The sequence below is a fragment of the Eptesicus fuscus genome, chromosome 18, assembly GCF_027574615.1.
Source record: "Eptesicus fuscus isolate TK198812 chromosome 18, DD_ASM_mEF_20220401, whole genome shotgun sequence".
Lineage (NCBI taxonomy): Eukaryota > Metazoa > Chordata > Mammalia > Chiroptera > Vespertilionidae > Eptesicus > Eptesicus fuscus.
The window spans coordinates 41,662,994-41,807,172 of record NC_072490.1 but is presented as its reverse complement, the minus strand read 5'-3'; the positions used below and the strand labels follow the sequence as shown (position 1 = coordinate 41,807,172).

The 144,179-nt window shown below is 45.5% G+C and overlaps 2 protein-coding genes across 2 annotated transcripts; both read left to right on the top strand.

Moving 5' to 3' along the window:
* Positions 1–51,673: 51,673 nt before the first annotated feature.
* DCP1A (decapping mRNA 1A) lies at positions 51,674–107,058 on the top strand. Its single transcript, XM_008146358.3, has 9 exons — positions 51,674–51,844; positions 53,698–53,738; positions 55,088–55,215; positions 80,250–80,316; positions 86,131–86,269; positions 90,705–90,818; positions 97,757–98,509; positions 102,606–102,824; positions 103,298–107,058. Exons 1-9 carry the CDS (start codon positions 51,710–51,712, stop codon positions 103,376–103,378), a joined length of 1,677 nt encoding a protein of 558 aa, XP_008144580.2. The 5' UTR covers positions 51,674–51,709; the 3' UTR covers positions 103,379–107,058.
* Positions 107,059–117,332: 10,274 nt separating this feature from the next.
* On the top strand, positions 117,333–142,639 carry TKT (transketolase). Its single transcript, XM_008146335.3, has 14 exons — positions 117,333–117,529; positions 127,670–127,787; positions 128,814–128,927; positions 129,670–129,767; positions 133,557–133,748; positions 134,955–135,073; positions 136,439–136,632; positions 137,355–137,519; positions 138,768–138,924; positions 139,051–139,181; positions 139,909–139,992; positions 140,098–140,191; positions 141,651–141,773; positions 142,373–142,639. Exons 1-14 carry the CDS (start codon positions 117,423–117,425, stop codon positions 142,546–142,548), a joined length of 1,872 nt encoding a protein of 623 aa, XP_008144557.1. The 5' UTR covers positions 117,333–117,422; the 3' UTR covers positions 142,549–142,639.
* The last annotated feature ends 1,540 nt before the right edge of the window (positions 142,640–144,179 follow it).

The following is a 144,179-nucleotide window of genomic DNA, read 5'->3' as shown; positions in this document are numbered from 1 at the left end:
AGAATTAGAAGGAACATGAAAGACTTTTCAGGGTGATGATAATGTATATCTTGATAGGAATCTGAGTTAGATTATGCATTTGTAAAACCTCAGTGCATATACACTTCAAATTTGTGTTTTACTTTATGGAAATTTTACATCAAAATAAAATCAAAGTAAATATTGAACTCTAGTTAGTGGTGTTAGAGTACTGAAGTACTGAGGGAGGAAGTATATAAATGTGTGTAATTTACTTCGAAATGCATCCAAAAATAAAACCGACTGATGGATGGAGGGATAAATAGATGGCTACATATGTGGTAAAGCAAGTATAGTAATATTTAATGCTAGAACACTTGGTGAACTATCCTCCACGTGCCCCATACCAATCACAGCCTCCATCTCTCCCTTTAAAAGTATAATGAGCCTGGCTGGTGTGGCTCAGCAGTTGAGTGTGGACCCTTGACCTGAGAGGTCACCGATTCAATTCCCTGTCAGGACACATGCCTGAGTTGCAGGCTCTATCCCCAGTAGGGGGTGTACAGGAGGCACTGATCCATGTTTCTCTCTCATCGATGTTTCACTCTAGCCCTCTCCCTTCCTCTCTCTAAAAAATCAATAAAAAAATATTTTTTAAAAAGTATAATCACCTTCTTGTGTTACTTTATGGTTTTATCACCCAAGTGTGCGCAGTTGTTTAGTTTGCTCCCCTTTTTAATTTGTATATCCCCCTCTGTCCTTTCCTTTCCCTTACAATGGATCTGTTGAAGGGCCGAGGCTGTTTCACCTGTCAAGTTTCCTCCAGGCTGGACTATTGTTTTCCTCCACTTGGGACTTCGGTGGCTGTATACTATGGTACAGGTCAGCAGGTTCCTCTCTATCCTCCGCATGTGCTGCAAATGGGCTGCCGAATTTAGAGGATGGATGAGACTCAGATTCTATCCCTTTGACAAGATGAAATTGAAATAGTGGTGTGTTCTTTCACCAGGGGATACATAATGTCTGCTTTTCACGTTTTTTTAATGTTGGCAGTTATTTGTGCTCAATGCCTGGGTTCATTAATTCATTTGAAATAGTTAGGATGGTGACATTTTATCACATTATTTTCATTTATTGGCTGGAATAATTTTATAACAAGATGTTTCCCTCCATCTACCATTTGGTTACCCAGCTGCACAGCTCATAAAGGAAAGGAAAGATAAACAGTCAATTCTTTGTTTTTATTCACACAATTTTCATAATAATGAATTGGTTATCTGTCATCCTCAGAAGGTGATAAATTCATTTTCTTTTTAGATATCATTATAAAATCGTGGATTTAAACATTTTAAACATTATCCTCATTAAGGCTCAAATTGTTTCCCCTTTGACCAGGGAGCTTCTTCAAGATGACCCCTGAGGCTTTTGTCCACAACTCGAGTAGACCTGGATAGCCTCCCTGCTATGTGGGAGGTCACAATGTTCCAGTTCATCTTGTGCATTTCCTACTCCAGAACTTGAATCAGCCATTTCTGTAGGAAACCCTAGTCTCCTTTAATGGAACATAGTATTTCAAGACCATAATGTGGACACTCGAGGATCGTTACAAGGGGATTGCATCTCCTTTCTTCCATACTAAAAATCCTAGTTCTAAGGACCCAGGGGATGATAGAATTAGAATATCTGGTCATTTGTTTTGATCTATAATAATTATACAACAGTCTCAGAATAATAATAATACCAAAAATTATGATTAGAACAAGTATAATTTTAGGCTAATCTTATTCTCTTTTCTTTTTTAATGGTTGTACTAGATCTATGTTGACAAATCATATAACCTTTACATATTAAAATTTCCCTCTTTTAACCTTCATTACGTCTTAGCTCTACAAGCATCATATCTTTCATGCTCACCAATCAGTTCCAGTGTCAATGTCTCTGTAATCTTTGTGGTGGACTTAATCTCTAATAGACACTTTAATAAGGGCCCATGAGGACAATATCCCCCAAGTTCCTGCATGTTGATCACAGTTCATGTCAATCTTACTCCATAAAACCATAAAGTAACACAAGAAGGTGATATAAAACCTGTTGCTCACATTTGCTTTCCTTCTGTATCTTAAGTATATTATTTCATTTTCCTCTCTCTTTTTATTTATAGAAAACATCCATTGATCTTTATTTGATACTAGAGGCTCACCCGCACACCCACACAGGACTCCAGACCCCACCGCACCTCCTGGTGACCGGTCGTTTGGTCGTTACGGCGTTAGGGCTACTGGGTTTTTATAATATAGATGACAAAATAAGCATTGTTAAAAGGCAGATAACAAAATTTGAACTTATATTGAATCTGACAAATTAAGTTCTATAGTATCTAGAATATTATGTAAGAAATATCAACTGAGGGAGAAAGAGATAGAAGCATCATATGCAGATGCTCCTGGCCAAGGGGGAACTACACCTGCAAGTGAGGCCCACAGTGTGCAGCACATAAAAAATCTTAGAGGGCCCAGCCGGTGTGGCTCAGTGGTTGAGCATCAACCCATGAAACAGGAGGTCATGGTTCGATTCCCAGTCAGGGCACATGCCCAGGTTGCAAACTCGATCCCCAGTGGGGGGCCTGCAGGAGGCAGCCAATCCAATATTCTCCCTCAGCATTGATGTTTCTATCTCTCTTTCCCTCTCCTTTCTTCTCTGAAATCAATAAAAATATATATTTTTTTAAATCCTAGAGAAAATACAATTGTCTTACAGTACATGGGTATTCCACCCAAGGAGTGCCGGTGATAAAGCTGTGTATACATAGTCATTACAAAAATGAAGGCAGCATGAATACAACCCTATGGTGCTAACAGGAGAAACAGTGGGAACAAAGCATGATTTTGGTAACCACACAGTTGTTGATCCAAGGACAGTGATAGTCCATCTTCATCACACACCTGTTACACTTTCGGCAATGATTCGACCATGGTGTCTTTATGCTTGACAGACTTGACAATACTAGAGGTACATGCTATCTGGAGAATTTTCCAGTTTCTGCCCCAGAAGGACAAAGCCAGGACCAACAAACAAGGCACTGGAGTAATTATAAAGAATCATGACAGTCCAACTTACCAACATTAAATTCACACTTCCTCCTGTTGTATGTAAGGGCCAATACCACAGCACAGAGTCAACCATGGCCGTGGTAGGACATAGTGCTGTAACACCAAGGGCTACAATGGGAGCCCAGTGACACAGTCTCCTAGAGATTTTTAAACTTGATAACTGAGCAGAATGTACCCATTTTGAAGAGAAAGAATGCCTTCTGGTCATTAAAGAATTATAGATTTCCTTTTTCTGTGCACACATTTCCAGGTGCCACAAGTCCATGTGTGTTCCTTAACTGTCATGTCTTCAAGTGTGTGCTGTTAATGCAGGTTGTGCCATTTTCACTCTTACACACTCAGAGCTCTTTATCTGAACTAGGAGAATCCAGCCTCTTGTTTTGAAACCCAACATCAGTCTGGTCCTTGGTGCCCACTCCTTGGCTATCATATTTCCGGGGCAGCCCAGGCTCACCGGAACAGGTTTTCTCCTTTTTGGGTAACCCCATCATGGGTACCTCAGTACACTGCAAGCAGAAGGCAAATCCTGTTGCTAGAGGCTGGGGTGCAGGTCTGACACCACCCATCGGTCTCTCTGCCAGCTCTCCCACCGCTGTTCTCCCGCTCAGGCCTGGTGCCCTTATTATTCCATTTTCTCTGTTATAAATCTTTGCTGTCAAAAAGCCTGATAATAATGTAATTTACTTTCTTTCATAAGTCACAAGATATTTGTGCCTTAAGTGCTCAAAGAAATCTACTTTTCTGTAAAGTCCAGTAATTGTTCTAGAAAATGCCTTGGTGTCAGTAGTTCTGTGTCAGTACACTTAGGTACACTCTGTGCTCTTCCAACCCCCAGTCCAAAACAATTCAGGAAATAGTTCAGGAAATTTATCTCGACTTTCAGCTTTAGCGCTTGTTTTGTTCCCTTTCTTTTGGCGTCTTCTTCTCTGGGGGCTCCTATGATCCATATTTCAGACTTTTCTTATCGCCTATATTTGTCACTTCTCTCAACCCCTTTTTATTTCTCTCTTCATTTCTTTCTGATATTTAAGTTATATTTCTTTTTACCTTCTATCTATTTTTTCTACTGTTTCCTCTGGTGTGGTCTTCTTTTCTAAAATGATTTTTTCCCCTTTATTTCTGTTATTTCTTGAATTCTGTCACCTCATTAGTAAGTTTTTCTAATTCTGACTAATGATGTTCTTTTATGTCATTTATCACTTTCTTAATATATTTTAGTTCCTTTGAAATAGCATATTACTGTATGTAACTGTCTTTCTGACATGTTTTCATGATCTGTACTCTCTTAATTTTTGCATAAAAACGCTGAGAAAATGATTACTCACCCAAGTTTACATCTTTAAACATGAAAAGAAAACCTTAACTTTAAAAACAAATTTGCATTCTAGTGTTGTCCTTGGAGAAGATTAAAGAGAAGCAGTTCACAAGACCAGTCAAGAGGAGAGTAAGAACTCCCAAAGACAGGCCATCCTTGCTCCAGGAGTTGGAGTTTCTTTCAAGTAACTGTTTTTCCCTTTTACACTTCAAAAGCAAATAAACTATCAATTTAGTTAGAAGAAAGTGCACTCACATAGCAGGCTTTCAAAAAAAAAAAATGCCTAATGAATCTTATTCCATTTTTTCTGCAGTATCAGTTCATCTCTGCTTTTGAGGTCCTCCCTACAGAAAAAAAAAAATCATCTCTTCCTGTGTGTGAATAAAAGAGAGACATCAATGACATACTAAATTAATACAAAAGGGACTTTCAAATGCAGACACCATCCAACACCAACACCAAGCATAAAACTGTCTTCACTGAAATATTTGATCAATTACTTGATGTCAAGCAATATTATTGAATTAGATATTTGTCTCTCTCCACATAAAAGGTCAGATTACTGTATTGTACAGAGGAATAAATTTAATAATTTCCTACCAATAAAATAAAACCTTGCCTTAAAAATGGTTTAAAAACTTGAACTTTAAAATGCAAGTTGTCTCCACAGCTATTTTCTATTTTCTCTGGACTGATAATTTATTTACTATTAAGATGAATGTCTATGAAAAACAATTATCTTGCAGAGCAGTACAGAAAACTCTGAAAGCACGCCTTTGGTTGAAGGATAAAAATCTGAGCATTTGCATATTAAAAAAGAAGTTGTAAAACTTGGATAATTGTGGCTAAAAACCTTACATTCAGTCTTGCCACCTAAATGGAGCCTTGAAAGTCACAAAAATCCTTACAGACTTTCCCCAGCAATAGTTTCCTGCACAGTGCCCTCCTCGCTCCCAAGGCTTAGTCCTGTTAGTTCCCAAAGAATAGCAAAGGCTGTGGCGCTGTCCTCAGATGACCAGGCGCTAAGCAACATACCAGGGAATCGCAGATAATGTTAAGATATGAGTTGAGGAGGAAAAAGAAAGAAATACAGAAGAAAAGAAGGAGAAACTAAAAAGGGAAAGGTGGAAATGGAACCAGGGAATAGCATAAAAGGAAAGAAAGAAATGTTTGGGAGCCATCAACAGTCTACACCAGCTCCTAAAAGAGACTCCCATCATCGTCCCTAACCCCATCATATGGAATCACCTTTTATTTTGCACTGTTGTGTACCAAGCTCTGTATTTGATGTCTTGCATGCATCCTTTTACTTTATTCTTGCAACAAGCCCCATGTGATAGACATTCCCACTTAAAATCACAGATTGATTTGTACATGAATGTTCATGGCAGCATTATTCATACTACGCAAAAAGTGGAAACAGCCCAACTGTCCATCAACTGATTAATGAATAAACAAAATTTGGCATATCCATACAATGGAATGTTATTCAGCAACAAAAAGTACTAATACATGCTACAGCATGGTTGAACCTTGAAAACATTATGCTAAGTGAAAGAAGCCAGTCACAAATGACCACATCCTGTATGATTCCATTTATGTGAACATTCCAGAATAGGAAGAAATCAGATTAGTGGTTGCCTAGGGCCGGGGGTGGGAGGAGAATTGGGGAGTGACTGCTAAAGGGTCCAGGGTTTCATTTTGGGGTGATGAAAATGTTTTCACATGGGTTGTAGTGAAGGTTGCACAATCTGCACATATATTAAAACCATTTAATTATATACTTCAAATGGGTGAATTGCATAGTATGTGAATCATATCTTATTAAAGCTATTCTTTTAAAATAATAGATTGATGATGCCAGTCACTCCTTGAGGAAAGGAACCCAACCTTGATTTGTTTAAGCATGACAACTGGCTCATTTCTGAGACATTTAAGAGGCTCTAAAGTTACAGTGGAAAAAACTTCTCCCCACCTGGTCTGGGAGCCAGGGATCTGAGTCCTAATATTCTCCACTAACTAGCTGGTAATTTTGAATAAGCAAACTATTGAAATACGGAGAGGCACAAAAATCTGTGTCACTGAAGAAAATACCATGTGCTTACTGCTTTGTAGGTACCTTACCTTGTAAATTTCTCCCTTTCCTTCAGTCTCCAGCTAAGCACTAAGCATGAGTCTGTCTCCTTAATTCCTCTCCCATCCATTTTCTTTCTCCATTTTCACCACCCACTCACTGTCTTACCTCAGGCCTCTATCTAGATTACTGTAATCACTCCTAACAGGGTATTTCTGCCTCTACTCAATGCCCCTTTCATTCCCCCAGGCACACTGCTGCCAGAAGTGATCTCTAAAATTAAGGTCTTAATCATCAGGGAAATGCTAATCAAAACCACAATGGAAAAGGGACAAACAAAAAATCCTACAATGGAATAGCACTTTTCACCCATTAGAATGACTAGTGTCAAAAGAAAAAAGAAGAAAACACCAACTGTTGATGAAGATGTGGAGAAATTGGAATCCTTGTGAACTGTGGGTGGGAATATAAATGAATGGTATAGCCACTGTGGAAAATAGTATGGTTATTCTTCAAAATATTAAACATAGAATTACCATTTAATCCAGCCATTTCACTTCTAGGTACCCAAAAGAACTAAAAGCAGAGTCTCAAAGAGATATTTGCACATCCAGGTTCAGCATTATTCACATAGCTAAAATGTGGAAGCAATCCAAATGTCCATTGATAGATGAATGGATAAGCAAAATGTGTGTATACACATACAAAGATTCAGCATTAAAAAGGAAGTAAATTCTGGCATTTGCTACAACATGGATGAACCTTGAGGACATTATGCTAAGTGAAATAAGCCAGCCACAAAAAGACAAATACTGCATGATTCCACTAATATGAGATCATACAATACAGACAGTAGAATGGTAGTTCCCAGGGAATTGGGGGGGGGGGGGAGAAGAAATGGGCAATTATTGTTTAATGGGTAGAGTTTCAATTTTGCAAGATGAAAAGAGTTCTGGAGATGGATGGTGGTGATAGTTGTACAATGATATCAATGTATTTAATACCACTAAACTGTACACCTAAAAATGGTTAAGATGGTAAATTTCATGTTGTGCATATTTTACCACAATAAAAATATTTTTAATTTTTTTTAATTTTTAAATTAGAAAGGAAAAAAAAAAACTTAAGGCCCTAGCCAGTTTGACTCAGAGGATAGAGCATTGGCCTGTGCACTGAAAGATCCCAGGTTCAGTTCTGGTCAAGGGCACATGCCAGGGTTGCAGACTCAATCCCCAATAGGGGGCATGCAAGAGGCAGCCAATCACTGTTTCTCTCTCATCATTGATATTTCTATCTCTCTCTCCCTCTGCCTTCCTCTCTGAAATCAATAAAAAAAATTTTTAATTTAATTTAACTTTTAAAAGCTTAAGTTGATTTTGAGAGAGAAACATCCATTTGTTGTTCCACTTATTTATGCATTCACTGTTTGCTTCTTGTATGTGCCCTGACTGAGGATCAAACCCACATCCTTGGCATATCGGGATGACACTCTAACCAACTGAGCTACCCGGCCACGGCCTTAAGTACACTGGTCTTAATAACAGTACCAGTGCCTTGCCTGAAACCCTTCCATGCCCCCTTTGTCTTATAGGATGAAAGTCAAGTTGCTTGACTTCCCCTCTCTTGGTGACTGGCTCCTAGCCTCACCAATGTCAAACTTGCATCCAGCAGAGAGGACATGCCCTCAGCCCCAGAGAGATGACGCCAGAGAACTGGAGATACCTTCTGTATGTCACAATTTCTCAGATGTCCATGCCTTTGCACATGTTCCCTCCATGGGATTGTCTTTCCTCCCCTTCTTCCTATTGTAAATGCCTAAACCAAAGGTAATTCGTCTGGGTGCCTCTGAGGAGATGGGTGGGAGTAGGGTACTGGCTGGAAAGAATCACAAAGGAATTACAATGTTTAGGTTCCCAGGGGACACCTTCCCAATGTGATGTGAGATTTGTCTGTTTATTCCCCTCCAGTCCCTATAGATCAGTGGTTCTCAACCTTTCTAATGCCGTGACCCTTTAATACAGTTCCTCATGTTGTGGTGACCCCCAACCTTAAAATTATTTTCATTGCTACTTCATAACTGTAATTTTGCTACTGTTATGAATCGTAATGTAAATATCTGTGTTTTCCAATGGTATTAGGCGACCCTGCTAGCGGTTCTCAACCTTTCTAATGCTGCGACCCACAGGTTGAGAACCGCTGCTGTAGAGCCTAAGACCAAGAAAACACAGATATTTACATTACGATTCATTAACAGTAGCAAAATTACAGTTATGAAGTAGCAACGAAAATAATTTTATGGTTGGGGCCACCCACAACATGAGGAACTGTATTAAAAAGGTCGCGGCCTTAGAAAGGTTGAGAACCACTGCTATAGATGATCCTGAAGAAAGGCATCTGGAAGTCATTCCCACAGTGGACTTATGTCCTGTTGAATGATCAGCAGAAATGATGACAAATCAATTTTCCAAGAAAGGCTTCCCTGGCTTCTTGTGATTTCAACTCCAATCTCTTCAAAACACATGTCTAAGTGAGTTTTATCATCCCTAAACTAGCTTAATTTATATAAATATTAATCTCCAGAAATTTTACATTATAAACTTGGCTGTGGCTGAGCGCTTCAGGAAGGCCCTAATGTGCTGCAGGAATCAATGAAATGTTAACAAGCACTGACAGCTTAGCAGGTGCCACAGAGGAGAATGGAATCCAAAAAAGGAGTGTGCTGCACAGGCACCCCTGTCCCACCTCAGCAAGGCTGTCTTCTGGCCACTCTTCCACATACACGTAGTGGCCCAGTGGCACACTCTAGCCCAGGCACACTGTGACCTTCCCTATCTGATTCCTTCCCCCATTCCCTTTCCCACTCAGCGTCTCCGCCCATTAAAACCTCTGTCAAGAAAGGCCTGATGGCAACACTGACTGATACAGATCCATGTTCTCTCATGAGCAATTCCAAACTCTAAACTTAGAAAACCAAAAACGTTTTTTGAAATTTGATGAAAACTCCTTTGATAGCACACCCTGGCCTGAACTGACAGGAGACCATTTATATGTAGTCTTCACCCTACTTAGTGTAATAATTCATCATTGTCTGATTACAGAGAGCTGCCCCAGGCCGTGTTGGCAGTATTACAGACTCCACAGTATAAGCAGTGTATCACCTTTCTAAAATCCAAAGCCCCTAGATGCCAAAGTATACCCAGCACCAATATTTTAGATATGGGACTGTGGACCTGAACCCACCAGAAGGCCAGTTGGATCCGTTTGCAGTGGGCACCCACAAGGACATTTCTGGGGCCAGGTGGAAAGAGCAAGCACCATGGTCAGCAGCTTCTGAGTCTGACATTGATGACAGAGCAGGGAGTGGGGCACACCTGCCCAGCAGTGCTATCCCTGACTCGGGGTGGCACCTCATCCAGAGGGGTTACATTCCAGCAGCCCCAGTGCACAGGAACCACAGATTAGCCATGGCCTTGCTCTTGTAATCAGCAGTTTGATGCTGAGCTCAGAGTCGTATTCATGGAAACAGAAACTTTTAGAATGGCCATGGCAGGGTGTCATCTCTAAGGCAGCAGGTCAGTTCAGTGGATTCTGGTCCCCATTTACACTGAGTGGCCAGATTATTATGATCTCTGAATGCATAATAATCTGGCCACTCAGTGTATATCCTATATAATAAAAGGCTAATATGCAAATTGTCCCCTCCACCAGGAGTTCAACCAGCAGGCAGACTGGCCAACCGGCCAACCGCCCATGTCCCCTCCCCTTTGTCCAGGCTGGCCGGACCCCACCCATGCACAAATTCATGCACCGAGCCTCTTGTGTGTGTGTGTGTGTGTGTGTGTGTGTGTGTGTGTGTGTGTATATATATATATATATATATATATATATATATATATACATACATACATACATACATACCGAGTGGCCAGATTATTATGCGTTCAGAGTTCATAATAATCTGGCCACTCAGTGTAAGTGACTATTGAAATCATACACACACATCAGAAGGCTAAACTGAATTGCCTACTTGTTATCAATGTATAACAAGAATGTAGAACAGTACGTTTTCTTCCAAGTCCTAATCATCCCCTCTCCCCACCATACCAACCATAAGCCTAACTTCCAAGAGTCCATTTTTCTAGCTTGGTTTTTAGATTAAATTTATCAAATGTTTTGCCATTAGATAGAGCCAGTTTGGGTGATGACCAGGTTTCCTCCCTACCTTCTGAAGGTGGGACTATAAAACTAGCTGATCAGAAGTTAAGGCATGGATGGTGAATACACACTACAATATACAGATGATGTATTATAGAATTTTACACCTGAAAACTATATAATTTTATTAACCAGTGTCACCCCCAATAAATTCAATAAATAAAAAAGAGAGAGAAGTTGAAGCAAAATAATGACCCAGTACAGGTCCTGACATGACTCAAGAAGCACATGCCTTCCCCAATCTCGTGTTGCCTCAAAATCAAACCCTGAAAGAATATAAAAAGAAGCAACACTTGCTTGCAATAAAGAGCACAGAAACTTAATTTAAATAAGATGATTCAAATAAAGGTATAACTTGGGGACCTACATAATACTTTCAATAATAAAGAATTTTAAAAAACAAATATAGATATCACTTAAAGCTTGTACAATTCACATAACATAAAATTCACCATTTTAACCATTTTTAAACTACAATTCAGTGGTATATTCACAGACTTGTATAACTATCACCACCATCTAACTGCAGAACATTTCCATTACACCAAAGAGAAACTCCTAATCCATTAGCAGTTACTCCTAATTCCTCCCTCCCACCACCCGCTAGTAACCACCAATCTACTTTCAGTCTCTATAAATTGCCTGTTCTGGACATTACATCTCAATGAAATCAGACAACACGTGGCCTTTTCTATCTGGCTTCTCTCACTTAATATGTTTTTAAGGTTCATCCATGTTGAAGTATCTATCAGTACTTCATTCCTTGTTATGGCTAAATAATATTGCATTGTATGGATGCACCACAGTTTGTTTACCCACTGATCAGTTGGTGGACACTTGGGTTATTTCCTCCTTTTGGCTATTAATAATGCTGCTATGAGCACTCATGTACAAGTTCTTTTGTACTTTGTTTTCATATGGAAACATATGCTTTCAATTTTGAGGAAATGCAAATTTATTTTCCAAAGTGGCTGCACCCCTATCAGCAATGTATAATGGTTCCAATTTCTCCACATCTTCACCAACACTTATTTTCTACATTTATTATTATTACTGTTATTATTATTATAGCCATCATAGTGGGTATGAAGTGGTATCTCATTGTGGTTTTGACTTATTTCCCTAAAGACTAATAATGTTGAGTACCTTTTCGTGTTCTTATTGACTATTTGTATATTTACTTTAAAGAAATGTCCTTTGCTTATTTTTAAATTGGTTTGTCTTTTCATTGTTGGGTTAAAAGTTCTTTATATATTCTAGATACTAGACCCTTATCAGATATAAGATTTGCAAATGTTTTCTCCCATCCTATGGGTTGTCTTCTCATTTTCTTAATAGTGTCCTTTGATGTAGAGAAGTTTTTAATTTTGAAAGTTCAGCCCTGGCCGGTGTGGCTCAGTTGTTTGGGAGTCATCCCATGCACCAAAAGGTTGCTGGTTTGATTCCTGGTCAGGGCACATACCTGGTTTTGGCTCGACCCCCCCTTAGGGCATGCAGGAGGCAGCAAATGGTGTTTCTTTCTCTCTCCCTCTCCTTCTCTCTCTCCCTCTCCCTTTCTCTCTCTAAAAACAAAAACAAAAAAATAGCCCAACTGGCGTGGCTCAGTGGTTGAGCATCCACCTATGAACCAGGAGGTCATGGTTCGATTCCGGTCAGGGCACATGTCTGGATTGCAGGCTCAATCCCCAGTAGTGGACATGCAGGAGGCAGCCAATCAGTGATTCTCTCTCATCATCCATGTTTCTATCTCTTTCCCCAGTCCCTTCCTCTCTGAAGTCAATAAAAATATATTTAAAAAAAATAAAAATAAAAAGTTCAATTTACCTGTTTTTCCTTTTGTTGCTTATGCTTTGGATGTCATACATATTTAAGAAACCATTGCCTACTCCACCATCATGAAGATTTACACCTGTTTCCTGCTAAGAGTTTTATAGCTTTGCAAAATGCCATTTTATTAAATTATGTTTTGGTTTATGTAAGATAACTATCATGCCAAAGCTTCCTTCGTAAAAGGATTACAAAAGAAAACAAATATATTTTAGTTTCATCTTCTGTAGCATAATAGATTATAGTGTAAATCATTCTTACTGGAGTCAGATCCTGGATTCATCTAAGAAGCTCCTTTAGAGAATCTGTGTGTCCTGATTGAAAAAGAGTATAACCAGCTGGGTAACTCAGTTGGTTAGAGTGTCCTCCCAATACACCAAGGTTACAACAGATTCGATCCCGGGTAACGGCACATACCAGAGTCATCCAATGAATGCATAAATAAGTGGAATAAGAAATCGATGTTTCTGCCTGGTACTGGCACAAGAACAGACATATAGACCAATGGAACTGAACAGAGAACCCAGAAATTGACCCAAACCATTATGCTCAATTAATATTTGACAAAGAGGCAAGAGCATACAATAGAGTCAGGATAGTCTCTTCAATAAATGGTGTTGGGAAAATTGGACAGATACATGCAAAAAAATGAAACTAGACCACCAACTTACACCATACACACACAAAAAAACTCAAAATGAGTATAGGACTTAAACATAAGACAGGAAACCATAAAAATCTTAGAAGAATCCATAAGCAGCAAAATATCAGACATATGTCATAGCAATATCTTTACCAATACAACACCTAGAGCAATGGAAACTAAGGAGAAAATAAACAAATAGGACTATATCAAAATAAAAAGCTTCTGCACAGCAAAAGAAACCATCAACAAAACAACAAGAAAGCCCACTGCATGGGAGAACATATTTGCCAATGTTATCCTATACTGGAGGCCCAGTGCATGGATTCGTGCACCAGTGGGGTCTCTCAGCCTGGCCTGTGCCCTCTCGCAATCTAAGAACCCACTGGTGCACAATCAGGGGCTGGGGAGGTACTGCGGGAGGGCTCCAGGGCATGTCCAGCTCCATCTCCCCCAGTCCCGATTGGGGCTGATCAGGGCCAGAGAGGGACCATGGGAGGTTGGCTGGCTAGGGACCATGGAAGGGCTCCAGGGCATGTCCAGCCCATCTAGCCCAGTCCTGATTGGCCAGACCCCAGCAGCAAGCTAACCTACCGGTCGGAGTGTCTGCTCCCCGTGGTCAGTGCGCATCATAGAGAATGGTCGAATGGTCACTTAGGCTTTTATATAGAGAGAGAGGCCCAATGCACAAAGATTTGTGCAAGAATGGTCCTTCCTTCCCCTGGCTGCCGGGACCGCCTTCGCTCCGAACCAGAGCCACCTTTCTGCCTTTGCTCCGGCCTGGAGCCACCTTTCTGCCTTCCCACGCTGCCCAGAGGCCCAGAGCAGCCAGGGGCGGTGCCTGCATATGCAAATTAACCCACCATCTTTGTTGTGTTAATTTGCATACTCACTCCTGATTGGCTGGTGGGCATCGCGAAGGTATGGTCAATTTGCATCTTTCTCTTTTATTAGTGTAGATAGATAATAAAAGGCTAATATGCAAATAGACTGAACGGCAGAACAACTAAACAACCGGCCGCTATGATGTGCACTGACCACCAGGGGACATGCATGGAACATGGTGGGTGTTGGCAGCAGGCAGCAGAGCACAGAACTTGGCGGGCGTAGGCCGTGGCAGGATGGTGGAGCAGGTGAGCGGGGGCACCAGACCAAGGTGAGGCACTGGTCACTGTCATCGGGGCGAGCCTCTGATGGTTACTGAAAATTCTTTGCTCCCGTGCACCTCAGTCCCACCCAGCACTCGCACCCGCTGCTGGCGCCAGAGCTGCCACTTGAACCCACTGCTGGCACCCGGCACCGGCCCTGATCGCACGGCAACATAAGCAGGTGCAAGCGACTGCTACCAGCCCCAATCGCCTCTCAGGGATTCTCTACCTCCCCCTGCTCCTGAGGGGCAATCGGGGCCAGCAGCCACCTCTCGCACCTGTTGCCGGTGACAGCCCCACTCGCACCCGCAGCCAGCGCCGGATCCACCACCCGTACACACTGCCAGCACCCAGTGCCGGTCCCAATCGCTTGGCGCCATCAGCAGGTGCAAGTGGCAGCTGCAGACCCCAGTCACCCCTGAGAGCTTCTCCACCTCCCCCTGTTCTTAAGGGGCAATGGGGCAGCAGCCACCACTCACACCGCTGACGGAACCCACCCCGCTCGCACCTGCTGCTGGCGCCGGCCCCAATCACTCCATGCAGTGCCATCAGCGGGTGCGAGTGGGGCTGGCACCATCAGCGTGTGGGAGCAGCAGGGGCGGGAGTGGGGCTGCTGGCAGACAGGGAACCAGAGGCTGTGGCAGGAGGGGCTGGACGGGGGCACAGAGGATGAGCTGAGACACGCCCCTGTGCCCACCACAGCCTCACAGCCCATACACAGTTCCTTTCAAGGTGCATGAATTCATGCACTGGGCCCCAAGTCTCTGATAAGGGTTTAATCTCCAAAATTTATGGGGAACTCATACAACTTAATAAAAGGAAGATAAACAATCCAATCAAAAAATGGGCAAAGGGGGGGAAAGTTAGGGAGAGGTGGGGGAGTTATGAAATCAAACGAAGGACTTGTATGCATGCATATAAGCATAAACAATGGACGCAAAACTCTGGGGGGAGAGAGCATGTGTGGGTGTGGGGTGGGAGGGGTAATGGTAAGATATGTACACATATAATACCTCAATAAAAAAATATTTAAAAAAAAATGGGCAAAGGACCTAAATAGACACTTTTCAAAAGAAGACAGAAGGAAGGCCAAGAAACATATGAAAACATGCTCAAAGTCACTAATCATCCAAGAGATGCAAATCAAAACAACAAGGTACCATCTCACACCTGTCAGAATGGCTATCATCAACAAATCAACAAACTACAAGTGCTGGAGAGGATGCGGAGAAAAAGGAACCCTCCTTCACTGCTGGTGGGAATGCAGACTGGTGCAGCCACGGTGGAGAACAGTATGGAGTTTCCTCAAAAAACTAAAAATGGAACTCCCATTTGACCCAGTGATCCCACTTCTAGGAATATATCCCAAGAATTCAGAAACATCAATCAGAAAGGACATATGAACTCCTATGTTCATAGAAGCACAATTTACAATAGCTAAGATTTGCAAACAGCCTAAGTGCCCATCAGCAGATGAGTGGATTAGAAAACTGTGGTACATCTACACAATGGAATACTACGCTGTTGTAAAAAAGAAGAAACTCTTACCATTTGCAACAGCATGGATGGACCTGGAGAGCATTGTGCTAAGCGAAATAAGCCAGTTGGAGAAAGATAAATATCACATGATCTCACTTATTTGTGAAATATAATGAACAGCATAAACTGATGAATAAAAATAGAGCCAGAGGAAAAAAATATTTTAGAATATAATAGAATATAATCCTGTTATTTGCATATTTTTTATATTTCCTACAACTTTTGTGATATTATTCTATGTTAGTACAGTTTTGGTAATATTATTATATTTGAAATCTTTTTTTCTTGAAATATTAATGTTTGTTGTATGTAAATCGCTAATTATTTTGTATTTACAATCTATTTGTAATAGATTTAGTTCATACTACTATATAGTAAAAACTAAATAAATAAATAATAAAAAAATTAACACACACACAAAAATTGATGTTTCTCTTTCTCTCCCCCCACCTCTCTCTCTCAAATCAATCAACAAATAAGAGTGTTCCAAATTATATATGTGTTCTATATTTTTTCTATAATTATTTGTACTAGTATATCCAAATCTATCCTATAAAATAAAGAGCTAATCCTATCTAATAAAAGAGTAATATGCAAATTGACCATCACTCCAACACAAGATGGCTGCCCCCATGTGGTCAAAGATGGCTGCCCCCATGTGGACACAAGATGGCAGCCACAAGATGGCCAGCAGGGAAGGGCAGTTAGGGGTGGCCAGGCTGGCAGAGGAGGGAAATTGGGGGCGACCGGGCCTGCAGGGAAGGGCAGTTGCGGGGGGACCCAGGCCTGCAAGGGAGGGCAGTTAGAGGTGACCAGGCCTGCAGGAGAGGGCAGTTAGGGGCAATCAGGCTAACAGGGGAGCAGTTAGGCATCAATCAGGCTGGCAGGAGAGTGGTTAGGGGGTGATCATGCTGGCAGGCAGAAGCTGTTAGGGGCAATCACGAAGGAAGGCAGGTGAGCAGTTGGGAGCCAGCAGTCCTGGATTGTGAGAGGGATGTCCTACTGCCCGTTTAGGCCCGATCCTACTGGGATAGGACCTAAATGGGCAGTAGGACATCCCTTTAGGGGTCCCAGATTGGAGAGGGTGCAGGCTGAGCTGAGAGACACATACCCCTGTGCACGAATTTTGTGCACCGGGCCTCTAGTATGCTAATTAGACTGAACAGCAGAAAGACCGTCTGGATGACCTTCCAGGCCACTGTCTAGATGACCGTCTGGATGACCTTCTGGACGAAGCCGGGGCTATAAGGGGCTGTGAGGGCCGGCCGAGGCTGCGAGGGCTGAGCCCTTTGCACGAATTTCGTGCATTGGGCCTCTAGTATAAATATACTAGAAGTCTGGTGCACGAAATTTGTACACAGGTGGGGTCCCTAGGCCTTGCCGCCTCCCTGCCTTCCCTTGCTGCCCGCACACCACCAGCACGTGGTTCCCCGTCTCCCTGCCTCCTCCTTCCCTCCCCGCGCACATGCCGCCACCACATGGTTCCCCACCTCCCTACCTCCCCACCTCTTCCCCTCCTTCTTCCCTCACAACCCACGTCCACCGCCACCCACCCCCAATTCCCTGTCCCAGACTGGGGCTTGGCCCGAACCAGGCGGTTGAGACCTGCTGGCTGTGGAGGAGGGACAGGGGGAGGGACCCAGGAGGTTGGCTGACAGCCCAAGGAGGGAGCCGGCCCTTGGCCCCCCTGGAAAGGGGGCCGTGTCTGCCACCACTTACCCCTGGTTTCCCGTCCCAGCCCAGGGGCCCAACCCCAATCAGGTGATTGGGGCCTGCCCGCCGGGGGGGGGAGAGACCAGGAGGTTGGCCGACAGGCCCCATCAGCAATTGGGGCCTGCAGGCTGGGGGCAGCTCCTGCGTTGAGCATCTGCTCCCTGGTAGTCAGTGCACGTCATAGCAACCCGTCTTTTATATATGTATAGATTGTCCTACCACTAGAAACCATTAATGTGAAAAATAAAACAGAAAACTTTGTATAGAGTGAAATAATTCCATACTCACTGAGCCACAGAGAGACAAAGAGAATGTGAGTGGAAGAAAACTGTCCATTGAAAGACTAAAAATACTTTTTAAGATCGAAAATAAACCAATCCTAGTTACCTAATCTTTCCAAGCCTCAGTCTTGCCTCTGTAATATGGAAATGATAACAGTATTTACCTCATAGGTTATGAAAATTAGATATTATAATAATAGCATCTGTCATGCATAAATAAGCTCAACAAATGTTAGCTCTTATTATTTTATCATGTTTAATGTACATTTAAATTGTTTTATAGTAATTTTGTAACTAGAACATTTTCCTTGGGACCCTCTCTGTTCCCTCTTGCCCATAGCAGTGTATAAGCTCTATGCAAGCAAATGAGCAAATAAAGATTTGAGCTAAAAAGCAATAGCCTTGGGAGAAATCTTCAGGATTAGAGAGATAAACTGGAAATTAGAGTGAGTAAAGACCAAGAAGTGTTTATTTTTCCATCTTTTGGGTGATACTCTAGCTACTAGTAAATAGGCACTGAGCTTTTTGAGAGCTAAGCAGTTAACTTCCCCAAGATGTTTAACTGGGCATTTTTCTGATTATTTTCTTGTTTACCAGGAAGGCAACATAACATATTCCAAAGAATGAAAATTAGGAAACCTGTGTTTGGGCTCTGACTCTGCCATTATCTGTGTGACCCTGTAGATTTGCCTCCTTTCTCTAAACCTTGATGTCCTATTTGAGGAAAGAAGGAAATAAAGGAGGGAGGGAGGGAAGAAGAGAGAGGGAGAGAGAAGGGAGATGCCCTCGTGATTCTGAAAGTCTGATGTTTGGGACTATGTTTAGAATTTCTTTTCATCTCTATTTGTAGCAAGCAGAATTGTTCAAGCCAGTTTTCAAGCAATTTGGGTGTGCTAACCTTTGTGATAACAGTTCTATCACATTTGGCTTTGGGAAGTAATCCCCAGCCCAAAAAAATAAACTTCCTTTCTTTTTTGGCATCTCCACAAAAGCCAAGCATCTATATATCTGGTGGGAAGGAAGGCTTCGTGCCAGACTCACAGATGGGCATAAATGTTGACTTCCCAAGGACGCTGAGGGAGATCAAAGGGGAGAAAGACTTACTGACTAAAGGTCCAGTAGGAATCACTGAGTCCAGAGCTCAGAGGGACTGTGTCATCCCTGACCAGCCAAAGTTTTGGAAAGAAAACAGAAGGCCCCTACTATTTCACATCAAGCAAAAGGCAACCAAACTAATGTTTTAAATTTTCTACCCTTGCCACTTGTCTCCAGGGGATGGGGTTTGGGAGAGAGAAGTATGTGGACAATTCATTCACTCATTCAATGAAGATACTATATTGAGAACCTATGATGTGCCAAGCATTATTCTAGGTGCTGGGAATACAGCAGCGAACAAAGTTACTGTATTCACAAAGCTTACATTCTAGTGGGGAAGACAGGCAATGGGCAAATAAACAAGTAAGCAGGTAGGTGTACATGCGTGCATAGGCAGAAATTGTGTGCACATGGGAATGCATACACCTGTGTATGTGTATGCATCAGTGGATTCGTGCTTTGGGAAAAAAAGCAGAGGGGATGGGGGGAAGGGGTTGGGTACAAGTTGCTATTTTACATAGTGTGGTCCGAGAGGGCTTCCTTGATTAGATGACACAGAACTGAAAGATGAAGGAATGAGGAAGAGCATTCTAAGCATAAAGAACAGAGTGAAAGAAGGCCTTGAGGTGAGACAGTGGGTATTGTATATGAGGAATAGCAAGGAAGCCAGTGTGGAAATCAAGGTAAGAGTAGCAGAAGGTAAGTGTGATGGCGTGAGAGGAGAGCACATTGCATAAGGGCTTATAAGAAACTGTAGGACACTGTGAGACATTTTGGCTCTTATTTTGACCAAAATGGGAATTGGTTTAACAATTTTGAACAGTAGAGACATATGATCTGACTTATATTTGAAAGTAATCTCTCAAGCTGCTGAGAATATTCTACAGAGGGGTGGTAGCAGGGACAACAGTCGGAAGTTCGTTGCAGTTAACCAAGAAAGGATGAGAGCTTAGTCAAGGGGGCTTGGCTATGAAGGTAATGAGAAGGAACTGGATTCTGGATGTATTTTTGAAGGAAAGTCCAACAGCACTTGCTGATAGACGCAGTGTGTGAGTGAGAAAAATCAAGTCAAGCATGATGACAAAGTTTTTGGTCTGAGCAACTAGAAGAATGGCTATGGGAGGAACAAATTGGAAAGAGGGGAGGAGGATGACTCAGGAGTTCATTTTGGACATGTTTTTGCAATGCATATTGACATCCAAGAAAAGATGAAAGATCTGGGCTGGGGAAGCAAATTTAGGAGTTGATGGCATATATATATGGGATGAAAACCCATGAGATTGGATGAGGGCCCCTTGGGAATGAATGTAAAGACGAGAAGGGGTCTGATGACTGAGCCTTGGGGCTCACCAATATTAAGAGGACTGAAAGATAAGAAGGAAGCACCTGAGAAGAATGAGATGTAGCCAGTGGAGTAGGAGGAACATAAAAGAGAAGGTGCTCCGGAAGTCAAAAGAACAAAGAAGCCTATTACATCAAATGCTCCTGATGGTCAAGATGAGGATTCGTGATTCATGATCCAACACTGATAAGCCTTAAACATTTATGGTAATAAAAGAAGCCAATCACAAAAGGCCACATTTGTATAATTCCATTTGTATAAATTGTCCAGAATACACAAATACATAGAGACGGAAAATAGATTAGTGATGATGAGAAGCTTCGGGAGGGAGAAATGGGGAGTAACTGCTAATGGGTGTGATGTTTTTTGAGGGGGAGGTGACAAAAATGTTCTTGGATTAGAGCAGTGGTTCTCAACCTTTCTAATGCTATGACCCACAGGTTGAGAACCGCTGCTGTAGAGCCTAAGACCATCGGAAAACACAGATATTTACATTACGATTCATTATCAGTAGCAAAATTACAGTTATGAAGTAGCAACGAAAATAATTTTATGGTTGGGGGTCACCACAACATGAGGAACTGTATTAAAGGGTCGCGGCATTAGAAAGGTTGAGAACCACTGGATTAGAGGGTAGTGATAACTACACAACTTCATGAGTAAATTTTTTTAAATGTATACTTTAGAACTAGAGTTAATATTGACCTAGCCTGTGTTTGTCACAGTTCAGGTGACTCAGTTGGTTGGTGTCGTCCAGTGCATAGAAGGGTTGCTGGTTCCATTCCTGGTCAGAGCACATGCCTGGGTTGCAGGCATTGTTTATTAAAATACATTTCATTCTCAAAATTGAGCTATCAGCTGTTAAAGATATATATATATTTTTGGGACACCTTGTACATTAGTTCATAATGATACTTGAAAAAAAATCACAAAAAGTAACCCCAAATCAGATTAGGAGATGCTAAAGAACCAACTCATTATCTTGGAACTAGTAAATAAAAGAATCAAGAATGTATCCTGCCTTTCCTGTATAAATTGTACCATTGGATATCCAAATAGTAGATGCACATAAATTTCATTTCAAGAGGTATCCCAGCTAATAATTGAAAAAGCAATTATAAAATTCAAATATCACCATTTTGGAACCCCTAATAAATTAATGGAAATAAACATTGATCATCAACAGCTACTAGGACCTCAAAAAGACAAACAAGCAGACTTTTTAAGTGTCGTCAGGGAAGACTCTACTACCACCTTTGAAGTAGTCCTGGCCCAACATCCCTAAAATCAAACCTGTATATGATCAGCCCTCTAGATTCACCTACCAATTCTTAGGAAATACAGAGGGTAGAGAAACCTGTTACACTACAACACCGGGGTGCAATCAGCAAAATCCATGAAAAACTAAAGGGCAAGCATCATGGTTTCTTCAATACACAGATTACAAGTGAGGGGAAGATGAAGAGACAGAGAGAACAGAAAACAAAAGCAACAAATGGACATTATTTAAATTCTGTTTCAAACACTGTTAAGAAAAAGTTGTGACATAGATGAGACAATTAGAAATTTCAAGACCAACTGGACTTTTAATGATATTTAAAAATCATTAATTTTTAAGGTGTTGGTCATGTACAAGGGTCTGTTATCCTTTTTTTTTTTTTTTTAATTTCTTTATTGATTAAGGTGTCACATATTTGTCCTCATCCCCCCATTCCCATCCCACACCCCTCCCCACGCATGCCCCAACCCCCTGTTGAACTTAACCGTTGGATAGGCTCATATGCATGCACACAAGTCCTTTGGTTGAACTCTCCCCCCTCCCCCCACCTTCCCCTATCCTCCCTCTGAGGCCCGATAATCCGATCGATGCCTCCTTGTTTCTGGTTCTGTTCTTGTTCCTCAGTCTATGTTGTTCATCATTTCCCCTAGATGAGCGAGATCATGTGTCACTAGAGATATACTTATAAGAACTGAATGTGAGACGAGCAATAATAGTTATGCTGACAGGCAAATGAATCAGTCTGTAGTGAGTTTCTTTCTGGACCAACAGTTTTTTTGAGACCCAATTTCAATGTCCACCAGTTCCTTATGTGTACATGTCAGCACTGACCCCTCAGCTCTGGATGGTGGACAAATGGTGGTAACGGAGGTCCGACTCCCTCTGGTTTGGTCTCGGCCGGACCCAGGGGCACGGCTTCACCAGGACTAAGGGGAACGTGGCCTCACCCAGACCCAAGGGGCGCGTGGCCTCACCCGGGCCTGGGACCCAGCCTCACCCGGATGGATCCAGGGGCACATGGCCTCACCTGGACCCAGGATCCGGCTTCACCCGTACCCAGGGGCGCAAGGCCTCACCCGGACCCAGGGGCACATGGCCTCACCCGGGCCCAGGGACCCAGCCTCATCCGGGTCCAGTGGCGCATGGTCTCACCCAGACCCAGGGGCGGGTGGCCTCACCCGGATCCAGGGACGCGTGGCCTCACCCGGATCCAGGGACGCGTGGCCTCACCCGGACCCAGGGGCGCGTGGCCTCACCCGGACCCGGGACCCAGCCTCACCCGGATCCAGGGACACGTGGCCTCACCCGGACCCAGGGGCGCGTGGCCTCTCCCAGACCCAGGGGCACGTGGCCTCACCCGGGCCTAGGTGCGTGAGGCCTCACCCAGATCCAGGGACACATGGCCTCACCCGGACCCGGGGGCGCGTGGCCTCACCCGGGCCTAGGCACGCGAGGCCTCACCCGGATCCAGGGACACATGGCCTCACCCGGCCCCAGGGGCGCTTGGCCTCTCCCAGACCCAGGGGCGCGTGGCCTCACCCGGACCTAGGTGAGCGAGGCCTCACCCGGATCCAGGGACACATGGCCTCACCCGGACCCCAGGGGCGCATGGCCTCTCCCAGACCCAGGGGCGCGTGGCCTCACCCGGACCCAGGGGCGCGTGTCCTCTCCCAGACCCAGGGGCACGTGGCCTCACCCGGGTCTAGGCGCGCGAGGCCTCACCCGGATCCAGGGACACATGGCCTCACCCGGACCCAGGTGGTCTGTTATCCTTTATAATACACACTGAGATATTTACAGATAAAGGAAGATGGTATATGAAATTTACTTCAAAATATGAATAAGGAGACATAAATAAGGATATTGGTGAAGCAAAATTAGCATGATTGATCATTGTTAAAGCTGGGTGGGAAGCATCTGGTAGTTCATTCTACTATTCTCTCTGAGCTGTTATATCATTTTAAAATTCATCATCAAGAAAAAAAGTTGAAAGACAGAATGGAGGGAGGACCTGGAGAGAGCAAGCTACAGACTACGCTTTCAAGAAGCCAGTAAAGGGAAGCAGAAAAGCACGGCAGCAGTTGGAAAAGAACATGGGGGAGATGCAGGGTTTTCCGAAAATGGCAGACCTTCGTGAAGGTTTGTACTCTATGAGAGCCTGGTCCAGTAGAAAGGGAAAACATGTGGGGGAGGGCACAGTTGCTGGAGTGATGCTCTAGCGTAGGCATTAGGTAGTTACCTGCAAGTAAGTCCAGCACAGTTCCCACAGCCACATTACGCCAGGGGCACAGGTTTCTTGGCGAGGAGAACTGTCTCTGAGTAGGTTCTCATTAAGGGGCCTGCAGGAGTGAATCCGGGGTGCTTCCTCATCCTTGGGAAGCGTCTTCACGAAGATACCCTCCTTCCTATGACCAGGCCTGGAATCAGCCATGACTGGTCTTCATTCATAATAACCCTGCATCTACACAGCACTCTTGTCCCGAGGATCTTTCATTGTAATATAAACAATTATGTTTAGTTTTAAAGAGAAAATAATAAAAACAAAAGCAGCCCATAATCCCACTTCCCAGACATCCCTGTTAATATGTTTAATATAACTAGTAAAAAGTAGGAGCCTGCCTCCCCGCTCTGAGTTCCCTAACCAGTGTTTTGTTTATTTTTCTAGTAAAATAATAGTAATAATAATAACACTATATATTATTAGCATGTACAAAAATTTGAATAAAAATTCATACACAAAAAAGCACCATACTATAATTACTATTCTGCACCTTACTCTTTATATTTAATAATATATCTTGGCCAGTGGTCGGCAAACTGCGGCTCGTGAGCCACAATGCGGCTCTTTGGCCCCTTGAGTTCTTAGCAAAGGCCAGCTTAGGAGTACCCTAATTAAGTTAATAACAATGTACCTGTCTATATAGTTTAAGTTTAAAAAATTTGGCTCTCAAAAGAAATTTCAATCTTTGTACTGTTGATATTTGGCTCTGTTGACTAATGAGTTTGCCGACCACTGAATTCTTGGCAATCTTTACCAACATATTTATTTTAATAGACATGGTACACTTTTTAAATAAAAAACACTTTGCTATCTATCATATTTTCATCTCATTGAAACACATTGAGGACAGATATCATTTTTCAAACAACAAAACTGACCCAGGATGGGATTAAATGACCTGTTCCAAGTGTCAAGAAGTTGAAAGCCAAGAAATAGTAGAGGCTGGGTTCCTTTCACTCCCTGTGCCACAGCGCCTCCCAGTGGCGTTCAGGTAACATTTTCCACCCACAGCACCAGGGCTTCCATCTTCTCTATGGCCCACCAGTTCTCAGGAAAATTTTCATTTGAATTATTAAGATTATACCACACTGTAAATCAAGGTCTTTCTTTTTAAATCACTTCTCTATTTTTGAAATAATTTTTATAACCATGGCATTTGGCTTTAAAAGTATTAATAGAATGCTAAGTAGAATATCCTATGACATGTAAAACATTCTCAGTCTTTCATGTGGAAAGAGAAGGTAGAGATGCTCAGAGAAGTTTCTTTCTGTCAATTTTTAAAATTTAGTCCAATGTACTAAGCATTTTCAAATGTTTGTGGCCCTTAATCTTTTGGGGAAAACATGGACCTTTTTTGAGAATCTGGTGAAATCCTCTCCCGAGACAAAAGCACAGACGTGCAAAATCTTGCTTTTAATCACAGGGCCTTCATAGACTTTCTAAAGACCACCCATACATCCTGGCACCAGTGTAGCTCAGTTGGTTGGGTGTCATCGTGCACCAAAAGATCACTGATTTGATCCCGGTCAGGGCACATGCCCAGATTTCATCAATTGGGGATGTGCAGAAGGTGGCAGATTGATGTTTCTCTCACACATGTATGTTTCCCTCTCTCCCCCCTTTCTCTTCTCTCTCTCTCTAAAATCAATTTTTTTAAAAATTTTTTAAAAAAAAAAAGACCATCCACAGGTCCCAGGTTAAAAATCCCTGCCATAATGATCTCACCTCCCGATTTTGCTATGCCCAAGTATACCTACAACATTTTAATCAGTGACACAACATGCTTTTAATTTGCTCTAACTTTTAACATACGTATGTGAAATCTTTTCAGCCTGACTGGTTATTTAGAGATAACTCAGTATAATCCTAACTATCACAGGCAATCTAAAAACCCTGAAATATTTTGTTTCAAATGTTTTTAAAAGAACAGAATTAAATTTAAATTTCCATTGAAAACAAGTTTTCAACACAAAAGATATTGAAATTAAGATTTGACCTAGATTATACTGTGATAACTTGATGTTTGGCCTTTATTTACATTGAAAACAAAACAAAACAAAAATCTAGGCGATGGATATGGAGGAGAGGAGTCAAGGGGATAGAGGGTTCATCACAACATCAATTAATCATTAACCTCAGAAATATAATGAACCTCGGGGGCACAGAAAATTTAACCTTTGGCTTTTGGGCGGGCAAAAGCACTCCCTAAAGAAAATCCTTTCCTCTTCCATCCTCTACTTAATTGAGGGTATCTTTTTCTGAGCTATCTTAGGACCCAATTAAAATGGAGTCTGAATATCACACCATAATTAAGTAACAGTAAAGGACTGTGTCAATTTTCTCTTCAAATAGTTAGAACTACCTTTATTTTCCCTTTTCCACCAGGTAACCATCTAACTTTCCAGTTCAAAGTCTACTCTGATTAAGAGTTTAGTCAGCTGCATAAAACATTAAAAGCTTATTTTCAAACATTTCAGAAGAGTGACCCTTTTTATGACTATTTAAAGTGGAAAAAAATGGAGGAGGGTGGTAACAACAACATCATTTTCTCAGTCTAAAAGCATCTCTAAGGCTTTGTCCCCAACACCAACCCTAACCTCATCTCCCAAAGAATAAACACCTTCTCCAACATGAATCCAATCCCTCCCTACTGACTAGCTAAGAGTTAGAGCAAGGGCTGGAAAACAGAGGGCCCCTGCAGACTTGGAAGATGGTGACCTTGCTGTGCAGGAGATGGTTGTCCAGCAGAAGCAATTCCTCAGAGCCACCAAAGTCCTTCCCTTCCAGGGTTAGTAGCAAATGTTAAAACAGATGGCTTTCCCTGTCAGGATTTGGGGGGATTTTTGGCCTTGGATTTGTTTCTCTGATTGGAAACATTGCCATTTGCTGTTATCATTATTTAAAAAAATTATTAAATTTATTGGGGTGACATTGGAGCATAAGGACTTATAGGTGTGTATCTGATTCACTCTGAAATTACATTTAGCTTTTAAATGGGTGTTATTTAGCTTGCTGGAGGGCTTGTGATCGTACAACCTCCCCTTTTCTTCAATTTCTAGGGTTAGAACAATTTCCAAAACCAGATTCTCCTCTCATACTGGCTACTTGCCCAGTATGATGTTTCAATTAATAAGAGCATAGAGGTCATTTCTCCCTCTCTGCTAGTAGAGAGCAGGTTTAACCAGTGTATCTGTCCCTTCTGATTGCACTACTATCTCTATATATAAAAGGCTAATATGCTAAGTGTCCAACCATCCAACCAGTCGCTATGACACGCACTGACAACCAGAGGGCAGACGCTCAATGCAGAAGCTGCCATGACCCACACTGGCACCACGGACCTGGCGCCCACAAAGCAATACTTGGCTTCCCCCAAGTGGGACACAGGCCCTGCCACCACCCCAGAATGACACCCCACCAAATCACAGCCAATGCTGCCAAGACCCCATGGCGCAAAATGCAGCCCACAGCCCAGCCCAGCCCAGAAACGGTGGCTGTGGGCACCAGGTAATGACATCATGTAGCAATGCCTGGCTTCCTCTCCCTAGTGACTAGCCTCCTTGGAGTTTTTTCTGACTTGCTTTATAGCCAGGTACAAACATTTTACACTTTAACCAAATGTTTGTGAAGCATTTTCCCATGCCTCATCTCATTTGATCCTCACAGAAGTCCTAGAGTAGGTAAATAGGAGACTCGATAGAATCCTATTTTCTTTTCATTAGCCAGAAAATGGAGATTTAGAAAGTTTACCGTAGAAACTTGACCCGACTGAAAAAAAGTAAAAAATGGTGGACCTAGAAAATGACTTCAGGTTTTCTCACTGCACAGAATATAGTCAAACACTCCTACAGTTAAATATTTTACCCTTTGTTCTCCCTGTGTGATCTATAATAATAATCTGCTTCATGTTGATATTTACTGCTGTGTTGCTGACAATTACCTGAAAGAGAAGTTGGGGTGCTTCACTGGGCTGGAAAAAGTTTAGCTACATCAGAAAGCAGGTCTAATTAAGCAAGTTTATTCTATATATATAAAAAGCTAAGTTGACTCATGCATGCACGATACATATAAAGCTCTCGCTGGCGCCAATGGCACGCGTGTTTCTATCTGTCATTGTTGATCATGAATTTGGTTGACACTTCTATTATAGAGAAAGGGCGAATAGCAATATTAAAATATTTCTTCTAATTAATTTCCTTTCAATGTGCACAAATCTGTGCACTGGGCCACTAGTAGGATTATATAGAAGGCCACCCAGGGATATATATGCAAAAAAAATTACTGTAGCTCTGTGCTAGATCAGCTCACTGGGAAACTTCTGATTACCTAGCAGTACACACTTGTCCACGGCTAACAAATGCCCTTGCTTTTTAACATATATTCCTGGCATCAGAGCTTTCCAGACCTAAGCAGCTAACATGTGTCCCAGGGTTCTTCAGGGTTGTGGATGGCAATGTACCAAGAAGTGTACCACCATCCATTTCCCAGACAGAAATGAGGGTCTTTGGGTGGGTGGCTACCCGTGAGAAGGTAGGATTTGGTTTCTAAGAAGGCTGACCCAAATTCCAGAGACAAGCATTTCAGCAGAGGTACCACATTCTTCACATGCTGCCAGCAGCCAGACTGATAAAACAAATCTATCACTTAGGGCCTAGGAGGAGGGAACAAGACCTTATTGATTGAGCCTTTACTCCATGTAAGGTGCTGTTAGTTAATTTGCCCACATTTCCTAAGGTAGGTATTATTAATTAACCCTTTTTTTCAGATCCAGAGAAGTTAAATGACTTCTCCCAGGTGGTGGAGTGAAGACTGGAATTCTCCTTTGGCTTTCTGATTTAGAATGCTCAGATGGTGGGCGTCTTAAAGCTATTGGTGAGGTGCAGCTTTAGCATAACACAGCAAAGGGGAGGAAAGAGAACATTTTTTCCAAAAGTGTTTTAAGAAATAGCACTCAAGAATCTAACCCCAAAGAAAATGCATTATTTTCTCTCTAATAAAACATACAGAAAGATCCCTAGCCGGTTTGGCTCAGTGGATAGAGTGTCGGCCTGTGGACTGAAGGACCCAGGGTTCAGTTCCGGTCAAGAGCACATCTTTCTCACATTGATGTTTCTCTCTGTGTGTCTCTCCTCTTCTCTTCTACTCTCTCTAAAAATCAATGGAAAAATATCCTCAGGTGAGAATTAACACCAAAAAAATATAGATAGAGAAAGGATTTGGCATCGGCTCCTAACCTCTCAGCCTATCCTAACCCTATCTATCACCAAGGATCAATCCAGTCCTGTCTCTCATAATGGTTTCTCTGAGTGCCTCCATCTGGAACTCAGCCCTAGCTAACTACCATAAATTGCTTTAGGTTGCTAGTTTCCCCTCTTCTAACCTCCATTCCCAACTTCTAATTGCCTGATGGAAATTCTTATGAGCAGAAAAATGCTAAGAAAAAAAAAAAGTGAAGGAAGCAAGCTAAGTATCTATCAGTGGATGAATGGATAAAGAAAATATGGTATATAGCCCTAGCTGGTTTGGCTCAGTGGATAGAGCACTGGCCTGCGGACTGAAGTATCCCAGGTTTGATTCCAGTCAAGGGCACATGCCCAGGTTGCAGGCTCAATCACCATTGTGGGGTGTGCAGGAGGCAGCTGATCAATGATTCTCTTTCATCATTGATGTTTCTCTCTCTCTCTCCCTCTCCCTTCTTCTCTGAAATCAATAAAAATATATTTTTTAAATAAAATATGGTATATGAATGAAATCTTATTCAGCCATAAAAGAGAAGGAAATCTTTTCATTTGTAACAACATAGGTGGACCTAGAGGCCCTTAAGTGAAATAAGACAGAGAAAGACAAATACTGTATGATCTCACTTATAAGTGAAAAGAAAAAGAACTCATAGATATATACAGAAAACAGATTGGTGGTTGCCAGAGGTAGCTGGTGGGAGGTGGGTGAAATGGGTGAAGGTGGCCAAAGAATACAAACTTCCAGGTATAAAATTAGTCATGGAGATGTAATGTGTAATATGATGACTATAGTTAATAATACTTAAAATATAATACCTGACTATAGTTAATAATTGAAAGCTGCTAAGAAAGTAAATCTTAAAAGTTCTCATCACAAGATAAAATTTGTGACTATGTATGATAGATGTTGACTTATTATAAAATCATTTCACAATATATACAAATATGAAATCATTATGTCACACATCTGAAACTAAAAAATGTTATATGCCAATTATATCTCATTTTAAAAACAATTTTAAGTAAAGATCCTGGACATTCCACGGATTATATCACCAGCCCCCAGCCCCTGAAAGCATCATAGCACCCAAGCACCTTGGCCTTATTTGCCCCACCTGCAGAGAAGCGGTGGGGAGAGGGGGGGGGCAGAAATATCTTCCCAAGTCCAATCCTGTGGGAGTGAATGTACTGAGCTGTTCAGCAGGGAAGGAGTGAGAGACAAAGGAAGCCTGTGGCCAGCTCCAGGCAGAGAAAGCTCAGTCACAAAATTAAGAGGTAAGCCAAGCATGAGTGGCTTGCAAAAATGCTTCCCAAAATCTTATGGGAACCAACATTTTTATTTTTCCTTCCTTCCTTCACAACCCAGCCCCATTGTCTTGCTAGCATAAAACTATCTTTCCTATCTTCCTGAAACATCCACCGTTGAAGCTGCCGGTGACATAGCTCAGGTAAAATGCATATTACCTGGGACTACCACTGGTACATTAGCACTTATTTATCAGTGATTCCTTGCATCCCAAAGGGCTGAGATCCCAGATGAGTCCCAGGACAGTGAGGCAGGGTGGTCTTGTGGATGAACACTGTGGCCATGGGTACTGGCTCTACCTATACAGAGGCAGGCTCTGTCACTTCGTTTATTGCAGCACCCATTTCCCCCCAAATGAAACAAGGATAAACATCCTTGCTCTGTCCTGGGTTGAATATTAAAGGAGATAATATGTATGAATATTCAATGTAAGCGACAATTATTTCCATAGCAGTGACGGGGCTCAGAACATGCTACCAAAATATGGCACCTTGGCATACTTAATATTTCAAGCTGTCATGTGCAGAAAGGACTTTTGGACCTTCCCCTGAGGCCGGTCATAAAACCTTCATATGAGAGGTGCCTTTTCTCTACCCAGAGGAAAGGAGTACCCTCCTCGAGTTTCCCCAGTTGACTACACTTAGCTTATACTCTTTGTCCTTTCCGACTTCCCATTCCTCAGCAAGCCTATCATAAATACACTCAGGTTTAACCATTTCTTTGGGTCTTAATTTCCTTACAAAGGCTCCTGTGTCATGTAAAACTTACACTAAATGAAGTTGCATGCTTTTCTCTTGTTAATCTTTGTCAGTTGAATGTTCAGACCAGCCACAAAACATAAGAGGGTTAAGGAAAACTTTTTCCTCCCCTATACCAAGGAACATATTAAAAACTCAAAGTGCCAGAAGTGTGGTGCTATGTCCCAACAGTGTTCCGATGTAGTTTTCCAATGTTCTTATCCTGGAACTGTCAAGATTCTTTGCGTAATTGATTCTATGCAAAATTGAACTGCCTAAATATTTATTGAAAGAAATACTATTGAGTCCTCAAAGGATTGTTGTTTATCCTTTCGGTTTAAAGTGAAAAGTAAAGTATTTTAGTATGCATACATCTGATGGTGATGGTTTTCAATAAAACTAGATTCAAAAGCTGGGTAGTTGGTTAAAAGAAAGCCTGGTCTGTGTTTTCTTCAGCTTTTAAAATGCTGTTTTCTCCCAATCTGCACCTCAGAGAATAGGTGATCATAAAGCAGGAGGGCCACACCATGAGACTGCGCAGTCAGTCTTTGCTTTGTTCTGCTCAGTCTTACGCACTATTAATAGCTCTAAAAAGAATAGATCTAATGAAACGATATGTCTGATAGATGAGGGCCTAATGCATATTTTCATAAAAGGTAGTTCTCGTTTGTTTCCCAATGTTAATACATTTACCCTCTGCCAGACTTAAGAAGAATGACAAACTCATTGGCTTTGCCTCTGAAACCTATTTTGCACCACCAGCCTCCAAGACAAAAATAAAAATAAAAACTGCTCCTTTTTTTTATGGTCAAAGTCAAAGGACTTTGAAAAAGGCCTTTCTAGCTCACATCAGAAAAGATCTATGCTATTCAAAACTTTAAAAATCAATCAACTTCTTCAAGGGAAAGAAAAGACTTCTTACTTATTCTGTGAAGACACACCGAAATCTGACATTAAGATTGCCCATTAGTTTGGTTCAGTTGATGTATTTCTAGCAAGTGCAAGCTACATGGCTCATTTCTTTGGAATGATATGCCTTTCAACAGATCTCCTGGCTGCGTCCTATAGATGATGTACTGAAATCCTCAGGGACTCACTGACTAAAGAATTTGAGATGTGTATTCACATATATTCTATTATACAGGCTGTGAATGGGCATTCTTTCCTCCCAAGCCTCAGTTTTCAGTACATTACTTTAAGTGCAAGAAACTGTAGAAAGCAGAAAATGCCCGTATGGTAATGTTTCACCTGGGTAATCATACTCCCATTACCTTTACTAAACCACAAGGCAATTTAGCTCAAAAAACAGATAAATGGAAAGTTTGAAATGGTGTATATTCTCAGGTGTTTCATTATTGAAGAATAAAAAGCCATCAATGGAAAAACAAAGATAGGAAAGGGGTCACTGAAAGAAAAAAAACACCTTTCTCTATGAAAGCATCCATCAATACTTAGGAAATGATTTTTAGATATTTACAAGTAAAAAGACCCAATTTCCCCCAAATTCCTTAGAAGTAAGTTACATCTGTCACCAACTATCCCCCTGAGATTATTTTCCAGCGTTAATTATTATATAAACACACTGTGCTTTAAAATACTCTAAACAAACAACACCAAAAACTTAGAACTGTCTGAAAGGTTAAAGAAACAAATACCTTTTTAAAACTAGATATAGTTTTTTAAGAAGTAACTTTGCCAGCTTTTGCTGCGGTAAGATTTCACATAAAAATAACTGCATCGTTAAAAAAAAGAAAAGAAAAGAAAAAAATACATCGTATTTTTCATACAATTTTACCAGGAAAAACATTTATATTGCATGACATTTTTAATAATACTATCCTTTTATTTTACTTGTTTTTTTTTGCTTGAACTTACCAGCAATCTAAGTAAGATAAAATTACAAATATACAAAATGAAATTCTATTTGGTTCACATTCTAACATTACCTTTCTATGCCATCTGCCTCTGGATTTTCAATGAAAAATCTTTTGGTTTGAAAATCTTCATCAAAAGACAGTTTCTAGAGCCTTGGAAAGTTGTCACACTAATAGAATCATAAAATGAAATGGCACAGGGCAGCTTGGGAAGACACAGGAGAGTGGGTATTTTATTACATTTCTGTACCCGATCATTGTTTCTAGGAGGTAATCCATAAATTTTTAATCCTTCTAGTGTTCTTGAGCAACGTAAAAAGGACCGCTCCTGACCTAGTCCAACCTCTTTTATCACAGCAGTGGCAGTAATTTTATTGTGAAATTGGTTATTCTATTATCTTTTGGGTTAATGATTTTTAATGGCAAAATGTAATTTATATCCTCTCTTTATATAATAAATATTGAGCTTCTCCTTCGAAGTCTAGAGCAGGTAATATTCCTTAAATGCAAGGCTATAGGCAATATACAGATGAGTGAATGCCTTTTCATATTGTGACAGTTAATCTCCATTAAATTATAGCGTTTCAGTAATTCAGAGTGATCTTTAATGTATCCTTTTTTATATCAATTTCTATGTTATATGTACAATTGAGTGGGGGGGGAAATAGTATTTCTAATATGTGAGCCTTCAAGATAAATGAATTCAAGTTTACCAAAATAACATAAACTATATCTGGACCACGTTTATTATTCCACAAGTCATATGATGAGTTTTATTAATTTAATGTCAATTTTGCCTTAAATAGACCACAAACTGAAGACCCAAATTAAGATAATATGTAAACAAACAAACAAACAAAAATAAAAAGCATTAAACCCTTTAAGTATGTAACACTGGTTGTATCTCCAGTGGAAGGTTACAATGGCAATAAATAATTCATTCTTAAGGGTATTTTTGTGCAAATTCAACCCATTGGAGGTCAACAACTTATTAATATGCCCTAGCCAGTGGTCGGCAAACTCATTAGTCAACAGAGCCAAATATCAACAGTACAACGATTGAAATTTCTTTTTTGAGAGCCAAATTTTTTAAACTTAAACTTCTTCTAATGTCACTTCTTCAAAATAGACTCACCCAGGCCGTGGTATTTTGTGGAAGAGCCACACTCAAGGGGCCAAAGAGTCGCATGTGGCTCGCGAACTGCAGTTTGCCGACCACAGCCCTAGCCGGTGAACAATTAAATTTCAGATTCAAAATAGCTAAAACTCATTAAATGCATTATGATGTAAAATTATTATGTCAATTTTGCCAGATAAATAAGTATTAATAAATGAATATAATGATAAGACTAGAAGCAACTCAGAACTGAAACTGGAAAGATCCAGAAAAGAATCCACTAACAGAAAAGGTCTATAGGTTATCAGTATTTCTTACGTTTTCCTATTAATCTGGAGAGTCAACAAAGAAGCTTTCAGGTTTCAGAGAGTTGACTCAGCAGGTAGATCCCTTTACTCACACTCTTGTTACTGTGTTGGCTTAAGAAGTACTTGTGTTATAATATGCCGGAGGGTAAAAGAAAGGTACATTCCAAGAGGTCTGAGAATATCTGTGTAAAAGCTCATGGAGAAGCACATTGTAAATGACAGCCTCCCTCTTTGGCTCAGTAGGTTACTTCATGATGCAATTACAGAATCAATCACCTAATGGTATAGGCAAAAATATTTTTGGTCTTCAGCCATTTTGTGACTCTGCAAATTTGTGATTATAACTGATTGTAAATGCAGAGCTCTGGCTGGAGTTCTTTTAAAATCTTGACTTATTGTCAAAGCACTAAGCAGTGTTCTGGTAAATCACTTGCCTAATTTTAATCCTACTTCAGAAGACGGAAGGTTTATTGCTGACTTTCTACACAAAGGTTTATTGCTGACTTTCTACTAGTAAATAACCTGCAGCAGTGTAATTAGTTAAAATAGGCTGGACTGAGGTAACAGAACCACTCCGAAGTACATAATCCTTTAAGCCCAACAGTGTCCACCTATCATTCACATAATAGTGTGAGGAGCTCGCCCTTGTCAGCAGGCAGCTCTCCTCCATGTGGTGATTCAGGGTCCCAGGGCTTTCTGTCCTGTGACTGCCATTCCTCGTGGCCTCACAGTTGCCTGCACCCAGCCACAAAGCGGGGAAAGAATGTACAGGAGCAAAGGACTCCTTTAAACCTTGGCCTGGAGAAAGCAAATAGCATTTTTAATAACATTTCACTGGCCAGAAGAGGATTATAGAGCCATACCTAACTGAAACCCAGGGTCCTGAATTAATGTATGATTTTGATTTAACATGTAGCCGCAGCACTCAATTCAATTTCTTCACAGCATGCCCCAGACCTTTCCCTTACATTTGAGGCAGCAAGAAACATGGCCAGGTCATAACTAATGGTCACAAGGCAGCAAGAAACATGGCCAGGTCCTAACTAATGGTCACAAGGTATGGGTTTCCTTAAGCTAAAAATAGCATCATGCCCTAAATTGTGTTTCAGCTCTTGAGCCCTAAAGCAGCTCCTGACCACATCCCAATTACTCTAAAGCTGACCTAAAACCTGAAGTCATGACCATGGCCAGGTAGCACAGCTGGTTAGAGTGTTGTCCCCATAACCCAAGATCATAAATTTAACCCCTGGTCAGACAACATACAAGAATCAACCAATGAATGCATAAATAAGTGGAACAAGTCAATGTTTCCCTGTTTCTCTCCCCCTCCCCATATTTCTCTCTCTCTCTCTCTTTCTCTCTTTCTCCCTCTCCCTCTCTCTCCCTTCTTCTCTCTCTAAAACGAATAAATAAAATTTTTTTGCCCTAGCTGGTTTAGCTCAGTGCATAGAGTGTCAGCCTGTAGACTGAAGGGTCCCAGGTTCGAATCCAGTCAAGGGCACATGCCTGGGTTGCAGGCTCAGTCTCCAATGGGGGGCGAACAGGAGGCAGCTGATCGATGATTCTCTCTCATCATTGATGTTTCTATCTCTCTCCTTCGCCCTTACTCTCTGAAATCAATAAAAATATATTTTTTTAAAGTTTCCATTAAAACATTGTTTTTAAAGACCTGAGGAAAAACAACAAAAATAGAAACAAAACAAACAAAGAAATGGGGGGGGGGGGATAGATGTGAAATCACTATTTATTGCCCAAAACCTCTTACTCATGATGACTTATGATTTTTGCTCTATAAAACCTCTTGCCTAAGCCATCGGGGAGTCAAGTATTTTGGAGCACAAGCTCACCTATCCTCCAGATTGGCACCAATCCTAATAAACAAACTCTTTTCTCCACTGTAAACTCCTGCTCTTGCTTTGCTTTGGGTTTGTGCGTGCAGGCAGATGAACTCTCCCGTTTGGTAAAATAACTGAAAGTATCTTGGGATAAGAAGCCTAGCCAAGCCATTGCCTAAGGCTGTTGAAAAAGACAAAAGGATTGTGGGTGAAATACAAATAATCTCTGCTGCAGGCAAATCGACTAATCTTGTGCCTCTGTGCCCCTTCATTTATAAAGGGGTAACAGGCATCTACATTCATCTACCAATCTTGAGAGACTGAATTTGTATAACATGAAGTGCTTTAAGTTCCCTGGATAAGCAGTGTGTCAGTTAAATAGATTGCTATTGTTTATGCTATTGCTATGCTATTGTTAATTTGAAACATTGCATTACGTAGATTAAGTAACAGTAAAAAACAGAACTTTCTAACAGAAAGCATTATCAAGAATGCTAGTTAGCCCTGTCAGTGTGGCTCAGTGGTTGAGCATCAACCCACGAAACAGGAGGCCACATGGTTCCATTCCTGGTCAGGGCACATGCCCCAGTTGCAGGTTTAATCACCAGTAGTGGGTGTGCTGGGGGCAGCCAATCAATAATTCTCTCTCATCATTGATGTTTCTATCTCTCTCTCTCCCTCTCCCTTCCTCTCTGAAATAATTATATATATAAATAATAAAATATATTTTTTAAAAGAATGTTAGGGAAATGCAATCTTGGCTGGCATTAAAGGGATGAACTAAATGATATTCTAATCCCACATTCTTTTATTCTAGTTACATTACTCCATGTGGGACAGCTATTTCTTTCTTCCTAGCTGAAAGTATTGAATCAGATCTGACAGACTAAACTAGTTTGCATATCAGAAGTATAAGTCTAGAAAACATCTAGCAACTTTTAAAATACTTTCATAAGCCCAGCCAGCTTGGCTCAGTGGTTGAGCATCAACCTATGAACCAGAAGGTCGCAGTTCGATTCTTGGTCAGGGTACATGCCCAGATTGCAGGCTCGATCCCCAGTGTGGGACTTGCAAGAGGCATACAATCAATGATTCTCTCTCATCATTGATGTTTCTCTTCTCTCTCTCTCTCTCTCTCTCTCTCTCTCTCTCTTTCTCTTTCTCTCTCTCTCTCTTTCTGCCTTCCTCTCTGAAATCAATCAATATAATATATATATATATATATATATATATATTAAAAAACAAATAAAGTACTTTCATAAAGTAACATTTTTTTTAATATATTTTATTGATTTTTTACAGAGAGGAAGGGAGAGGGATAAAGAGCCAGAAACATCGATGAGAGAGAAACATCGACCAGCTGCCTCCTGCACACCCCCCACCGGGGATGTGCCCGCAACCAAGGTACATGCCCTTGACCGGAATCGAACCTGGGACCCTTCAGTCCGCAGGCCGACGCTCTATCCACCGAGCCAAACCGGTTTTGGCACAAAGTAACATTTTAAATACAGAGGTCTGAGACCTTTCTGGAGAAACTGAAAAATTACCATCCTAACCATCTGGTAAAGACCAGATAATTAATTTTATAATAAGTCTGCAACATTTTGGATAGTAATCATGTAAAATAAATATCAGCCCTAGAGGGTTTGGCTCAGTGGATAGAGCATTGGCCTGCGGACTAAAGGGTCCCAGGTATGATTCCAGTCAAGGGCACATACCTCAGTTGCAGGCTCCTTCCCCGGCCCTGGTCGGGGTGCATGCCAGAGGCAACCACTCAATGTGTCTCTCTCACATAAAATGTTTCTTTGTCTCTCCCTTCACTCTCTCTCTAAAAACCAATGGGAAAAATATCTTCGGGTGAGGATTAAAATAAATATCAGCAGTGAAACAGCAGCACCTGGATAATAAGTTTCACTCACGTGTAGCCAGTGTAATTTAAGAGTGTGCCAGGCAGAATGGTAGTAAGATACATGATTGAACTGGAAGCCAAGGCTAGAAGATGCTAATCCCAACTCAACAAATGAATCTTTATATGACCTTGGGAAAATGAGTTAACTTGGTTTCTCTGCCTAAAAAGACCAGTAGTGATAAGCAGATACTTCTAAAATATATCTTTAAAATCTGAGAGAGAAAGGAAGAGGGAGGAGAAGAAAACAGACCTGGGGAAGGTTGCAAGATTGAAAAGGTGCTGAATGATTGTTCTGGGCTATACTAAAAACAATACATTTGCTTTAGGAGGCATAGAGCCTCAGAATCAAAATATATTAATATAAGCAAATCAGGTATGGTTATCTGTTTAGCACTTATGACAAATGCTTTGTTAGATATGGATTTGAAATAACCATTCCTTTTTTCGGGTTTATGCAATAGAGAACATCCTAACATTCCAATTAATCCAACAAATAAGTATTAGGTCCTGCCTCTGTGCCAGGCACTGAGAATGTGATGGTCAACAAGACAGACATGGTTCCTGTTTCATTAACAAGACAGACAAAACGTAAGTAAATAAAACAATTACAACTTGCAGATAAGTGCTATGAAGAATGTGGACAAAAGAGGGGCACTGTAATAAATCTAATCAAAAGTAATCACACAGGGAGAACCAAGATGGCGGCGTAGGCGAATGCCTGTACTTGCTGCCTTCCACAACCACATCAAAATTAAAACTAAAATACAGAACAACTATCATCCAGAACCGCTGGAAAGCTGGATGAATGGAAGTACTACAACTTCCATTAGAAGTTGTAAAGAAGTAAAGAAGAAAGCACCCTGAGACTGGTAGGAGGTGCGGAGGCACAAAACAGCTGGTTGGGCACCCATGTGTGCTGCATTTTAATTGGGAGAGAGATCGCCTCTGCGGAGGCCTTCCAGAGGAGTAAGGGGTCCCAGCCCCACACCAGACGCCCAGCCCAGGGTCCCAGAGCTGGGAAAAGACGTTCCTATGGGCAATAAGAGCTATGGGCTGGCCCTGACCAGTTTGGCTCAGTGGATAGAGTGTCAGCCTGTGGACTGAGGGGTCCCAGGTTTGAGTCCGGTCAAGAGCATGTACCTTGGTTGCGGGCACATTCCCAGTGGAGGGTGTATAGGAGGCAGCCGATGGATGTTTCTCTCTCATCGATTTTTCTAATTCTCTATCCCTCTCCCTTCCTCTCTGTAAAAAATCAATAAAATAAAAAAATAAAATAAAATAAACTGTCTGTAAAAACCAGTGTGGATTGGGGCTGAGTAACACACAGGCTGCTGGAGACCCAGCTGCTCCTCTTAAAAAGCCGGCACCATGAACTGATTTTACAAGCTCCCACTTGTTCTGAGCTCCAGTACCGAGTGAGGTTCTGGGGGACCCAGACACATACGAGGAGAAACTGGATAGTCTAGAATCCAGGCAGGAACTTGGGTGGGGGGGGGAGCGGGGAGCAGAGGGCTTTCTTCCAGACGGAGGTGCTTGCAGTGGTCATTGTTCCCATGCTGGGACCTCCCCAGTGCAGGGCTGACTGGCAGCCATTGCTGTTAGCTCTGCCCTGGTGATTCCCTGAGTCCCTGCCCCGCCCAATTTACAACCCCACACAAGCTGTGGGCAACCACTTTTGCATATGAATGGCCTGTCCTAAATGGCTAAAACCTATCAAACAAGCTGCAGCTGGATCAGGGAGCCCCAAACCTATCAAAAGAAGGCCCAAGACCAGACACCAGCAGCAGCCTGCCTTTCTTCATAGCTGGGCCTCATCTGGGCACTTCCAAACCCCATATAAAGAGGATCTGCAGATCTTTCTGTAGCTCCTGCTGGGGGCGCCCAGGCAGTGGCTGATTTTGCACATCCCTGGAGATCCAAGAGCCAGTGGTCAGTGTTAGACCATACCAGATTACAACTCGTCACATCCATAAGTGACACACTCAAGGGGCAGACTCAATGAACATCAGAGCCCAACTGAAGCAAGTCCTGCCCCATAATGGTGTCTCTTGCACAGCAGCTCTTCCATTGTAGACACAGCTAATCCTCACAGCCAACTGGCCTGGAGGTCAATTCCTCCCAGTGATACCAACAGCAATCAAGGTTCAACTACAAGACTGCACACACAGCCCACAGAAGTTCATCACCACCAAACCAGTATTATATGAAATGTTGAAGGGTATTCTTTAAGAAGAGGAAGAAGAAAAAGATAAAGATAAAAAATATGAACAGCAAAGTGGTGACAAATACATATCTGTTAACAATTGAATCTAAAAATCAAACCAATAAAAAATCTGATGAACAGAATAAACTGGTGAATGGAATAGAATCAGGGGCATGGAAATGGAACAGACTGACGATTCTCAGAGGAAAGGGGGTGTGGGGGGGGGTGCAGGAAGAGATTAGACAAAGGCCTTATATGCATGTATACATTACCTATAGACACAGCCAATAGGGTGGTGAGGGCCTGGGGCAGGATGGGAATCGGATGGAGGAGAGCTATGGGGGGAGGGGGAGAGGTGGACCTCTGTAATAATTTCAATAATAAAGATTAATTTTTTAAAAAGTAATCACACAAGGTGATCTGATCATAAATTACTAACTGGGCAGGTCAAGGTGAGTAGTGATGCCCCAGACCTATAACTTCTTCAGTAAAGGGTTTATTTGGGTGTTTGTTTGTTTGTTAAGGCTTTTAAGCAAGCCCTGTCTTGTGCATCTAGATTAACACACCTTTGAAATACCAGAAGTAATCCTCTTTTCCAGACCCCTCAAGGGAGTACATAATCTTATTAACTATCCTGTAACTTACTTTCTTCCCCCTTCATATAATTTTCCTTCCTTAACTTCAAATGCATACCTATACAAGAAACAGCAAAACTGTTATTCTCTGGAGCACTTAAGATCTTGCTTCCTATACTGTTGTTAGTTTGGCTCAAATAAATTTTTACGAAAATTCTCTACAGGTTTGAACATTCTTACTTGGACAAGAAAGTGAAGAAATGAGCTACCGGATATCATTGGGATATCAGAGAGAAGAATGTTCCAGAAGGGGAACAACTGCAAAGACCCTGAGACAAGACTCATTTGGCACCTGTGCAGGAATAGCAAGGAGGTTCAGGTAGGATCAGGGTGGAATAACTGCAAAGTGATTCATAGAAAATGGAGATGAAAAGACAGCAGGAGGCCAGAGAGCAATGTCTCCTGAGCCATGGCAAGGACTAGATTTTACACTAGAGAAATGGGAAGTCTGTGACTAACTGATGAGATTACACAGCAGATAAGTATGAATCTAAAGCACTGATCTTCTGCCTTCTATTCTAGTGCCCTTTACCTTAGACCCCATGATTTTAAATGGCAAGTTTTATTTTCTACACAAAGCCACTCAGTGGGAGAGAGGTGAGGTTGGGTGATTGAAATTTAAGTTTTTGTACTTTTAATTACTTGTATTTTTTAATTTTTTTAATGTATTTTTATTGATTTCAGAGAGGAAGGGAGAGGGCGAGATAGAAACATCAATGATGAGAGAGAATCATTGATTGGCTGCCTCCTGCATGCCCCACACTGGGGATTAAGCCCACAACCCAGGCATGTGCCCTGATGGGGAATCAAACGATGACCTCCTGGTTCATAGATCAATGCTCAACCACTGAACCACACTGGCTGCCCTCTCTCTCATCATGGACGTTATCTCTCTCTCTCTCTCTCCTATTCTCTCTGAAATCATATATATATATATATATGTCACAGAAAAGGGAGCCTTAAGGACAGGTTTGGGGGACTAACTGCTATGACCCATTGCTGGCCTGTGGGGGTTCCTTAGAGTTTAAGAGATGCATATCTGTAGAGTAACAAAGCCGGGAGGGGGGGGGGGGAGTGCAAGAGTACTCCTGGGAGGGAGAGTGCTCAAATCTTTGCAGGATTTTAAAGGCTGAGCCTTTAGGAGAGGTCTTTGGGAAGGATCAACAGAATATTCAGCTTTATGCTGATGTACCAAAATGAGATTTATTCTTTTAACTTTACCTGTACTACTTGGGTGTGGTTGGCAAATGGCACTAACTGGATTTCTGCTATCTATCTTCAAGTAGGGCAATTTAAGCTATTTTCCCTTTGGGTGGGGAGAAGTGTAAACTCTTTACTCTTTTGTTGTTGTTAATCCTCACCCAAAGATATTTTTTCCCATTGATTTTGAGAGAGAGGGCAGAGAGAGAGGGAGTGAAAGTGAGGGAGGGGGAGAGAGAGAGAGAGAGAGAGAAAGATCAATGTGATTGGATACCTGCTGTGTGTGCTGGGAATCAAACCTGCAACCCAGGTATGTACCCTTGATGGAGAATCAAAGCTGAGATTCGGGTGCCCGGACCTACACTCTACCACTGAGCAATATGGGCCAGGGCTAAACCATTTACTCCCTGGTTTAGGGAAAATAGATAGGATTTACTAGATGACTGCGAACTGCTATATAACTATTTGTCTTAGTTTCCCTAGTCCACTTATCTGGCCTTACTAGCCTATCTCAGCAGGAGTCCTTGGATTCTAATACCAGATCCCCCCTGGCTAGTGTGGAACTTTAACAGTGATTTCTCACCCAGCTTCACTAAATAAATCATCTGTCAAAAAAGGACCACCACATCTTCTCTACGTCACCATTACACTGTGAAATGAAAGGAGCCCTGGCTTTTCTTCTCTGAACTCCTATTCATCCCTGAAGCACTGATTCAAACGTCACCTCCTCCATGAGGCCTTTCGAGTCTTTCCTGACCAGGTGGAGTTGGTGGTTCCATCAACCAGTGCAGTTTCTCCCAGAACCAGGAAGCTGTCTTAAATAGTCTTTGAAGCTCCCAAGGGGCTGCCAGTTTACAATCAGGAGTTCAATAAATACCTGCTTAATGAATACCTATTTCTTTGTTTGCATTCGTGCATGCTTCTTGTGTGGTTCTGAAAAGGATGTAAGGCATGCAATCTCTTTCCATTAAAAACTCGTGCTGGGATGTAGTCATAAACCAGCGGTCGCCAACCCGTGGTACTCGGACCACTGGTGATCTGTGAGGTCTGAAAGGTTGGCGACCGTTAGTCATAAACAATACAAAATTTACGTTTCATTGATGTGGACAGAAAGTGGCCACATTATAAACCTGACAAGTTCAGGTAAGGTCTGCATAGCAGCCTTGCAAACTCAGAAACCCAAAGTAACCACAAAAGGTGGTCTGAAATTAAAACTTTTTACCTAAAAGCAGTTCGTGTTGTAGGCTAGCATCTTCCCTGATAAAGGTCAATCTTTACCTAACTATGCCTATCTGCTGTCTTGCATCTACTATAACATTCCTTTGAAATGTCAGGGTAACTTCCCTTTTTCCAGATCCTACAGAGCACAACCAGTGCACCAGGGCAGCAACCATAAATCCTCTCATTGTTATTGTTATCATGTTGTTTACTGTAAACTGTCCTGTACCCACCTATGTAAAACAAGTATGTCTATCTTTTTACTTTTTATCCAATCCCAGAGGTTTTCCGTCCCTTCAGGCTTTGCTTTCTCCCCACCCCTAACCTAGCACCAATGAATTTCAGGTAATCTACATAAGCCTCTTCTAATTGTAATGTATAAATAAGGTGAAACACTGGCATTCTCCGGAGCATTATCTCTATCCCCTGAGCTTTTGCTTCCCAGCAATTGTCAGTGTGGCTCAAGTAAAGTCACAAAATTTCTCTATAGGTTTTAATGTTTTTCTATGCTGACATTTACTTGGCATAGTGCGTCAGGATTCCAGAACTCACCCAAGACCACCCCGTGGACCCGGACCTGTGCTAGGATCCAACGAAGGACCCATTGAGCCTGCCAGCTCCCTGCCCATTGGGTGAACTTGGGTGAGTTGTCTCTTGGAAGTCTCTACCTTCCCTTGCTTGTGGTAGAGACTTTATTTGAGCTGTATTTTTAAATCCTCGAGGTTAAGGGTTAACAGAACACAGGCTAAAGCGAGACAGAAAAAAAATGGGTGGCTGGTTTTTAACTTTGGTTTTTCTTATTTTTGTTTTTATTTTTCATCCTCACACCAGGATATTTTTTCCATTGATTTTTAGAGTGGAGAGGGAGGAAGGGGAAAGAGAAAGAGACAGAGAGAGAGAGAGAGAAAGAAAGAGAGACAGAGACAGAGAGAAACATTGATGTGAGGGAGACACAGCAATTGGTTGCCTCCAAATACCTTCAAAAATTTGCTCAGACTCTGCAGATATATTGGAAAAAAACAACAACAAACTAAAATTGATATGGAAAGTCTGTCTCTAAGGCTGAGAACTCCCAGACCCCAGTCCTCATTAATACTAATAGGAAGCCTTTACTTGCAAGTGATTTACAGAAATGGGAAGATTTAACTAGAAGTGATATCAACTTTAAATGGCCAAAATGCAGTTGTCTTTGGGTGCCTAAATTAAATTTTTGCATGCAAAAATTTGGAAAATGCCAGCTCTAAAATTAAACTGACTGAATGGGAACTGTATCTTGATTTTGAAATTAGAAGCTTTTAAGGAGAGGGACAGATAAATTCTTAAAGAAATTAATAACAAATGTCAGAGACTGTCTCTGAACTATTCTGAAGCTAATAATAGTTACACCTCATTTTCTCCCTTCTGTAGCTCTTCCACTTTCTCTTTTGCTCTCTGAGCTTCTGTGTCCAGACTTGCTCTTTCCCTCCCTTCTTTCTTCCCCTTCTATCTCCTCCACTATCGTTCCATACTTACTGAAGGGAAAATGAGTATAGGAACAAAACAAAAAACAAGTAATCCTGGCTGTGAGAATAAACAAATCATCTTTTCTGTCAAAGAGCAGTTTAGACAGCTGCCATTTTGGACTGCATGACTTGGCAGCCCCTATGTTTTTGAAAGTTGTAAGAATGTCTGTGGAAATTATAAGAAGTTTATAAAAAAGAAATATTGAAAGAAAATTTATTAAATGATACAGGCCAGGACAGAGCAGGGAAACTGAAATATTGAAACAGCAGTTTGCAACCATCTAAAAAACTCTGTCTTCCCTAAACCAAGGACACTTAAGAGTCAATGATTTGCATTTTGCCTCCCTAAACAGAGGGTAAATAGCTTATGCCAAAGTACTCAGGAAGACTGATGGGGGAAATCCAAATAGTGTAATTTGTTATCCACACCCAAGGACAAATGAAGTTAGAAAATAAGCCTTATTTTGGTTAGTTCCTTTCTACTAAAATAATTATGTTATATTAATTGTGTATTTAATAAAAAGACCATCTTTTAATCACAGGAACTGAAGTTTGCTGGCCTATGTTCCTGTCTAATACACTTTAATATATAAACTTTTGGTAAAATCAAGTTTGACAACCTTCTTAGAGTTTGAATTTTAAGAAAAGTGTTGTTTTACCTAGAGTTGGCTGTAGGTGATTCCAATAGGCCCTGGAATGCCTCAAGATCTTCCTACAATGGAAACTAGGGACCAATTTCTTAAGAACTATGTACTGGGTATCTCTTCTAGTTTAATCTCTCTCAGGTTAGAAGGCCTCCTGACCCAAGGCCCTCCTCTTGAGTTTCCGGTTTATCACCATCGACCAGAAGACTACGTTTGTTCTAATCAAGATTTGAAAGGGAAGCAAGTTGGAACCCTCCTGGGAAGGACCTTACCTGTCTTGCTTATCACAGAGACTGCTGTTTGGACTGCAGATCGAGGTTGGACCCATCACACACAGGTTAAGGGCGGACACACCTCAACTTGAACAGCCATACCAGGACATATCCCCTTGAAAGTGATGCTAAAAACTGTGAGCTGTCTTAATAACCATCATGTACTGGACTCTATTTGCTTAAGGAATCTTGCAAATTGCAGGGGCTTATAATGTGGGCTGGAGAAATGTATACAATCTGGATCATGCTTACCCAGTTAAGTTATTGGTTATAGGTAACTTGAATGAGTTGTATATTTCAGCCTTCAGGTCAAAAGATTGGCTAAGACTAGATTTAGGAGTAGATTTCACAGGACAAGATCCCCTAGGCCAGTGGTCGGCAAACTCATTAGTCAACAGAGCCAAATATCAACAGTACAACGATTGAAATTTCTTTTGAGAGTCAAATTTTTTTAACTTAAACTTCTTCTAGCACCACTTCTTCAAAATAGACTCGCCCAGGCCGTGGTATTTTGTGAAAGAGCCACACTCAAGGGACCAAAGAGCTGCATGTGGCTTGCGAGCTGCAGTTTGCAGACCACGGCCCTAGGCCACTGACACCACCATGTAAATAGAAGTAGAATATAAGGGAATGAATGCTTGGGTGGAATGGATTAAATATTCTGTACACTCCCTGAATAAAAGCGGATGTTATGCTTTCGTGGCTGGAAGGCTAGAGGCCCAAGTGGTCCCATTCCCATTCGGTTGGACCTCAGACAGTAAGGGGATGGAATGTGTGCTTGCCTTGTACCCAGAGGAAACCACCTGAGGAAACGCTTCCTGTAAGACTCTCGCCCTGTTGTTCCCATCTTACAGAGGTAAAGAGCTAGGACCCCCCAAAAACAATCCGGCCCGTCCTCCGACGTAAACTATACCTCTTGCCTCTCAAGGAGGGGAACAGTGCTCGGAGTTTATGAGAAATGTATCCGGATACGTAAATGGCCTAGTATCCTCAGAAGCCCATTGTGCTGCACTGTTGGTACCCCATGCTGATGTCTGGAGGTGTCATGGGGGACCCTGACTTGTGGCCTTGGCCAGCAAATGGAGTGGACCTTGCACTTTATACAATTGGCTATCCTTTTCACGTTGGCATATCGTAAATCTTTTTCAATGGACAGACAGATTAGGAAGAGGAAAGAGAGTCTAAGGGTTTCTTATGATCCCCATATACACACTGACTGTTTGCTAACCAATCAGATTGCTGCAGGGCTTGAGTCTGTCCTGTGTTGGTGGCCCACTGTGAACAAAAACGTGGTGGATTAGTTATATTTTCTAGAACCAGCAAAGGCTCGTTAACTACACTCGAGACGCAGTTAAAGGGATAGTGAACAGCTAGGTGCCAGCAGCAGGGTGCCCTGGGAGAACAGGCAGAAGAAGGAGGAAGATGTGTAATGTTGGGGCCAGTGCTGTACATTCATCCCTGACAACACAGCACATCGACCGTCACTGAGGCCCCACAGGCATCAGCAGCTTCACGAGTGAGCTGGAGCCTGGGACCAAGGGTCCTTTCTCTGATGCACTAGAGCAATGGTGTCCGCTTCACCCCTTTGATTAGGAGTTACAGTGATGGGATGTCACATCATCCCATGTCTTATCCAAGGGTTAATTGAAACCACATTGACCAAACAGCAAATTAGTCTCCTCCTAGACACTGCAGAGCATGAAAGTCAATGAATGTCAGCCGAGTTTGAAGAAAAGAGTTTAAATAAAGAAAAGGGGGGAATTGTGAGTAAACAAATCATCTTTTCTGTCCAAGAACAGTTTAGGCAGCTGCCATTTTGGACTGCATGACTTGGCAGCCGCCATGTTGGCCACATGGCTTACAGCTCCCCTGGGGGCCACCATCTTGAAACAGCAAAGGCCAACCCTTTCCTTTCAATTAGCCAATCGCGAAAGACTGTGCGCCTAAGCTCCAATCAAGAGCAAGGGACAGGTCACGTGCGTCAGAGATTATAAAGCCGAGCAGCCCGCCTGCTTGGTGTGCACATGCTTCCAGACCATGTGTGTGCACCCTTCTATGTAGAAGTAAAGATGTTTGCCTTGCTGCCTGGCTCCCGAGTATGTTTTGTATTCTACCAGAACCCCTGACTTGGGGGGCTTGCCTTATTTCTAACACTGGCTATTCTAACCTATTCCAATTAATATACCTACTGGTTTATTAAAAGCAACAAAATTACTAAATAAGCTTCTCAAGAAAACTGTCCATTTTAAGGACTATAGGAAACTAAAACAGGATTTAGAAAAAGGAAACAAACAAAAGCAAATGGGATTGCTCCAAGGGTATTTCCCCTTCTCACTGATCATTTGGGAGAAGTTCAAATTACCATAAAAAGGGAAACCACTGAAGCCCCAGTATATATTGGGGCTACTTTATTTGTTCTTAACCACACCCAACTAATTGTCTTCTCCTTCAGAGTAAAGCTTCTTCTGTATAAATGACAGGAATATTTAACTAATGTCTGTTTTTTAATCAAAACCTGTTTCCTTCCAACTAGAAATCAGTGATGCCCACATATGCTTTTTCCAGAAGAATATGTATTTAGAATTAAATGAACCAGATACTGAACCAAAGGGGGAAATGATGATTTTAAGGAATCTCCTAAGAGGAAACTAATCTTGAGACTGACTGTTTGCTAACCATCTTTTCTTCATTCTTAACTTCCTTGAGAGCCTGAGAGACAGCTTAACAGGGTACCCACCCTACTCATAATGGCCCAAAACACTCTAGACTTGCAGAGATGCCTCTAACTCTGGGATTGCTACATGTGTCTCTCTGTAGATGGGGAAGCAATCCACAGTGCCTTGAGAGTCTCTTTTTGGGGTACATACTCACCAACTGGGAGAATTTTTACCTTGAGTCCCTCAAGAAAAGGCTAATCTTTTTGTAACACAGCCTGATCCCAATAGAAAGAGAGCAATGGAGAAGGTTGGCTAGTTAATGACAATATTAATTTTAACATTTTCTTGCAACTAGGACCAGTTTTACTATTCCCAAGAAAAATGGACAGAGGTGCCATTTATCTAAGAGTGTTATGGTTCTCAGAGGCGAACCTGTGCTCTCTGCAAACTAGAAAAATGTGCCCAAATGGCAAGAAACATTCCAAAAATTGGGTAAATGGATTTGTCAGTCCCTTGTTGAGATATTGAAGTACTGTCCTTGTTTAATATATGCAATCTTTACAGGGCTAAAGATATAGTTCCAGAACATCTAAAGCCCACCAAATCCTTTTACCTTCCCCAAACCTCCCTTGTTCATCTCAAGAGGCTTATAGATAATTGGCTTTATGGAACCAAAGTCCCAGGACCTTTGAAATGCAAATATTTGGTCTTCACCAAGAACTCTTGTCTGGGCCATTTTTAAAAAATACAAATTTCTGGAAGGTGATTCTTATCAAAAGGGGGGAAAAAAGAACCTAAGCAAGTAACTTTAATTATTTCAACTATTTCTTTATAAATTAGTGAATATTTTTCCTTTCCTTTTTATTTTTTTAATTAGTGAATTTTAATTAAAGTCATTGAATATCTAGATATTTTGAAATAATGTGTAATACTAAAACAATGATTGCTAAACAAGTCTTAAGGTCATCTGCTTTTGGTTTTTTATTGCCTGAAGTCTGTAAAGTGGATTTGGAGCTGTTATTGTAGCCTTGTGCTTTGTTGAACAAGTATTTCTTAAAAGTGAGAGTGTGTTTAAAATGTGCTCATAAACATCAATCTAAGGAATGCTGGTTGTTTACTTTTGGTCATCACTGGAAATTGAGGTTTCTAAGAGTTAAAAGTTCAAATTAAGGAGAGGACCAAGATGGCAGCGTAGTTAAACACCTGTACTTGTTGCCTTCCACAACCACATCAAAATTACAACTAAAATACATAATAACTATCATCCAAAACCACAGGAAAGCTGGCTGAGTGGAAGTACTATAACTAGAGAGGTAGGAAGTGCGGAGGAGCGGAATGGGCTGGCACCCCAGTGTGCCGTTTTAATCTGGAGGGAGATACAAGCTCCCGCTTTCTCTGAGCTCCAGTGCCTGGTGAGACTCTGGGGGACCCAGACACTAATGGGGAGAAACTGGACTGTCTGGCACCGGGGCAGGAACACCGGGGCGGCTTTCTTCAGACTGAGGTTCTCCCAACTGGTCTTTGTTCCTGTGCTGGGACCTCCCTGGTGCAGGGCTGACTGGCAACCATTGCTGTTTGCTTGCCCTGGAGATTCCCTGAGACCCCGCCCTACCCAATTTACAACCCCACCCAAGCTGTGCACAGCGGCTTTTGCATATCACTGGTCTGTCCTTTCTCAGGCTAAAAACATATCAAACAAGCTGCAGCTGGGTCTGGGAGCCCCAAACCTAAAGATCCAAGACCCAGCACCAGCACCAGTCCACCTTGCTTCACAGCTGGGCCTCTTCTGGACACTTGCAAGACTGTAACAGATTACAACTCTTCACGTCCACACACTCAAGGGGCAGACTCAGTGAGCACCCCACTGAAGCAAAACTGCCAGTCTCTGGAGCATTACGTTTATCCCCTGAGCTTTTGCTTGCCAGCAATTGTCAGTGTGGCTCAAATAAACTCACACAAATTCTCTATAGGTTTGAATGTTTCTTACATTAACATTGGGGCATCTTTCCAATATGAGAAAATGTTTTTAACTGGAAGGGGTAGGGAGGGTGTGTGCACAGAGCTCCCTATAGTCTCCATGCCTTTATTCTAGCTAGTACCTGGCTCTTTAAAATGCTCAACAGATGTTTGCTTAAAAAAAAAAAAAAAAGCAAACTTTTTAAAGCTTTAAACGATGCGCAGCACAAAAATTTCCTTCAGAAAAATACCAAATCCTGTAGCCGGCGCTGCTTGGGCGCCCGCAGTGCCCTGCTCTCCTCCCTACCCCCCACCTCCCACCCGCCCTGCTCACCCCTCAGCCCTGGGGCCTGAGGGCGAGCAGCAGGGACCCCATCTTCTGTTGGTGGGTAATGTCAAGAGAGAAACATGAATGGATAACACAAAATGGTATGGAACAGTGGGATTCGGCAACTTTGCACAGGAAGTTTTGGGAGATGTTTACTGTGGTCTGCCTGAAATTGGGACAAAATTGAGCAAACACGCTTAAGGTGGAATCTTGAGGTTTTGTTGGTGTGAGTTTGGTGCTTTGGAAAGTGTGAAAGCTCGTGAACTCTCCTCTGCCCGGAGGAGTCAAGGAAATTGTTGAAACTCTTGCGGAAGTTCCAGGACGTGTCGACAAGTCCTGTCACGAAGAGGGCTGGCGGATCAAGATAACACGGAGTAACCCTTCAGAACTAGATGGATGAGTGAAGAAGCATATAAGAAACACGTAAAATCTACCGAGGAGTGAAAATGGAATCCCCTACATAAAGGTGTATAAATCAAAACAAAAAAGAAAAATACCAAATTGCTGACTGTGCTTTCTAAACAGCGCGGGAGATTGCCACGGCGAGCTTCGTTCTATCGCCCGGGCCCTTCCCGGGCCCCCGCCGCAGTAGGTCCCGCGTCAGTCTCCAACCTCGTCGGGCAGGAGCTTGGAGAGAGCTCGCTGGCAGCCTCGGTCCTGGCGTCGGGGCAGTGCAGTCTGCGGAAAGGAAGCGCCCGGAGCCCCCGCCTGCCAGCTCCACCCTGTGGCCGTGTGCGCCAGCCCGGATCTGGGACCTAACGACGCCGGAACCCGGTGCCCGGAGTGTGGGCGCAGCGGAGCGTGATAGCTACCGTACGGCCCAGCCGGGAGGCCCAGCGGAGAGGCGGAAGTTGACGGCGCAGACTCTGCTGGGGGAACTTTGCTTCGATGGCACCTTCCTGTTCTCGACTCCGCCCCCTCCAGAGGGGCTCGGCTAGAGAATTCAAGATGGAGTCGCTGAGTCGAGCTGGGCAGGAGATGAGCTTAGCGGCTCTGAAGCAGCACGACCCCTACATCACCAGCATCGCAGACCTCACGGGCCAGGTTGCTCTGTACACCTTCTGCCCCAAGGCCAACCAGTGGGTGAGTGCCCCCAGGCCACTGAGGTCTGCCGCCCGGCCACCGCCTCTTAAAGGGGCCGCGCGGACTGCCCTGGGTGGGAGGTGATGCCGGAGGCCAGGGCGGCAGAGACGAGGCCAAGGACTGGAGAACCTGACAAGCGCCTGAGGGGTGTCGGGGACTCGGGATTGGGAAAGAGGGGCTGAAGGAACAGGCCCAAGACATCCGGGGGGGAAAGCCGACCGAGGGGAAGGTTGGGAGGAGGATCAGTGCCTTGGGGTCGGATCCGGGGAGATGGGTGATCTGCCTTCTTTGCTGATGTGTTAGGGATGTGAGACCGGTGGGTCAGAAAGATACCTGAAAGATTGAGGATTATCGGATAAATTACATATGCATAGTCTACGAAGTAAACGCTCCTCCTCCTCCCTGCAACAGACATAAATAGGAGCCCCCTTCGCAGAGGTCATTTGGATTTAAAGAATGAAATCCAGTTAGTTTCAATTCTTGGAAGAGAGGTGTGGATAAGCCCCGCGTTTATCGAACTACACTATATTTCCAGAGTTTTGGAAAAGATTTCAAGGCACTTTAAAGGGCTTCCATGTTCGTTAAATTCCCTTGAAATCTTGGGAAAAGAGTGGCTGTAAATGTGTCTCCTTCCAGCTGTGCTGCTCGTGATGTCATCCCTGAATGCTCCCATCAGACTAAATACTTTTTGGCTTTTTTTTTTTTTTCCACGGGAGGGGGTCCGAAAAAGTTACATTCAGTCTGTTCAATGACTTGGTCCCTGTTTGAAGCTTCCTTCATTGCTTTAATTACATAATTTCCTGTTTTCTAGTAATTGGTCCTCCTTAATTAAGGCATTCAACCATAGGCTTTGTTTACGCTTAGAACAATAATCCATAAATGTTTGATGAATTGGATTTATAAATTACTGATGTTCATACTTCAGTAAGAAATATCCTTATACTAACAAAACAGTGAAAGATTATTCTCATAGCACATTCTTTACAATATAATACAGGTATAAGTTACATGTAACCAGTAATTTTGTGAAAAGCATTTGGTATTTATAAAGTTAATTCAGATGAAGACAGTTGTCAAAATTATCTTGCTTTAGATCTTTAATTCACCTCCTTGAAGAGGAGGACGTATGGGAAGCCACAAAGAACAAAATTATAGATTTTTTAAATGTAACTGTTTTAGAAAACATTGGCTTAGTTTGCAATTGTTCTGAATAGTTTTTCTTTTCTTGGCCTAATTATAAATTTGTGAAATATGGATTGCAGACAAATGTTAAAGACTTGTAATAACATTTGAAAGTCAAGAAGTAAAAGTTCCCTGATGATATTTAAGCTAAGGCAATCAAAATGATAAATATTTTTTAAAAAGAAAAAAATGGCCCTAACTGGTTTGGCTTGGTGGATGGAGCGTCAACCTTCGGACTCAAGGGTCCCAGTTTCGATTCCGGTCAAGGGCATGTACCTTGGTTGCGGGCACATCCCCAGTACGGGGTGTGCAGGAGGCAGCTGATTGATGTTTCTCTCTCATTGATGTTTCTAACTCTCTATCCCTCCCCCTTCCTCTATGTAAAAAAATCAATAAAATATATATTTTTTTAAAAAAAAGAAGAAAAAATGCTGCACATTTTGGCATGTTGCCGAGTTGAACATTGCATATACATTAATATGCATCAATAGCATAGAAAGGAATCAAAAGAAATTGCTAAAAGTAGTTGGTGGAGTGAGAGAGTTAACTTGACCTGTTCAAAAGTGATTAATTTTAAAATAAATAAATTAAACATGAAGTATTTCTTCTCCTTTGGAATATTTGGGATTGCATTATGGGGGGAAAACTAATTGTTTAATTGTCTATTATAGGAGAAGACTGATATAGAAGGGACCTTATTTGTATATCGAAGGTAAGTTTTTTTTTAAAAAAGGTACATAGTTTTAAATCTCATGGTGAACAGTGTCACATGAAGTGGTTCAACCCTGTTGTACATTTGTCTGTGGAACCTTCCTGCTTGATCCATCAAGTACTCATTCATCTCTAGCTGTGAGAGTCTCAAGTTTATGTCTCGTCTTTGAGCCTTCCTGTGATTCAGAACAAACAGAACTAGAACTTATTTAGGAGCCTGGCAAAGTCATCTTAAGCAGAAAACATTTTTTAATAATGAACGAGTCTTAAAACAGATGCCTTCCTCCCCACCCACCCACACCCCTGTATTAAAAAAGATACATAGCCGAAACCGGTTTGGCTCAGTGGATAGAGCGTCGGCCTGCGGACTGAAGGGTCCCGGGTTCGATTCCGGTCAAGGGCATGTACCTTGGTTGCGGGCACATCCCCAGTGGGGGGTGTGCAGGAGGCAGCTGGTCGATGATTCTCTCTCATCGATGTTTCTAGCTCTCTATCCCTCTCCCTTCCTCTCTGTGAAAAATCAATAAAAATATTAATAAATAAATAAAAAATAAATAAATAAATAAATAAAATAAAAAAGATACATAGTTGAAATAAATATAATACATATCCTTAGCTCCATAAAATCATATAGTTGAAGATGAGTCCTGCTGCCCTGTGGTTACTAAATGAGAGATTATCATCTGTGACTCTGGTTCTGCCCCCTTTCCCACTCTCTCCCTAAAAGTTCTGGATTGTGTACAATGTCTTTTATAATGTGTATTTTTTAAAATATATTTTTATTGATTTTAGAGAGGAAGTGAGAGGGAGAGAGATATAGATACATCAATGATGAGAAAGAACCATTGATCCCGTGTACTGAATCACCCTGGAATGAGAGCCAAAGACATTTCTTTCTGTAGGATTTGAGGCATTTTCTATCTAACTCGGGACTACTATGGAAAGGCCTCTTTGGTATAAGAAAAATCATTATTGTATTGTCAGTCAACTGAGCCAGGCAGAGAGAAGTATTTAGGGAGAGTGGCAAGATGCTCAGTGTGGCTGCAGCAGGAAGAGCAAAAGAGGCAAAGGAGATGAAGGGGGTAAAGGGGTGGACAGACATTTTACCTAAGGCCTTGTGGCCTTAATAATAAGGGCTTTGGCCTTTACTCAGAGGAACTGAGTCCTTAGGAGCTTCTGAGAGGAAGAGGGTTATGCTCTGACTTAAATTTTTTTGTTTACTATTGTAAATGCTAATATTGTGTAATGCGATAATATGTTCATTCTTAGAAATTGAAATAAAGAAGTAAATAACATTTCTGCAAACTAACAGTGACTATAGATTATTATTTTTCTTCTATTAAATCTAAGGTCAGCTTCACCTTACCATGGTTTTACCATTGTGAATCGATTGAATATGCACAATCTTGTTGAACCAGTGAATAAAGATTTGGAATTTCAGCTCCATGAACCATTTCTTCTGTATAGAAATGCAAGCTGTGAGTATATCCCTTTGTGTTTTTGTTGTTGTTTTTTAAATATTTTTATTGATTTCAGAGAGGAAGGGAGAGAGAAAAACATCAGTGATGAGAATCATTGATCGGCTGCTTCCTGCACACCCTCTACTGGGGATCCAGCCCCACAACCCGGGCATGTACTGTGACTTCCTGGTTCATAGGTCGATGCTCAATCACTGAGCACACTGGTCAGGCAAGTGTGTTTTATTGTAGTTCATATATTTACAATTCAAGTTGGGTGACTTTAGTTTCTATTAGCACATTATTTTTGGAGTTTTAAGTTATAAAAAAGTTTGGTCTATACTCTTTTATAGTTATAAATCAGTCTCAGTAAGATCAAATCTTTTAAATTGGGCTTCTAAAATTAAAATACTTTTGTATACAATAACTTACGTTATTTTAGTTAACTATACTATTTAATATAATAGCATTACATTATATTCCCATTGTTTGAAGGTAAGTTTCACCCTTTGTTTTTCATGTGACACTGAATTATTGGCCGCTCATGCCCCTGAGCAGTAGGACTTAGTTTGAGAGACACAGGATGTGGACAGACTGATATTTCTGTCCACAAAGAAAGTACTGTCTTTGCCCTGATAGTGGTATTTTTCAATCTGTTTGTTTAGTTGAGTGTTTGCTGGGTACAAGTGGAGTTATACATTAATGTTGAGGATGCAATATCCTGTGTAGGATAGGCAGGCAGTTAAGTCAACTGAGACTCAGAGTTGAGTGGTAGGCATTTAGTTGGAGAGAGAATAATAACCTTTTTTTTTTTTTTGGCTTCATATTCCAGGGTCCTTTCAGGCATTTTACAGACACTTAACTATGGTTGGATATAGTCGGCAAAACTAGAATGGTCCATTCAAGATGTAGTGTACTAAAAAGTATGCAGTGTGTGGTTTCTGTATTTCAATATAAGTAATGAACGTATGAGTGAGGACAGAAGGTTATGGCTGTAATTATCATTTAAGGAAATTGCTGGAGAGAAACGTTGTTTCTGACTTAAAAAGTAAAAGTTACCTCACTTGACTTGGAGGTAACTAGAACTGGGGGAATGTCTTCAGTACAAAGTATAAAAAGCTACTAGAAATTATGCATCTTTTCATTTCCTGAATGAGAAACGGCGAGGTCCATTTTGAAGCTAAATGTCCCAAATTCTGCTTCCTAACTCACTTAAATTCCATCTAAGTAAAATGGAATCTCTCTCTTTTTCATAAACTATTTGTCCAGGTAATTGAATTACCTCTGAGATTTTAATTTGTGTGGACATACTAGACATGCCTTTTAATACCTAATAGTTCTGATGGATTTATTTAAACTAATGTTAATAGAGTTATTTCAGATGGCTGTTTTCTTTGTGCTGAAAATTCTGTTAAAGGGGAAATACTGCACAGGAACACATCCAATTTTTTAAAAAACGAGAAATTGGTTTAATTCTGCTCTTTACTACCTGAAAACTTAATTTAGCTATTGCTTCTAAGAACAGTTTGATCATTAAAATAATCAGTAGGGAAAATTATCAGAGGCCCATGGACTCAGTTACCATTCAGTGTAAGCCTCAAGTGAATGGCATTATATTTCTTTCACAAGTAAAGTTTCCTTTAAAGTTGAAAGTGCAACTTAACACACATATAATGAAACCATGATTAACCAAAAGTAACTAATCAGAGCTTCAGTTATCTGGAAATATTTCTATACCCATGTGTGGAAGAAATGAAGGCAAATTATAAGAAAGCAAGCGGGGCCCTAGCAGGTTTGGCTCAGTGGCTAGAGTGTCAGCCTGCGGACTGAAGGGTCCCAGTTTGATTTTGGTCAAGGGCACATGCCCGGGTTGTGGGCTTGATCCCACTGTGGGGTGTGAAGGAGGCAGCCAATCAGTGATTCTCTCTCATCATTGATGTTTCTATCTCTTTCTTCCTCTCTGAAATCAATAAAAATACTTTTTTTTTAAAAAAAAGAAAGCAAGCTAATGTTAGATTTTTATTTTGTGAAAGTCTAGCAAATAAGTGTAATCTGGGGTCAGTATAAAAATACTATATTCCAGTGATGGGCAACCTTTTGAGCTTGGTGTGTCAAACTTCGCCAATAAACTGAGCATAACTCGGGTAGTGTGTCACTTTGAGGAAAAAACATTATTTTGCAAATGTTTCATCCTCGGCATGCGGCCGCCTCAGCGGCCACTTGTCATCAGAAATGGCTACGCGTGTCAGTGCTGACACGCGTGTCATAGGTTCACCATCACTGCTATATTCTATAACTTTAAACCCAGCATAGTATCAGTATCATAGGTTAATTTGCTGTAATGTTAAGATCTTAAATCATCAGTAGTGTTTATTAGAGTATTCTTGAGCAGAAAACTGCACTAATGCATTTTGTTTTAGAGATTTTCAACTAAAGAGATTGAAACAAATCTTTTCCTAGTTAAACCGAAAACTCACTTAACCAGATCATTTCACTTCTCAGTTAAGAAGGCTCTGAATCATCTCCTAACGGCCTTACAGTTTCTGAAATTGCTAATTAGAATTTCAGGAACACGTCAGCTTGTTTTCAGACTAGAGAAAGGCCTGAAAAGGTCAAGTACAACACTGTGGGTATATTAGAAAGTCTAGAAAAGGAGCTTGGGGAATATTTAAAGGAATAGCTGTAACGAGGAGAAGTGACAGGATAGCATAAAGTGATCTGGGAGTGTTAAGGCCTCTTCAGTAGTGTGTATCTTGTCTGTCTCATCTTAAAAGTAGAAGGTAGTCTTGTCAATTCAGCAAACTGTTGAGTTGTTCAGGGATTTGTTCTTTAAATAAAAAGTTAATTAGTGTCTGATTGTATGTATAGGTAATTACACCTGATTCTGTAGCTGCTCTTCTGTCATTTTCCTGTGGGAAATACCACCAAGACACCTGACCCATTTTACTCAAGTTACACCTTCAGATCCAGCTTCTTTCACTCAAGTCAATTTTTAGAGTTAATGTAATAGAAAATTGAACTATAATTTTTTCTAATTCCAAATTGTTTTATTTTTCTTTATTTATGTATAATGCTCACCACCACCATCACACCCCCCAGAAAAAAGGTAAAAATCTCACAAAGAAAATGCTAACCCTATTCAAGGACTTGGGTTTGGTGATTATCTTGAATCTTTCAGAAGCAGTATGTTTTTATGTACTGTGCAAGGGCCTTTTGGTAACCACAGGACCCCAGTGGGGCTGCAGTGAGGGTTGGGGAGACTGCAGAATCTGTAGTTACTAAGCAAAAATGATATTCCAAGCACCTTATTTCTGATTACTGACTTACAGATGAGGAAACAAGTCCAAGAAAAGTTAAGAAACTTGCTCTAGTCACAAAGTTTATAAGTGATGGAGGCAGAATTCAAATCTAGGTTTGTTGAGCTTCAAAGCCAAAGTTCTTTCTATCCCCCTGCAACAATGAAATTGCTTCATTAATCCACATCCTAGAGCAGTGGTCGCCAACTGTTGGTCCATGGACCACTGGTGGTCCGTGAAGTGGGAAAGGTTGGCGACTGCTGTCCTAGAGCATAGCAGTCCAGTAGATCTCTGATGTTAGAAATGTTCTATATCAATTCTGTCCCTTATAGCCACCACCAGCCACATGTGACTGTTGGGCATTTGAAATGTGGCTAGTGCAACAAAGGAAATTTTTTTCTTTTAGTTTATTTACTTGAATCAATTTGCATTTAAATAGTCATGAGGTTAGTGACTGCAACCACGTCCTTTTGTTGCCATATCCGAATTGAACAAGCACTTGCGAATCTTTGGATTAGATTTTTATGCTTCCATTTAGTCATTCCTTTTTAAAATTTATAAATGATTTCTAGATACAAAGACTGCAGAAGATATTCCTGAGGGTAGCTTTGCCATGGTAACACTCTTGACATTGGATTTAGTTTGCAGACAAGAATTCTATTCTAGGCTTTGCCATTTTACCAATTGTAAATGTGGATAAATCACTTAAGCCACTGTTCTGTCCTGCTTATCTGAAAAGGGCACCATATATGTGAAGGTACTTTGTCAAGCACTTAACAAATATAAAATATTATAGACTGTGTCTCCATCTTGGACTCAAGCCAAATGATCTCATTAGTGGAAGGGTCACAAAGACTTTGATATTACCCAGGTTCTTTTATCACCCAGGCCCATAGTATGCTTTTCATCCCTTCCGACCTGCACCCTGACAAGCTGGGTCTCTGCTTGTCTTTACAGATATTCTTTTCAGATGTTGTAGGGACCATTACTAGACAGCCTGAGCTATGACACGTTGAAAATATAAATGTTTTAATGAATAAAAATATAAAATATATTATATTTTGTTATATAATATGTATTTATGTTATCTACACTAATAAAAGAAATATGCAAATTGACTGTACCTCTGCTATGCCTACAAGCCACACCCACAAGCCAATCAGGAGCGAGTATGCAAATTAACCCAACCAAGATGGCTGTGGCCATGGAACGAGCAGGAGGCTTGAGTTTCCCCAGTGATGGAGGAAGCCAAGCTTCTTGGCCGGCCCTGGCCTCCGCTCAAGGCTACAAAGTTTCAATTATAGAAGATAAATAAATCCCAACAAAAATGGCAGCGGCCACGGAGCTGAAGCAAACAGGAGGCTTGGGTTGCCCCCGGCGATGGAGGAAGCCAAGCTTTCTGGCTGGCCCTGGCCTCTGCTCAAGGCTACAAAGTTTCAATTATTGAAGATAAATAAATCCCAGATACCAGGGCCTCTGCTTGGGTCGCCGGGGGGCGTGGCCAGCTTAGAAACCACCACAGGCCCCTCGCCAAGGCTGCCCCACACCCCAAGGGAACCCCCACCCTGATCCAGGACATCCTTCAGGGCAAACCAGCCAGCCCCCACCCGTGCACCCGGCCTCTATCCTCCCTATCTAATAAAAGAGTAATATGCAAATTGACCATCACTCCAACACACAAGATGGCTGCCCCCATGTGGACACAAGATGGCCAGCAGGGGAGAGCAGTTGGGAGGGACCAGGCCTGCAAGGGAGGGCAGTTGGGGGCGATCAAGCCTGCAGGGGAGGGCAGTTAGGGGTGACCAGACTGGCAGAGGAGGGAAGTTGGGGGCGACCAGGCCTGCAGGGAAGGGCAGTTGGCGGGTGGGGGACTAGACCTGCAGTGGAGAGCAGTTGGGGGGACCAGGCCTGCAGGGGAGCAGTTAGGCATCAATCAGGCTGGCAGGGGAGTGGTTAGGGGGTGATCAGGCTGGCAGGCAGAAGTGGTTAGGGACAATCAGGAAGGTAGGCAGGCGAGCAGTTGGGAGCCAGCAGTCCTGGATTGTGAGAGGAATGTCCGACTGCCCGTTTAGGCCCGATCCAACTTGGATCGGGCCTAAACGGGCAGTCGGACATCCCTTGAGGGGTCCCAGATTGGAGAGGGTGCAGGCTGGACTGAGGGACACACCCCCTTTGCACAAATTTCATGCACCAGGCCTCTAGTATAATATAAACAAAAATGGGAAATATTAGGACAAATTTTTTAAAACTCTCAGAAGAAGCATTTCAATTACAGTGGACATACAATATTATATTAGTCTCAGGTGTACAACATAGTGATTAGACTGTTATGTAACTTATGAAATGATCACCTCAATAAGTCTAATACCCATCTGAATGGTGTTCATTTTTGTCAGAATACTGGAACACAACAGCCTCCTGGCTAAAACTTTATATTGTAACTAGAGGTCCAGTGCATGAAATTTGTGCACAGGGGGTGGGGGTCCTTCAGCCCGGCATGCGCCCTCTCACAGTCTGGACCTCTTGCTCCTTACCGCCCACCGGTTCACTGCTCCTTACTGCTCAGCTCGCTGAGCCTTAGCGCTGCCACAGAGGTAGGAGAGGCTCCTGCCACTGCCGCTGCACTCACCAGCCTTGAGCCCGGCTTCTGGCTGAGTGGCGCTCCCCCTGTGGGAGTGAACTGACCACCAGGGGGCAGTTCCTGCATTGAGCATCTGCCCCCTGGTATTCAGTGAGCATCATAGCAACTGGTCATTCTGGTCATTCTGCTGTAACAGTCACTTAGGCTTTTATTATATAGATAAATGTTTTAATCTCCTTAAAAGACATTGATGAGAGTTCTTATCTATGATTAGTTTAAAAAAACAACATAGTTCCTTTGCTGTGTGAACATGTGCATTACTACCAATCTGCTGATCTGTGTTCATTTGTAAACAGTCCATACTATCTGGATTATAAAATCTTTCTTTGTAGACTCTGAACCTCTAGGAGTTCTGTGGCATAAGTATGTCAAGGAAAGTATCCTTCAACTTCTGTCCAGCAATAGCATGACATAAAATCTTCCTACAAACATTTAGAAATACTGTATAAAATATTAAATGCATAATTTAGCCAGAAAGGAAATAGCGGACATTACAGTGGGCTAGCATCAAAATGAAGACTGAAAGCTGAACTGGAAAGCCTGTGGCCTGACACTGGCTGCCAGCTGTTAGGGGTGCTTGGAGATGGGGAGCTGTACTTAATAAAAGGACTCCATTATAATTATATGGGATCAGAAGACAAGACCTTGAGTCCTAACAAGGTGCAGAGTTGGAGTTGAGACCCACATACCAGCCTATAGCCAGGTCCCCTAATAAGCTACATAATCATAAAATAGAAAGAAATTGGCCCACCAGTCTAGGGAGATGACAGGCAGATTTATCTCTCAGTCTGGGCTGTGAGTCTTATAGGCACATGTCTCCCCTAAAAATAGTAACCATGAGACTCCTCTCATTCAGATTTGGAGTTTAAGTTATATCATTCATTTGCTGTAATTTCTTACCCAGGCCAAAAAATTAACATACAATTAATCCTCAACTGGTGATTCTAGAACACCTGGCCAAAGCAAATGCAAAACCCTTCTGGAGGGACACATCCTGAACCCAAATTGCCAAGGGGTCTCATTGATAAGTTTCATGGTCCAAAGTTACTACTAAATGTACAGGAAGTAATTCACAGTCGGTGAGAGGTAGGATACAACAAACAACAGGATTGGCCAACCCTTCCCAAAAACTTTAGTTATTGAAATGATCGGCCCTGGCCAGTGTGGCTCAATTGTTAGAGCATTGTCCCATATATCAAAAGGCTTTGGGTTCAATCTCCAGTCAGGGTGCGTACAGGAGGCAACTGGTAAATGTTTCTCACATTGATGTTTCTCTCTCTCTCTACTTTCCTCTCTAAAATCAATGAAATGATCAGATGGAGACTTTAATGTCAGGTGTAGATTATAAAGTAATGACAGGTATATGTAAAAAATAACCAAGTAGAACTTCTAGAAATAAAATTTTTAATTATGGAAATAAATTCTCTACCTGGACTCAACAATTGGAAAGAATATTGGGAAATTGGAGGATAGTATCCTGAATGCATCCCACAGTAGGAAAGAAATGAAAAATTTGATAGAGAAAATAGAATTGGTAAGTCTAACTGATGAGAGAGAATTTCAGAATAATGAACTCTAGAGAGAGGTAGTATTTGAAGAGTTTGAGAATTTTCCAGAATCTATGAAAGATATAAATTTCAGATGTAGAATAAGTCCCCAAGCATAATAAATAGAAATAAATACAAACCTGAGCACATGGTAAATCATCAAAGAGACAGCAGCAACCAAAGGCTGTCTGAGGTTGATCATTTACCAAAGAGCAACACCTAGACAACCTATTTAGTTGCAGCTACTGCGTTTGGAAGACAAAGGAATAATCAGAGTATTGAGGGGGGGAAATCAACCAACAATTTAGTAATTCAAGAGAACAAAATGTCCGTGGCTGATTAGCTCAAGGTTGGTTAAGAACATCACCCCGATATACCAACCAAGCTTGAAGGTTCAATCCCTGATCAGATCACATGCTGTTAATCAATTAACCAGTTAATGCATAAATAAGCGGAACAGAAAATTGGTGTTTCTCTCATCAAAAAAAAATTATTTAAAATAATAGAACAAAATAAAGACTTTTTTTCAACAAAACAGAACTTCTGTCTCCAACATATCTGCAAAAGTCACTTCTAAAGCAGTGCTGTCTAGTATGGTAGCATTTAGTCACATGTTGCTGTTGGGCATTTGAAATGTGCCTAGTGGAACTGAATTTGTGATTGTATATAATTTAAATTGAATGGTGCAGTTATAAAGGCTATAGTTTATAAGTATAAAAGCTGAGCACGGGAATCGGAAATGAAATTTAAGAAACAATAATGAGCAATGAGAAGGAAGTAAGTCAAAATAAACAGTAACTGTATAAAGCAATAAAATCACTAGGTTGAATCGAGGTAGTATAAAGGTGAAGCAAAAATACTAAATAACAACATAAAAGCTGTTCAAATCTAAAGCATCCCAAAACTGAAGTGAGATAAATTGATTAATCATAGACTTTTAAGTCAAGCTATGTGTGTTCAAATGATTCAGTGTAACCACTGCATAATAAAAATAGGATGTCTTGACTTTTAAACCAGTACAAACCCAGATTGGAAAAAAGTAAATAGAAACCATGGGAAATGGCCCAAAATAAAATGGCTAAAATAAATGAATCAGTAATTAGAACAAATGTTAAGTGAACTAAACCTACCAGTTAAAAGACACTAGATAAAAATACAGAATTTGCCATTTATACTACTTTCTAAAATCTTAAAACTCCAAAACCTGGAAAAATTGAAAGGTGAGGGATAGATTGAGGTATGTCAAGCAACTATTAACCAACCAAACATGGCTGATGTAGCTGTGTTAATCAGACATGATAGATTCTAAAATAAAAACATCAGGGATAACATTTACCACATAATGATAACAGGAGTAATTACCTAGAAGATAAAACAATTCCAAACTGGTATGTACCTACTATATGTCAGAAATAAATATGGAATGTTAAAAATATATAATTATAGTTGGATATTTTAACAGGCCACCTTAGTAATTGACAGATAAAATAGACAACTCAGTAAGGTTATGGTATATTTAAACAGTACAGTTAAGCTTAATCTAATGGACATGTACAGAATCCTGCTTCCAGGATTTCAAGAATGTGCATTTTATTCCAAGTACATATTAGAATTTTATAAAAATTACTACATGTAGGCCACCCAGCCCAAGAAGTTAGAGAGGAAAAAGAGAAATCTGAGTTAAGTTGAAGGAAAATATAAATGAGTAGGAATTAGTGGAAAATGTAGAAATTTCAATAGAAAGAATCTGCAAAATATTTTTAAAAATCTTCCTGGCCCTGATCGGGTAGCTCAGTTGGTTAGAGCATTGTCCCATACGCCAAGGGAGTTTGATCCTTGGTCGGAGCACATATAAGGGCATAAATAAGTAGATAACAAATTGATGGTTCGTTCTCTCTCTCTCTCTCTTAAAATCAATAAATTAAATAAAATAAACTCTCCCCTATAACATGATTGATCCAATAGCAACAAAAAGAGTGAGGGAGGTATACAAGGCATATTAGGAATTTTAATATTGCAACTAAAGGTAGAAAACACCTATTTTTTTAAAAACAGAAACCACTATGAAGACCTTTTTTCTGAAAGTTTAAAATTAGATTACATGGACAGCTTCCTGGGAAAACCAGTGTAGTAAAACTTACTCAGGAATAAATAGATCTGAATGAAGTCATGAACAAAAAAAATAATTGGGTCAGTAGTTTAAAATCTCTCCCATCATAACGAGAAAATGCTGAGAGGAATGTTCTGTTCAGTAAATGGTATTAGGACAATTAGTTCTCCATATAGAGGCCAGTCTCTGAAAAAGCAGATATAGGATCTGTACATTTCTGACCTTGTCATAGGACATGTATCTCCACAGACCACTTTTCTGCAGTGAAGAAATGATACTTCTATTTTCCACTATTCTTAAGCATTTGGCGAGCACCTGCTATAAGCAACATACCTCACTAATATGTTTCTCTGGGAAGTTGCTTTCCCCCAAGACTCCTGTCCGGGGTCCCTTTATTTCCATTTCTGTGGGCACCTTTCAGAATGAAAGTGGTGACCTGGAATCTGTGTGTATGTAGCATATACTTACGACTTAATTATGAAATGCCCCAAGAATATTTTTGTAAAGTGGGTTCTGAACAATTTTTTTTAAATCCAAAATTTGGTGTTTGAATTAATAAAACAGTAAAAGCAAGTAAAATTGGTGTTTTTGTTACAACTAAACAGTTTACAATATAACTTGCTTAATTGAAAATATTAAGATAAAGGTTTTTGGTACTGTTAAGCTCTGCAAAATCAATTGTCATTTAATGATTTTATTTGCAAAAACTATTTCAGTATTGTCTTTTACTTTGCTTTTAAACAAACAAGATGATTATAACTGTTGTGTAATTTTTAAAAAATTTTTTAAGGAGAGAGAGGAACATCAATTTGTTGTTCTACTTATTTATGCATTTTTTGGTTGATTCTCATATGGCCCCTGACCCAGTATCAAACCCACAACCTTGGCGTATCAGGACAATGCTCTAACCAACGGGCCTTCCCAGCCAGGGAGGAAATCTGTAACTAGCTGTGATCAATTAATTCTAGACACCACTGCACTCGGACCAGCCTTAAAGAATTTTATTTGTTCTTTGGTTCCATTGTATTTTCTTAAAAAATTATTAGCAGAAGTCATAAAACTGATTAAAAGTTTTGCTGTCAAACTCTGCCTTTCTGGTAAGGGTCAGGATTCTTAATGAAATATGCTACTGTATTAATCCCAGTGCTATGCTTATTCCTAAGACAAGCCGATTAATTAAGAACTGTATTTGAGAATTTTCCATTGTAAATTTGAATGATTAGGCTAATAAGAATGAAAATCTGATCCACCAGAGAGACAAGGACAACTCTTCATGTTTCTTCCACCCGACACCTATGGCATGATCACCCACTGAATGCCACTTTCTGTATTTTAAAATCTTTTCTATAATCCAGAAGTACTTTTGGGAAAATGAACAAAGTATGTTGTTCCATAACCTGCTTAACAACAACAGAAAATCACCATAGCAAGAACAATTGAAAATAAAAATATTACTGCTTTTTAATATTTTTAAGAACTTACCTCCAAATGCCTGTGAGAAGTACCCCTTAGTTTCCGCTTCACTTACAACTTTTCCTTTATATCGGCCATCAGTCTCTTGATACAGAGCATTTTTAATTAAAATTAGATCACTAGCAAAAGCAGGGAGATTCATTTCCATAGTGTTGAAAATGCAGCTGCCAAATGGAAAGTTTTAGTAGAAGAAATACTGTAGTGTGTGCCCTTTTCTCTCTCTCTCTCTCTCTCTCTCTCTCTCTCTCTCTTTCTCTCTCTCTCTGCTGTCCTTTCTCAGTTCAAGGGTAAGACTCAGAATGGTAGAGATGATAGGTGGCTGTTGGCATTTGGCATGAATCTTCAGACTTAAAGCACACAGTGCAGGAAATTTCCTTGCAAGAGAAGTTTATAATTTGTCAAGTAAAAAAATGGGAGTTCTACCTCCAAACTGAAAGAAATTTATAAACAATTTTAAAAGTTCCCCAGTTGGTTCTTTATGATCGTTGAATTCAGCACAGGGCTTGTTACTGAGCCTGAGGAAAGGCAGGCCACTTCCACCCTCAGCCGCAGCTCTGCTTGTGGTGGGTATGATTCTGTAATCGGTGAAGGAGAAAGGGGCTGTGGCAACTGCATTAGTCTGGCCTTCTGGGCCAAGATAAGGAAAGAGCCTTGCTGTTGCCACATTTGTAGATTGAAGAGGTAAAAACACCATGAAAACGTAGAGAGACTTAGACTCCCAGGCTGACCTGCTGACACTATTAGGTCAGACATTTCAGAAATGTGTATTGCTTTATATCTGCTATAGGCCGCCGCTTAGTGTGCATGTAGAGCCTCCACCAGGGGCCTTTTGTTAACTTTGTGAGTCCATCAACATTTTAGAATTTCCCAAGCAGGTTCTTTCTTTTCATTGTGCCTCATAATTACTGGCTTTTTTCCTCCCCTAAGGTAGTGTTGTCAGGTCAAAAGCAAGTTTTTTTTAAATTGTGGTGTTACCTTAATTGTAAAGATTTTAGAAGTTAACCATGCTGCACCATTTATCTCTAATATTAGAGGCCCAGTGCATGAAATTCATACACAGGTAGGGTCCTTAGGCCTGGCCAGCAATCAGGGCCAATCGGGGCCTTCCTTCCCCCAGCTGCCACCTGCTGGCCAGGGCCTTCCTTTATTCTGCGCTGCCCCCTGGTGGTCAGCGCACATCATAGCAAGTGGATGAACTCCTGGCTGGTCGAACTCCCGAGGGGACAATTTGCATACACCTGCTTTCCTGTGAATACTAATAGCCAGAGCTCTGGGAAAGGCTGCCCATCACAGCCTCATGGATCCCAGCCCCTGAGGTTTCTTACACCCCTCTCTGTGGGCATTTACCTTACAACCCTGGTTTGGATGATCTCTTAGTAAATTGACAGAAAAATATGTAGAAGAGAAGTTAGGGAAAGGAGAGAAAAGAAGTCCTCCCTTTTCTTATACCACTGTCTAACGTAACTGTTTCCCGAAGCCCAGGAAATAGGAACTCAACTCCATGGAGACCAAGAGCCATACTTCCCACCCTTTGTTGTCCCTTGTGATACATAAAAATGAGTATATTTGAGTGGGACACCAGGGTGAATAGACCACCAGTGGTGGTTGGATGGCTCCAATATTTGGGTACATCCATTATCACTTGCAGCGTTCACTTAGGGCAGTGGTTGGCAAACTCATTAGTCAACAGAGCCAAATATCAACAGTATAATGATTGAAATTTCTTTTGAGAGCCAAATTTTTTAAACTTAAACTTCTTCTAACACCACTTCTTCAAAATAGACTCGCCCAGGCCGTGGTATTTTGTGGAAGAGCCACACTCAAGGAGCCAAAGAGCCGCATGTGGCTCGCGAGCCGCAGTTTGCCGACCACGGACTTAGGGGACACTCTCCTGATTTAGGGAGTGGCAAGTACTGTGTGGCAATAATGGCAGTAAATCCGAATAGAGAGAAAACCCTCATGTGATTCACTGTTTTATTTGGGTTTGCCTATCATTTAAGAATAAAAGTTTAGCCCTGGCCAGTTTGGCTCAGTGGATAGAGCATCAGCCTGCGGAGTGAAGGGTCCCAGGTTTGATTCTGGCCAAGGGCACATGCCTGGGTGGTAGGCTCAATCCCCAGTAGGGAGCGTGCAGGAGGCAGCCAAGCAATGATTCTCTCTCATCATTGGTGTTTCTCTCTCTCCCTCTCCCTTCCTCTCTGAAATCAATAAAGAAATATATATTTTTTAAAAAAGAATAAAAGTTTATAAATAAAAATAGGAGTGATCAGTTGTGATATTCTTAGGTTTATTTTCTTATCCCTAAAAAAAGTTCAGTGGTTTCTTCATGTGTCTGGATCCTATACTGAGTTTATATTAACAGGGACTGTAGAAGCAATATTGCTGGTAAATATTTTCTAACTTGATTTGATTTAGAGAGGGGTACCAAATTTCAAAGTAATAAACCAAAGAGTTTGCACAATAGCATTTTTAAGTTACCTGGCCCAAGTCTTTAATCAGTATTCAATAAATAGATATTTGCAATTTAAATATTTTAAAGTGGGCTCTGTATTCACCATGTTAGTATTCAGTGTTTTTTTTTAAAAATGGGTATTTTTTTGGCCAAAAGGAGTAAGCTACTAAGGTCATTGAAGCATACCTACCAGCCTTTCTTATAGATAGACTAGAGGCCCAGTGCACAAAATTCATGCACTTGGGGGGGGGTCCTCAGCCTGGCCTGTGCCCTCTCACAGTGCGGGAGCCCTGTGATCAATCTCCCCAAAGAGGTAGGCCCTGACCACCCATCCGGGGCTCCTCAATGGATAGCCCCAAAGAGTTAGGCCGGAGCCGCTGGGACCCGCCTCCACGCTGCACATGCAGCTTCAAGTCCCTGCCCACCCGTGTGCACCTGCTGCGCACGCAGCTTCCTGGTGATGGATTGTTATGGCGTGAAGGTATCATGGCATGAGGGCATGATGACCCCATAGGCTTTAATTAGTATAGATATACGGCCTCTCCTTGCCTGCCTGCTTGCCACCTGCCACAGTCTCCTGTATGTGCGTGTGTGTTCTTACCCTCACCTCAGAGCCTTTCTTTCCCAACCTTTTGATGTTGATGTGGAACCACCAGGCTTATTCTTGTCTTAAATGATCTGTCAAGGCAGTGGCATTTGATGTTTCACTCACCAGGGCAGGCTTGTGTTTATGTAATCTTTCCCAATCTTACACTGTTTTTATAATCAGAAGGGTCTTCCTTATGTCTAGAGTAAATGGTTCTGGCTGTGTTCAGAGTCCATTTTCTTGATTTTGTTTCCTTGTAGGGGGTTTTGGTCAGTATCATCTTTAGAAATTTTGTTACTCTGAACTCCTTTGCCAAAAAGCTTTATCAAATCCCCTTTTCTGCTTGGCACCATACTGAGAAAATCTCCAGCCTCCTCAAATCCTTTTAGAAAGTAGGTAAAAACTAAATAATAAATGAATCAAAAAGACAACATGAGAGTGATTCCCAGCTCTGTTTTTGTGACATTTCACAGGATCGCTAGAAGTCTAAAGAGATTTTATAAAGGCTCCAAATTAATTTGGATTTTTTTGACCTTGTGTATGCCATATAACACTCCAGATGAGCAGCAGAGTGAAGGATCACATGAAATCACACTGGGCTTCTGGATCTTTAAACAGGCTCTCGAGGAAAATTGAAACCTCTTGCCCCACAGCTTTTAAAAATTTCTTAATATTAAATAATCCAGATACTTTTCATCTTTGTCAGTTTTATTTTTCACACTTTCAAAAGAAAAGGAAACATTTAATTTTGGATATTTTTTCTGTATCTTGCTATTTTTCATGGAAGTACAAGCTAAAGGTCCTGTCACACTTCCTAACTCGTCAGTGATTTGCCTGTGCCGCCTGACTTACCTGGGACAATAATTAGTTTCAATAATTAGTTTGCTCTTATCTTGAGAAAAGCCATTTATAATACAGCATGCCATTATTATTTGCCATAGCAAAGTAGTACTATATTGCCAAGTCCCTAAATCCTCTGATATAGTTAATCAAGGCATATTATTTCAGGTGGTTTCAGCAAGTGAATTGTTGACAGAATATATTGGGCCTTACAGTGTAACTTCTCTTGGAAGAATACTCAGCTTTGGTTTGGAGACAATGTCCTCTGCAGTTTTAGCTATCTGGCGAACTTGTCTGTCTTTCCTCACTAGTGACAGTGACAGGCTTAGTGGCAGGTCTTTGGGCCTTCTTGCTAGTTGCATGCACTGAGCAGTTGATACGTTGGCAGACAGAACTGATTCTTGGATGCTTGTCTGAACCTCTACAGGTCTGCTTTTGGCAGAATCGAGTGTGACTGTTATCCTTTACCCATTAAGCTATCATTACGGCTTCCTTATCTTTATTTCTTCAGCAAACATGCCTTTGAAAGTGTTTGGCTCTTTCTGGCAGTTTACTTGATAATGTACAAGAGCGGAAGGTATGTGTCTTATTTCTAAATTATAGTGTATTTCTTCAAAGGAAAAGGGGAGGCCTACGTGAAGATTTGTCATAAGTTGACAGCTCTGATGGATTTATTTTGATTATTAATATGGAATTCTTTCCTAAGATTTTGGTTTACAGTCTCCTATGAAAACACATTTAAATGCCTCTGCTTAACTAAAAAAACACACACAAAAAAACGAGTTCCTCTTTGAACCTGATGTATTGCATACCATAAACTTTTTTTCATCACTATCAATTGTATGGGTGTATGCATTAGTGGAAAACTAGAATCATTTGTAGTTTGGATGTTCTTTAGCCAACGTTGGAGGAGACATATTTAAAGAAAAGCAGGTGCCTGTAATTGCCATATATGGAGTCTTTTCAAAGCCCAATCTGATTTACTCTATGTTGGAGCAGTCTTTAGCTGCTAAAAACATAGATAATACTTAGTAATTATCTCCTCTGTGACAGGGCTGTTTCTGTGCTCCTCTATTGGGCTGTCAAAGCTAAATTTAATCTATGGACTTACATCATGTAAAATATTTCAAAATTACTTATTATTCATTGGATGTGATTCTGTTTGAAGCATCAGTAGAGTTTAAAGTTCTGTGAACAGAAGAGAGACTATGCAAGTGGGTTCCAACAGCAGCCTCAGCTGCCTCATGGTAGCATGCAGTCACATACAGGACACACAGCCAGACATGGGGTCGGACAATTTAGGACAGTTTTAGTGTAACTGGGGGGTTTCCCTGCTAAAGAAGCCCCCTTGTGAAAAGGGTAGAAAAAAATTCCTATTTGTACTCTTGATTCATTAAAATGATGCCATTCACTCATTCTGTATATCGATAATGTTTTAATTCACTCTACAGTGACAATACAAAAATCCAGTTAAATTTTTTTTTCATTTAAAGGGAATTTTGAAAGTTGTGATTGGCCATGAAGTCTTGTAGAGAAATATAATTACCTTAATCCAGGGCAAAACAGAAAATTCACTGTTAAAATAGCTTTATTAACGGTGGCTTTCTAAATTGTAGTATCTAACTTACTCAATTATTTATGTTTCTTTTATATGTTGCTTTAATCTTCAAGCATAATTGAAGCTCATTAATGTTTTAATTCTATAAAAATTGTTATTTAAACTAATGAGGTGGTAGATGTTTAGCTGTGTGACTACTGGTCTAGGACTGAGAAAACCTGAGTTCTAGTTCTGAGACTATTTTTCTCTGATTTTATTAATGAGTCATTTAGTCCTTCCGTGAGCCTGTTTTCCATCAATAAAAGTACATAATGAGACTTCTGATACAAACAAAATGGCACAGACTTGTTTCCCTTTGCTTTTCCTTACAATGTATAAAGTTGAGAAATAACACAAGAGACGATCAGAACTCTGAAAGGTGGAAAAAAGAAGCCTGTCTGGTGTAGAACCTAAAACTGACAGAAACAGCAGCAGGATGTCTTACAGCCTTCTCACCCAACAGAATAAGGGGACTTAGGCCTGGTGTTTCTTGCCCTCCATCCAGCCTAGCAACAGGTAGGCTCCTTCTTCCCCTAAATCTAATGGGAGTCCTGCCAACAATAGTAGGTGAGCCCAGCAAAACTGGCAGAAAAGATTGGAAGCCCTAATAATAATAAGTGGCCACCAGGACAGTGCTTTTTCTGCCTTCCATGAAGGGAAGGTGGGTACCCGGGAGGAGTCACGGCACAATAGCCTGGCCTGGGAAGCAGTCTTCGTAAAGGTCAGAGGCTCCCCTTCTCCCAGAGACACACAGGGGGCCTAACCTTGGGGAACCCCTCCCCCCTCAAGCAACACTGGCTGAGAAACTACTAAATTCCTACCACAAGAAAATAGAAGAAGAAGAGCAAAATAAACTCAAAGCATAAAAAATAAGGGAGAATAACATGACAGCAGAAATCAATGAAATTGAAAATAGAGAAAAAACAAATCAATGAAACAAAAGCTGTTTTTTTTTACAAAGTCAATAAAGTTAATAAGACTTTATTAAGACTAACCAAAACAAACAAACAAACACACACAAAAAAGACAAATTACCAGCTTCAGGATTGAAATAAAAGATATTGGAGGAACCAAGATGGCGCCATAGGTTAAACACCTAACCTGCAGCCGGGCACAACAATTTCAAAAATACAACTAGAGGTCAGAACGGACAGCGTCCAGAACCACAGGAAAGCTGGTGGACTGAAATGCCCACAGCTGGGGGGAAGGAGAAGGCCACGGGGACAGTCGGGGAAGCCATAAAAGCCTGAGGTATGGAGAAACGGGCGGAGACACGAGCACGCGCGCCTGCAGGGAGGATGGAGCCGGAGAGGAAGGGGCGGCTGATGGCCTGGCCTGCGTTCACTGGCAGGAAGGAGATAAAGGCTCCGGATTGCGCTGAGCGCCGGCTCCGACTGCACTGAACCCCGTTCCGGGCGAAACCCTGGGAAATTCACTCAGTTTCGCAACTGCGCCGCCCCCGCAGGCCGCCCGGCCCGGGGCGCTGGGGACGCCGCCGCGGCGGCAGCGCCCGGAGCCCGGCGGCCTCCCAGCACCCGTCCCCGCCGCGCAGCCCCCGCGCGCCTGGTTCCGCGGGCCACGCGCCCCGCACACCGGACGGAGGCCCGGGCGCCCTCTCCGTGCACCTCCCGGCGGCGCTAGACTTCAGTAGAGTTGACTGAATTCAAGGGATTAAGAAGTACAAATTGGGGGGACGCGGCGGCGGCGGCTCCGGAGCCCGGCGGCCGCCCAGCACCCGTCCCCGCCGCGCAGCCCCTGCGCGCCTGGTTCCACGGGTCACGCGCCCCGCACACCGGACGGAGGCCCGGGCGCCCTCTCCGTGCACCTCCCGGCGGCGCTAGACTTCAGTAGAGTTGACTGAATTCAAGGGATTAAGAAGTACAAATTGGGAAGTTTGAAAAAGATGGCGGCGGAGGCGAAAGGCTGTTCTGTTGCCTCGCACCCAGCGAAATCGGAGGGGATGAGGTGTGGAGGCGCGTGGGTCTGGCTGGTGGCGGGGGAAAGGGGCTTTTGTTCCAAACCTAGGGGAGATTAGCTCTCCAACACCCTGAAATCCATCTTCTGGCGAACCGCGGGAGACCCAGATGCCTGCGGGGAGAGGCGGGACTCTTGCGGAGGTGCGCCCAGCAATCAGTGTTTGCTGCGCTGGAGTGCGGAACAAGGGGACTTAGAAAAGTGGAAGGCAGAAGGACCAGACTCACAGCCATCGTGGCTCGCCGCACCATGGCCTGTTGGCGCCCTGAGACCCCGCCCCGCCCTGGGACCCGCCCCGCACGTTTTGAAGACCTGCCCCGCAAGTCTTGCAGACACACCTGCGCTCCAAGCAACGGCTTATGCATGTGGGTGGCCTGCCCTCTGGCAGCGGACCAGATGAACTGCTGTTCTAGTAGGACTGCTCCAGGGCCACTCAGACAGGAGGAAGAAACTACAGTTTTTGCTGTAATCCTTGCTGAGTGCCTAAGGCAGTAACTGATCTACACCCCATTGGAGACCCAGAAACGAGGGCATCTAGTGGTCTGTGGGAGATGACACCAGATTTCAACCACGCGCATAAGGGACACATTCAACGGGAATATTCAGTGAGCGCCAAAGCTTTGCTGCACCAAGACCCGGCCCATAAACGTGTCTCCTGCACAGCAACTCTTCCTTTATAGACAAAGAGAGCCCCCCCAGTGACACCAACAACAATCAAGACTTAACTATACAAAGGAGGACCAAGATGGAGGCATAGGGCGGAAGCCTGATTGTTGCCTACCACAACAACTTTGAGAATACGACAGGAGAGCAGAGCAGACACCATCCAAGACCACCATAGGGCTGGCTGAGTGGATGCTCTACAACTAGAATAAAAGAGGGGTATGTGGGATGATGCTGATGCCGGTGACCCAAAGACCACCCTTTAAGAACTACGGCTCAGGCGACACAATGGCGGCCTGGAACGTGCTCGGCGCAGTTCCCCTGGCGGTCTCCGGCTGAGGGGACGGCTCCAATGGCAGCCAAACACGGACAGACGAGCCCCTATGAGACATGGGGTGGGAGACTCTGCGCTTGCTGACCTCTGAGTCCGTCAAGAATCTCAATGCCCCGGAAGCGGCCAGGTGCGCATGCTCGGCGACCGGCCACCGATGCGGACCCAAGGGCCGACGCAGCGACGCCAGACCGGCCCACCGCCATGCACCGGGCGCACCGGAGCTTCGCCGAGCCGCCGCCCGACGAGTTCTGCAGCAGCCGTACTGGAGCTCTGGAAGGATGGCCAGGGGAATTGCTGAGGGGGGATTGACCGGCAGGAATTGGGATCGGGAAGACGGGGCCCCATTGAGACCCGGGTGCGGGCGGGATTGCGCGCCTCTGGGCTCGGGTGTGGTCACACGCCTCTGGGTATAAGTGAGGCCTCACGTCCCTGGGTCTGGGTGAGGCCACGTGCTCCTGGGTCCAGGTGAGGCCGGACCCCGGGTCCGGGTAAGGCCATGTGCCCCTGGACCCGGATGACGCTGGGTCCCGTGCCCGGGCGAGGCCAAGCGCCCCTGGGCCTGGGGGAGGCTGCGCTCCCCTGGGTTCGAGTGAGGCCAGATGTCCCTAGATCCAGTTGAGGCCTCGCACACCTAGGACCGGGTGAGGCCACGTGCCCCTGGGTCTGGGAGAGGTCACGTACCCCTGGGTCTGGGAGAGCCCACACACCCCTGGGTCCAGGCGAGACCATGTGCCCCTGGATCCGGGTGAGGCCTCGTGCACCTAGGCCCGGGTGAGGACACGTGCCCCTGGGTCTGGGAGAGGCCAAGCGTCCCTGGGTCCGGGTGAGACCATGTGTCCCTGGATCCGGATGAGGCCTCGTGCACCTAGGCCCGGGTGAAGCCACGTGCCCCTGGGTATGGGAGAGGCTAAGCGTCCCTGGATCCGGGTGAGACCATGTGTCCCTGGATCCGGGTGAGGCCTCGTGCACCTAGGCCCGGGTGAGGCCACGTGCCCCTGGGACTAGGAGAGGCCAAGCGTCCCTGGGTCCGGGTGAGACCATGTGTCCCTGGATCCGGGTGAGGCATTGTGCACCTAGGCCTGAGTGAGGCCACGTGCCCCTGGGTCTGGGAGAGGCCAAGCGTACCTGGGTCCGGGTGAGACCATGTGTCCCTGGATCCGGGTGAGGCCTCGCGCACCTAGGCCCGGGTGAGGACACGTGCCCCTGGGTCTGGGAGAGGCCAAGCGTCCCTGGGTCCGGGTGAGACCATGTGTCCCTGGATCCGGGTGAGGCCTCGTACACCTAGGCCCGGGTGAGGCCACGTGCCCCTGGGTCTGGGAGAGGCCAAGCGCCCCTGGGTCCGGGTGAGACCATGTGTCCCTGGATCCGGGTGAGGCCTCGTGCACCTAGGCCCGGGTGAGGCCACGTGCCCCTGGGACTAGGAGAGGCCAAGCGTCCCTGGGTCCGGGTGAGACCATGTGTCCCTGGATCCGGGTGAGGCCTCGTGCACCTAGGCCTGGGTGAGGCCACGTGCCCCTGGGTCTGGGAGAGGCCAAGCGTCCCTGGGTCCGGGTGAGACCATGTGTCCCTGGATCCGGGTGAGGCCTCGCGCACCTAGGCCCGGGTGAGGCCACGTGCCCCTGGGTCTGGGAGAGGCCACGTGCCCCTGGGTCCAGGTGAGGCCACGTGCCCCTGGGTCTGGGAGAGGCCACGCACCCCTGGGTCCGGGTGAGGCCATTTGTCCCTGGATCCGGGTGAGGCCTCGCGCACCTAGGCCCGGGTGAGGCCACGTGCCCCTGGGTCTGGGAGAGGCAAAGCGTCCCTGGGTCCGGGTGAGACCATGTGTCCCTGGATCCGGGTGAGGCCTCGTGCACCTAGGCCCGGGTGAGGCCACGTGCCCCTGGGTCTGGGAGAGGCCATGCGCCCCTGGGTCCGGGTCAGACCATGTGTCCCTGGATCCGGGTGAGGCCTCGTGCACCTAGGCCCGGGTGAGGCCACATGCCCCTGGGTCTGGGAGAGGCCAAGCGCCCCTGGGTCCGGGTGAGACCATGTGTCCCCGGATCCGGGTGAGACCTCATGCACCTAGGCCTGGGTGAGGCCACGTTCCCCTGGGTCTGGGAGAGGCCAAGCATCCCTGGGTCCGGGTGAGACCATGTGTCCCTGGATCCAGGTGAGGCCTTGTGCAACTAAGCCCGGGTGAAGCCACGTGCCCCTGGGTCTGGGAGAGGCCAAGCGTCCCTGGGTACGGGTGAAGCCAGATCCTGGGTCCGGGTGAGGCCGTGTGCCCCTGGATCCATCCGGGTGAGGCTGGGTCCCAGGCCCGGGTGAGACCACGCGCCCCTTGGGTAAGGGTGAGGCCACGTGCCCCTTAGTCTGGGTGACGCCGTGCCCCTGGGTCCGGCCGAGACCAAACCAGAGGGAGTCGGACCTCCATTACCACCATTTGTCCACCATCCAGAGCTGAGGGGTCAGTGCTGACATGTACACATAAGGAACTGCTGGACATTGAAATTGGGTCTCAAAAGAACTGTTGGTCCAGGGGGAAGCTCGCTACAGACTGATTCATTTGCCTGTCAACATAACTATTATTGCTCGTCTCACATTCAGTTCTTATAAGTATATATCTAGTGACATATGATCTCGCTCATCTAGGGGAAATGATGAACAACATAGACTAAGGAACAAGAACAGAACCAGAAGCAAGGAGGCATCGATCGGACTATTGGGCCTCAGAGGGAGGATAGGGGAGGGTGGGGGGAGGGTGGGGGGGAGGGGGAGAGTTCAACCAAAGGACCTGTATGCATGCATATAAGCCTATCCAACGGTTAAGTTCAACAGGGGGTTGGGGCATGCGTGGGGAGAGGGGTGGGATGGGAACGGGGGGATGAGGACAAATATGTGACACCTTAATCAATAAAGAAATTTTAAAAAAAAAAAAGAAATAATATTACTACAGATCTTCCAGACTTTAAAAGATTAAGAGAATGCTATGAATAACTTTACAGTCCTAAACTTGACAACTTAGAAGAAATGGACCAATTCCTTGTAAACCACAAACTACAAAATGTAACCAAGATAAAATAGGTAACATGAATAGTCTTATAGCCATTAAAGAAGTTGAATTCATAATTTTAAGGCTCATGAAAAAGAAATCTCCAGGCCCAGATGGATTTAAAAGAGCATTCAAATAAGAATTAACACTAATTTTACAGTTTCTTCTGGGAAACGGAAAAGGAGGGAACACTTCTCAACTGACTTGTATAGGGCCAATATTACCTTGATACCCAAACAAGACAGACAGTTAAAAAAAAGAAACAAAAAGAACCTACATGCCATTATCTCTCATGAACTTAGATGAAAAAAGTCCTCAACCAAATAGTAGCAAACCAACAATAAATAGAAAAGAAATATTAAAAATGCCTAGATGGGCTTTATTTTAGACTAGAGGCCTGGTGCACGAAAATTTGTGCACGGGGCGGGGGGCGCGTCCTTCAGCCTGGCCTGCTCCCTCTCACAGTCCAGGAGCCCTCAAGGGATGTCCTGCTGACGGCTTAGGCCCGCTTCCCATGAGGTAGTCTGACCTCCCTCTGCGGGAGGTGACCGGGACGATCAGGGGAAGGCAACGCCCCCATTATGCTGCTGCTGCCACTGCCGGCCACCGTGACTGCCTGAGCCTCGACCCTTGCAGCCACTGGGACTTGCCTGAGCCTCGGGCCAGCTCTGGCAGCAGCAGCCACCATCTGCGGCTTGCCTGAGCCTTGGGCAGCCACTGCGGCTTTGTCTGGAAGGAGTCCGGAAGACATCCACCCTAATTAGCATGTTACCCTTTTATTAGTATAGATATGCAAAGCTGGTTCAATATTGAAAATCAATGTAACCCATCATATTAATAGGCTAAAGGAAAGGTAGAAGGAATATCATACGATCATATTGATATTGTTTTTTAAGTAATTCACTTATTTTTATTTCCTTTTTTTTTTTAATCCTCACTCGAGGATATGTTTTTTTATTGATTTTAGAGAGAAACATCGATTGGTTGCCTCCTGTAACCCTCAACCTTCCAATTTACAGAACAACACTCCAAGCAACTGAGTCACTCAGTCAGGGTGATATTGTATCTTTTGCTAGCCAAAATAAAAAGTTGAAAAAATCCAGTGTTCATTCATTAATAAAACTTTCAAATTTGATCCTGGCTGGTGTGGATCAGTGGTTGAGTATCAACCCAGGAACCAAGAGGTTACTGATTTGATTCCCAGTCAAGGGTACATGCCCAGGTTGCTGGTTTGATCCCCAGTAGGGGGCTTACAGGAGTCAGTCAATCTATGATTCTCTCATCATTGATGTTTCTCTCTCTCTCTCTCTCTCCCTCCCCCTCCAGGGAGTTATTGATGTTTCTATCTCTGTGCCAGGGAGTGGTTGAAAGTATGAAAGGCAAGTGCATCCTGGGACAAGCTGTGTCATAGTGGGTGCACATGGTAGCAATAAGCCATACCTACCCATATTTTAATTTTGTTGTATATATTCAGCATTTCTATTCTGCCTTATCCAAAAAGTCCATAAAATAGTTTTATTTAAGTATTGTTATATTAAAGTTCATTTATCTATTTATTCATCAAATATTTTTTGTTGGCTTTCTTATTGCTGATCATACTGGGGATAAAAAAGATGGGAAAAGAAGTGTGATGGACAGAAATGATCATAGGATGGATCTGGAGCTGGTATTTGGTGTGATATATATATTTTTTTTTTTATTGATTTTTTTACAGAGAGGAAGGGAGAGGGATAGAGAATCAGAAACATCGATGAGAGAGAAACATCGATCAGCTGCCTCCTGCACACTCCCTACTGGGTATGCGCCCGCAACCAAGGTACATGCCCTTTGACCAGAATTAAACCTGGGACCCTTGAGTCTTCAGGCTGACGCTCTATCCACTGAGCCAAACCGGTTAGGGCTGGTATTTGTTTTTAAAGCTTTGTTTTTGCTGTGACATATGTTCTGTATTTTAAGTTGCAAAGACAAAGGTTTTAGTGTTCAATTAGCTGGTAAACTTGGTTTTCAATAATTACCCTTTTTTTCTGTTTGGAATGCATCTTGTCAATGTTGATTCTTAGTTTAATTGTTGTCACTTATAATACATAAAATAATAGTTCATCTTACAATTAATGGCATTTCAGGTGCAATGAGATCTGATAATATCTAAAACCAACTATTTTTGCAGGGTTTTGTTCTTGATTAATTTTAGAGAGAGAGGAGGGTGGGAAGAAGGAGAGAGGAACATCAATTTGTTGTTCCCTTTATTTTTGGATTCATTGGCTGCTGCTTGTATGTGCCCTGACCAGGAATCAAACCTGAAACCTTGGTGTATTGGGATAACACTCGAACCAACTGAGCTACCCGGCAGGTTTTGCACTTTTCATTTGAATATTTTACCTATTCTAGTTTTATTAAACATTTAGAGGAACCTTTAACAAGTTGAAAATCTGATGATAAATGCTAATACTGTGTTACTTACATATATGTTGAAACCTCATTTCCTCTTATTTTTCTTCTTTGTTTTTCAAGTGTCAATATACAGTATCTGGTTTTATGACAAGAATGACTGTCACCGCATAGCCAAACTCATGTCTGAGTAAGTATATTACTCCACAGATTTATTAATGACATATGAGAGATGAAAAATTACTTTTCTCCCTACTTCTCTTTGTTACTAGAGTGTACTAATCTCCCTCTAATTATGTATTTCACTCTAATTTCCTGCTTATTCTCAAAAATTTGGAAAAGGCAGAAAAGCCTAAAGAAATCTATAATCCTTTATAATAAAAGCCTAATATGCAAATCAACCGAATGGCGGAACAACCTGTGGAATGACCGGTCACTATGACGCGCACTGACCACCAGAGGGCAGACGCTCAACGCAGGAGCTGCCCATATGCCCAGGCCAGCCTAGGCGGGTGCCAGAGGGGGCCCCCCACCCCATTACCCCGCCTGTCACTCCACAGATTGGCCCTGACTGCCAGCCAGGCCTAGGGACCCTACCCGTGTAAGAATTTCGTACACCGGGCCTCTAGTCTTTTATAATCCTACTACTACACCCAATGTGTGTTGTCCTGTTAGTTTGTTTCCTTTTGGTCTTTTTCTTTATGTATATGTGAGGTTGATGTCCTTAATTGTTTCTTACAAAAATAGGATCATACTGTATGTACAGCCTAGTTTCATGTCAACAGCATTTTTTCAAAGCATTAAATAGCCCTCTATAGTGTCCTGCATATAGATTGTAATTTAACTAGAACCTTCTGAGGGTGTCATCTATGTGCAGTGCCCAGTCTAACCACCATATCCAGTTTAGGTTCTATCCAGATTTTCACTATAACAAGTGGGACTCTGTTCAGTAGCCAGAGGAGAACTCCTGCACACATCCATGTTTACCTTGAGTGAACTTATTTTTGAACCAGATTCTAGTTTACTAAGTCACCAGTCCATTGCTGTATTGTGTTCCAAGAGATTTTTTTGTAAGAATGAAATTTGGAATTTGGAAAACCATTTTCATTGAGTTACTATTCTAAAGGGTGGTTCAATGTCCTTTCTCAAAGTAGCCGGCAGAAGCCACCCCACATGGCTTATCTGTATTGCTGGTACTGCCAGTCTGGAGTTTAGGTGCCCAAGACACTGTGGCTCTCAAAGGGCCTGAGAGCTCTGGGCAAAATGCACAGTGGGCACACTTATTCTGGGCACTTCTGGTTCCTTTTCAGTGTTCCTTCTCAGAAATGTTGACCTCTCTTCCCCGTGTGTCAAATCAAGATTCCCTTGTTATCTACGTGTTTAGAAGAAAGCAGTCTTGATTGTTGAAAATAATCTTATTTTAAAACTAATTCTTATAAAAATATAAATAAATAACTAACCCCAAAAAGCTCACTTCCAGGTATGTTTTCATTTTAAAAGAAGCACCCGAGGCTAAGGAGTCCCAGTTGGATGTTAAGCAGCTCTGCTTTGCCAGCTTTGGCTGTAACCACAGGGCAGGCCATGTTTAATGCTGTGTGCCCCCTGAGGATTGTTCCATATAAACCTGTGTCACTCATATTTGAACATGTGTTGGCTCTCTAGAACCACACTTTCTTTAGAGCATATTTTCTCTAAAATTGATAATGCAAAGCAATTTATTTGAAGACTTTTTTTGTAGTTTTGAAAGTAACAGCAAAGGCAGCTTACTTGTGTTTACTTAGAAGACACAGATTTGTTGATTTTTTGGTTATCCTGAAATCCAGAATATATTTTAAATATCTAAACTTTGGAATATATTACTATAGTTGACCCTTGAACAATACAGAGTTGAACTCCATGGGTCCACTTAGTCGTGTATTTTTTTCAATAAATACAGTACTATAAATGTATTTTCTCTTCTTTACCATCTTTTAAAATAACGTTTTATTTTATCAGGCTCTCAGTCAACAGTAGGCTATTAGTAAAGTTTTGGGGGGAGTCAAAGCTATATGCAGAATTCAACTGTTCAAGGAATCGGTGCACCCTTACCTGTATGTTGTCCATACACTGTATATACACTTTCTCCTGAAGATTGAGAGCTTTTGGGACCTGAGTGAGAGATTCCGGCTTCTTTAGCTCTAACAGCTATTCACAGGAAACCTTTCTGAGCTTTGTGTTCTCTGTCAAGTCAAGTAGTACCCCTAACGTAAAACTTCAGATGGTAAATGAAGCTGAAGACTAAAGGCCTATCTGGAAATAATTGTATTGAATATAAAAATAAAATGAGGAAGTAGAAACAGGAAGCAGAGAGGGAAAAGAAGAGCAGACAAGGTTCTTTCACTAGAATGCCCCCCCCCCCCAAAGAGACATTTGCCTAACTTTAAGCTTGTTTTACTCGAAGTGGAGAGGTATTGAAAGTGATTAGAGAATGCCCTTGTGAAACTGTTGATAGGGAGTTTTCAAGAGCCTGGCCTGTTTATGTCTGAAGCAAATACCTTATATATTAACATTAACTTTGTGATAAATGGCATTCTGGACACCCAAGATAAAAAAGACTACTTTATCTTTCTTTGCCTGTGTGCAACTTGGATTTGCTACATATTTCTAAATGTCACATCTGCTAACCAAAAATTCAGGTAAAATTCTTCTTGGCATATTATGTATATAAATAATTATGCCTGTCAGTGTCCATTCTGTTAAATTTAGATCTTCCCATCACTGTTTTGATAGCTGCAATAGAATAAAAATTCTCCAAGAATTTTGATTTATTCCTAAAGTTGTTTATACTATAAAAACTGAGAAGCTGTTTAGGGAGAGTGAGCAAATTTCTAGACCTGTACTGTATCTAAATTTGGAAATTCTCTTTGGTCAGTGGCAAAATTGAAAATCCACTAAACTTGAAGAATATTGATCCTCCTAAAGAGGAAATCCAGTCTTCCAGAAACAATTTAATAATAAAACTTGTTTTAGTGTTTGCCTACATAAACTGTAAAATTTGGAGAACTCAGGGAAGTCAGCTTTATTCCTAATCTTACAGATAGTCTTAGGGGCACAGTTGAGAATTTGTGAGGAAAGGAGAGAAGCAAAGTCCTCCTTCACAGAGTTAGAATGGAAAAGGCCTTAGAGTCTAAGCCTCATTTGAGGGTCCCTTCCATACCATCCAGCAGCTCTGCTTTAAGCAGTGGTGAGCTTTGTAACCAAGGTGGCCAGTGGGTTGTTAGAAATGTCTTCTTTTGAACCCAAAGCACAGATCCAGTCCAGGTCAGGGGAGAGGTGAATACAAGCATGGGCAAGCCAGGCAGCATGGTGCGGGGTGGTAGAAACAGACTGTGTGACCAGAGTCCTTGATGAAGGTAGATTCAGGCTGGGGGTGGCCTATAACTGAGTATAAAATAATCTTTTTACTGAATATTAAAGGAGTGCCTGTTAATTATCGAAAATGAAGAAAAGTAAAAGCAAAGTGAAATTGTTTGTAATCCACCATCAAGAAATAATCAATGAATATCTCTCCATTTTTGCTACAGGCCTCACAGTTACAACAGTAAAGTATTTCTTTCCCAAGAGATGATTACCGATATGGATATCAACATTCTAATTGGTCTGATCCTCATATCACCTGCCAGTCTTCTTTCAGTCTACCATAAAGTCCATGGTTCTATCTTTGTTTTATAAATAATAATCCTATTAATGACATTATTATCTTAAACCATCCTTTTCTAAATAGGAATCCTGCCTCAGGATTATTTAGGAGAAGATTCTGAGGTCAAATACATTTGAAAAATGTATAAGCCCACCCTTCTTAGAGAATAATAACACATTTTAGCATTTTAAAAACTCAGAATGATTCTGCTGTTTAAAAAAAAAAAATCTGTGTAATATTGTTTAACCCAGTGTTTTCCAGAAGGAAAAAAAAGAACCATCTCACACTGGGAGTTCCTGATGGACTGTTTTAAAGTAGAGAACTGACACAGTGGCCTATTCTGTCCTATTCCTCTTAGTCCATCAAAAAGCCTTTTGCTACTGAATTGTTTTATTGCCTGTCATCACTGTCTGAAAAATTCTCAGGTACTACAGTTATCAAGTTGTGACTGTGCCCATAATATTCCATGGCCGGTAGGCCTATTCATTACAGTTGGGAATGAACCTGAATAAATCTTAAAAGGAACAAAAAAAGATTGGTTGCCTTGTTCAAATTTATTGTTATTCCAAGCTTGAAGAAAAATATAAGAAACAATAAAAAATCCTTGTGCTCACTTACCTATCTTTCTGTTCCTGACATTTTGCTATCATTGCTTCAGACCTTTATGTGGGGAAAGGGGCAAGAGAATATTCCTAAGAAATGAAACCTCACAGATGGATATAAAGACCGCAACCCTATAAGTGACGTTCTTGACCCTCAGTTTCTTGCTTTACGTATTTTCAAGTACAGAATTAGCGTAAGCACCAACCAAAATAAAGAGCATTGTCGCAGTCACCTGACCTCAGTTGCCCACTTAGTGATTTTTAAGGAAAGAAAAAGGGAAACCTTATGTTTGCTTGTAGTGCTATCATTTGCTTTTAAAGATTCACCAAGACCTTTATTTTCAAGAAACTAATCTTTCTTCTTGCTAGCCCGCTGTCATTACAAACTTTCCACCGTGAGTTGTTCAGCTGTGCAGACTTCCTTTGTCTTAGTAGCATTGCCCATTTTCAAATTTCTTTGCCATTTAGTTGACTGATTTTAAGATACTTCAAAAAAGAGAGAGATAATTTAGTAGGAGCTTTTTTTCCCCATAGGGCAGGACAAACTTCTAATTACTAAACATTTGCTCTTTTTACTGTCCTGCAGTGACCCTTTGAAGCCCCAGGGCACCTTACCTCATCCTTAGCTCCGAATGCTATATATGTTTAATTTTTAACTTTCTATCCTTGAACCTCTCATGTATGTAGGATCTCTGACTTTCTCATGTGTGCAGCGTTCTTATACATAATACATGTAATTAAATTTGCTGGTTTTCTGTTGTTAATCTGTCTCATGTCTTTATTATTAGAGTCAAAGAATCTTGAGGGTAGAGGAAAGTCTCTTCCTCCCACACACCTTCATACTTCTGTGTTTTGGAGTTAAAAATTTTGTTTGTGCAAATAGGAGGCAAAATTTGCCACTGCAAAATGTATTACTTCGGCATGATAACTGTTTTAAGGAACAGTAGACTTAGAAGCTTTGGCCTTCCCACAAATTGACTAAAAGAATTGAAGATAGAAGGCCTGCTCTGGAAGGACCTGTCACCATAGATAACCACAGTGTATGAACTGGTCGGGGCAGACAGGGAGAAACCTACCTAGCAAGGCCTATTGGATCAGAGTCCTTCTTGGGACCCATTGTCTTTAGAGGGCCCAGCAAATACTTGTTTACTAAACATTAACTCTTTCATTTCCCTGTGAATTGCCTTACTTCCCTTTGAAGTCCCAGACCTTTACCTCCTTCTCTTTAGCCCAGAATGACATATATACCCCATTTTTCCTACTATTTTTAGAATTCGTCATGCTTATATGAATTCCCCCATGCATATGTATTAAATCTGATTTCCTCCTGTTAATCTGAGTTGATGTAAGAAATATCCAAACCTGTGGAGAATATGTATATGAGTTTATTTGAACCAGACTGACAGTATATTCCAGGGAGCAAGATCTCAAATGCTCTGCATAGAATTTTAATGTACCTATTTCTAACAACTCTGGTATGGAATTCTGTATTTTTGTCCTTCTCACAGTGAAATATATTGGTTGGCAATGCTGTACCATAAATAAAATGATGAATTGGTCAGTCATATATTCCAGGGTGAGGTAACCAAGGCTCTGTGTTTTGTATTGTGAGGACATTGTGATCGTGACATTTTTCCTGTACTCTTGGAAAATGACCCAGAAGAGTTCTTGGGTCAGAATGTGTTTTAACAGGTGTTGCTAAAACCTGATTCTCGTCTCGTAGGGTGGTAGAAGAGGAGACACGGCGCTCCCAGCAAGCTGCACGGGATAAGCAGAGCCCCAGCCAGGCCAACGGTTGCAGTGACCACAGGCCCATAGACATCCTGGAGATGCTCAGCCGAGCCAAGGATGAGTATGAGAGGGTGAGGCTGCACGCCCCTGGGAGGACCAAAGGGGAGGAGACTTGCAGGGGGCTGGGACTGGGGAAGTCACCTCCAGGGCCAGCAGAAATAATTCAAAAAGAAAACCTGTCTTTTAGTTTTAAGCCTAAGAGAGAATAAATTTGCTTACCTTACAGTCTTTGAATGGCATGAAAATTGAGAATTTTTCCCCCTATTCCTGTAAAACTACTATGGGAGAAAGTGATTGTGGAATGCAGAAGTTAGCTGCAACAGGTAGTTCTGGAAAAGCTTCATGCCTCGTCTTCACCTCTGCAGCCTCTGCTAGGTCTTGGGAATTTATGTTTATTCAGTCTGTTATTGGTAGTAAGTGCACCACCTTCATTAAGAAACATTTGGAATTTTACCCAAATGAGAGGCTTTTCTAGAATTTTTTTTCTTTATGTTTTGTATTTTAGTTTAAAAGTTAACTGATAACATTTTCTTCACAAAATTGAATGAAGTAGAAGCTGTAGGCATTCGTTGGTTTATTCGGTACGTATTTATGAGCTGTCCATGTTGTACCAAGCAGTAGACATTTCCTCCCCGGTCCTCAGACCTTGTAGCTTTGGAACTTTCTTGGCGTTTCACTTGACATCAGCATTTAAAAGCCCCACACTTTAAGGAGTGATACTAAAGGCTTCCACTTTGTTTCAGCAGAATTATAATTGTCACCTTATTCTACAAACATTGAGTTAAGTACTTTTTCTCATTTTTGTTTAATCCTCACCAAAAGATCAGGGAACAAAATGTGAAAAGCACTCTCTAAACTCTATTTCCCAGTTCTACTCTAACCCTGGCCTCTACGTCTTAACAGGCATTCCTTGAGAAGAGGTTCCAGTTGGTCTAGTGAGTTAAAAACATTGTCAGCATGGCTCCTCTTTTTTATAGGGCTCTAAGTGCTCAAGACTGAGAGGTCTTTGCAGTAAATAAAGCAGTAACACCAGTTTCCAAGTTGATTTGACTATAGCACCATTTTTCACATGCTAACCTTTAAGAATCTAGAGTTCAAGGAACAGTGCTCTGGGAGGTAGTTTCCACCATAAACTACAATAAACCTGCATTCAAACACCAAAGGAAGTCCCACTTCTTGGGTAGAAAACTATACATTCAAGCCCATGTGAAGTTTCAAGTTGTACCAAACTCCTCAATGTCTCATCGAGAATTAGGAGGAACCTATAGATCTGTGAAGATTAATATAGGAAAGGAGGTCTTCTCTATAATGAATTCACTGATTCTTAGGAAACTGTATGGAGAATAATTTTCTAAACTTTTAAGTTACCTTATATTCCCCAAATTTCCTTTCATATCCTTAATGAGGCCTATGTTATCTACATAGATGCCTTGTTCTGTTTTTATAGAGGGCTTTTAGGAATGTGGGGAGAACAGAAATTACTGTTGTAAGAAAATTCTTCCATGGTATGAAAGAAATGTCTATGGTTAGATTAAAACTAAATCTTTGGGTATTTAGTTAAAACTTTGATATTTACTTTTTAATATGTTCTGTTTTTTAAAACTGCCTGCAAATAGGTAGAGCTTCCATAAATGACAGTTTTGTTTCTTGTCTGTATTTGGCCTATTATCTAACCAAATGGAGTTGGTGTTAGCAGTGACCTCTGAATTCATATCTTAGTGTTTGGACGGGTCCCCTCAGCTGCCACATGGTTCCAGATGGCCCCTTTATTTATCTTTAAGGAGAGACTTGGGAGATTGACAGAAACAAGAGCAGGGGTGCAAGCTAGGCCTCAATGATGGGATTTAATCCCAATTCTAAATCTCTCCTGTCCGGTGCGGGCCATGGTAGTGCCTGCTACGGGCCAGGGTGGATCTGACACTGGGAGCCTGTTGCTATGTCACAGAGTCCGTTGCAGCTCACCTCCAGGCAATTGTTACCAAATTTTCCAGCTTCTCTCTGAAAATGACAGGCTGGGATATTTATGTAAAACTTCTCATTTTAACTCAGCCGGTGTGGCTCAGTGTTTGAGCATTGACCTATAAACCAAGAGGTCAAGGTTCGATTCCTGGTCGGGGCACATGCCCAGGTTGTGGGCTCGATCCCCAGCAGGGGGTGTATAGGAGGCAGCCGATTGATGATTCTCTTTCATCATTAATGTTTCTATCTCTGCCTCTCCTTCCTCTCTGAAATTAATAAGAATATATTTATTTTTTTAAAAAGCTCCCCATTTAAAAAATGTTCCAGAACATTTTATACTGCTGTTTTAAAAATTTGTTATGAACAGTGTTTTGAGTTTATGTTTTCTCTAGTACAGTTCAATTCCACACATTTTTCATAGTGTGTTGATACAGATTGATGGTAATGTTGCACAAAGAAATATGTTAGAAGATATTTCATAGGCTTTCACAGACTACTTCATCTCTATTTAAATGGGTAACACTTCATAAATGGTGTTCTGAAATAATATAAGGGTTAAGGCATTTGAATAGAAAAATTCATATCATTCATTCAACATTGGAGTATCTACTCCTATGCTAACACATATATTTATAGTATGGTATCAAGAAAAATTCATCTGTCTCTGGAATTTGAAGTTTAAGGCTTTTCTTTTTATCTAGAGTGTTCTGAACTGTTTTTGGTGCTCATTTTGACCTAGATAATGCTCACTAGATGCAGATCAGAGAACCCAAATAGAACTTAAGTTTCTAAAAATGCATAATTCCATCTCCATCTCTTTTTTTAGTATTCTTTTTCAGAACAAAAATATTTTTACTTTTAGTGTTACATACAAGTTAACAAGAATTTATAATACTTTACGACTTTTATCATCTGTAATTATGATGTGTAGAGACCTAATATGTAGTTTAATTTTTAAGAATATATGATTTCAGCCGAAACTGGTTTGGCTCAGTGGATAGAGCGTCGGCCTGTGGACTCAAGGGTCCCACGTTCGATTCCGGTCAAAGGCATATACCTTGGTTGCGGGCACATCCCCAGTAGGGGGTGTGTAAGAGGCAGCTGATCGATGTTTCTCTCTCATCGATGTTTCTAACTCTCTATCCCTCTCTCTTGCTCTTTGTAAAAAAAATCAATAAAATATATTTATAAAAAAAATAAAATAAAAATAAAAAAAAGAATATATGATTTCAACAAATGATTGGAAACAATTGGCCATCCATATACAAAAAAAAAAAAAAAAGAACCCTAACCTAAATGTAACACCCATAACAAAAATAAACTGAAAATGGCCGAAACCGGTTTGGCTCAGTGGATAGAGCATCGGCCTTCAGACTGAAAGGTCCCAGGTTCAATTCCGGTCAAGGGCACGTACCTTGGTTGTGGGCACATCCCCAGTAGTGGGTGTGCAGGAGGCAGCTGATCGATGTTGCTCTCTCATCGATGTTTCTGACTCTATCCATCTCCCTTTCTCTCTGTGAAAAATCAATAAAATTTATTTTAAAAATAAAATAAACTGAAAATGGATTATAGGTCTAAATGTAAAACATAAAACTAAAAATTTAGAAGAAAGATATATTTACTGTGTGACCCGGGTACCACTCCTATGTATTTACTATTAGAAATGAAGCGTTTGTCCACACAAAACCTGTGAAGGTTCACAGAAGCTGCATTCATAAGCACCAAAACCTGGAAACAACACACATGGCCTCCTATGGGTGAATAGTTATAAACAAACTGCAATGTAGACATACGGTGGAATACTGCTCAGCAATGGAAAGGAATGATCATTAATACGCACAGCAGCTTGAATGAATCTTCAGAGGCATTATACTAAGAGAAGCCAGTATTTCGTCATTATCAGAAAGACAAAACTAGAGTGATGGAGAACAGATCACTAGTTTCTAAGAATGCAGGAAGGGCATGCCTACAATGAGACAGCACATGGCGTTTTTTGGGGTGATAGAGGTATTTTATATCCTGACTATAGTGATAGGTACTCAGAACTATATACCCCCAAGAAGGTTAATTTTACCATATATTAAAAATAAAGCAAAAAAGACCTTTTCTTTTCTTTCTATTGTACCTATATGAGAAGATGGATGTTAGCTAAACCTATTGTGGTGATCACTTCACATTATGGGTAAATCAAGCCATCATGTTGTATGCCTTAAACACAGTGATGTATGTCAATTATTTCTCAGTAAAATGGGGGAAATGTTTTTTAATGGAAAATAAAATATGTGATAAAATAATGCCATTGGCTTTTCCTTAAAAGGGTTATAAAAATAACAGTTGTTTCTAACCTTATTGAATAAAATGAAGTGCTCAACTTGCTAGAAATTGTATTGTATAAGTTACATGAGAATCCAAAGCAAAACATTTGTTTGGTGATGTGGTTTTTGTGCTTGTTTTTTAAAATAGCACGTCTGATAACCTCTATTGCTGTTGTGTGAGCCAAATAATAGCACACTTTTTCACATGATATACTTTTCCTTTTAATTTAAGAATCAAATGGGCGACTCAAATATCTCCAGTCCTGGGCTACAGCCAAGCACTCAGCTCTCCAATCTGGGAAGCACCGAGACTCTAGAAGAGACGCCATCCGGGTTACAAGATAAGGTGTGTACAGCTAAAGCCCCAGCTTTGTCCAAGATAACAAAACACAGAGTAGCAGTTTGTAAGGATTTTAATGCAGTACAAGTTTGAAATGTCATTTATCTTCAAGGCACGTATGGGCAGCACATAGTGATATTCACTCATGTCATTTCCCCTCATCCACGTAACTGTCCTTTATCTGGATTTTATAGTAGCCTGTCTGGTTTCCAGCTTTTGCCCTTGTCACTCCCTTACCTATTCTTAACCCAGCTGCCAGCATAATCCTGGCAAAACAAGTTAGATCATGGCACTCCTCTGCTTAAAACTCTCCAGTGGTATCCATCTCACTCAAAAGCAAGGTCGTGGCAGTGGCCCACAAGGCCCTACTTGATCTGGCCCCACACCCTGGTCTCATCTTGTATCTCTGCCCTGCTCACTCGACCCCAGCCTTGCTGGCTCTTTTGCCTTTCCACAAATGTGCCAGACTTGCTCCTGCCTCAGACGGGCCTTAGCACTTGTTGTTCTCTTGGCCGGGAATACTTTCTTTCTGTGTATGGCTTGCTCCCTTTCTTCCTTCAGGTCTCAAGTAGCCTCTATATAGATGAGGCCTTCTCTGACCTCTCTATTTTAAATGACAATCCTTCCCTACCCTTGTCCTGTGCTTCATTTTCTCCCTGAGACTGCTACCCTACTAGCATGGTTGTGTTTTCACATATATTCATTGTCTCCTCCCCACCAAAATGTAAGCTCCATGGGGGCAGGCAGGTAGGTCTGCCTTGTTCAGCATCTATTCTATTAGCATCTAGCATTGTAAATATCTGTTGACTGAGTTCGTTTTCTTTATAACTGATGGCTTGATAAATGAACAGATATCAAATAAAACCCATAGTTTTTTAATTAAACTTTTTATTCTGAGGTAATTATAGATTCACATGTAGTTACAAGAAATGATACAGAAAGGTCCCACGTAGCATCCCCCATTCCCCATTGTTAACAGCGTGCAGAATATAGTACGTTATCACAACCAGGATGTGACACAGTCTACCATCTCGTTCACATTTTCTCCGTTTTATTTGTATTCCTTTGTGTGTGTATGTGTGTGTGTACATATTTAGTTCCTTGCAATTTTATCTGGTGTATCGCTTTGTGTATCTACCACCACCGTGAAGATACAGAAGACTTCCATCACCACAAGGATCCTTTGTGTTGCCCTTTTATTATCATACGGACTTCCCTGTCATACGCTTCCTGCCTCCCCCCTCCTCATCCTTAACCCTAAACAGCCACTAATCTATCTCCAGTTCTATCATGTGGGGATTTTAGGAATGGATTAAATCCATAATCAGCCCCTACACAGAGATAGTACATTTCTTTGGTAACACTGCCATCTAGTGCTGAGGAGCAAAGAATGCTCTCAAGCCTTAATAGTATTAAATTCCATTTGTTTCATAATTCATTTATTAGAATTCCTTTAGGACTATTTTCCTAGTTGGTTTTATTTTGTTTTGTTTTTATTCCTATGTTAGGAGTAATGCATAACTTCTTGTGTGCTCAGTTTACTGACCAGGTAGGAAATCTGACATGGACACAATATAGCTAAACAAATACGAAATTCTCTAAACAGAGAGAGCTGTGGGGTGAGGAAGGAACAGTGTAAAACCTGATACAGTATATTAAAATTTTGCCATGTACCATATATGTTGTTCACTGAATTCCATCTCCCAAGGGAAATGGTCAGACTAACACTTGATTTAAGTGAGGCGTTATAAAACTCAGAATCCAAACCTGAAGCATATTCAGACATGAGGAAAGAGGAAGATTTAACCTTTTCTATGGGCGATGGAAGGGGAATCCGTGACTAAATAAGCCCAGTTTCTAGAAGAATGTAGCCAGTTTTTCTTGTCATGGGGCCCTCTCAGGCACAGAGAGTGTAGAGCTGTTGGGAGATTGTGTGGAGAAGCAGGCTCTGCTTATAAAGTTCAGCCTCTGTGACTGATTCACCAGTTATCTATTCCATTAGTTGGTATATCTTGACCTGTAGCCACCTCTTAGTTCTTCAACCTTTAGCTGCACCTTTGTTTTCCAAAGGTTAATATTACTGTTCAGTTGATTAGGTAACCTATAGTCTGCTTAATTGACACCTCAGTGTGGTGGCATAATAGTAAGAATGAGAACTATGTTAGAACTAGATTAGAGTCTGGTTATGTTGTACTTGGGCATCATCTATAAAATGGCAACAATAATAGTAATGCCCTACAGATTAAGAGAGTAATGCACATGTGTTAGAATCTGTTTCTGGCCTGGCAGAAGTTATAGGGAGGCAGGATTGAGAAATCTGGAAACTTTCTGTTTCTTTTGTAGTCCAAGTTCAAAGTTACGCCATATATTTTTATTTTTTAATATGAAGTAGGTTTTAAACCATTAGAAATAGCTATTTTTAGGTGTAAGTGTAGAAACATTCCAAATGTAAATACAGGTTATTTTAGTTCCAAAGTTGATTGATGTTCCACCAGGCAGGTAAAAATTGCTGCCTGGATCCTGACATTCTTGAAGCGTAAGGTGTTTTTCATGCTGAGGCTTCTCCGTGTCCTATTGTTTGTTCCTTTTCTTATAACATAAAAATAGTATTCTGACCTGGGAAAGACATTTCTGGAAAATAGCCCCTATATCGTCTGTGTTTTTCAAAGCATTATATCTAAATGTTGGTTTCTCTCCATATATACAAATCTATGTACATATATAACCGAATGTGATGGTAAAGATCTACATAATTTGCATCAATGAATAAAAATCTGTAGTTTTCCAGCACTTTTTTTGCCAGTCATCTTGATCATTTTGTTTTAAACATAATGTGTATAAGAAGGAATTAACCCAAATCAAAAATTGGCATAGGACTTGAATAGACATTTCTCTTAATAAGATAAACAAATGGCCAACAAAAATTGGCAAGAATATGGAGAAATTAGAACCCCCTTGCACTGCTGGTAGTAACATAAAATGGTGCAGCAGCTGTGGAAAACAGTTTGGCAGTTCCTCAAAAAGTTAAGTGTAGAATTATAATATGATCCAGCAATTCAGTTCGTGGACATACACCCAAAGAATTGAAAACAATGACTAAAACTGACATATTTACACTAATGTTCATAGCGTTATTCACTATAGCCAAAAGGTGGAAAGAACCCAAGTGTCAATCATCAGATGAATGAGTAAACAAGATGTGATATATGCATACAGTGCAATATTATTCAGCCTTAAAAAGGAATGAAATTCTGACACATGCTACAACATGGATGAACCCTGAAAACATGCTAAGTGAAATAAGCTAGTCCTAAAAGGACAAATATTGTATGATTGCACTTATGCGAGGTATCTAGAATAGGCAAATTCATAGAAACAGTAGAATTGAGATGATTAGGGGCTATAGGTAGGGCAGTGGAGAGGAGAAAAATAATTATTTAATGGGTACAAGTTTCTTTTTGGGTTGATGAAAAGTTCCAGGAATAGACGGTAGTAATCACACAACATTGTGAATGTCCTGAATGCCACTGGATCTTCACTTCAATGTGGTTAAAAATGGTAACTTTTGTTATGTATATTTTATCAGCATCCTTAGAAATTGTAGGAGGGGGATTATCTCTATGCTCATCAATAGACATTTATGCTGTTAGGGATCCAAAAGTGAATTAAATCACAGTGGTCAGCTTGGGAGATGGAACCTGTGCGTTCTACTAGCTATTGGCGTGGACCGAAAGAACTCTGCCCCATGTGAGAATTCATTGTCTATTTTGAATTAAAGTGAATGAATTTGAAATGTTACCAGTGAATTTTAGACAAACAGTTGTGTTGTTGGTTTTTTTTTTAAATAATTCTTTATTGTTGAAAGTATTACATATGTCCCCTTTTTCCTCCATTGACCCCCTCCAGCCCACTCCACCCCCCTGCCCCAGGCCCTCACCGCCCCATTGTCTGTGGCCATGGGCATGCATATATGCCTACAAGGTTCTTAGTTGATTTCCCCTCCCCCGCCTTTCCTCTGAGATTCCACACTCTGTTTCATGCTTCCGTTTGGATCCACTCCATTCATCAGTTTATTTTGTTACTTAGATTCCACATATGAGTGTGATCATGTGATACTTGTCTTTCTCTGAGTGACTTATTTCATTTAGCATGGTATTCTACAGGTCCCGCCATGCTGTCTCAAAAGATAAGAGATTCTTCTTTTTTACTGCTGCGTAGTATTTCATGGTATAAATGTACCACAGCTTTTTTATTCACTCATCTACTGATGAGCGCTTGAGCTGTTTCCAGATCTTAACTATTGTAAATTGTGCTGCAATGAACATAGGGGTGCATACATTCTTTCTGATTTCTGTTTCAGTTTTCTTAGGATATATTCCTAGAAGTAGGATCACTGGGTCAAATGACAGTTCCATATTTAATTTTTTGAGGAAACTCCATACTGTTTTCCATAATGGCTGCACCAGTCTGCATTCCCATCAGCAGTGTACTAGGGTTCCCTTTTCTTCACATCCTCATCAGCACTTGTCATTTGTTGATTTGTAGCCATTCTGACAGGTGTGAGGTGATACCTCATTGTCGTTTTAATTTGCATCTCTCTGATGATCAGTGACTTTGAGCATTTTTTCATATGTGTTCTGGCCATGCTCCCTTTTCGTTTTGTTGATGGTTTCTTTTGCTGTGCAGAAGTGTTTTATTTTGATGTAGTCCCATTTGTTCATTTTCTCCTTAGTTTCCTTTGCCCTTGGAGATTATCAGTAAACATGTTGTGACAAGAGATGTCTGAGATTTTGCTGTCTATGCTTTCTTCTAGGATTTTTATGGTTTCACGACTTACATTTAAGTCTTTTATCCATTTTGAGTTTATTCTTGTGTGTGGTGTAAGTTGGTAATCTAGTTTCTTTTTTTTTTTTTTTGCATGTATCTGTCCAGTTTCCCAACACCATTTATTGAAGAGACTTTCTTGACAAGCTTCATTGTATGCTCTTGCCTCCTTTGTCAACTATTAATTGAGCATAATGGGTTGGGTCAATTTCTGGGGTCTCTGTTCTGTTCCATTGATCTATATGCTCATTCTTGTGCCAGTACCAGGCTGTTTTGATTTTGGTGGCTTTGTAGTATAACTTGAAATCTGGAATTGTGATTACCTCCAACTTTGTTTTTCTTTCTCAAGATTGCTGCAGCTATTCGGGGTCTTTTTTTATTCAGTATGTAAATTTTGGAGTGTTTGTTATAGATCTGTGAAATATACTGTTGGTATTTTTTTAATATATTTTTATTGATTTTAGAGAGGAAGGGAGAGGGAGAGAAAGATAGAAACATCAATGATAAGAGAAAACCACTGGTTAGCTGCCTCCTGCACGCCCCCTACTGGGGATTCAAGCCTGTAACCCAAGCATGTGCCCTTAACCAGAATTGAACCCAGGAACCTTCAGTCCGCAGGCTGACGCTCTATCCACTGAGCCAAATCAGCTAGGGCTGTGCAGTTGGTTATTTTAATAGGGATTGCAATGAATCTGTAGATGACCTGGGGTAGTATGGACATTTTAATGATGTTGATTCTACCAATCCATGAACACAGTGTATTCTACCACTTGTTTATATCTTCTATCTCTTTTTTTCAACGTCTTATAGTTTTTCGAGTACAGGTCTTTTGTCACCTTGGTTAAGTTTATTCTCAACAAAATATTAGCAAATTGGATCCAGCAATGTATTAAAAAGATCATACACCATTACCAAGTGGGATTTATTCCAGGGATGCAAGGCTGGTACAATATTTGCAAATCAATATATGTGATAAGTCACATAAAGAAATTGAAAGACAAAAATCACATAATCATATCAATAGACACAGAAAGAGCAAATAATGAGAGGTTTACTTCCTCCTTCCTTTTGTGTTTTCTTCTTGTCTGATCTCTGAGGCTAGTACTATGTTGGATAAGAGTGGTGAAAGCAGACATCCCTGTCTTGTTCCTGTTCTTTGGGGGAATGGTTTTAGTTTTTGCCCATTGAGTATGATGTTCCCTGTAGGTTTGTCATATATGGCCTCTATCATGTTGAGTATGTTCCCTTTATTCCCACTTTGCTGAGAGTTTTCATCAAAAATGGGTGTTGGATTTTGTCAAATGCTCTTTCTGTGTCTAAGAGTAGTCAAAATAAAAGTAGGATTACTTGATCAGCATTTGGTCCCTCTGTCCTCCTGAGTGTTATTTCCCTACATGTGTTACTGACATGGGGCAATAGGCACAGTTAACTTTGTAATAAGGTTAATGATATCAGTCATTTGCCCAGGAAAAAAGTGAACTCTAACGGTATTATCTGCAGTCCCTGAAATTTGAATTTTATTACTAGTGCATGTTTTTTGTTTTTGTTTTTTTTTGAGAGAGACATCAATTTGTTGTTCCACTTATTTATTCATTCATTAGTTGATTCTTGTATGGTCCTCCTGACTGGGAATTGAACCAGGAACCTTGGCGTATCGGGACAATGCTCTAACCCAGTGGTTGGCAAACTGCGGCTCGTGAGCCACATGCGGCTCTTTGGCCCTTTGAGTTTTTAGCAGAGGCCAGCTTAGAAGTATCCTAATTAAGTTAATAACAATGTACCTACCTATATAGTTTAAGTTTAAAAAATTTGTCTCTCAAAAGAAATTTCAATCGTTGTACTATTGATATTTGGCTCTGTTGACTAATGAGTTTGCTGACCACTGCTCTAACCAACTGAGCTCCCAACCAGGGCTACTAATGTAGATTTCTACCCACCAACCTGGGGAGACTAGATGCATCTTGGCCTTAATCGCTAGTACATCTTCACTTTGTTCCATTTTCTTCTTTTCAGAATCCATCCATCCTTGCTTCTGCAAACTGTTTTTGATTGATGAAAAAGTGTAGTTACACTGGTTTGCAAGAGATGTCTTTCATTGGGTGGTTTTATTTGTTTTCCAGTCTGCTCCATCAGGACACAAACACCTGACAGTGGAAGAATTATTTGGAACCTCTTTGCCAAAGGAACAGCCAACAATTGTGGGTCTGGATTCAGAAGAAGTGGAGAAGCTGCCAGGAGATGCCCCTCAGAAGGAACTCAGCTCATTCCTACCATTTTCCTTTGAGCAGTCAGGAGGGACTCCTCGATCAGAAAACCCGGGTGTCCATCCTGCTGCCCACCACTCAGCCCAACCTGAAGTCACCGCCCCGGTGCTAATCACTCCTGCCTCCATCTCACAGTCCAATGAAAAGCAGGTCCCAAGCTATGCGCTCCCGTTGCACCCTGGGCTCAGTCCCACTCTACCAGCAGAAGCTCCTACTGTACAGGTTCCCCCCTGCTTACCCCGAAACACCACCATGATGCAGGCAGTGAAGACCACGCCTAGACAGAGGTCTCCACTCCTGGGTCAGTCAGTCCCCGAGCTGAGCCATGCCAGTCTGACTGCCAGCCAGAGCCCGTTCAGGGCCCCACTGAGCGTGACAAACACGGCTGGTACAACCCTCCCAAGTGTTGATCTTCTCCAAAAACTCAGGTTGACCCAACAGCATGACCAAATACAGACACAGTCGCTTGGGAAGGGTGCAGTGGCACCCAGCTTTCCTCCAGCAGCTGGCCAGCTGGCCACACCTGAGAGCTTCATAGAGCCTCCCCCTAAGACAGCAGCAGCAAGAGCCTCCACCGCCCTGAGCAACATGGTGCTTGCTCCCCCTCAGGTACTGGCAGGAGGGTGGGTGCTTGAACCGAGTGGGGGGAACTGGAAAGACCATATGCTTTTATCGATTTTAGAGGGAGAGGCATAGAGAGAGAGAAACATTGATTGGCTGCCTCATGCATGCCCCACACTGGGAATTGAGCGCGGACATGTGTCCTGATCGGGAATCAAACTGGTGACCTCTTGGTTCATGAGTCAGTGCTCAACCACTGGCCGGGCAAGACAATGATTTATTTTCTTTTTTCTTTTAAATACACATTTTTATTGATTTCGGAGAGGAAGGGCAAGGGAAAGAGAGAGACGTCAATGATGAGAATCATTGATGGGCTGCCTCCTGCACGCCCCACATGGGATCAAGCTCCCAACCCGGGCATGTGCCCTGACTTGGAATCAAACTGTGACCTCCTGGTTCATAGGTCGACGCTCAACCACTGAAGCCACGCCAGCAGAGCAAGACATAGTCGTTTTATTTATTTTTAATCTTCATCCAAGGATATTTTCCCATTGATTTTTAGAGAGGGAAAGACAGAAATATCGATGTGAGAGAAACATTGATTGGTTGCCTCCTGCACAAGCCCCGACCAGGGCCTGGGTCAGGAAGGAGCCTGCAACCAAGGTACATGTCCTTGACCAGAATCGAACCCAGGACCCTTTGGGCCACAGGCTGACACTCTATCCACTGAGCCAAACTTGCTAGGGCCGCACCCAGCAGAACTTAAACATACTATGTTCTTTAGAAAATGGGAGCTCTTACCGGGATGGCACTGGATAACAACTTTGGCAAAGACTTCAGGATCCTGGTTTTGCTGCATAGACCAATGTTTAAAAAGAGAGAGATGAACAGATGTAGCACGTTTCAATAAGGATTTCCTAGTTACTGAGGAAAATGTAGGTTAGCAATAGGAAACTTTAGCAACTAGTCCTAGATTCTTGAGGGAAGAGGCTGACAGGAACTTGTGACAATGCAGCTGATGATGCAACAGGATGAGAGCTTCAAGACAGATTCTGACCCTCTTCACACCGCAAGGAGGTGTGTGCAAAGCCTTAACTGTGTCTCTGAGGAAAAAACTGAAACCTGTGACTTTTGTAAGAGCTGGGACAGCCCAAGCATGTTGTTGCTATTGAGTCTGCAGAGGTGCACGGTCCTGCAGCTCACCTCTGGATAAGGCGCTTTAAACTTTGGACAGGTGGCACTAAACGGCCTTTATCCAGAGTCACGCTTACACATGTGAAACCTTATCCTCATTCACTGGGAGAGAAAGAACTTCTGTTGTAGAGCACACACATTAGAACTCAATGAAGCCCCGGGCCCTAAAATTCGATACTGCCAGGTAATTGAGAACATGCACATACATACACTGCCCTTGAAAGGAGGCATTCAGGATTGATGGCTGCACTCCCACAGCAACAGGAAGAGTGGCAGCAAACGCATTTAGGGCACAAATGTTACGTAGGACACGCTCCTTCCTCGTGCTGCAGAGAACCCCAAGAGAACTGGCCCAAAGTGACAATTTAATAAGTTCCAAACCTGGGATGCTCTATGGCAGTGGTCGGCAAACTCATAGTCAACAGAGCCAAATATCAACAGTACAACGATTGAAATTTCTTTTGAGAGCCAAATTTAAACTTAAACTTCTTCTAACGCCACTTCTTCAAAATAGACTCGCCCAGGCCGTGGTATTTGTGGAAGAGCCACACTCAAGGGGCCCAAGAGCCGCAGTGTGTCTGCACAAGGTAGACCAGTGATGGGCAACCTTTTGAGCTTGGTGTGTCAAACTTCGCCAAAAAACTGAGCATAACTCGGGTAGTGTGTCACTTTGAGGGAAAAACATTATTTCGCAAATGTTTCATCCTCAGGAGCAGCAAATGTTTCATCCTTGGCAGCGGCCATGTGTCATCAGAAATGGCTACGCGTGTCAGTGCTGACACGCATGTTATAGGTTCGCCATCACTGAGGTAGACACTGAATGAGGACTAAAGGAGTTGGGAGTTGAACAAAGCTTGGGATAATTTGAGTGGTCCTGAGTCAAATGAGGGCTTCTGGAACTATCAGGCAAAAACAAACAAAAAACCCTAAAATGGCCTGGCCAGTGTCGCTCAGTGGTTGAGCATCAATCCATGAACCGGGAGGTCATGGTTCGATCCCCGATCAGGGCATAGGCTGGGTTGTGGGCTTGACCCTCAAAGGATCCCGGGTTCCATTCCGGTCAAGAGCACATACCTTGATTGCAGGCTCCTCCCTGACTCGGGCTCTGGTTGGGGCTCTTGCAGGAAACAACCAATCGATGTGTTTCCCTCACATTGATGTTTCTGTCTTTCCCTCTCTCTTCCACTCTCTAAAAGATCAATGGGAAAATATCCTCGGGTGAGGATTAACAACAACAACAAAGTTCTGGGTGTGAGATAAAGCACTGTACTTGACTGAAAAGTTCATAGCTTTCAAGCTAGACTCGTAGATACCCCCTCGTAGGCCAGGCTCCTCTGCTACCCTAGACAGTTCATTTCTGTGGCCTCTGTAGACCCGAGTCATCACTGTGTGGATGTCTTCCCTGACTGTACACAGGCAGGGTCAGCCACAGGGTGGACATTTGCTCAGTGTTTGTGAATGGGTGGGTGAGTGCTCAGAGCACAGCAGCCTGCTTCTCTGAGGAGGAAATCTGCTTTGCCCAGGAAGAGCTGTGATGTCCCGGTTAGCAAAGGGCAGTGTCACTACCCGCCACAGTGCTCTCCTTGGCCTCCCATTGCTCTGACAACAAAGCCTCCCAGGCCTGTGTGCTCTGTCTTGTTTATCCTCCCCTGCCCCATTGTTTTTTCCAATATATTTTATTGATTTTTTACAGAGAGGAAGGGAGAGGGACAGAGAGTTAGAAACATCGATGAGAGAGAAACATCAATCAACTGCCTCCTGCACACCCCCTACCGGGGATGTGCCCGCAACCAAGGTACATGCCCTTGACCGGAATCGAACCTGGGACCCTTGAGTCCACAGGCCGATGCTCTATCCACTGAGCCAAACCAGTTAGGGATCCCCTGCCCCATTTTTAAAAATTTCTCCCACCCTCGATTACCTGCCAACCTTGAAAATGCACACTTTTTTTTTTTTTAATTTCTAAAATTTTACATTCCCATTTGCCTTTGAGCCTTTTCACCTCTCCTCAAGTCTCAGATTTTACACTAAAGCCAGCTTCTGACTGGTCTTGCCAACCAGTCTTTTCTGTAGCTTGTCCTGCTACATGGTGATTGGCGGGAGCTCTCAGCCTGGTGCTGCAAAAAAAAACCAAGCTAAATGGCTCAGACACCAAAATTATACCCACAAAACTGTGAGAGGCTCTTTGCTATTTGTACATGAGGAGGGTGACAGAGAGATGTAGATCTCTTGTTGATTATAGCAAATATGAGAATTATTAAAACTGATTATTCTTGTCTTAGTGTGTTCTGATGGTTAGCCATTACTAGCCTAGAAGCACATCTAAATGGGGAAGGAGGTAGATGTTAATTTTATTTTTAAGAAATTCTATCTTTGATACCAGCAGTAGTATAGTAAATATATTGAACACTACAAAAGAAACAAATGCTGTGTAACTGGATTTTTTAATTATCTTCTTATTGAAGTAAATATTACATATACTAAAATACAGATTTTTATGAGTTTTGACAAATGTCTATCCCTTGAGTAACCTCACCCAATCACAATATGTAACATTTCCATCATCCCATAACGTTTTATCGTGTCCTCTTTCAGTCATTTCCTTGCCCCCCCTAAAAAATTTACATTTTAATTTATCATAGGATTGTTCTTACTGTGTGTACATACCATGCTGGTTATTCATCATATTCCCGTTCTTTAGTGATCAGACTTGGCTTCTCATAACAACTCTACAGAATTCTTAACACATAAATGGGCTCTTCATCCTTTAGCTGACACGTTTCCTAACCAGACAAATGCTGCTACTGAATGCTTATCTGAACTCCAAATAGTTAGCGCTGGACTCTGCTCCGGTCTCCTTCTGCTTATCGGGCTATCAGGTGTTGCTTACTTTGAGCCTGGCTGCTGGCTTCTGCACTTTGATACAGACATGACCATTGTTCCCCTGCAGGCTGTAGGTCCCCCACTGGGTACTGCAACCACCGCTGTGGTGTCTTCAGTGCTGCTGTCCCCGAGTGTTTTCCAGCAGACGGTGACCAGGGCCACAGACCTGGAGAGGAGAGCAAGCTCCCCTTCGCCTCTGACTGTTGGAACGTCGGAAAATCAGAGAAAGCCTTCCATCATTCTCAGCAAGTCTCAGCTCCAGGATACATTAATACATCTAATAAAGGTATGTAGTCTTTGAATTTTCATTCTTCAATTTTAAAAAAATTACAAGTTGTTAGGGATTAGGTCATTAAGTGAATTTAGGACTAGATGGGAGTAATGTTATTCTCTTCCTGAGCTTATAGGTGGGAAAATATCTGAGTGAATTCCAAATTATTAATCATGGTCGTTTCTGGATGGTAAGATTCTATGGGTAACTAGTTATACAAATCATTTAGACAGCTTTTTCCTAAGCTGTTATCAAGATGTGAGTTCTGCCCTGGCTGGTGTGGCTCAATTGGTTGAGCATCATATCATGCACCAAGAGGTTGCAACCTGGTCAAGGCACATGCCCAGGTCCCTAGTAGTGGGTATGTAGGAGGCAGTCGATTGTTTCTCTTCCTCTCCCTTCCTTTCTCTAAAAATCAATACAAACATATTTTTTAAAAAGTAAGACGTGAGCTCTGATGCAGTAACTGACATTACCATCTCTTCCAGAATGACTCCGGCTTCCTCAGTACACTTCATGAAGTCTACTTGCAGGTTCTGACCAAGAACAAGGACAACCACAACCTATGACTGGAGCAGAAACCAGCCTGAAAACAGAATGTCAACCTCAGAAACATATAGGCCTCACCATGAGAACTTCTGAACAGAACATTGAGTTTCTAGAATCCTGAAATTGAGCCTATGAGAAAGAGACTCATTCCTTAAGAATGTTTTCCAAGTGACGTTCTCAGTGATGATGGAGGTTTCACTGTGAAGCATCACCAGCAGACCTTTGTTTTGACAAAAAAAAAGACCATTGTGTTAAGTTGTGTGGGTGTTTTCATCAGCTGTAAGCACCTGTATGAAATAAGGAGTCTGAGTTTCAACTGCTTTCGCTTTCGGGGTCTTAGGGAGGAGGGTCCCCAGCCTTGCTGCAGTCAGAGTTCAGCCCAGCCCGTACCCTGCCCTCCCTTTCCCCCCAGGAACGTGAGCATTAGGCTGAGAGTCAAGTTTGAGCAGCGCAGGAGTCAGCTCTGTGCAATGTCGCTTCCAGTTGTAAGGATTTGAATTTAAATGGGCAAGTTAGGACTGGTTTGTTCAAGTGAAGTATATTTTATACGAGTGCTCCATTTGGGCCTTTAAAGTTCTGAAAATTATGTTTTGTTTTTAAGGGTCCTTAGTGCTGACATGCAGCAGGTTCGTTCCCATATGGTGGCGTGAGAGCAGGCACATCACACCTCTGAAGCAAAGGCTGAGGCTGGCAAAGCTCAAATTCTATCAGAAATCTTCACTTTAAGTTAAACTCTCCAGTGGTTTTGAAAATGTTACATTTGTGTGTGAAGCATAGCCTTATTTTCCTTTTCTGTGTAAACACAGAAGTCTTTGTTGATTGTTTTCCTTAACACTTTGACAAAGGACCAGTGGACCAATCTGACAAAGCCATTCTGGTTCCATTCCTCGAGTCTACTGAGAATAATTTTGAAGCTATGCAGAAAAGGGAGCTGTTATTCACACTGCCCTTACCTTATTGTAGTATATGGAGTTCAAGCAAAGCGAATTTAGAACTTTACCAGTGTATTCAGGCTGTGAGTACTTTTGCAGCCAAAGTGTGAAAATATGTAAAGATGCTTTGTTATGCTGCTATTAATCTGCCATGATTCATATTTATTCTTTTATGGCATGTAATGGTGATTAGTAATATTTTAATGTAGATTTTGGTTTATTTCAGCAATAGTAATTTTAAGATATTCTTTGAATGAAAGTGTCTTTGTTTCTATGATACAGGTCATTTTGTAGTATTTAACCAATTAAGATGCACTGCTTACTTTTCTGAGCACTATTTAATGATTGGGTAAAAACCCAAGTGGCTCAACCAGCTAGCATAAAGATTAGCTGTGAATAATGCTGACAGATGTGATGGTTCCTCGGGAACAATCAGTTAAGCTTTAATGGTAACTCAGTCATAAGTCCATGGATTTTGCTTCCTAGTTGAGATTTTAGAAAATTGCCTGTGAATTACATACTTGCTTTAGTTTGGTCTTAGTTTTTTAGCATAAAGAATGCTTTGTTTGATTGGCTTTATTTATCTAAACATGCTTCTCTGGCAACTTTTCTGCTTCTCAATTTAGTGTCTTCTATTGCGTCTACCTAGTTATTTGTGAATTGTGCAAAAGTCAGGAAACCTTATAAGTTCCCATACTCAATTAGGAATAGTTTGTTTTCAAAGGTAGTGTGTAAATTCAGCAACCAAAAATGAATTGCTGGTGTATAACAGGGAAAGGGAGAGTTACAGTAAGGTACAGAGAGTTACTGACACCAGGAGACTGTCCACGGAGCCACACAGCTGTTCTCAGAAAACAGTTGCACCAGTAGGTTTGATCACACACAAGAGTAATCTCGGTGGGCTTTGGTAAGCAGGAGAATCAAGGGATTCTTGTTATATTTAATAGACATTTGAATTGACATGGTGATTTGAGTATGTATTATATTAGAGAGTTAAGAGAGAATATCCTAAGAGGGTCTATAATCAAACTGTTAATTTTCACCCTTTAATCTAAAGGAATAAATATGATAGATGGAAAAGAGAATCTGTAATAAGGTTTCCTTAATGTGAAAGTAAATTTTAAGTGCCCAAGTCATGGAGATTTGAAAAGGTGATGCCTGTTTCAACTCCCAAATTTAAATATTCAAAGCATGTATTTAAAGTTCAGAAGCCAGAACTTCACCATTATGATTACCTGGAAGTTTGGGCCAGAATGAGTTCCTAAGAAAGTCGGGCCAAGCCTGGATAGTTGCAGTTGGATGATCCTGGCCCAGAAGTCCGTTCAGTTGCCTTATTCCTTTCAGGCTCACTGTCCAGACCTCATGCTAGCTTGGGTTGCATGTTTACATTGCTACCGTGTCTTTTCTGGAACCTTAGTTGAATCATAATGGACACCAAAACAGAGAGGCTTCTTGCTAGGTTTTGCAGGGGGTGACCGCTCTTCTGTTGTAGTTAATGTGCTGTTTTTGAATGGACTCCCGCTCCTCCCAGACGACCTTATTCCTTTAGGCAGAAGCGCCTCCTCACTGTACATCTCCTGAGATTTGTAAGGTGTGACTTTGAATCCTATGTTTTCAAATGACTGTCAGTGTCAGGAGAAGCATTCGTGCTGTCTGCATGCGAGTGTCCACAGCTTTCCTTCTGAGGCTTTGGGTCACCGTCGTTGGTGATTTAGGAGCCTAAGGTGACCTGAGTCCTCCTCTGCCTGAGGTTGCGCAGGCTTTGTGTCGACTATGTCTGATCCAATTGTGCATGTCAAGCATTTGTTCTTTTTCCACCTATGTTTTCCTGTAAAAACTGTAAACCCCATCAAATCCTCTAGTTAAATATTTTTAAACAATGCAGCTTTATTACTCTCCTCCCCAAAGAATGTAGTTTGAAATTTTCTCATTTTGGTAGTAGAGGCCATAACTGCCATTGTATTACTAATAATGCAACATGAAATTGAAGGTGCCTAACTGCTTAAAGAAACAAAATCAGCCATCATACTGTAACTCTGGGCAAATGCAGAAACACGGAGGAATGAGAGGTGGTGCAGACACGCGTGGGCCCAGTCCGCGTGAGTGAAGACAAGGAACCACAGGGCCGTGTGTCCTGCATTCTTACTGCACACTCGCTGTTGAGCATGTGTTTCTCTCTTACCTGCCTTTGGTTTTCTTTGCTTGTATTCAAAGTACCTTGCGCCCTGTGTTTTCAGGTGTCTAAAATGTTAAGATCTGCACCAAGTAAAGCACCTAACACTGGGCTTTTGAAAGCTGTGTCCCTGAGTGTGCTGGGGCCTCAAGGAGCCGTTTTTCAGCAAGAGAGATGTGTGCAATGTTTCACTTGGTTTTATATTTGATTTGATATCTTCATTAAATGCTGAGATGCAATATCGTTCACTTAGAGTGGGGAAGATGCAAGATTGTGCTTCCCTTTTATCTGTGTGATTCTATGTTCTAAATGGTTTTTATTCTGTACCACCGCTTGGGCCACGTGGCTCTCGTGACTTTCGGTGTCCCGGAGTCCCAGCTCCCCCGAAACATGGGGAGGAGGAGCTCTGGAATTACAGCGAGATTTTTGTTCCATGAGCGCAATACTGCATCATTAACATTTTTAATGGTATGAATTTTATACCATCTGTGTATGTTTGCAAATATTAAGTTATTACATGTTTTCAAATGAGCATTTTTCATCCTAAATTTTATATGTTTGCAAATATATTTTTTTAATAAAAGTTCGAAACCAAGTTTTACCACCTAATAAATTTGAGTTGTGTTTTTATTTAATCTATAGAAATAGAATATTTTGAATGAGTTGCTCCACTTTGACAGAGCCTAATACTGGTGAAATGGGGTGGGGCAAGAGAACAAAATTGACAAAACCTTTGACTACCTGCTTCCACCCTATTCCAGCCGGCTGGATCGCAGGCCACATGATTCCCAGGTCAGAAGCCTTGAATGAGTGGACTTCCAAAGAATTTCATCTCCCCGATGGAGGATACAGTTCTAATCACGACCAGAAGCACAGTTTGTAAGAAACTTTACAGTTTGGGTCATTTCCCAAGTCATTGTTTCATGTGTATTGAGCTGTCAGTGTGTGCCAGGCGTCTAGGAAGGTAAGGAAAGAAAGAGAGGAAAGTAAAATGTGGTCATTGTGGGAAATAAAGAAAAGTTTATCCCTAGCCAGTTTGGCTCAGTGGATAGAGCATCGGCCTGCGGACTGAAGGGTCCCAGGTTCAGTTCTAGTCAAGGGCCTGTGCCTTGGTTGCGGGCACATCCCCAGTAAGGGGGTGTGCAGGAGGCAGCTGATCGATGTTTCTCTCTCATCGATGTTTCTAACTCTATCCCTCTCCCTCCTCTCTGTAAAAAATCAATAAAATTTTTTTTTCTTTTAAAAAAAGGAAGAGCCCTAACCGGTTTGGCTCAGTGGATAGAGCGTCGGCCTGCGGGCTGAAGGGTCCCAGGTTCGATTCCGGTCAAGGGCATGTACCTTGGTTATGGGCACATCCCCAGTTGGGGGTGTGTAGGAGGCAGCTGATCGATGTTTCCAACTCTATCCCTCACTCTTCCTCTCTGTAAAAAAATCAATAAAACATATTAAAAAATAAAATAAAATAAAAATGAAGAGTTTAAGGGAAAAAATGGTTGAGCCCTGGCCATGTGGCTCGGTTGGAGCATTGTCCTGTGCACCAAAAGGTTGTGAGTCTGATCCCTGGTCAGATCTCATTGCATTTGGGAGGCAACTGATTGATGTTTCTCTCATCAATGTTTTTCTCCCTTCAACTGTCTTTCAAAATCAACAAACATATCCTTGGGTGAGGATTTAAAAAATGTGATAATCATATATCTCCCTAATAATTGTTAACATTTAATGTTTCCAAACAAAATTCTCCCTAAAATGTCTGCTATACCTTCCTGCTTTCTTAGAGCAGAGCATATACTAACTCTTGCCTTATAACGATTTTTTATAAAAACACACCAGTCATCATTAATGTTGCATGCTTATTCAACAGGTAAGGATTGCTGTCTCGTTATTTTCTTTTGATTTTTTGGGTGGTTGGTTTTTGCTTGATCTGCACAATAACCCATTTTAGGGAGAAAGAAGTTGAAGGTGAGAGTGATGGAGGTGTATGCCAAAGGTGGGTCAAGGACCTGAAGCCAAGCAAACCAGAGAGCTGATCTAGAATTCCTTTTTTTTAAAAAAAAAAAAAAAATTTTTTTTTATTGATTTCAGAGAGGAAGGGAAAGGGAAAGAGATAGAAACATCAGTGAGAGAGAATCATTGATCACTGCCTCCTGCACGCGCCCTACTGGGGATTGAGCCCACAATCCAGGCATGTGCCCTAACCGGGAATCAAACCGTGACCTCCTGGGAAACTGAGCAATGGTTGTTTCTAATAATGTTTTCACTCACTGTTTAGGGATCCTGGATCATAGAGTAAATGTTGCTAAGAACTTTAAGTAAGGAGACTGAATAAGAGATTATTGAGGCTTCTGGGAAACTGTCTCAGAGAACTATCAGGAACCAGCCTGCCTGTCTTACTGAAAGAAAAACGAGAACTTGGATCGCTGGGTGGTCACTGAGGAAAGCCCACCCAGGCCCTCGGAAGGCAGAAGGGAAGAGCAGAAATGGTCCCCCAAACAAACCCACCTTTCAGACAGCGACCACGTGCAATGGGAACAGGCCTAACAGGTTTCCAAGGAGCTGAGATCAAGACAAGATTCTAACGGCTACCTCTCAGAGTTGGCTAAATGGAGTTAGGCAAGAAGACAGCTGCCACACAGGACTGGCAGTGAACCTTGCTGTCCACACACTGGCAGGAGGGCAGGGCTCCCAGCCCCAGGCAAGCCTTACCCACATCTCTTCAGGTGCCCCATGGAACTTAGCTAGAAGTAAAGATGACTAGCCGAAACCGGTTTGGCTCAGTGGATAGAGCGTTGGCCTGCAGACGGAACAGTCCCAGGTTCGATTCCGGTCAAGGGCATGTACATTGGTTGCGGGCACATCCCCGGTGGGGGGTGTGCAGGAGGTAGCTGGCCAATGATTCTCTCTCATTGATGTTTCTAGCTGTCTATCCCTCTCCCTTCTTCTCTGTAAAAAATCAGTAAAATATATTTTTAAAAAAAGAAGTAAAGATGACTAGTACAAGATTTAACCACCAGAAGTAGAATACAGTAGAACCACACCAACATAATACAGTGTGACATTCATATCATGTATGCATTCTTATTTAACCCTCTCCACAGCCCTGAGGTGGAGGGGTGTGGAGACCCCAACATACAACACCAACTTCCCGTCACCCTGGGAGGGGTCAGAGGCACTGGCCCTGGTTAGATTGGTGTCAGTCCATCCGACTGAAAAGGGCCCCAGAATATGGAGCCAGGAACGCAGCCACAGTTCACAGGGACTATTTTCTTACCAGGTCACTGTTATTCCAGAAAGATGGGTCAGGCGCTACCCGAGTCCCTGCAAAGCTCTAGGAGGCACCCTCAGCAAACCACCCCCCATTTTCTATGGACTCCCAGAATGTTGGCAACGGTGCCCTGGCTTCTGAAGCAAGTACAAAACACATTTTGCTACCCAGGTCCCATTTTGTTGTTTCTTTCTCTAATGTGTCCCTGCCCCCAGACATTGCCCCTCCTAGGCCTCTCCCAGGCCTGGTTCTTTCCCCCAAATAGAGCTAATAGGTTCCCATCCTGCCAGCATTGAGAAGGGCCCTGGCTTCTGTTTGACCCCCCCCCGCTCCCCGACCTAGGCCCTCCTGATGGGAAGGGCGACTCTAGCAATGGTGTGTAATCAATGGCCTCCACTTACCATGTGATCTGCACCAGGGGCCTCCATCCCAGCAGGCACCTTGTCCCCTTTTAAACAGATACTTTGTAATTCCACCTTTATTATCCTGAGCTGGAATTTATAGAGAATGTGACCTATGCCTGCACATACAATTCTAATATACCCTACGTGTAATATAAAGAAGAAATTTAAGAGTACTTTATAATGAAATGCTCCATATTAAATAAATAAACAGACACAACTGCAGAAATTCTCAACATGCCCCAGGAGAGAAGCCCTGGTCTTCACTGACACTTGTCCCCACCATACCCAAAAGATGGCTGCTGTCCCACCAGGGGCCAGTCCAGGGCCCAACGCCCCTGTGAATCAGCTTCCCCCGCCCGCCCTGGCCCACAGCCCTGGATCGCAGCACTCACTGCCCTGACTCATTGGGCTCCCATCCAAAAGGAGACGGAAGAGCTGTTTGCCCAAGACGTGAGGTTATTAATTAATGCTCCCGGAGGACTTTGGAGCCCTTAAACGATGGCTCAGTGCGATGCTGGGGGCTCAGCCCCTTGATCAGCCAGCCTCTCAGGGAGAGGGCAGAGCAAGGTGGGCTGGAAGGTGGAAGGAGACCATGCAGGTGCTACCTGTTAATCTTCATCTGAACCTTGGGCTGGGGAACAGCAGTTATTCTGTCCCAGACAGTGTGCTTGACACCACACCTGCTCAAATGCACACCCACACACACACCATACACACACACACACACACACACACACACACACCATACACACCGCTCCCAGTAAATTGTGACCCCATGGGGAACCGGGACTGCTTTCGCCCCTTCGTATCCACAGTGTGGTACATAGTAGAGGTGCCTGTCACTACTTGCGGAATAGAGTGAATTTCAACATCACGACCACCTGTTATTCAGATGAGGAACTGACGATTGAGTAATTTGCCAAAGGTAGTCAGTCCAAGTTCACCCAGACAGAGCTCAGCAGAGGGGAGAGCTGAACTGGACTTGTTCAGGCCGCCTCCCTCTGGGCTTGCGGAACGTGGAGGAAGCCTCTAGGTCCCTGGAGGACTACGAAGAGCATTTGTGAAATGACAGCAGCATTGCTCCATGTGATGGGGCAATTGACGGGTTCAGGGCTTGCTTCGCCTATTGTGATTATTCCCAATTACCCCTCGCAGGGGTAGCTTTCAGAGGACATTCTCAGCCCTAGACCAGAGGAGGGCAAAGGAGGCTCAGAGGCGCCCTGCCAGGACACTGACCAAGCAGAGAAACTGAGGCCCAGGGTAGGAGGTGGGTGTGGACCCAGCACCCTTTGCCCCACTACAGCTGTTGTTGCTTTCCAATTCAGTGTTTTCAAATTTGAAATGGATTCACTGTCTCAGCCCCCCTCACCCATGCCAGCCTGTGAGGTATAGTTTTGTTGCAGGGAATACTGTTATTTCACAACTTGCTATCCATGGCCACCTCCTCCTTGGAGCCTTCCCTGATCTGCAGCCTCAGCAGGCAGTTCTTCTGCACAGATTGCAGCAGGCAATCCTTTTGTACACACAGCCCCTGCCAGCCTGTGACCTTTGACCTCTGCAGAGCCAAGAACCCTAGCAGGATGGTCCTTCCTGAGCCTCTGCCACAGCACCAGGCCTTGGTAAATGGGACGAGCGGATGAATGGATGAGTGAATCAAAGGGTCAGTGATGGCAAAACCATCTCGCCGTCCTGACTGGTGACCAGCTGCAGCAGCACCTTTCTGTTTTGCACGGTAGCACAGAGCAATGCTTTACTGGGCCTGGTCCTCGTCGCCTGGTCCAAGACCCCAGAACAGGAGGCCGGCTGGATTCCCTTGCTAATTCTGGGGCTGGGGGTGGGGAGAGAGATAGTAAAAGCCATTGTGTTTGGAAGGCAACTAACCTGGGTTTGGGACCTTTTGTATCTCCTGACTAATCCTCCCACCCTGGAGGAGCTATTGCTGGGGACAATGAAACAGCCCCGCTATGTACCTTTCTCCAAGGCGCTTTAGTCCACCCTCAACTAGTCAGCGTCCACCCAGAGAAAACCCACTTCATCTCCCCACAATAAAACAAACGTGAGCATCTTCAGTATCCACGGGAACCAAGGAGCCGCCCCACCGCCCCGGCTTGCTTAGGGAAACGCAGGCGCCAGAAGAAAAGGGGACAAGGGTGAGGACCTCTCCCCACCCCACCCCGCAGACCATGCAAGGTGGGGCCCAACCGCCCTAAAAGTGCCTTGTCAACGGCGTTGCCCTGGCGCAGCCTGGCACAGCGCCCCTGGGAAGGAGCTGACAGGGGCTGTGGAGGCGGCTCCCCGCTCCCCGCCCAGGGAGGCGCCCAGGCTCCACTACTCAAGTTGCAAGCTACAATGACTAGGCACCTTTTCTCTCTGCCCGAGGAAAGCAGGCCTGGCAAGGGCTGGGCTGGGCCAGATACTGGTGCTCACCTTTCAGGAATACCAAGGCCATCCAGCTCCAGGCCTTCTGGGGTGACTCGGGGAGCCCACCACCCAGCCTGGTCCTGGGATTGGCCAAGGACACACAGTATCCCCTGGGGAAAAGCCCTCTCTCCGGGAAGCACAGTGCTGGCCGGAGGGCAAGCCCAAGTATTGTTTGTTACGGGAGAAATGCAGCAGGAGTGAAAACCCAGCCAAAGGGGAACAGCGATTGCCCTTCCTCTGCGCCAGGAATAATCCCGGGGAGGAAAGCACGCAGACTCTGGGGAAGGATTTAAGACGTACAGTGACGTCAACAAAAGCAAGACAAGCAGAGGGCTCATGGCCTTACGTAAGATATGTATGTCCATGGATAAAAAGGGAGGAAAAAAAATGACTGGAAGGAAATACCAAAACGTTGTTCATGGTGAACTCTGGATGGCGGGGTTATGGAGGATGGAGGTTTTCTGCTTTGTGTGTGTATCAGCCAGGGTTCAACCAGACGAGCAGACCCCACAGGTGTATGTTAGGAGGTTTGTGGCAGGGAACTGCCAAGTCACAAACCTGCAGGGCAGGCTGTCAGGAAGGGCACGCTGGGCTCTCGGCATAGGCCAGCAGCTGCCACTCCAAATCGCTCTTCTCTTTTTTAAATCGTCACCCGAGGATATGTTTTCATGGATATTTATTTATTTTTCAAACCATGGTTTGTTTGTTTGTTTTGTATGCTTGTTTCTGGTTAATCCTCACTGGATATTTTTCCCGTTTACTTTATTTTATTTTTGTAAAAATATATTGTATTGATTTCAGAGAGGAAGGGACAGGGAGAGAGAGATAGAAATATCAAGGATGAGAGGTAATCCTTGACTGGCTGCTTCCTGCATGCCCCCCACCAGGGATCCAGCCTGCAACCTGGGCATGTGCCCTGATCGGGAATTGAATGGTGATCTCCTGGTGCATAGGTCAACACTCAACCACTGAGCCACACCAGCCGGGCTCCGTTGATTTTAGAGAGTGGAAGGGAGTGGGAGAGAGTAGAGAGAGAGAAACATCAATGTGAAAGGGCCACATCCCTGGACATGAGTCAAGGAAAGGGCTCTGAGAACTCAGGCTGGAAGACTGGCTCACTGCAAGCCCTGTGCTGGCTTGTGGCCCATGATGCTGTGGACGAAAGGGGCCACATGCTGACCTGACAAGCTCAGGGGAGGCCTGCATAGCAGTCTTGCAAACTCAGAGACCTAAAGTAACCACAAAGGATGGTCTGAAATTAAACTTGAACTAAACGCAGTTATGGTGGGCAGTTACATCCTAGGCCGGTATCTTCACTGACAAGGTCAACCTTTTCCTTAACTGAGCCTATCTGTCTTTTTGCCTCTATGATAACAAACCCTTGAAATGTCTGGGTAACTTGTAACTACCCTTTTTCTGGAGCCCCTGGGGCACAACCAGATGTGGTGGGCGCCAGGACAGATACCACAGATTCCTTCATTATCATGTTAATTGTTCCTGCACCTACCTAAGTATGTGTCCATCATTTTACTTTTTATCCAATCCCAGGGGTTTCCCACCGCTTTGCTTTATCCCACCTCCTTAATCTATCACCAACGAATTTCATGTAACCCACCTATGTCCCTCCTTTGATTGCAATGTATAAATACAAATGTAACCCGCCATTCTCCCAGCATATGTCGACAGTTTGGCTCAAATAAACTCACAAAAATTCTTTACAGGTTTTAGTGGTTTTTTTACGTTAACAATTCTTAGCGTAAGTGTGCCCAGGAGCACACACATAGGCTGACCCTGCCAAAGCGATGCCCAGCGCTGTCACTCAGGAACGCAGCTGCTCGGGGCCTGTGCATGCCTCATCGGTGCCCACTCTGTGGACGGACGCGCAGGAGCACATCAGGATAGCTCTGCCCTGAGTTTCGTGCGGATAGCAAAACAAGGGCAGGAGGAGCCCTCACCCATGGCCTTGCTCCCAACCCCAAAACACCCATAAGCAGCCTGGCTTATGAAACACAGGGGCAGCTTTACATAACCATGAGAAGTCAAGAAAGAAAGTGCATTCATAAAAATGCCTCCCGCCTCCCCAGTCTCAGCAGTGTTTTTTTCAAGATGGAACCTTGGTTTTGCTTTTTTCAGAGTATGTTCACTGGCAAAAGTCATGTTCATTGGCACCAAGTTCCAACAAAAGAGAAATGTGTAAAATAGTGACTGAAAGGCCACCTCAGCCTCACCCGCACAGCTTGGAGCCTGCCCTTGTAGCCTCTCTGCTTTGCCCTGCAAACTTCGAAACAGGCACACACACGCACACAAGCACACACCTGCTTTTATTTATTTTTGACAGAAATAGGATCACGCTCCCTCCTGTTTTATTTTTTTAAATATATATTTTTATTGAGTTCAGAGAGGAAGGGAGAGGGGGAGAGAGAGAGAAACATCAATGATGAGAGAGAACCATTGATTGGCTGCCTCCTGCATGCCCCCTACTGGGGAGTGAGCCTGCAATCCAGGCATTGACTAGAATTGAACTAGAATTTGGCCCCTCAGTCCAAAGGCCAACACTCTATCCACTGAGCCAAACCAGCTAGGGCTCCCTGGTGTTTTAAACCTTGCTTTTACCCTGTTGACAACAGATCACATCTTCCCACCATGCACTGGACTTTCCATGCTTTGCCTGCCACACAGCACTCAGCCCTGTGGGGCACCCAGCAGGGCATGAGTTCAGGTCCCAAGGGTCTTCCCAGTGTTTTCCTCTGGAGAGTTCTCAGAACCTGCAACAAAACTGCCTGAGGGTCTTGTTAGGAAGGCAGAGTCCTGGGCTCCACCCCAGAGGTTTTGATTCAGAAGGTTGGATCTGTGTGTTTAATAATTGCTCAGGCGGTTCTGTGGTCATTGGGACCATTAAGGATCTACATTTCCTCTCTCCCCAGTCCAGTTTCTGTCTCCAAGAGCAAGACCATTTCTCAGTTGTTTTGGTCTTCACACTGATGGGGTAAATGACTGCTCAGGACCCCGCCAGCCTCTGCCCTCTGCTATTGTGGACATGTTCGCAGGCGGAGCTTCCCTCCCGTCGAAGGGCATGAGCATTGTGGGGGCCTTCGGGTCCGAAGGTCTGGCTGGGTGCCCAGGGCTGAGCAGCAGGAGGAGCTGGGCCTTGGCTCGCCCTGTGCTAAGGCTAAGGCACACAGGCTTTGCTGCAGGCCAAGCAGGTGCTATGGTGATGCCACCCTGCACTCTCCAGGATGGGCTGGGTCTCATTCACTGGGAACCCTGAGATGAGGAAAAAGCTCCCCCAGGGGTCCCTAGAGCCCCCCGGTATGGCTGATGAAAGGACATTTTCTTTCCATCACAATGGGTCCCCAGAGCCACAGCGAACCCCATGCCACCATCGAAGAGTGGGTGCAAGGGGCAAAGATTAGTCCAATCAGGCAGATGGGGAAACGGAGGTTTGGAACAGGAGCCGCTGCTCCAAGTGCTGCAGAGCTGGACGGCACAGAGCTTCCCGAGGGCTTCAAAGGCGTGTCCTCTTCGTAGTCTGTGAGCAGCCTGAGGGCAGAGGTGGCATACCCCAGGGCTACCTCACTCTGATCCCGCCTGCAGTGCTGGCCAGCTTGGGGGCCAACCTCGGATGGCTGCGCCAGCAGGAGCCAAGTGCTGGAGGATGCCACACGTGGGATCTGCCTGGGCATCTGGGAGCCAGGCCAGCAGGGGAGAAGCTGAGGAGCACCTAGGGGTGGGGTAGTTGTCCCACATGCTGCAGAGCTCTGAGTATGGGCCATGCAAAGGACACAGAGGGAACACAGGCAGGGCCTGGCCACTGGTGCCTCCCAGGGCTCTCTCAGGGGCTCAGCACGAAACTGATCTGGTGCCGGCCCCTGCTCAGGCACCGGTGTGAGGGCCCACCTTTATCTCTCTCCGTGTATCAGAGCTGCCTCCTGTGTAAGACATGGTATTGACCTCATGGGGCATGTGGGGTAGACAGTGTCTGTGATGAAGGTCCCCTTCCTTTCCCCTCTCTGGGGACTCCCATTCCCCTGGGGGCCAGGAAGTCTGGCAACAGCAGAGGTGGGTGTTACTGTCCCTACAGACTTGGGACCAGACCCAATAAATCTCCCTAAGGGTCAGCCGTGTTATTAGGCCCTAAACTTGTGAAGGGCCTGCCTCTAGGACGTTCTCAGTTAACATTAGCTGGTGTGACCATTACTATTACTATTACTCTCATTGTCATAATCCCCATCCCCTTACAGGCCCCTACAGTCCTGGCTCATTCTCTTGGGGCCAGGACAGAGCCCCACACCCACCAGCCCTGTGACCTCGTTGGCTTTGCCAGTCTCAATTTGCTCACATGTAGCAAATGGATTCCCAAGAAGCTTCCCAGCTCTAGTCTACCCAGGGCCAGGCGGAGGAAGGAGGAAGGAGACGGAGTGGTCTGCAATGAACAGGCAAACTCTGAGCCAAGCCTGAAACCTGGAGTTCTTTCTATTTGTGTTCGGTTAATACCGCAGAGCAGTGCCGCCCGAGTCACAGGAGCCTGGCAGCCCCTAGCTGCCAGCAAATGTCGGAGCTGGAGGAGGCGGCGGTCAGGCCGGTGGATAGCATCCGGCTGGGTCTCCAGGTGCACCCACTAACCAGGGCTTCCGAAACCTGATCGGAGCCCGAGGGCTGCAGCGCGGGCCGCTCCCCGGGGCGGGGCCGCGGGACGGGCGGGGCTTCGGACGCGCCGCGGTCTGGGGTGATGCCGGCGCCCCGCCCCCATGGGCGGGCCCGGAGTCTTAACGCGCCCCCGCGCGGCGCCCGGCCTCGGCCGCTGCCTGTTTGCCGGAGGAGTCGTGCAGCCCCCGTCTTCCGTCTTCCAGCCTCCAGCTCGCCGGCCGCGCCATGGACGGGTACCACAAGCCTGACCAGCAGAAGCTGCAGGCCCTGAAGGACACGGCCAACCGCCTGCGCATCAGCTCTATCCAGGCCACCACGGCGGCCGGCTCGGGGTGAGCGCAGGGCTCGGGCCGGGCTGGGGGAGCCGTTCTCTGCGGTCGCGGTCGCCACGGGTCCGTGCACGCAGCCACCGCGAGGGAGGCGGCGGGGCCAGGTCAGGTAGCGGAGACGCGCGCCGCGCCCGGCGCGCCGCGGCCGGGCCGGAGGCCCCCGTCTGCTCGCCGCGCCGTCGGCCTGGCTTCCGCCCTGTGGGCCTCGGCTCCCCATGCGCCTCCGGTCGGCTCTTGCCCGGCAAGACTCCGGCTGCCCGGCTGCGCTACGGCGCCGGGGACGCGACCCTTTTGCGGCTCCGCCGGCGAGGCCACCATTACTGCGCTGTCGCGGAGAACCAGACCATGTGCCGTGCGTCCTGCACGCGCGGCCCTGGGGACCCTTTCCACACCCTGAGTGGGGAAACCGAGGCTCGGAGTTAAGTCAGTTGCCCAAGGTCACACATGGCGAGAGCCGGAATTTGAACCCGACCTGCCCAACTTGAGAGTATCTTGCAGGGATCCTCGGGCCTGGCCTGCTCTCCACCTCACACTGCCCCTTCCCGTCGCCACTTCCCATTCCTGCCACCTAGGTCGAGGGTCCGACTTTGCAGCAGGGGACTGCTGGGGCCCGGGGCTGGCGAGTGGGATTGGGGGGCGGGGGGAGAGTGGGGAGGAATGCGGCCACGTGGATGCAGAACCCTGGCACCCATTGTGAAGGGGAGGTCTTGGATCGGGCTTGGCGGGAGGTGGGGGTAAGGGTTGGGGAAGAGAGACTTCCAAGGCTAAGAGAACGGAGGCCTAGGCCCAGGGGAAGCAGCCAGGTGCGGGGCCAGTCCTGGAGGTGGAGAAAGACTGTTGATCCCAAGAAACCTCCAAGGTAAGTGGCTAGTAACAGGGACAGTGATAATAACGGGGGCCACTATACAGCTGCAGGCATTCAGTGGGGTAGTTTCTCCTACTCTGAAATGGGAACAATAGTAGCTCCTACACACTGGGTGGTTTCAAGAATTCCAGCCGCTCCCTGGGGGCCTGGCCTGAGATTGCAGAAACAGCAATGTGCTGGTTTCATGAAATGAATTTGGGGGCTGGGTGGAGGTGATTGCAAGAACCATCCCAACCAAGATGTGTGCTTAGAACCAAGACAAGATTCTAGCTTCTGGCCAATTTTATACAGGCTACATTATTAATAAGTACACTTTTTTCCCCCCTTAACCTTAAGGGTGAGTATGTGCCTTTAAGACACCCAGTTCTCAGAGGGATTAGACCTCTCTTGGCAGGCAGGCCCTTTCCTTCCACCCCACCCCCATGCACACTTTGGACCTATTATCTGCTTTGGGTTTATATGGGTCCTACCCATTGTGTGGAAGTGCCTGCCCAGGCAGGGACCCAGCGTAGTCTCCAGGCCCCCTTCCCCAGCCTGGAACACAGTAGGTCTGCACACTGTATTGCTTGCTGGGTACTACGGATCCCTTCCCTTGACCATTTCAGGGAGTGATTTGACCTGCAGGGCCTGGTTAAGCCCTACTGTGTGCTAGGAGCTATCTAGCCAGGCTCCTGGAGGTCTAGCTGGAGAGACATAGCAGTTACCATCTAAATAGTGTTACACTTTGAGCATCTTACAGGGCCATATGAGCCCTGCAGACAATTATAGGATTACTGAGCCAAATTGGTGTCTCTGGTGTGACACAGAGCATTCTTTATGGTTAATATTGTCATACATTCTGAGAATGACCCTGTGAGGTAGATGCTGTTACAGATTTTATAGATGAGGAAACTGTGGCTAGTATATTAACTGAGTTGCCTTAGCTGGTCATTGGTAGCTGTTCCATGCTGCCCAGTGAGGGGCTTGCATGATCAGGACGACTTCTTAGGCGGGAGAAAGGAGCGACATTGGAAATGGGAAGATCAGGTGGATTGATGGTAGATATCAGTTTGAAGGCACTTTGGGAAATGAAACGTTTACAACTACGGGGCTCCCAAAGAGAGGGGCTGTAGAGTGGGTCTCCTGGGTCTTTGTTGGGTAATTAAACTCTTGATTTCTATGGGGGAAGTAGGGGTGGGGTGGGGGGGGAGAGATACTATGTAGCAACTGAGAGTTTACACCCAGGTTTACATTGTAGTTTTAGGGAGGAACTCACTTAACTCAAAATGTCCCTATGCAAAAAGGAAAAAAAAAGTATAAAAGACAGTGATTTCTTCATGTTTGTGAGTGTGGTAAAAATTGCAGGAAGGAAATACTTAGCGAAAACGTATTTTGAAGACGGAAGTAACATTGCTATGCAACCCCTGTCCCAGAGATTTTGAAAGGTGTTTAACAAGAGCTATGTGTGTGTGTGTGTGTGCACAAAAATAGTTTGGGGAGACTAGAGATCAGAGGATTGTTCGTTCGGGTCACCAGATGTTTGTTTTGGAGCTCGCTAATTACTCACCGTAGTGAGTGAGTTCCATCAAGTGAAGGCTCAGTCCTGAGGCCTTGGCCCAGTGTGGGCGGCAGTCAAAGGAACGCGATCTCCCTGTCAGGGTGCCCCTTTTCTGGGGGACTGGTCAAGTCTCTCATGGCCACCCACACAGGCGGGACTCAGACCTTCTACCAACCAGTGAGGACCCAGGCTGTAGGTTCAGAATTCGGTGAGGTCCTGATTTCTCAGTCGCTTTCCCATTCCTGTGCCATCACTGGCCCTCGTCAGTGGACCTCAGCAGGGCCCAGGGCGCGAGGACACTGGCTTCTGTGTCAGGGGAGCCGAGGGACAGAGGGCTCTTTGTGCAGGCAGCACCCGCCGTGGCCCACGCTTCTCCGGGGTCATCTTCCTCCACGTGCTGAGGGAACGGTGGCAAGGGTCCAGCTCATCAGGGTTTAAAAAAATGAAACCCACTGGCTTTGTCCGAAGGGGCCCGGCTGCTGGGGCTGGTGGTCATGATTTTGTCGTTTTTTGTAGTTCTCACTGACCAGGGCTAGACGGTGGCACTGTCCAAGCAGGGCTCAGTGTCATCCGAGGACAGAAGCGGTCCTGAATCGGGGAGGTGCTCCTGAACCGGGGAGGTGCGGGCTGTGCTTTTAACGCGTCCCCAGGGCTCTGACCCACAGCGTGTGGGAGGGTGCTTGGGCGCTAATGTCTGGTGGACCTGCCTATGGACTTGGAGACAGGAATCTAACCCCGGCTCCAGCTCCATTCCAAGGGGCTATGCCCCTGTCAGGAAGGACCTTCCCATCCAGGGCCTTGATTTCCCCACATTTACAGGAGAAGTTCTTAGATAGGTGGTTTTCAAACGGGGTCCGTCCGGAGCGTGACAGGGGGAGCAGCGTGAGCAAGCTTGGGGTCCTATCCCCTGCTGTTGTAGGTTTCACTTTTCTTATTTTAATATATTTTTATTGATTTCAGAGAGGAAGGGAGAGGGGGAGAGAGAGAAACATCCATGATGAGAAAGAATCATTGATCGACTGCCTCCTGCACGCCCCACACTGGGGATCCAGCTCCCAACCCGGGTATGTGCCCTGACCGGGAATCGAACCGTGACCTGGTTCTTAGGTTGATGCCACTGAGCCACGCCTGCCGGGCTTGTGGGTGTCACATCTTGGTGACCCAAGTGACTTTGAAGTGGCTGGAAGTACATCCCTGTACTTGGCTCTGGCATTCAGGGGTGCTTTGGCTGAGTGCCCAGAGCGCCCCTTCATGGCCCAGGCCCCTTCAGGTCTCTGGGCAGAACACCGTGCGGGGGTGGGGAGGTGGGGGGGTGGAGGCGGCTTCTCCATTCTGGCTGCCTTGCCCCCATCCTGAATGAGGCAAGAGTGAAGCCCGTTGCGATTGCTCCAGCAGCAGCATTTCCCAACCCGTGTGAAGAGACCTGGCTGCCCTGCAGGGGCTCGGTCCGCTGCTCCAGTGACTAACGCAGCAGGGCTGATGGCCACTGTTTCCTGAAGCTGAAAACGAGGTGCCGTCCCCGGGTTAGGGTCTGGCTGAGACGTTCGCATGAGCTGACCACATGTGGCCCTGTCACAGCTCTGACCCTCTAGACTTCGCTTCTTTAGGCAGGCCTGTTGTCCCTAGAGCCTGCTCCCACAAGATCCGGGACTCCCCATGCCACAGACCAGAGCCGCGTCCTTAGGCAGACTCTGCTCTCATCCTGAGTCGTGAGGTGGAGTCCACTCAGAGGGGTGGACTGGTAGGAGTCGGGGTGACCTGGCTCGCACTGCAGTTTGGGCTCCCAGCTCACAAGTCAGTGGCACCCAGGGGCTGGATGTAACCTCTGAAGGCTGCACAACTGGGCAGAGGGGTGTGGACACTCGAGAATTTCCTCGGCTGGGCTCTCGGCACCTTTTTCTTCTTTTTAAAAACAAATCTTTAACAGCTCTATTAAGGTCTAATTTGCAAATCATAGCATTTTAGGTTTACAGCTCAGTGGCTTTAGTAAGTGAACAGCGATTTTTACAGTAAGTTTTAGTGAATTTACCACGTCTAATTTTAGGGCACGTTGTACCTCAAAGATCCCTTTGTGCTCATGTGTTGTCACTCCCCATCCCCACCTTCAACCCCAGCCCCCAGGCAACCACTCATCTCCTTTCTGTCTCTATAAATGGAACTCTTCTGGACATTTCGGGTCAGTGCAGTCAGGCAGAATGTGGTCTTGGGGACCTGGCCTCCTCCATTGAGGAGGACGTTTGGACAGTCACACATGCCGTAGCATGAGTCCGTACTTCGTTTCCTTTGATTGCCAAATACTCCCCCGTGTGGCTGTACCACATTTTGTTGATCCATTCCTCAGTTCCTCCTTTTGCTCTTGTCCTAGCTCTTCTGCGGGCAGACTGTGTGACCTTGGGCACGCCAGTTCCCTCCTGCGGGACCTTACAGGGCCCATCCTCAAAATGAGGAGGTGAGGCTTCATCTCTGGTATGTGAGGAGCTAATATTTACTGAGCAGTTGCCATTTGCCTGGGCTCTGTGCCAAGCTCTTTACCCACACGACCTCCTCCAGGCAGATTCGATGAAGGTCTCCCATTTTACAGTGAGGAAACCGAGGCTCCTAGAGGCCACGCCCCTGGGGTCTTGGAGCCGGGATACACCATCCATTCATTTGTGCACTTTGTGCAGGTGCTGTGAAGGCCCAGGGAGACAGCAGTGAAAAGGCTCAAAGGCCCTGCCCTCTTGGAGTTGCAGTAGGATAGACGGACAGTAAGTAGCCACATAAGGTCAGGTGGTGGCAAGTGTGTGAGGAAGTGTGGTCAAGGAGGGCTTCTTGGAGGAGATGGCACGGGGCAGAGCTCTGAAGAGACCGTCTGAGGTACGGAGGCGGAGTTTTTCCAGGCAGGAGTCAGGGCATTTCCAAGACCAGGGACTGCTTCTGAGGTTCGCTTCCTCCCGGGCATCCTGGGACTCTAGCCTGAGAGAGAGAGGAAGAGAGAGAGAGAGTTTAATCAATGTATGCATTAAATATATAATATAAATACTGTACATGTATTATAAATAATGAACCTGTATGCACCTACCACCAGGCTTAAGAACTAGGACGTTATAGCCCTGGCCAGGTGGCTCAGTTGGCTGGAGCATCAACCCATAAACCAAAAAAAATGCAGATTGATCCCCGGTTGGGGCGCATATAGGAGGCAACTGATTGATGGTTCTCTCTCTTTCTTTCTCTCTAAAAATCAATAAAAACATATCCTCAGGTGAGGATTAAAAAAAAAGAAAAACAACTAGGACATTACAGTACTTAAGGAACTCCTGGGCGGGCACCCTCCTCCCCCAGAATGAATTACACCCTGAATTTTGCATCATCAGTCCTTGTTTTCCTTTTTTATAACATTTGTACGTATTCGTCAGCAGTGGTCTTTTCTGCTACACAGATCCTTCTTCAGTGCACGTTGTTCACATGTATTTGTGAGATAGTGTTGATGTTGGGGCTGTGCAGTTTGCTTATTCTCACTGCTGCCTAGTATTTACTATTGAATATGTATATATATATTATTGATTTTTTCCAGAGAGGAAGGGAGAGGGATAGAGAGTCAGAAACATCGATGAGAGAGATGTTTCTGACTCTCTGCCTCCTGCACACCCCCCACCGGGGATGTGCCCACAACCAAGGTACATGCCCTTGACTGGAATTGAACTTGGGACCCTTGAGTCTGCAGGCTGACGCTCTATCCACTGAGCCAAACCAGTCAGGGCTGCTATTGAATATCTTGTGATGATCTATTCTGTTGATGGACAGTGGTGGTTTCCAGGTCTGGCCATCACACCCAGTGCAGGGACCTTCCAGTGCGTGTCTCTTATAGCTGCGTGACACACATTCCAAGAGCTGAGTTGCTGGGTCTTAGGGAATGTGCATTTGTAGCTCTTGATTTGGTTTCTTTTTTTTATTTTATTGATTTTTTACTGAGAGGAAGGGAGAGGGCCAGAGAGTTAGAAACATCTACCAGCTGCCTCCTGCACACCCCTCACTGGGGATGTGCCCGAAACCAAGGTACATGCCCTAGACTGGAATCGAACCTGGGACCCTTCAGTTCGCAGGCTGATGCTCTATCCACTGAGCCAAACGGGTCAGGGCGATTTGGTTTCATTTTAATGGTTAAAAGATTAAATGTTTAAACTCAGGTTTTCTATTTCTTGAGTCAGTTTTGGTAAGTTATTTTTTCCTTTTTTACATTTTTTTTTTTAAATCAGGTTGTTCAGAGTATTTTATCTATTCATATGCTCTCTCTTCCATTTCTAACATTGCCTTTTTCTTATCCTGCCTTATCAGAAGTTTGCTTAATTTTAGTTGTTTTGTGGGTGTTTTTTTTAAAGAATTAACTCTACGCTTTGATTTTTTTTTTTTTAATTGTATATTCACTCCCTATTTCATACATTCCTGTTCTTTATTTTCTTTCTGCTGTCTTGGAGCCACTTTCTGTTTCTAACTTTTTGAGTTGGATCTTAGCTAATGGTTTTCCGCTCTTCTGTTTTTTATTTACTTTCTCCTTAAGGTCCTTATTTCTTCTACGTAACAGGTTTTTTTCTTACTTCTTTATTTGTGAGCGTTGAGGCTGACTCCACTGGGGCTGTTGGAGGTGCTTGGCCTCCCTGGTTTGTTCGTTCGCCGAGAAGCCACGTGATGAGTCCCTGTGACTCAGCCGCGTGTGTGGCGTGCACGCGTGTTGTTAACAAATGGAGGCTGACCGCTCTTGTATCTTGAGAATGGCGGGTGGTGGGGGTAGGGCCAGCAGAGGGGTGAGGGATTTTCTCTCCACTTTTCCTGCAGGGAAACCTGTGAGCAGGCAGAGTGAGTGCTAATGAGATGAGAGACACCCCCTGGCCAGGGAGCATCTGGGAGGATGTGTGCCCTCCCCCCAGTGGGGGTGTCTTCGAGAAACGTAATTTATTTAGGCCCAGCTCTAAGCTCGGCATCCCCTTCAGAGGCTGAACTAGCTGGCACTGTCAGTGGATTGTTCAGGCCAAGGCAGGGGTTTTGAACACACTTGTCACTCCCAGGTGTCTTGGGTCCCTGCAGTGCCCCCAGCCTGACTCCACCCCCACTTGTATCCAACCAGCGTGTGTCCATAGGTGTGGCATGCACCTGGAGCTGTCTCCACCAGGGGGGACGGGGTTGCAGGAAAAGCTCGGGCCCTGAGGCCACAGACTCAATACATTGTCGGCCCCGAAGGCCCTCTAATAGGTTGAGTTTAAAAGTAACTGTTATAATATTTTTTTATTTTTATAATACATTTACAAGTTCCCTTTTGTCCTTGGTCAGATTTAATTTCTCTTTTCTATTATATTCTTATACCTACTTTAGAGCTTTTTGTTGTCTGGGCTACATTAGAATTATATGTGATTTTTCCAGATATTAGCACTACATTTAGTCAGTTTTGTAAATGCAGCTAATGCATTTCAAATAGCTAGTATTTGTTCAATTGAATTAAATAGTATGTTTTACTTAAAAAAAAAAAAACACAAAAAACTGCATTTCCTGTGTGCTCAACACTTTACAGTTTATCCAGCCCTGTCTCAATCCTTGGCTCATTTCTTCCCTCCTGCCTGCCCTGTGGTGGGGGTGGGGTGGGGTGGGCGTGTCACAGTCCCAGCCTGCAGATGAGGAGGCGCTGAGAGGTTTGGCATCTGGTCCTCTAGCCGATGGTGGAGACTGGTGAACCTGGGCATTTCAAATGCATTCTCTTACGGGGACTCCTGGACACACTCCTCGCCCCCCCCCCCCCGTCCCGCCCCCCACACACACATCACTGCCCCATTTACAAGTGAAGAAGCTCAGCCTTGGGGAGGGGAGGAACTTGCTCAGGTCACACAGCTCATACCTGCACTGGGACCCTTTGCAGAGGAAGGTCCCTGAAAGAGTGAGGCGGACACCTGGCTGCTAAGGATCCTTCATTCCATGTGTTTGTCCTTGGAGGGTGTGAAGCCGTGTGGCCAGATGCAAGCTTCCGAAGGGATGAAATACTGCAGCTCGCTCTCGCCACGTGCAGCAAGTGCTTGTATCTCGCCGTGTATCTTCGACAGCCGTGGGGACGTCGCCCCGGGATCACGTTGTGGACAGGGCAGGCAGAGCCGCTCACCTGCCTTGCTTTCTCCTCGGAGCTGTTTGGCCCACTGTCTACCCACATCCTTCCCCCACTGCTCTCGTACCAGGGTCAAGGCTTGTGAAACGGGATTCCTCAGGGACAGGGCTGCTCTTGGAGGCAGGAAGGGCAGGAGGTCAGCCTGACCGGTGTTGACCGTGATGGCCTCCAGCTGAAGTTGGGCACGGGGGACGAGGAATTTGGGTCCCTGCCAGGCAGAGAAGTTTCTCGTTTACATTTCCTCACCTCCCTCTTTCAGGTCTAGTGTCTTTTCCCCATGACCAAGGAGCTCGTAGAAATGGTTAAGTATAAGACGATTGTGTGCTGGGAATGTGGGTACTAAACCAGCATGGACGGTTCTGGATTTCTCTACTAATGTGTCTGCGCTGGGAGTGACACTCACCCCTAACCCGGTGGCAGGGGTGGGGGCCGGGGGGGGGCGCGACTGGCAGGGGAGGAGGGAGGCATATGTGAGCTCCAGATGTTGCATGTGCCCTCGGGTTTGGCATCGGGCGTGTTTTAACGTGTAGGACCTCAGAGCATTGCCAGGGCCGCGTGGAGCTGCATGGTGGAGTGATGTGGAGGCACGTTCCCTCAGCGAAACTGTGGGCAGGAGGGCTTCAGGCAGGGTTAGCCAGGGATTACCATGTCCCAGCAGGAACCCCAACCTCTGGCCCCATTCCTGGGGACAGGGACTAGCGTAGCCAAGTGGGTCCTGAGAGACCTGAACAAGTCTCATCCTAGGATGTAATGCTTGCACTTTATATTGTTAATTCCTTTGCTCAGTAGCTATTCAAATAACTGTGCAATTAATAGGATGCAAGGGGGACCCCTTGAAACCCCCCCCACACACACACTCCAGGGCTGGAAGGGCAGCCCCACCTCAGCTCTTGTCACGGGCAGAAGGGATTTTTGTATTTTTATGATTGTAGCTTTGGGAGATAAGATCGTGTGTTTTGCCTTTTAAGTTCTGCACTAAAGCATGATTCCTAATGGCTGCACCAGCCCTCAGAATGCCATTTAAAAAGCTGCCAAGGAGCCCGATGATGCTATCGGAGAGCCTAGAGCCCGAGTTGTCAGACTACCAGCCCCGGGAGGCTGCAGGGAGGTTTGTGGTAATTCCATGAGCCTCAGTGCCTAAGCCCTTGCCTGTGGCCTCAGGACCAGCTCCCCTGGCCTTGGGAGGGCAGAGTAATGGGCAGTCCCACTGGGATGTAGCTCACTGGTTAGTCACAGAGGGAGCACACTTCCTCATCTGCGGAGCCACAAGGCCAGAACGGGGCTCCCCCGGCACCGGCCACACCTCTGCCGGGGTGCTGCCTTGCACTGGGTCTGTGCTAGCCTGCCCAGTCTCCTGGGTCCTCTAGCCCCAGACGTTTTCAGTTGTGTGACTCTGAGGGTGTGAACTGTTGTCCCTGGGGGAGGGTGCGACCCCCAGGCTGCCAGCAGCGGCCTCCTTGAGGCCCTGTGTAACCCTCCAGGGAGCAGGAGCATGTGGCTCTCAGTGACTCCCTGGGACATGCACCCCCTAGGCCTCTCACATGGGGCTAGGGTGAGCCCTGTAGGTCGGGCGTCCAGGGCCATAATGCACGTGTCCGTCTCTCTCCTGGGCCACAGCCACCCCACGTCATGCTGCAGCGCCGCGGAGATCATGTCTGTCCTCTTTTTCCACACGATGCGCTACAAGTCCCAGGACCCCCGGAACCCTCACAACGACCGCTTTGTGCTCTCCAAGGTAGGAGCCAGCCTGCGCCTTTCACCGGGGCTGGGTGTCGTGGGCCCTGGACCCTGGGAAGGTGCTGGCAGTGAGCCATCTCAAAGGGGACCCCCGCCCCCACGTAAGCCCACCCTCTCCCCTCAGGCTCCATTTCCACACAGCAGGCCCAGCCCTTCCCTCGCTGTCCTGCTCTGTGCAGGCCCCGCTGGCAAACTTAACCCAAGTTAAGGACTCAATGACTGGATTCACAGGGGACCATGGAAATGGTCTGCCAGGTGCTGTGCCTGCTTGCCACATGCAGGCCACGAGTCCGGGTCTGGGTGCAGCCTTGTGGCTTTTTTTTTTTTTTTTAAGATATTTTTATTGATTTCAGAAAGGAAGAGAGAGGGAGATAGAAACATGAATGATGAGAGAGAATCATTGATCGGCTGCCCCCTTCCTGCACGCCCTCAACTGGGAATCGAGCCCGCAACCCGGGCACGTGCCTTTGACCGGAATTGAACCCGGACCCTTCATTCGCAGGCTGACGCTCTATCCACTGAGCCAAACCGGCGTGGGCTTGTGGCTTTTTGCACGCGTTTTTTTGTGTGTGTGCTGTGCCAGCACCCTTGGACCACAGCCTGCTCCCCCAGGAGTGATGGTGCGTTGCAGCAGGGATTGGGATAGGGCACCTGGTCCTGCCCCTCCTGCACGAGAATCACAGCCGTGCCACAGACCCTGAGATGCACCAGTGCCCAGGCCTGGCTCTGTGGCCTCGTCTCTGGGGGCCTCCTAGCTTAGAAGCCTGTCCAAGCCGGCTCACGTGCCAGAAACCAGGGATTAGGGCGGCGAGCTGCCTGCCGGGTTTTGGCTTCTGCCGGCCTCACAGCTGTGCTCTCCCTGCACCTGTCCTGGGGCCTGTGCGGCCTTGGCTGGGGAGGAGGAAAGCAGGGGAAGTGGCCTTCACTTGGTCCTTCCTTGGAATGGATACCCGGGCCCAGGTTTCAGTGTGTGGTGGGCACAGCTCCCCATCTGACCCCTCCCGCCATCGTCCCTCCCTGGCAGGGTCACGCAGCGCCCATCCTGTACGCCGTCTGGGCCGAAGCCGGCTTCCTGCCCGAGGCGGAGCTGCTAAACCTGAGGAAGGTCAGCTCCGACTTGGACGGGCACCCTGTCCCGGTAAGTGCACCCCATCAGCAGCTGCACAGGCCTCTGTCTCCACTTCCAGCTTCCCGAGGCCTGTCGGAAGGGCGGTGGGGGTGCCCACTGAAGAACCGGGGGTATTAAGAGGTAGAGAAGGGCATTGATAGGAGGAAGGAAAGAAGGAATATTTTTGGGGCTCGCTCCATTCACCCCAAGCTGGTGCTGAAGGGTGAGGCCTTTCGAGGTGCTCGGGGTCGACTGCAGAGATAAACTCTCCTAAAGCACCAAGCACCAGCTTCCCTTCCCCACGGGGCCTCCCTGACCATATAGACACAGCGCGGGAGAAGAGGACCCCGGTGTCAGGAAGGGGGTTGCAGGATGCACCAGGGAAGGGACCCAGTTTGCTCCTCAGGGTGCTAATCCCTGCAGGTGTTTGGAGTTCATGCGTTACCATGGAAACTCATTCTCCCCACCCCCCACCCCCGCCCCCAATCTGGGCACCCACCAGGGCCACGCATTCTGTCAGTTTTGTCATGCATTCTGGCCGCTGTGTGAGTTGGACAATGTGGGCTCCCTTTACAGCTGAGGGAACTGAGGCCCAAAGAGGTTCAGTCTCTGGCCTGAGGTCACACCTCCCTGGTGGGCAGAGCCTTCTGCAGACCCAGACGCATGGCTAAGTCTGGGTGGGCGTGTGGCTGTCAGGCAGGCTCTCCAGGACCCCGGGAGGTGAGCTGCGGCCTGCTCTCCCCTGTGAGTGACTGTGGCTCTCTTACGACAGAAACAAGCTTTCACCGATGTGGCCACTGGCTCCCTGGGCCAGGGCCTGGGGGCCGCCTGCGGGATGGCCTACACAGGCAAATACTTCGACAAAGCCAGGTAATGCTCCCGCTCCCCACCCCCACCCTCAGTAGTTCTGGGCGGGGTTCAGCCCTCACTGCTGCCGCCAGGCACTCCCTCTGACCTGAGTCGGAGCTGAGTAATAGTGTGTGTGGCCTAAGGCTGGCCCGTGACCAGAGGAGGAAATAGGCTCAAAGGAATGAAGGGACCGCCCGCAGCCCCTCGGTGGTGACTGGTGGGGCCAGAGTTGAGCCCAGAGCCCAGGCTCCTGGCCACGTGCTCTTTGTCCAAAGTGCTTTGGCTGGCGAGTTCCTGTGTCACCCCCACGCCTGGTTCTTGGCCCCTGGAAGTCTCCGTGGGCCCCACCCTCCAGTGTCTGTCTAAGTGCCACAAGCTCGGGCCCTGCTGCTTGCCTTTGCGTTGGAAGGGAGAAGATGGTGGATTCTGGAGGGTTCTGGGCATCCCTGACCCCCCGCTGTCAGCCAGGGAAGACACAAACATTGGAGACGGTGACCCGATCACACAGATTTGCTGCTTCAGTGCCAGGTGGTGGAGGCAGATTTCAGCCACAAGGCTGTCTACCTGTCCCCAGCCTGGGCTTCTATTGGGGGGCGGGGGGAAGTGTTGGCTGCAGGCTTTAAGGAGATCACTTGTCAGGTGGTTTCTACACCGTTTCCGTCTGGGGCCTTGCACTCAGTGCTCAGAGCTTGGTAGGTTTTCACCTTGATAACCCCCCTATGGGCTGAGCACAGTTATTCCTCCCACCGAGGAAATTGAGGCAAGATGTGGTGGAAGCTGGATTTAAACCCAGGACATGTACCCCTGCATCCTGAGTCCATATTCAGAGTCCCCAGACTGTTCTGAGGGGCCCGAGCAAAGCCTAGGAGGTTCAGGGAGCCCTGTGGGTAGGACGCTCCCTAGAGGAGGGGCTGATGGAGCCAGGCCTGCAGGTGGCAGGAGGGGCTCAGCTGTGCAGCCATGGCTTCCCCAGTGCCCTACAGTCCCCCCCTGGCAGTGGGAGCGTGGTGGTGACTGCAGCCCACCAAGGACAGGTGGCTGCAGGGAGCCTGGCTGGATGCCACACTGCGGTGAGCACCTACTGCGTGCAGGGGAAGGGGCTCCTGAGACTGCTCTTCCGGAGGTGGCTGGGGCTGTGAGGTGTCCCAGACCCTCCCAGGCCAGTGTCACCTGGCAGCACAGCATTTGCCTTCCGTCCCCAGAAGTGATTCACTGTGAAGAAAATCACAAAGAATGGGATGTATGTTTACGAGCATTTTATTTGGCACAGAACCAGAGATGCGAGTTAATTAGTCCCAAACGTTGTTGAAGTAATTCCTGTGAAGGGTCTTTTCCTCACCCTAACATAATGGAATGAGCCAGTGTAGGGAGAAGGGGTTCGGCTGGGCTCCCAGCAGCAGGGCTGGCTCAGGCTCAGGGCCTGGGACTGTATGGGGAGTCGGGGAGGAGATAAGAGTGTCAAGGGGATTATCGGGCCATGCCAGGCTCCCCGAGGTCGTGTCCTGATAGAGCACACCTGGCCTCCAAGCATGTTGCCCAGCCACCAACAGGGACCACGCATCAAATTGACTCTTTCATTTCTTTTTTAACAATTTTGTTTTGTTTTGATTAAACTGCTCATTTGAAAAATACAGAAATTAAAAAGAAATGGACATTTTCTTTACTATTTTTAAAAATATGTTTTTATTGATTTTAGAGAGAGAGGAAGTGGGGAGAGAGAGAGAGAGAATCATTGATCGGCTGCCTCCTGCTCACCCCCTACTGGGGAGTGAGCCCACAACCCAGGCATGTGCCCTGACCGGGAATCCACTGGTGACCTCTTGGTGCATGGGTGGATGCTCAGTCCACTGAACCACGCCAGCCAGGTTTCTTTATTCTTCACCACTCCCCCCTTTAAATCTCAGTGGATCATATTTCCTCCTCATTATCGTGAGAAAAAACTTACAAATGTGCAGTCCCATACATTCTGCTTTTTAGAAAAATCTGAACATTGTGAGCCTTTTCTCACAATGATTGCTTGACGCCCTGTGTTACGGGCCGGCTGTAACCCATTCAGGCAGTCCTCTGGCTGGACGTTGGGGGAGGTTTGCAAACACCTCTGCCACAAACGTTGGCCCTCTGTTGAGGGACCCTACCCTGTATGGTGGTAACTCAGAGCTGGGGTGAGCCTGACCTCTGTGGGGCTCCAGTGTCTTTCCCCAGGACCCCAGGATGCCCTCCTGACCTGAGCCTCTGGGCCCCAAAGGCCAGCCGGGCTTCCTTGGAAGTGGGTGTGGGCTGGGAAAGCACCAGTCGGCCTCCCTGGAATTCCTTTCTGGGGAAGCGGTTCCCTGCAGGCCTCTGGCTCCGCCCCATCAGGCCGGAGACTTCAGGAGCTTCTGACCCACAGGGCGCAGCTTCAGATAAGCCCCTGAGTGAGGGGGACCCTGGGACCTTCTGCTCCCGGCCAGGTAACTGGTGGCCTGGCCTGTTGGGAGCCACAGAAGGGAAAAATGGGGGGCTCCTCCTTAATCTGCTGGCCTGCGGAGCTGCTGAGTCATGCTGACAGTGCCGTGGCTCTCCCCGCCCCTTCTCTGGCTCCAGGCCGGGTTCCTGCTGCAGCAGCAGGGCAGCTGTGTCCCCTCTGAGCCCAGCCAGGCACCAGCCTCACTCCCTGGGCCATGCAGCTGGACCCTGGGCACGGCCTGCTGCTCCTCCCGCCGTGCCAGCCTTCCTAGACAGCAAGGAGTGGACAGTCAGGCCCGGGTTTGAATCCCCGCTTGGCTGCTCCCAGCTGCATTGCCTTCAGACGAGTCCCTTCACATTTGAGCCTATTTCCTTGTCTGTGTGTTCTGGGAATAACAACTGCATTTACGTTCCCTGCAGGATTAGTGAGTAGAGGGCCCAGCACCTTGCTAGAGCCCCCTGGGGACCCTCCATGCCACATGCCAGCCTGTGGCTGGGGTTCCTGTTTCTGTGCCTGTGGCTGCTGCTCCTCAGCCATTCCCTCACATCTGGGAGATGTTGAGAACGGGAAGGGGGCGGTCAGATCCCTGAACTGGTCTTCCTACCTCTAGCCTCACCCCGTTGGCTCCACCCTTCCCCAGGTCCAGGGAAGGTTCGGTCAGCTGGGTAACGCCCAGTTCAGTGCTCTTTTGACCATGTCGCTCTGCCTTTGAAAAGACTGTGGTTGCCTTTGTTAAGGCAGGAGAGGCCCTGGGGTGGAGAAAGCACAGGCCTACCCCCTCTTGTCTTGGGCAGGAACCAGCCTCGGATGCTTGGGCAGAGGTCACGTGAGGCACCTGTCACAGCATGAGTCCCCTCGGGAGCTGGTGCCCATTCTTTACCCGAGTCCTCCCTCTAGGGTGCTGCTTGGTACACCTCTCAGCCCCCCCAGCCCAGCTTCTTTGAGCAGAAAGGCCCCCTTTCCCTCTGGCCCTCCAGCGAGCCCAGGGTTCCCCCAGCACTCCTGGTGCGTGGGAGCGGGAGGGAAGTGGGTCCACCCTGCAGCGGGCCGTTGAAGGCCCTCCTGCCCGTGGGAGTCCTTGGCCCCGGTGAACGTTCCTTTTCCTTGTGCCCTGACAACCCCGATGCTCTGCATCTTACCGGCCAGACTGCTGCCTCCTGGAGCTCTGTCTCGGCAGCCGGTCCTTTGTGGAGCTCCTGACAGCTTCCTCCACAGCCATTTCCTCACGGTGCGGACCTGGCGTGGGCATCAGGCACCTGCCGGCGTTATTGGGCGTCATGGGGCGGGGGGCTCCTTGGGAGGGACAGGCCTGGAGCATGGTGGCCCGGGCAGGGGCCAGCCTCATCCCCACCACCTGTCTGCAGCTACCGTGTCTACTGCTTGCTGGGAGACGGGGAGCTGTCGGAAGGCTCCGTGTGGGAGGCCATGGCCTTCGCCGGCATCTACAAGCTGGACAACCTCGTGGCCATCCTTGACATCAACCGCCTGGGCCAGAGCGAGCCGGCCCCGCTGCAGCACCAGCTGGACGTCTACCAGAAGCGCTGCGAGGCCTTTGGGTACGTACGGGCCGTGGCCGGGCACCCCCGGCATGGGAGCCGCGGGGCTGGAAGCTGGCAGGGGCAGGGGCAGGGGCTGAGGCCGGAGGCAGGCGAATGAGTCCCTTTTTCAGGTTTTGACACCATTTCAGACTCTGGGCATTTGGGCTTAAAGTGGCAGCCCAGGCCACCGCATGGATTTGTGGGCTAAGGCCCCGTTTTTTGTTTTTGTTTTTTTTTTGTTTTTTTTAAAAAAAATATATTTCTTTATTGATTTCAGAGAGAAGGGAGAGGGAGAGAGAGTTAGAAACATCAATGATGAGAGAGAATCACCGATCAGCTGCCTCCCGCACGCCCCCTACTGGGGATCGAGCCCGAAACCCCAGCATGTGCCCTTGGCCGGAATCGAACCTGGGACTCTTCAGTCCGCAGGCCGACGCTCTATCCACTGAGCCAAACCGGCTGGGCACAAGGCCCCGTTTTAAGTGAGTTCCTCTGTGTGGCCGTGTGGCACGATAGTTCTCAGAGACTGCACATAACGTCTCACACATCCTCACTTTGTTCCTAGGTGGGTGGGGGTGGGGGTGTGAGGCTAAGGGGCATGAAGGGGTCTGAACCTTGGTCCGCAGGCTGCCTCCTGTGCCCAGCTTCAGCCTGTGGAAGAGACCAGCCCCCTCTCCTGGTGAAATGGGAGAAAGGGTTTGTGGATTCAGTCACGCGTTACGAAGCAGGGAGGTCCATGTGGGTGGGTGTCAGCCAGCGGGGCTCTCACCTCAAATACAAGCCACTCTACAGTTAGAGCTCGGGGGGCCCAGGGCCAGGGCTCAGTCCCGGCTGAGGAGCCTGGGGGACTCTGGGCGGGACTGTGCAGGGCTCTGAGGGCTGAGGGCCCTGTGTGGATGCGTTTAAAAAGCTCCACTACCTGTGGAGTGATCAGACAAATGAAAATTAGGCCAAAAAACTCATCAAGAATCTAATGGATTCCAAACCCAGCTTTCAGTAGGAAATGAATAGATCAGGAACAAAAGAGGCAATAACTGAACTAAGCTTTGAATGACTTAGGAGAGAGAAAAATCTGTACGAAGTGAACAAGAGGAAGGGAAAGGTGGTAAAAAGAGAAAACGGGAATGTTTTAGGCTCCCCGGCTCCTGCAGGCCTTCCCCTGGGAGCCCCTCGGGGTCGCTGGGCACTGGTCCTTGCCCCTCACTGCCCCCTCTCCGTCCCCAGCTGGCACACCGTCATCGTGAACGGACACAGCGTGGAGGAGCTCTGCAAGGCCTTCAGCCAGGCCAAGCACCAGCCGACAGCCATCATCGCCAAGACCTTCAAGGGCCGAGGGATCTCGGGTCCGTATGCACGAGTCTCCTTGCTGCCACCCCTGGGAATGGGCCCTGTGGCTAACTGAGCGGGTGGGGGTTTCCACGAAAGGGGGCATTTCTCTACGATCATGTGTCTGGGGAGGCTGCAGGAGTGAGTGCACCCTGGCTGGGGACTCAGTGGTCAGCATGGCTGAGCTAGGATTCAAATCCAGGCCAGGCTGGCCTTGGCTGAGGGCATGTGTAGGCAGAAGGAGAGGAGGGACCGGGAGGGCCTATGGGTAAGGGGAAAGGAGACCATCCCACTTCCCCTCCCTGGCTGGCAGCTCAGAGCACCCTCCACAGCCCCAGCTGTCTGCCCTGAGCTGATGGGCCAGCAGGGCCCTGGGAACCTGGGTCCCCCCGGTGAGGGGTGGGACAGGCCTCCGGCAGTAGAGAAGAGCTGAGCAGAGGCCCGTGCGGGTGGAGAGCCTGGGGGATCTGGAAGGCGGTTCCTGCGCCAGGCGTGAGCGTGGTGATGCCGGCATGTTGCTCCCCAGCACCCAGGTGGGGAGGTGGGGCTAGAAGTGGTCGGGGACTCGAGTGTGCACACAGGGAGTCCGTGGCACTGGAGGCCTAACGGCAGGCTCGGCTGGCTTCCTGTGGCCGTGCCCTGGCTGTGCCCCGTCTGCTTGGGGGGCGTGGCTCCCTCTGCCTTTGTGGAAATTGAGGGCATCACCGCTATTTGGAGAAGGGGTGGGGCTTCTGGGAGGAGAGGACTCAGAGGTCACGGCCTCGGGGCTACTGCCTGACACTCCTCGGGTGTCTAGCGGGTGGGATCTGGAAACCTCGAAGCTTCTGAGGGGAGACCTGGGGCTGCTGAGTGCTGCCTCGGAGGGTCAGTCCGTGGCCCCGCCCAGCTGAGGCGACCTTGGAGGTCCCCGCACGGTACAGCGCCTGGTGGTTTGGTGGGCCTGCTCTGTGGCTCACAGGTGTTTAGGTGACCGGGCAGTGCTGGCCCTGCTCTAGGCCCCAGCTTTCCCTCCTGATGGCCAGGATCCCAGCCCGGCCAAGAAACTGGGTAGGATTTCCACAGCACGAGCCTCTCTGTGGGCTCGGGCTGGGGAGGTGACCCAGAAGCGAATGGGACGGGGCGATCTGCCCGTGCCTGCGCCCTCCCCATCTGGCTGTGAGCTGCTGGAGGAGGAGGTGTCTGGTCCGTGGGGACGAGGCACGTCGAGTCCTGACCCTCGTGGTGCCCGGCACAGGGCTCAGCTTGACTGTGGTGACACTATTCCTCCCTCTCCCCTGACTGTCCCTCGATGGGTGGGGGGCCAGGCCCCACGGAGTAGCTTCCTGGCCCTCTGGGAGTATCCGCCTTACCTGGCCCTCTGCCCTCCTACATGGCACCCGCAGGGGTAGAAGACAAGGAGTCTTGGCACGGGAAGCCCCTCCCCAAAAACATGGCTGATCAGGTCATCCAGGAAATCCAGAGCCTGATCCAGAGCAAAAAGAAGATCCTGGCGACTCCCCCGCAGGAGGACGCCCCCTCGGTGGACATCACCAACATCCGCATGCCCACCCCACCCAGCTACAAAGTTGGGGACAAGGTAGAGTCCGGCTTCGCTTTTCTAGACCAGCTGGGTGGGGTGGCCGTGGTTCTCTGGCTCCCCAAGGTTGGGGCCAAGATGGGTCTAATCTAGAGGACTGGGAAAGGGAGGAGAGGGGTTATTTCAGGGGGAGGGGGACCCTGAGGGGTTGCTCCTGCCAGTTCCTTCATGGAAACAACCAGCTCAGGAATCCTTTACCTACAGAGGCTCAGAGAGGGTAAGGGACTTGCCCACAGTCACACAGCAAGCTACTGATACCACGGGGATCAAAGCACAGCTCCTGAGTCCCCCATCCCTGGCCTGAGCTGAGGACTGGCCTTCGTCTGGCCTGACAATGGCTAGGGAGGCCTGCCCTGCTCTGAGGCCTCCCCGGCGGGAGTGCATCTGTGCAGCTGGCCTCAGGCGTTCTGACTTCCAGACTCGGTGTATTCCTGCGCAGAGTGGGACAAGTTCACAGTCTCCCTCATGTGCAGGGGGTGCTGTTAGGACATCTTTTGCAGCTCAAACCCCTCGGCTGGGCTGGGCAAGGGACTGCAGGGACTCCCCAGTTCATTGTACAAGTTAACTTTTCACAGGGTCGTGTGTTGTTGATCTTCCTTTTTCTGCCCCAATTTTTCTTCTTTTCCTCCCTAAAAAGTGTCCCCCAGGGGCTGAGCAGGGTTCTAAGCTGCACCTCACAGGTGCCCGGGCGGTGCTCAGCCTTCCCACTCTCCTGCCCACAGATAGCTACCCGCAAGGCCTACGGGCAGGCCCTGGCCAAGCTGGGCCACGCCAGCGACCGCGTCATCGCTCTGGATGGGGACACCAAGAACTCCACCTTCTCGGACCTCTTCAAAAAGGAGCACCCCGATCGCTTCATCGAGTGCTACATCGCCGAGCAGAACATGGTGGGTGCCGGGGCGGGCAGGTGGGCACAGGGCCAGCCACAGCCTTGGGGGGGGAGAGGTCTGAGGGGTGCAGGGGGCAGGGCTAGAGCCCTCCTGCCCCTTGGGGCAGCTACATTGGCTGTGCCAGGCGCCTCCTAGGTACCCAGAGAGACCTCAGAACAGCTAGGACTCAGCACTGACCTTGACTTCAAGTAGCCACACGTGGTGGGGCGTGCCACGCCCAGGTGTAAATGTCCTGGATGAGTGGGCTGCAGGTGTGCGCAGGAGCGCTGCCCGTGAGCCAGGTGGGGTGCAGGGGCTCTCGGGGCAGAGGGCCTTCCAAGGGGAAGGTGGGCTGGGACACGATGGGCCCACCAGCCACGTGTGCTGAGCCCTTTTACGCACAGGCTCTGGGCGCCTGCCATGCACACAGCTGGGTCAGCAGCGCCTCATCAGGAACTGAGGTGGTGACATGGGGAGGATGTCCTGTCCTGTTTGTCACAATATCCGCTTCTCCTGGCCGAGCAGCCCAGCCGGGCCTGCAGGCCTTTAGGGACTGAGAGCGTCCTCCTCTGGAGGCTACGGGCTCTCACACATCCAAGGATTTTCCAGCGGAACCTGAAGTTCTCTCTGTGTGGCTTCCAGCCTTGGCAGCTGGAGAGCCCGGCCTAGACTGGCAGGATGTGGAGGCTGAGGGGCCCCAGGATCCGGGGGAGGAGGGCTCACGTCAGCAGTGGGTTTCCGCGCTGTGGGGCGACAGCCAACCTGGAACCAGTGCCTGTATTGCTGCTGGGCCGGAGCCTCCACTGGCACACGGGGCGGGAGGACTGGTCTCTGCAGAGGCCTTGGGGTTGGCCAGGAGATGGGGGAGGGGGTTGCAGAGGTTGGGAGGATGGGCCACCTGCACCCAACTTAACCAGCCTGCTCTGTGAGAGGCTCTGCTTGCTGCTCGGGGGGAAATGTTCCCCAGGGCAGCTGTTTTCAGGGAACTTCTGAAAGGGTTATTTCAGCCCTGGCTGGTGTGGTTTGGTTGGTTGGAGTGCCATCCAGCGCATCGAAAGGTTGCCGGTGCGATTCCCGGTCATGGCACTTACCCGGGTTATTTTTTTTAAAAAAAAAGACAAATAACTTGGTTATTTCAAGTGGAAGGAGTTCAGTGTTTGGAAACAGACTGGAGTCCATGGTGTGCAGGCATCACGTGGAGAGGAGGGGAATTACGTCACTAGGATGACCGAACCCCTAGCCGCCCTCTCCCTGCTCTGCCCCCAGGTGAGCATCGCCGTGGGCTGTGCCACACGCAACAGGACCGTCCCCTTCTGCAGCACCTTCGCAGCCTTCTACACGCGGGCCTTCGACCAGATTCGCATGGCGGCCATCTCCGAGAGCAACATCAACCTCTGTGGCTCCCACTGCGGCGTGTCCATTGGTGAGTTGAACCGGGGCCAGGATGCTTCGCCCCTGGACTTCCCCTGGACTTCTGGGCCAGGTGGTAAGGGGGAAGGTGGGTCCATGGTGGGGGTCTTGCTTCAGCATGCCCTTTCCCTCGTCCCAGGGGAAGACGGGCCCTCCCAGATGGCCCTGGAAGATCTGGCCATGTTTCGGTCAGTCCCCATGTCAACTGTCTTCTACCCAAGTGATGGCGTGTCTACAGAGAAGGCGGTGGAACTAGCAGCCAATACAAAGGTGGGTCACGTGCTGGTCTGTTTTCTGCTGAGAGGGACGGGTGGGGGGCCGGGGGTGAGGCCAGCCTGCGGGCACGGTGCTGGTCATTCACTGCCCCAGAGTGGTGTCTCCTGACCCTCCCCTGGTGTCTGCAGCTCGCAGGAGTTAGACTAGGAAAAGTGAAGTGCACGCCATCCTTCCTGCCACAGGGCAGGCGTTGCTAATTGATCACCATGCTCTTTCTCCACGAGAATCTGGCAGCCCTGCCAGTGTGGCCCCCCTGAGTTGGAGTCCCCAAGACATAATGAGCAACATGGTCCCGACCAAGAGCCGCACTGCACTGCCCTAGGCTGGAGGGCCGAGGGCCGGGCATGCGGGAAGCATGCCGGGGAGTGGCCCCACGTGGTGGCCACTCTCCCTGGTGGAAAACTCGTTTTCCGTCTGGGGCTTGGGGCTGGCCAAGTCGTTGGCCACTGACCCTGGGAAGAGTGTTTGGAGAGGTGCACGCTGCAGAGGGCAAGAGTCCCTTTCCTCCTAGAGGAGCAGTCGCACGAGGCGACTGACGGACACCTCCGTGGGGATGGAGGGTGGAGGACGTTTGCGGGTGGGAGGCGACTGACGGACACCTCCGTGGGGATGGAGGGTGGAGGACGTTTGCGGGTGGGAGGCGACAGCCTTCTAGAACAACCTCGGTGTTTGAGGTGGGATGTGCTACCTCCTGTAATCCTCGGTTATTGTTTCATTCCAGGGCATCTGCTTCATCCGGACCAGCCGCCCAGAAAACGCCATCATCTATAGCAACAACGAGGATTTCCAAATCGGACAAGCCAAGGTCAGTGTGGTTCGTGCCCGGGGAGACCCCACAGAATGAGCCCGAGGCCAGGGCCCACTTCAGGCCGCCAGTCCCTGAGCCTCACTGGCCCCGTGTCACCCCCAGGTGGTCCTGAAGAGCCAGGATGACCAGGTGACTGTGATCGGAGCCGGGGTGACCCTGCACGAGGCCTTGGCTGCTGCTGACCTGCTGAAGAAAGGTGAGGAGGGAGGGATCCAAATAGTCTTAAATCGGGCACTCACTGCGTACTAGGTCTTGAGGGTGGGAATTAATTTCGTCCAATTAAGTGTAATAGCTACCCTTCCAGCACTTGCTATGCGCCCGGCATGATGCTAAGTTCTGGGGCTGCAGGGGCCACAGTCCCTGCCCTGTGGCCCTGGCGTTGAGGTGCCCAGCACAGTAGTCAGATCAGAGGCCCTGGGGCCTGGCAGTGGGGTTGAATCGCCACTCATCTGGGCGCTAGGTAATAAGTTAATTAGCATTGTTGTGCCTCCGTTTTCTCATCCGTGAAATTGAAATACTGTAACCTTCCCCATGGGGCTGTCTTGGGGATTCAGCAAATAATAACCTGGTGTTATTATATTTTTATTGATTTCAGAGAGGAAGGGAGAGGGAAAGAGATAGTAACATCAATGATGAGAGAGAATCATTGATCGGCTGCCTCTTGCATGCCCCCTCCTGGAGGTCAAGCCCACAACCCGGGCATGTGCCCTAACTAGGAACCGAACCGTGACCTCCTGGTTCATAGATCGACGCTCAACCACTGAGCCACGTCAGCCGGGCCTCTCATTATCATCAAGAGCTTGAAAATGTTAGCTACTGGTAACGAAGGGGAGACAGGCATTAGCCTCCCCTACAACAGAATCACTGTAGATGTCTCATCTCAGCTGTGTTGAGCATGAAGGAGAGGCCAGATATGGGCATCCTTAGGGCAGTGACCTCATATGCCCATAGGACCGATGAGCAAATGGGTGAAGAGGCCCAGGCAGAAGGAACTGCATGTACAGAGCTCAGAGGAGCTGGAGGACGGTGGGGGGTCAGAGGGGGCAGGAGCAGAGTGGACTGGAGAAGCCAGGGGAAGCCTGGCCCCAGCAGGGATGGAAATCCAGGGCGAGGTATGAAGAAGGCGTGGCGGAGCTGGACTTGTCCTCCTGAGGTCATTCTACTGGTCGTCACCCGACCTGACACCCGGCTGCCTGCCTGCAGTCACAGCCTCCGTCCACGTCATCCCACGAGGACACGGCTTATCTCAGATCAGACACCGGGAGCTCTCTGGCTTCCCCTCCATCCTCAAAGGCATCTGGGAGGAGGATGAAGGAAAGCTCTGCGGGCCCCACCCTTGCCACTCGGTGTTCTTTGACAATCCAGAGGCCGAGATCCTCTGGCCCTGGGCGTGAGGGAAGAGGGACCAGATGCTCCTGGAACAGCTGGGAAGGCTCCCGGGAGGAGGGGTGGGTGCAGGATGCTGGAGTACCTGGGCACCACCTGTCAGCAGAGGAAGGGGGGCCAGCCTCGGGGGGGTGGCAAGCATGAACAGTGGGAACAGGACAGCTCTCAGGACACCCCAGCCAGTCCCTCTCGCAGGGGCTCGTCGAGGGCAGACCCACAGCACCCAGCCCATTCCCCTCAGCACGTCCCTGCATCTTCTGCCCTCACAGAGAAGATCAACATTCGCGTGTTGGACCCTTTCACCATCAAGCCCCTGGACCGGAAACTCATTCTTGACAGTGCCCGGGCTACCAAGGGCAGGATCCTCACCGTGGAGGACCACTACTACGAAGGTGAGGGCCTCGCCAGAGAGCCAGGGCCGCTGGGGCAGGGAGGGCCGGGCACAGGCTGGACACCCCTCCTTTCTCCCAGCCCTGGGAGGACAGCTATGGCCCAAGATGCCCAGAGCTGTCCTCGGAGCCCCGCGGAGGCCCTGCCACCCAGGAAGCCAGATGGGGCGTCCCATCTCCCTGCTAAGAGTGGGGGGAAAAGGTGGCCTGTGTCCCAGAAGTAGTTACCATGCAGAATCAGACTGGGAGAGCCACACACAATTTCTGTCGCATGAGTCCTTACAGAGCAGTCCTCCATAACCCACACCCCCTTCTCCCCACAGGAGAGGAGATGGGCCTGGACTCTGGGGACCAGGGCAGATGCTAGTCCATTGGTGACAGCTGCCCAGATGATGTTGTTAAAATGACTCGGACGCCCCATTTGGGCGTGTGAAGAGAAAATATAGGGATTCACTCGTGAAGTCTGTTACAGCTACTTTAGGGGCGAAGGGGTCGTGCATATGCCATCTCTGTCGTCGTTGGGCTGGCAGAGGGCCAGGGGGCCCCACCCCCTGCTCACCCTGAGACCGAATCACCTGAGTCCCTTCCTTTCCTTTGCCCAGGCGGCATAGGCGAGGCGGTGTCCTCTGCAGTAGTGGGCGAGCCCGGCGTCACTGTCACCCGCCTGGCCGTCAGCCAGGTTCCCAGGAGCGGGAAGCCGGCTGAACTGCTGAAGATGTTTGGCATTGACCGGGATGCCATTGTACAAGCTGTGAAGGGCCTGGTCACCAAGGCCTAGGAGGGGGCTTCTACACATTCCTGAGAGCTTCTGGCAGGTGCTCCAAGCGGTACTGCGAGGAGTGGCAAATATATCTTTTGTGAAAAATCAATCAGCCTCTGCAATGTGTTCTTTCTGGATGCAGCCAGTGCTGCTGGTTCTGGGGAAGAAGGGGAGGGGGAGAGGGGGTGGTTGGCACCCTTGGCTCTGGGCCAGGACCTGGTGTCCCAAGGCCTTCTGCAATCACCTCCCCGGCACCCGCCTCACCCGCCACAACTGCTGCCGCCCACCCAAGCACCACCAGGTGACAGTGGGCTGCAATCTGCCTTCCGGCCCAGAGGTTGCAACCCGAACCACTCACACTGGGAGCTGCCACAGGCCCGAGTTGTCCAGGGTGCCTTCGGGCACCTCACCTTCCCCAAGGACCCACCGCCCTGCAGTCGGAGGTCTCCACGGGTGGGGAAGCACATTTGCTTATTGTCCCTGCCCCTGGCCACATCCTCAACCAGTAACCTCAGAAGCAGAGGGGCACAGGGCAGCCCCCGACCCAGGGAAGAAGGTGACCCTCAGGTTGGCATCAGAGCTGCAGGTGGCAGGTTAACAAGGACGTCCAGGTCTCACCTTGCACCATAGACCAGAAGTCCTCAACCCTGAGTGTGCAGGACTGCCCCCCTCAACTTGTTAAAGTGCAGGTCCCTGGGCCTTGCTCTCAGAGCCTGGGGCTCTGCACTGGACCCCTGGTCCAGGAGCTTCTGCTGTCACACTTAGAGAGTGTGCAGGCCTCCGCTCCAGCCCGTGCTCACTGCTGGCTCCCTCACTCCTGTGGCCACAGCCCTGCTACCTGGGCTCAGCCTGAGCCAGCTCTGTTGGTGGCCATCTGCAGAGACAGTTGTACTAGCCAGGACAAACTTATGCCAGAAAAGAGGCTGGGAGCCGCTGACCACTGGTGGGGTCCCCAGGAAGTCTTCAGAGCCCTTGGGGGGATGAGACACCTTGTAAACACGCCCACTTGTCCATCTGACACTCTGGACAGAATGAACCAGTCCAACCCTCAAACAGCAAGCTGCCTCCCACTCTGCTATTGAGTGGTCCAGGTTTGGCTGTACCAGGGGCTGTGTGTCTGCATTCAACACCCCAATACCAGAGGGCAGGGGAACAGCAGGGATGGAGAAGAGCCTGGGCTGGCATGCTGTTTGCTGGTCACCTCCGGGCCAGGGCTCCTTGGCCTGCGAGCACTAGCCGGAAGTGACTTCAGCACTAGGCCTGGGGGTCTGCATGAGCTCCAGGGAGCCCACAGGGGAGGAAGAAAGGAATGGGCAAGCCCTCTCCTGCATGAGCCAATGGGGATGGGAGGGGGCATCTCTCAGCCAGAGCTCTGGGTCCTGATAATTAGGGTGCCCCTTGTATAGTCATGCGCTGTATAACATTCCGGTCAGCAATGGAATGCATATATGACAGTGAACCCATAAGATTTGTGGAGCTGAAAATTCCTATCACCTGGTGACATTCATAGCACAACAAATTACGCGTTTGTGGTGATATGGGTGTAAACAAACCTACAGAGCACATAGAAAAGTATAGCACATAGAAGTACAGTAGCGTATCATACTATTTAGGTTCTGTAAGTACACTCTGATGTTTGCACAAGGACG

Bases quoted from the DNA above. Each gene is read 5' to 3' on its own strand.
- DCP1A (XM_008146358.3), top strand. From the start codon at position 51,710: ATGGAGTCGCTGAGTCGAGCTGGGCAGGAGATGAGCTTAGCGGCTCTG. The intron at 90,819-97,756 runs GTGTGTACAGCT...TTTGTTTTCCAG, and splicing joins CATCCGGGTTACAAGATAAG to TCTGCTCCATCAGGACACAA. The intron at 98,510-102,605 runs GTACTGGCAGGA...GTTCCCCTGCAG, and splicing joins TGGTGCTTGCTCCCCCTCAG to GCTGTAGGTCCCCCACTGGG.
- TKT (XM_008146335.3), top strand. From the start codon at position 117,423: ATGGACGGGTACCACAAGCCTGACCAGCAGAAGCTGCAGGCCCTGAAG. The intron at 127,788-128,813 runs GTAGGAGCCAGC...CCTCCCTGGCAG, and splicing joins ACCGCTTTGTGCTCTCCAAG to GGTCACGCAGCGCCCATCCT. The intron at 139,993-140,097 runs GTCAGTGTGGTT...TGTCACCCCCAG, and splicing joins TCCAAATCGGACAAGCCAAG to GTGGTCCTGAAGAGCCAGGA.